The 143,001-nt window shown below is 35.5% G+C and overlaps 1 protein-coding gene across 2 annotated transcripts; it reads left to right on the forward strand.

The window, feature by feature from the left end:
* Positions 1-20,829: 20,829 nt before the first annotated feature.
* On the forward strand, positions 20,830-110,823 carry LOC149802165 (insulin-like growth factor-binding protein 7). Of its 2 annotated transcripts, none has more exons than XM_089956577.1 (4): positions 20,830-21,495; positions 62,471-62,573; positions 66,092-66,287; positions 108,794-110,823. In XM_089956577.1, the coding sequence occupies exons 1-4, from the start codon at positions 21,162-21,164 to the stop codon at positions 108,845-108,847; spliced, it is 687 nt and encodes a 228-aa protein (XP_089812703.1). In that variant the 5' UTR covers positions 20,830-21,161; the 3' UTR covers positions 108,848-110,823. The 2 variants fall into 2 exon arrangements, with proteins under 2 accessions (XP_089812703.1, XP_089812704.1); XM_089956578.1 differs by lacking the exon at positions 20,830-21,495 and adding an exon at positions 43,674-43,762.
* Positions 110,824-143,001: the final 32,178 nt, after the last annotated feature.

Consider the following 143,001-nt stretch of genomic DNA (forward strand, 5'->3'; position numbering starts at 1 on the left):
TAATGTACAGTTATCATTGTCAACTCTCGATCAGTGTTTTAATGTTTCAGTTCTTTGTGCTTAAGACATCAATTCTCAGTAGTTTTCTTCAGTTATAACATTATTAATTTTTCTCTTTTATATATATATATATATATATATATATATATATATATATATATATATATATATATATATATATATATATATAAGAAAAGAACATTAAAACGTGACTAAAAATTAAAAAGTTTGCAAAATAATGCTGTCCTTCGCGTCTTCAGAAATCCTTTAACTTAAATCCCTCTATATGCACACTATTGCCAAATCCCATATAGCAAACTGTTACCAAATTCCGCAATGCAAATTGTTGCTAAATTTCATATTGAAACTGTTGACAAATCCTACAAATCAAAATGTTGCCAAATCCCACAATATGCTACCAGTTGCCAAATTCCATAATGCAAACTCTTTACAAATGTACCAATCTGCCAACTGTTGTGTTTCGCTCTGTGTAATCCACAGTTTGCAAATGCTGAGTTTTGCTCTGAGAATCCTACAATTTTCAATCTATTGCCTGACTCCATTTTGCTAACACTTGGGTCAATAAAATATTTTAAAACCAGAACTATTGCTTTTCGCTCTTTGAAACATTCACTTCTTGTATTTATTACCTTTATAAAAGTCAGCTCTTACATCGCTGTAATAAAGTATTTTTTGCCTATACAACTGTATTTCAGTTTTCTTTCTAATAAAACAAAAGGTGAATCTTCCAAATTCATGTTCGTTAATTTACCTCTTTCTGTATACATTATACAGGCCGCTAGATATATCAAATCCTTGATTTTATAGTTCCGATTCCACCTATGCCAAAGTGACCCAGGAGAGGAAAATTATATGAGACGATTTGTGGTTTATACTTTCTTTAACATTTCGTACAAAGGTACTGTACACATTTTCGTGAAACAATATATCCCTGCTAATGTGGATAAGTTCTAATTATTATATTCAAGAAGACCGTCTAGTGTTATACTGCATTCGTTTCATCATTATCATTGCTTCGTTGTTACGTTGTTCCAGTGTCTTGTATTATTGTTACATAGTGCTGCGTTACAGTTTTGAAACGTTAACGATACGTTGTCATTATTACAAAAAAAAACCTTGATCTCAGACCTACTACTACATCAAGTAATGGGATGCTACAATTTCGTTAAATAAATAAATAAATAAATAAATAAATAAATAAATAAATTGTCAAGTACATGAATACACATAGGTTTGAAACGCTCAAATGCACGATGTCCAATCATGTCAACTTCCGAAAAGATAAAACACTGGACTATAATAATGTCTTCCGCATCCGCCTTAGCTTACTCTTTCTGAAAGTTGCCATTATTCCGTATTTGTTTGCGTACCTTTTTCTGCATTTTGTACAGTTCCTGTCCTTTTCAGAGTGATTAGAATCCAACGTACCGATTCGTGTACGTACGATTTCGTTCTCAGTGGTTTACATATCGCACCTTTGCGTATTAGTACAAAGCTTATTTGTGGGCCCTATAAATGATTATCAAGTAGGTCGCCATGAATTACAAATTGTGACAGCGGTGGGCTCCCTGGCCGTTGTGGAGCCACCGGAAATTTGTCCTATTTGTCCTACCCTGTCGGCAGTCCTGCAGTTACCTATCGCTAGCTTCTGGTTTCGTGTAGTGATTCGAACCGATTCGTGGAGCGATTCATATCGTTCCTAAATGGTTTCATTTCCATGCTATTTGTATCGATTCACACGTTGAAGATACTAAGGAAGGTTTTTCTCCAATCAGTAGCGGCCGTAGCGAGGTGTGAAAGGTGTGATCGTATATGGACCACTAGCTAGTGGAGGGGTGCAATTGTTTTACAATTATTCTTACTAAGTCTGTCTTTAAAATAATTTTTTTTTTATCTGTTTTATGTTCAAACTTGAGATGATTATTTCGCAAATAAAGCAAAGCTGCATTGTTCCATGTATAGTTCACAGAATTTCTACAGTAATAGAGAAATTAGATTTTGTGGAACACTGTCCCCGTTCGCAGCCTTAAAACCGCCGCTGTTCTAATCCACACTACACCTAGGTAATTTTAATTTGCAAATGATTGCAAGTTTTAATGTCTGATTTACATCTATATAGATCTTCTCATTTTGCTTATATATGTGTTTATGTTTTATCTACACATATATATGTGTTTATGTTTAATCTACACAGCACATCGTTACATACACATATCTAACAATGCAGTCAATACGGGAACCCAAATGTGATCACCACCAGAAATATGTCCGTTTGTACGTCTGTTACCCATAATAAATCTGGAGTACTTGATCCCTCGGCAGCGGATGGCTTATGCCAATCAACGGTATCATAACCAAGATTCCTTTTGTCCGCTGATCTTCCCGCTGGCCTGTTTGTTTGTGGGTTTTTTTTTTTTTTTTTTTTTAAATCTATAAGTAATTGTATTTTAAACTGTACTGTTTATGTGCTTGGACAAATGCATGTAGGACACGAGTTTGTCCAATGGAAAATGTCAACTATGTAGTTTCTACTACTTACCATTCCTAACTTAATACATTTATAACAGTCATTTTCATCCACTTTTCACATACGTTTCACCATATACTTTATAAGTCCGTTATAAATCACTTTTGTTGAAATATATTAAATTGATATTAATCTTAATGTTCACATTCTTAAGACCCTTCTTTTATTTGTTGTCGCGTCTCCCAATCTGTCATCTATACACCCTTCTTTTATTTGTTGTCACGTATCCCAATCTGTCATCTATACACCCTTCTTTTATTTGCTGTCACGTATCCCAATCTGTCATCTATACACCCTTCTTTTATTTGTTGTCACGTATCCCAATCTGTCATCTATACACCCTTCTTTTATTTGTTGTCACGTCTCCCAATCTGTCATCTCTACACCCTACTTTTATTTGTTGTCACGTCTCCCAATCTGTCATCTATGCACCCTTCTTTTATTTGTTGTCACGTCTCCCAATCTGTCATCTCTACACCCTACTTTTATTTGTTGTCACGTATCCCAATCTGTCATCTATACACCCTTCTTTTATTTGTTGTCACGTCTCCCAATCTGTCATCTCTACACCCTACTTTTATTTGTTGTCACGTCTCCCAATCTGTCATCTATACACCCTTCTTTTATTTGTTGTCACGTCTCCCAATCTGTCATCTCTACACCCTACTTTTATTTGTTGTCACGTCTCCCAAAATGTCATCTACATCCTACTTTCATTTGTTGTTACGTTTCCCAGTCTCTTAATTCTATACTGATCGGGAAGTTTAGGCCAGTGAAGAGTCAACAATATTAAATGCTATGAGGAGTGTGCGAATTCAATAATCCGAAATAATAATAATAATAATAATAATAATAATAATAATAATAATAATAATAATAATAATATTATTATTATTATTATTATTATTATTATTATTATTATTATTATCAATAATAGTGAAACAAATAATTAAAAATAGGATTTTAGGTATATGATACAGCTTTATTAAAAGCTAAGCATGCTACAATAGATAAAAAAAACAATGTTACTTTTTAAAGTATTGCATACTATATTTCCTATATGTTTTGTTACGTGATTTAAGCATTTCAATAATAAATTTTCTTCGTAAATATGTTTGCATTTTTTTTCTAATTCTAAATTTCTTATACTTAGTAGTCTTATCTCAAAGATCTAAGGTATGATTTAGAAACGTTACACGGGGTCAGCTAATGGTTACATTTATGACGTAATTGTAAACCGATATCAACCATTACACTTTATGACATGTAAAACATACAGATGACAAAACAGAGATAAACACTAAAAACTAATTTATTTTACTGCTGTGGGCACGAAGGGTTTGACATTTGCCGTTCTGCAGTTTTCTCAGGAGTTTGTAAAGTAAAAATTAGCCACTATCACGAAAGTTATTCTAAGAAGTTGTTCACACATGTTTTGTTGTCATAAACAATTATATGTTTGCAAAAGAATAGGAAACCAGTCAAAGGTACGTTACAATTATCCATGACTGATTTACTATCCCGTCAATTAAGCCATGCAACGATCACTAAACGAAGTTTATTCGGTTCAGTTTGATTTTATTACAGTGCCAGAGATTTTTACCCAACGAATCTCTGGTCTTGTCAATGGCTTTAGGAAAACAGATTAATAATACAACGGTAAAAATCCAATTTATCACTGTGAAAATGGACCTACCACACAACATAAACGCAGGGAAATGGTCATGCTGAACTCTATCTTCAATGGTAGCAGCGAATGAATAAGTGATATCATGTTTCTTTGGGAACCCCATTGTCTCTTTCAGACAAGATTCGCTGCATTCGACTCCGTGAAATAGACTTTTTCTAGCATTCGATTAAGCACGTCCATTTCGCATTTCCACCCTGTATTTATCCTATATTTTTGCTTTTACTTTTTCGATGCGTTTGATTATCTTGTTTGAAAAAAATCCTTATTCATTTTTCTATTAGGTATTTCAATGGCAATCAATCGACGCGTAGTCGTGGGAAAAGTTACAATAATAGCATCAATACTTCTGCCTGCTTTTTGTTTGTATATTCCCGACATAATTTTAACAGACCAGTATTGTATTAGCCATGATTTATTCTCCGTCCTTTCATCCGTCTGTCAGACATATCTTATCTAAAAGTCTACTCGTGCAGTTGTTGTTGAATTGAACGAACACCGCTTTGACGACCTAGTAGTTAGAGCGTCCGCCTCGGTTGCAGGAGGTCGCGGGTACGAACCCCGGCCGAATCATACCAAAGACTTATAAAAATGGTACGAACAGCTGCTTCACTAGGTGCTCAGCATTAAGAGGTCAGTGTTAAGAATGGTCAGCCTGGTGTCAGGATCATGTAACTGGATGGGACATCATGTTATACGTCTGCGGCATAATCCCCAGTGCTAGACATCACTATAAACATCGTAGCGATATGACTGAAAATTGTTAAAGCTACATTAAAAATCCAAATCACACACACACACACACACACATGCGCGGGCGCACACACTTGAATTGAACATATACAAGGCAGATACAATATATCATAATCTTCAAATGTGCGTACATCGTTTACTTATTGTTATGTCGGTCTAGGAGAGCACTTTTTGCGGAGATCCGTGTTTGTGGCACATGTTCTATTTACCTTCAAAAATGATTCAGCTTTAATCATTAATATGATACATTAAAATGAAGAAAAACAATATACAAAGAAATAACTTTCATAAAGAAATCTTCCCTTTAATAACACAGCTTTTTTCCAATTTGCTTATTCCTTATTTTAAAATCCAACCGCTTCGAAACTCTTGCAAAAGAACTCGCACAAAACAGTATTTCAAAAACCTGTGCAACAAACTAGGACAGAACAGTATTCCAAAACCTGGTGCAAAAGAATTAACATTAAATAGCGTTTTGAAATCCTTGATCTGAGGCCGAAAATTTTATGTGATACGACCATAGACAGATGTGATATGATCATAGACAGATGTGATATAACCATAGGCAGATGTGATATGACCATAAAAAGATGTGATATGACCATATAGAGATGTGATATGACCATAGACAGATGTGATATGACCATAAACAGATGTGATATGACTATAGACAGCAACGTCCATCATATACTTTATTTTCCTGCAAAATTCGAATAAATTCGTCCTTGTGGAGCATGCAGTCCGTGTAGAATCATGATCGAGGGAAAAGCTTTATCTCGCGCGGGAAAGTTGTGGATGTTATTTGTTTATTTTCTCTTCTGTGGACGAACGTTTAAAAAAACGGCACAGTTATGGAGATTTAACGTTCGAAACAGAATACTCAAAGAAAAGAAATAGATGCAGTTTCTTAACTTCTCCATTCCATGAAAATGCCCTAAACAACCGAGTTAGCCTCTCTCTCTCTCTCTCTCTCTCTCTCTCTCTCAACCACCACTCCTGTTCTTGCTACTAATAACACTTCGTAGAAGGACAGTAACTGTAGTATCTGCAATTTTGTGGAGTTGAAGATATTTGTGGTAGTAGTTGTAGTAGATTGCGTAATAGTAATAGTGGATTGCGTAATAGTAATAGTAGTTGCGTTAGTGAGGATGTTGGTGGAGTTACCGTGTTGATAGTAGTAGTAGTAGTGGTAGTGATGGTTGTAGTAGCAGTAGCACGTTGTATCAGGAGTAAGCGTAGTTGGGTGGTTGTTGATGGGGGTGATGGATTTTGTACTATGGTAGTAGTAGCATATTGTAGTAATAGAAACCTTAGTATGGGTGGTTGTCAGTGGATGTGACGTTTTTGGTGGTAGTAGGAATATCAGTATAACCTTGTCGTTGTAGTAAATGTATACAGGGTGGTGGTGGCAGTGGAGGTAAGATGTACTAGTACTCGTAGCAGCAGCAACGTTATCAGTATTAATACATCTAGTAGCAGTATATATAGTGACGGGGGGGGGGGTAACGGTGGAGTTCACGATGTTTCTGTTAGCAGTAGTAATAGTAGTAGTTGTAGTAGCACGTGTAATAGTTGTGAGGGTGGTGGTGGCTGTGAGTGACGGTGTTGATGGTAGTAGAGGTAGTAACAGTAGTAAATGTGGTAAAGGTGGTGGTGTTGCTAGTGTTGACTGTTGATGGTGGTAGTAGTCCTAGCAATATTAGTAGTAGTAGTTGTAGCAGTAATAGTAGTCGTAGTAGTAATAGTATTAACATTAGTATTTTAGTAGTAGTAGTAGTAGTCGTATCAATATTAGTATTAGTATTAGTGGTAGTAGCAGTATTTGTATTAGTAGTAAGGGTAGTGGTGTTGATAAAGGTAGCTGTGTTAGTGCTGCAGATAATAATGGCGATACTCGAGGGTGGTAAAACACTGATGAAGAGGATACGATGAAATATTGAATGATAAATTTTCCCACTCCGATAATAAACATAGTTCTTGATTAAAATATTTGTTTAAGCAAGTGGTGGCAATTGAGTAATTCATCCGAATCACAGAATTAAAACTGGCCCATAGTTTGAGCATCATCCAGTATTTCTGATTGCACAATCGATATTATTAGTATCATGTACGAACTTTCACAGCGACAAAATAAATTAGAACTTACATAAGCGTTAACAGTGAATACTAAAAGGTCAGTTATTTCACTTATAGAAAGTTCAATGCTATACAAGAAAATAACTCAAATGAAACTGCAGTTAATGAATCTTGGTTTTCATCACTGAGTCAACAATTAAACAAGAATAGCTTCATTGAAGTTTTAAAAATGGAAAAAACAAACAAAAGAGTATCCTGTTGATTGAATTTATAAATGGTTATATCAATGAATTTTATTGAGCTTTTATATAATTATTCACGCATTTTCGGTCAGTTTTCGGCATTATCAAGCTAATTGTGGCTAATTTTTATTCTGCAACGAAACTTTTACATTTATCAGTAAAATCATGGAGCGGGAAAAGTTGTGCGAAGAAACGGGTGTTGTAGATAATGCGGAATATACCTGAGGTCATCGGGTGCCGTATTCTAAGGCATATGAAGTCAGCACGTCTTTGACTCGAATAACGAATTTAACATTTGGTTGCAAAGGTGCGGAAAAATCTATCTGGGTTGTGAGAGATTTGCTGACTTAACACTGCTATATTGTCCAAAATGTGAAGAAAAAAAAAAATATCCTAAATCAAAGCTAAATATTCGAAAGTTTTTTGTAAGAGCTTATCAGTGGATAAGTCTAAGAGTGCGGGTGGGTTTTCTACAACAATCGCATTAATTTTCACTTTCTGTATCTAACCTTTTCGATTTTCAGCCTACACAATAGCTACTTTAAATCGGAATGAAGAATTAATCGAGCATTGCTTGGAAAGGCTACAATAAAACGGTCAGGTTGCAGTGTTTGATTGATGGATTATGGACCACGATTCGCATACCATGAGCCCAGAGTCGTTATCCCAGTCTACCGATTTACAGCTCATGAATTGTACTACGCACGAAAGATTTCTGTTGTCGTAAATGTTCACTTGTTAGTACAGGGGAAGTTTTTCTATGTCTCGTTTTCTTATCATTTTTGTCTGCTAACGCGTTGATATTAAAATAATCACTGCAATGATTTTAAAATTCATAAAATTACCCAGGCTGAAATTCTTATCACGTCCGATTTTAACTGAACGCATATTGAAATAGTTGGAGTTGGGACTGAGCTGTTAATTATTTTTAAAACAATTCACCATCTTGAACCACTGGATCCGGGTCTCACTTTAATATATGACATCTTTTCGGCAACCGTGGTCTAAACTTCATATCTACTGTCCGACTAGAACTATACATATCTGGTTAACAGCATTATGGGAGATACGGTACATTGTTATCGTAGAGCCTTCGATTTATCAAATGTTTGTACACAGTAAGTGTTATTTATATCAAAATGATTGTTAGGTTGGATTCTCGGTAGACCAGCTGACTAGAGTTTAAAACTTGTATTAGTTAACAGACGAGAACGAGTGCTGTGTTTGGTTGTAACGTGTTGAATGTATGAATTACCAATAAATGCCCCTACAATGTCGATAGTTATGTCAAACGCTATTGATCTATGAACTTAAATGAAAAATAGTAGCTCTTTTCGTTCGAAATATAGCCACACATTTGCATCTTTTTCTATTTTTGTCTCATCCTACTATTTTGATATTATAATATCCCCCTTTAAATCCAGATTTATATAACAGATAAAAAAGAATAATGGCAGTATGTGTGACTGAAATTATTGGCCTTAGGAATGTGGGGATTTTTTGTGGATAAAACCAAGATAACACAAAACACATTATAATTACAACGCACGATTTCATAATCTCATCATCCGCGTTCGGCATTTAACGACATCCTTGATTAAATCGTGGTCCAGTTTTTTATTATCTTTTTGCACCCTATGGCAGAATTCTTAAATAGGTACAAGGTAATCCCCAGGCTTAATATATTTGACAATATAGCATTATCGATGTTTTACTAATGTTTTAATAATAATAAATTCAATGATCCCTTCTACTGAAATGGGTTTGTTGCTTGGTTGGTTTGTTGATAAAAAGAGGTCATCTGTACTCGAGTTTATTAAATATAGCGAAAACTGTCTAAAGGAGCTACCTTGGAAAAAAAAGGTGGCTTCTTTATGCAAGCAATACGTAAACAGAGGTGCCCTTATGAGGCAGGTTTGACCTTACATAACATAACTTAACTGTTATAGTGTCGAAAACATTCCCTTTATAAAAGTAAAGATAAACCTTCTGAGAAAAAAATTTGCACATGTTTAAGCACCAAAATAAAATATATCCAGACAAGCCTGTCAAATTTAAGACAACCTTTAGATATGACGATTCGTTAATTGTTTTGGACAGAAGATGCTAGCGAAAAGACAAAGAAATTAAAAGTCAAACAAAGGATTAAAAAAAAACATGTTTATGATACCGATCAGGAACACTGACACCGTAAAATGAAAAGGTAAGTACTATTAACAGAGGGACAAAACCAAAAACGTTAGTGGTGGTATTATTGAACCATTAAGACAGTTACAGTATTTAAGAAAAGTGCAATATCATAAAAGTGTGACAATTATGAACAAATTGTCTGAAATAGGTTAAGTAATGCTTTCAGACGAGATTCTGTTTTCTTTTTCTTTCTTTTTTTACTCTTTGTATTTCATGGATGAGAAAGATTTGCTTTTGTTTTACGGAAATTGATAAAAATTTTCATACTTATGTTTTTTACTGACAAGTCTTCATGACAGTTGAATGTCAACATTAAATACCTTATCGTCAATTGCTATTTTGACAGTATCATGAACAATGTGCAAATTAACAAATTCATACAAAGTTTCCTGTATATCCTATATTGAAATGTGACCCCCATGTTTTCTCCAGTATCTGTTTATAAGGTTACAATATTACAAGTCTAGATTATAATCTAAATTAACTGAAGGTTTTGGTCCCTCCAGGATGCGATTGTGTATTAAAGCATGACATGGCACTACAAACCTTGACCCTGTAAGAAAGGGGCAATAATGACTCACTAAATTTATCAATTACTCAATTAGCATAATACGACACTCGATTAAAATACTTTATAAGCAGCTGCCGTGGCATGTAAAAAGTGAATTCCTTTTCCTTTGTTCCTTATTAAAAATCATTACCCAGAAAAATAACTTCTAATGTGTCTTTGAAAGAAACCAAAGGGACATCTTTTTAAGGAGAGCAGATTTAAAATTTTGTATTGTGAAGGTTAAATTGTGATATGGAATTTCATGAATAGAACTATCCTATGCAAGTGATGTTATCATTTTAAACTTGCCTCTGGCCATTTTACGTGGGTCCGAAGTAAAAAAAGTGTACTCGATATTCATTTAGTTGCTAGTCAATTATAAATCGACAACGCTTCTTGTGGTCCCGACGTGTTTCTTTACAGGATGAACAAATTGTATAACAAATTGTCTCGTAGTGTCTGGGTTAAAACGGCATAGAAAACAAACAGTAAGTAACAAAAGACAGCTAGTGCGATTTTCAATGAGACATTATGACCTATACAACTACCAATGAATTAAATTAAAACTTATGTTGTTAATTCAATAAGGATAAATAAACTTAACATAGCCTGACAATCGGAACATTAGTGAATCATTTTCATGCAATTATTGTTGTTTTTCTACCGTGAAACGTCATTATGTTCACTTGGAAAACAAAATTAAAACGTCTTCGGAGTTGCGATTATGAAATGATTGCCTTTTCTGATGATGAACAAAATGGCTAATTGGAAATTATCTGATGCAACGACATTTACACTGTTTGGAATGATGTGTAGATATTATTTGTTTACCCCTGTTTGAGCCACATTTTCTTCTTTCATAACTGACATCCCTTTCTGGTTTGCTGATGTAATGTAAAATTATTTAACAACATATTAAGCTGGTGTATGATTCTGTTTGTGTTTTTCCACTTACAAACTGCAGAAAGACATCGTAAACTGACGAAATCATTTGAAGGGCTTACGTTAAGCGTGGGGCTGGAGGACAACTTCAATGCCAAATGTTTCGCTTATGCAATTCATTAAAAATAACACAATCAAAAAACAAACAAAACTTTTTCATTAAACAACAGATATAATCTCACTACACATGGATGAAACAGATAAATGACCAGCCTCTAAATCTCTTGTTTAAATGACACCAGAAACAGAAACTAACAGTTGTAGACTTCTTTTTACAGATATACACTTGTTCGTACCGATAACAGTAGCGTGCTAAGTTAATAAATAGTTTTGTGGATCCTACAAATGTTTTAACTGCTTATATTAATATCGAATGAACGCCAAAATGGCAGGTTTAAACAAAAATCTTGGGATATTCAAAATGAGAAAACAATTACAGGCTCTTCTCTAGGAAACTGAAAATGAAACAAATAATCTATCATGCTTAAAACTTGAATATGTACACATATGCAATGAACACTGAGGAAAACGTTTACTGACATCTAAACATTCTCTATATCTGTCTGTCTGACACACACACAAACATTATTTATTTGGACATTTCACACTTACCCTCTCATTCACGACATTGCGTGCACACACACACACACACACACACATACATATAGATACATACATACAGACATATGTTGCACACTTTTTAGAAATATTGTGCATTTATTAAGTTTATTTTTTTAAGTTTATTTTTCCTACTTTCTGCTTCTTTTTCTTCATTTTTTCTAGTTATGTTATAAATCTCATTATTTAAAATATGTATTTTGAAATTTGTTTTATGTCTCTGTTTTGTCCTTGTTATTGTGTTTCTTTTTCACCCCTGTGGGCAACGTGATTTGCGGGTCGAACTTGCGACCGAAGGGTTGTGGGCAAGAATCATGCCATTTTATCAGCCCCATGTGGACAAATGTCGTGTGTGCATGGACAATGCATTTTATTCTAAATGCCTCGGTAGTAAAATAAATAAATGTTAAAAAAATAATTTTGCCTCTATGCCGTAAACACGAAACCAACCTTTTTTCCCCACTCCGAAAACGTTGCTAAACCATGACAGTTCTTCCATCACTTCCTTACCAATGCACGTGCATGTGATTGTGTGTGTGCGCGCGCGCGCGCGCGTCTCTCTCTCCCTATATACAGATAAATTCACACACACATGTTCACAATCACAATGTACTGTAAAAGAATCTCAGTATATGAAACAAGAAAATTTTAGCTGCTTTATACTCTATGTTTTTATGAATTTAATTGTAAAAAATGAAGAAAAACGTCTAATTTACTCGTCAGATCGCGTTAATTAATTACAGCGTGTCTTGTAATATGTAGCCGGCAGATGAATCAAAATGCCTCACTTTCTTTGACGGTAATCCCCAAGGAGTCATTAGTGTATTGACCATTTGATGCTTAATCCATTACACATAGCGGCTACTTTGATCTAATTCTTTGAAGTTGCCGCTAATTTGAACTTAACTGCAGGTTTCTGATCGTCATTTTATCTATTAGGACTTCGGTGTTGGATTATGGTAGATTTTTTCCACATCTTCAAGTTCGTTCGTGATACACCTGGAAACGCCAACGGTTAAGCTGCGTATAATATTGATTTGTCTTAATGTTAACAAAATGAAAAAAAGAAAAGTTGTTTGATCTTCTTTTGATTCCAGACCAAGAAGAGAGAGAGAGAGAGAGAGAGAGAGAGAGAGAGAGAGAGGGAGGGAGGGAGAGTGGTAAAATACATGAACTATTTTCCCTCACAGACCACCCCAACATTTGATTGTCAATAAAAGTAAATGACGTCAAGAAAAGTAAATGACGGAAATTGTGTTCCATCGACTGATCGGTGGCAGAATGAAAGAAATTTAGACTGATTAACAGAAAGTCCATTGGTGTCTTTCTTTGATTTCGTTTGGTATTATCAATTTATGATGAGGTTAACTTGCAATATGCGTAAACTAAAACTATGTCTCTCTCTCTCTCTCTCTCTCTCTCTCTCTCTTTGTTTTCTTGATGCTACTTGTAAATATCATCCCAGATTTCAACCGGAAGAAATTGTTCAGCCGCTATATATGTTTTCATAGTGCAAAAAAGTAATATATATATATATATATATATATATATATATATATATATATATATATATATATATATATATATCTTCGGCAATCACATATATATCGTGAATTCGTTTTTATTATTTCATGTTATATATAGAACAATGAATTATAACCTCAAATATTGTTGCAGGTGAACATTTCCAAAGTTCAGAAAATGTAGCATTAAGTTCCAAGACAATTGGAGTAAAGCGTCGTGTCCAGAGACATGTTTGGCTGGTCGGCGGGATTCGAACCCTTAACCTACTTACTGAAAATCCGACCTGTTAATCACTGTCACCCTAAAAGAAATTTATAATATGCTTATGTTTGTGTATAAACAGTTCAATCTTGGATTCTATTGCCTGTACTAGAGTCTTAATAATAATAATAATAATAATAATAATAATAACTTTCAGAGTAAAGTCGGCAGTTCCAAAATACTGAATATATACTGAACACTATAACTGTATCAGTTTTTGAATGCGTGAAAATATTAAATATCCTAACTATCTGTGTGTTCATCCTCCACGCACTGCAGCTCTCCTTACAACATTAATGTGTTCCATTCTTTAACGCTGATAACGTTCATATGTAAACACTTTTACCTGTTCAGTGCATTGTGAAACTTCTTGTGCACCACAAAAAAGTTACGGAAAACATTTCATAATGACATGAACACTTCAGGACCCAACGATGTTTTCACAAAGAACACATTAATAATGCTGATGTTTACCAAAATTACATGGGGTGAGCAAATAAAGAGAAATTTCAATCTACCATCTACACAAAGAATGTGAGCTTCACTGCTTATGGAACGTAGATTTAAAGTGGAAAAGATCCTGTTGTAATGCAAGTGAGATGACTGGTAAAGAGATGACCATTGGGAATGTAAAAATGCATGACGAAAGTGACTGGGACCGTAAAACATGGATGACGAAAGTGACGGGGACAGAAAGTAAGTATGACAAAAGTGATTAGGACGGTAGAACATTTCTTGATGAAAGTAAGTTGGACTGTAGCATTATGAAACCCTATATTTCTTATATAAAAACAAAATAAACTCTTATTGAAACTTGTTAATGATTTTATGACACATTTTGACCTCTAGTATGCATTTGCAATATAACTTTAAATATGTTTGTAACATAACTTTACATATGATTGCAACATAACTTTATATATGCGTGTATCATAACTTTATATATGCTTGTAACATAACTTTATATATGCTTGTAACATAACTGTATATATGCTTGTATTATAACATTGAATATTCTTGCAATATAACTTTATATATTACTGCAACATAACTTTAATTATGCTTGTATCATAATTTTATATATGCTTGCAATATAACTTTATATATGCTTGTAATACAACTTTTTATATGATTGCAACATAACTTTTAATATTCTTGTAACATAGACTTTATATATGATTGCAATATAACTTTATATATGATTGCAACATAACTTTATATATGCTTGCAATATAACGTGTTATATGATTACAACATAACTTTATATATGCTTGCAATATAAAGTTTTATATGATTACAACATAACTTTAAATATGCTTGCAAGATAACTTTATAGATGCTTGCAATAGAACTTTATATATGCTTGTAACATAACTTTATATATGATTGCAACATTCCTATACATCATAACTTTTAGAACATATGTACAACAAAAGCACTGTCACTATGTGCAACAAGTACTACAAAAGGAATATCGCTATGTACAGCAAAATGAATACCACTATGTACAACAAAAAGGAATATCAATATGTACAACAAACGGAATATCAATATGTACAACAAAATAAATATTACTATGTACAACAAAAGGAATATCAATATGTACAACAAAAGGAATGTCAATGTGTACAACACAAGAAATATCAATATGTACAACAAAAGGAACAAAGAAATATCAATATCTACAACAAAAGGAATGTCAATGTGTACAACAAAAGGAATATCAATGTGTACAACAAAAGGAATGTCAATGTGTACAACAAAAAGGAATATTAATATGTACAACGAAAGGAATATCAATGTGTACAACATGTACAACTAAAGGAATATCACTATGTACAACAAGTATAACAAAAGGAATATCAATATGTACAACAAAAGGAATATCACTATGTACAACAAAAGAAATATCACTATGTACAACAAAAGGAATATCACTATGTACAACAAGTACAACAAAAGGAATGTAAATATGTACAACAAAAGGAATATCACTATGAACAAAAAAGGAATATCACTACGTACAAAAAAAAAGGAATATCACTACGTACAAAAACGGAATATCACTATGTACAACAAGTACAAGAAAAGGAACGTAAATATGTACAACAAAAGGAATATAAATATGTACAAAAAAAGGAATATCACTATGCAAATTAAAAAAAACTATCGACTAGAATAGCACACATAAATTTAATAGAAGATCAATTGTGATAAATATTTTAAGATAAAATTAAAAGAACTTGAATATAATACTGAAATAAGGGAAACGTTGGCAATTATGCTGTGAAAATGACCTAATAAAGCAAGGGACTCCGGATGGCCGAGTGGTCTTAGACATTCACCACACACATCGCAACTCTGTCCGCTTGAATTCCAGTATCGGCTTGACCAACGTGGACATGTGAGAAAGCTTGCCGTTGCTTCACTTGGGGCGGCGGTTTCTTCCCGGGTTTCATACTCCACCACAAATACTGGCTGCCCTATTATGTGCTGAAAAATGGCGTTAAATCCCACAAAGTAAAATTCTGAATAAATCAGGGAAACAGCAACTAAGAAAAAAGGTACGATTTGCTGTATGATTGTGTAATAAACAATTCTAATCCTATAATTTATGCTATCCTGAATATTATCGTCAATTTAAATCTCTCTCTCTCTTTCCATATATATATATATATATATATATATATATATATATATATATATATATATATATATATATATATAATCATGCATTATGAGAGTGAAATTCACAAAAATGGAGGCTTTCTGAAGCACAATAAGAATCGCCAAGAGGACTGGTCTCTTTCGCATGTTTGCATGAACATTACTGGTCAACACTACTAGTCGAAACCTGGTCTGAAGCTCTTAAGGTAAAACTTAAAATTGTTGATGTCACATTCTTAAAACCATCGCCAAATACGTTACTTTGTGTAAATAATACATGTAACTACAAGGGGTTACTCTTTCCATGGCATTTTATGGAAATGCCTCTAAAAATGGATACCGAATATGGTTCAGTAAATTCATATAGTTCTTAGCGGTCAGAGAATTTATCATAAAGATATTGTTAAAAATGTTTATTAAATTAAACAACTTTAAGCTAGATTGATTTTAGCGAAACACAGTCTAATACAAATATATACCAGGTAATATAACATGTATCTTTTTCTCTGTGTGTGTGTGTGTGTGTGTGTGAGAGAGAGAGAGAGAGAGAGAGAGAGAGAGAGAAAGAGAGAGAGAGAAAGGCAGAGAGACAGACAGAGCGAAAGACAGAGATAAAATATACAGGTCTAATTTACGCAAGCAAATGTTTGTATTTTCATCCTGATTACTCAAAATGTCAGTGGTGTGTCACACCAGTGATGTTAACATTCTTTGTTTCATATTTACTTTTTACTTTACAACTGTTTTCAGCATTATGGAAAAATGCAACGCAATTTCAATTTATAAAATAGAAGAGCTAGTGATCGTTGAAACCAAAAGTCTTTGTCAATATTGAAATGTCTTCGAAAAGTTATGGAAAATTGTTGTTTTTTTAAAAATTTATTTATTATTTTTTTTAAATCTCTACTACCTTCATCATTCAAATACTTGCAATTTTATTTTCGTATAGCAGTCCATTTTCTTCCAGAAATTGTAAAGAATTTCAGCCCAAAATACATTACTGTGCTTCATTATAAGAATGACCCGCGCGTCATCGTTTGTACAGACTTTAAGGCATTTGATCATATTTGGAGTAAAGGTTTAATACATAAATTTAGGCATTTGATCACGTGTGGCAAAAAGGTTTAATACATAAATTTAGGCATTTGATCACGTGTGGCAAAAAGGTTTAATACATAAATTTAGGCATTTGATCACGTGTGGCAAAAAGGTCTAATACATGAAGCATTTGGTCATGTTTGGTCTAAATGTCTAATACATACATTAAAGCATTTTATCATGTTTGCATACATGTCTAATGTATGACTTAAAGCATTTGATCATGTTTGGTCTAAACGTCTAATACACACATTAATGCATTTGATCATGTTTGCATACATGTCTAATGTATGACTTAAAGCATTTGATCATGTTTGGTCTAAACGTCTAATACACACATTAATGCATTTTATCATGTTTGGTATAAACGTCTAATACACATATTAATGCATTTGATCATGTTTGGTATAAATGTCTAATACATAAATGAAAGCATTACATCGTGTTTGGCATAAACGTCTAATACACATATTAAAGCATTTTATCATGTTTGTATACATGTCTAAACCCTAAGTTATAACATTTGATTATGTTTGCCATTAAAGTCTAATGCATAAAGCATTTGATCACGTTTGTTATAAATGTCTAATACGTAAATGAAAGCATTACATTATGTTTGGCATAAACGTCTAATAGGCCTACATAAATTATAGAACAATGGCACTCTCTTATTGTTTTGTTTTTTAATGGAAATCTAATAGACTACAAATAATTTTTACAAATAGAAGCCAGACGTTTTTGCGGCTGGTGTACCACTTGACTATGTGTTAGGTCCGTTATTACTTATTATGTCTTGTAATTATATGGGCAACAGCCTCTTGCATATGTCAAACGAAATCATTTGTCACTATGTAAGCACAAGTCATAGAGAGCGCATACGTTACAATGTAAGTATATGCCACAGACAGCGAATATGTCGCAATGTAAGCATATGTCGCAATCTAAGCAAACGTCACAATGTCAGCACATGCCACACTATCAGCATATGTCGCGATGTAAGCATACGTCACAATGTAAGCACACGCCAGACTATCAGCATATGTCGCGATGTAAACATACGTCACAATGTAAGCATATGTCAAAGCGAGCGCATATCTCACAATATAAGCACGCGTCACAATGTAAGCACACATCATAATGTAAGCATATGTCGCATGTAAGCATACGAATCAACAAGTTACGTAGACAACATCCCTTGCTAGTAAGCTGATCCAAATGTGACTTTTCATTAGAACATTACTTCTCCCATTACTGATTACTCTGTTACGGTTGAACATATTGTAAAAAATCACCTTCCAGAATAATTTTTAAAATTAGTTTTAAACATATGTAATTGATTAAAGGTTTTTCCTCTCGTTTCCGTATATAAATAACCCTGAAGACATAATACATTGGAAAAAGAATGCACATCCATCCATTAATCCATCCACCCATGCATCCATCGCACCCTGGGGAAGTAATGAAACGGGAACAACATGTCTTGAATTTGTCGTATTGATAGATGCCTCCAAATAAAAGCCATAACCTTTGTTATTATTACACGATGAAGAGCAGTGTATATACTACCATCTTTTTATTATCGAGACAAAATAGTAGCGTCCATGCCATCGATTATCGAGGCAAAATAGTAACATAAGAACTAAATTATTTGTATTGAAAACCGAGTACTCTTGCAGGGGTGACTTTTTGCTTCTGTTCAGTTCAAAGGTGCACTAAACAGCAGAGAGTATCATCTCATCCAGTGATCGCTTCGCAGAAATACCCTAGTCGCATATGTAGGGTCTTCTGTTATTATATAACAAATATGTCACTTACTGCGATAACAAATATACGATTATAGAATCCTCTTCCTGAATCGTGCTACGCTCAACAGATGCGCGGCAAGGTTTTCTAAGATTCATCAATGTAAAATCTAACAAAAGTTGCTAAATTCGTTATGATAGGATACTAATACAAGGCATGCTTAGATAGCTGCGCAGCGTTCATGTCGCGTCCTTCACCTAAATATACACAATAACCAACATACGCCGCGTTCATGTCGCGTCCTTCACCTAAATATACACAATAACCAATATACGCCGCGTTCATGTCGCGTCCTTCACCTAAATAGACACAATAACCCGATATTTGCATTTCCCGGTTGCAGTCGAAAAATCATATTTGACTGGGTTAAAGATAGATATTCCTACGTTTTGTCAGGATCAATCAGATATGAAGCTTTGGTGATAACCTTTTTCTTAATGCTGATTAGTTGATTCTATGAATTTATTCGAAGATGAATAATCATAATGCACACTTACACCTAAGCCAAAAAGGATAAAACTTTGAGAGGATAAGAAACTAGCAGTACTTCTAGTACTTTGATTAATGAATCACGTTATAATCCACGAAAACCGTGAGCAATGAAACTCATTAATAATAATAATAATAATACTAATGTCACTTCATCAGAAATCCCGATTCGCATTTTGTCAAGCATTAATTCCATCTGTTTTGTACGTTTGACTTCGAAAGAATGGAGACGATGAAAGTTGATGTGTGTGAATCATGAATTCAAAGTATGTTCCAGAGACATGTGTTAAACTCATTGGAAAGTATTAGTGTAATATTTACCCTGACTGACGAATATCTGCCTGATAAATTAATAATTGTTGTTGTTGTTGCGGGATTAACGCCATTTGTCAGCACACAATAGGGGTATAAAAAGCGACCAGTATAATTAGTGGAGTAAAAATCAGTGAAACCCCGGGAAGAACAAACGACCCACGAAAAGCTACTGATATACTTTCTCACATACCCGAAATTTGAACCTACGCTTTCAGCAGTGATCAGCAAAAGGCTAGCGCTTTAGACCAATCGGACACCAGAGGTTCCTAAATTAAAAATTAAGTAAATTAAGCGAGCAATAAAAAATCACCCTTATAGATTCATACTGCTTTTAAAACGACTGGTCAATCGCAGTTAATAAAAATATACAAATGATAGACAGATAACACATATACGCAAGTAATATGAAATAACGTCAAACATAAATCTTCACCTATTTCGTTCCTTTGTCACAAGTGTTTTGTAGCTCACAAAAGAAAACCCACGTTTTTTGTTTTTTGTTTTTTTGAAATATGAAGAGACTACAAGTGAAAAGATTGACTTTCATTTATTAACAGTTAAAGATTTAAATGCGGGTAAAAGCTTTATTTTTTCCAGTGGTATATCATTTTAAGTAGAAGCACCTTATGTATGTATGTATGTATGTATGTATGTATGTATGTATGTATGTATGTATGTATGTATGTTATTCAATGTCATTGGCTATTATTCCACAGTGAATAGCCAGCAAGATTCAATAATGAATCAACTCAGTTATTTATCCAAATATCTGTAATACTTCACACCGGAGTTCTGTTCCTAGGTATCGAATAAAACTACCTCTTTAGATACTCCACAAACTATATCAGCTAATAAGGACTAATTATCTTACCGTGTTTACCATACACTTACTAAAACATGAATTCGGCATTTGGAGTCCACGTTGCTGGTGGTCCACGACGTCATCTTTAACTCTTTTCCTGATTGGCCGGTTGATACACTCTATTTCCCACATCGGCTAAGTGAATGAAATTGACATACGTGCGTAGTTCAGTTACTACAAAGGAACGCCGAAACCAATAGAAGGTGTGTGCTTGTACAATACACAAGTCGGTGTTTATTGGCTTCCATTCGAGACGGCTTTAAAAGTGGAGTGCTAAACTACCAAATTAAGAATGATAGATGTGGGCCCATAGCAAATCAGTGTGTTCAATGGTAAACCACAATTAGAGAAATAATGAATGATGCATCTAATTTGTGTTACCACACTTTCCAATCATTGCATAATACGATGGCTCAGGCTGTAAGGTATAAAAGAGAGGTGACACTGATCTTAAACCCGGAATAGTGAATGGTGTAAATTCGTTCGAGTAATATACTTTGTTAAAGTTTGATCCATCGTTGTGTCAGAACCGGAGGATGGACAAATCATATTGGGGATCATTACGGGGGATATGTAATTTGATTTATATTATACTCAGTATGACTGTGATGGTACAGAGCCTTGAGTGCCCCTCATGCGAGAAGGTTCACTGCTCTCCACGCAAATCTTCAAAGTTAAAATGCAAGGGAGGAGTAACAACAGGCGTCTGTGATTGTTGCCCCACGTGTGCCAAAGTGGAGGGGGAGAAGTGTGGCGGTGATTTCAATTATCTTGGAAAATGTGACAAAGGACTATACTGTCGTACCATGTTACAAACTGAAAAAAACTACCTCTACGGTAGAAAGGAACCGGAGGGGATATGCATGAAAAGTAAGTACTTGCTTTTGTTTCTTTCAAAAATAATAAATAATGGATTTTTTAAATAACCTTTTAGCTGACATCAAGTTGCAGCTATAGTAGATCTGTCACAGAAATGACACCTTTATGCTAAGCGTCTGATTTACATTGACGTTTCTGCGACTTCTTACCGGAAATCAATAGGATCTAATGCTTCCAGTATAATTTTCTTTTCGAACGCCAAACAAAATCGAACAGAGTGACGGTTAAAAAGACAAATCACGCTTAAACCAAAAAATAAAAACAAAACGAACACGAATAACTCCAGACTTCTGAATGCCGTTACTGTTGACTGGTGTTGTCAGATTTTCTGATTACTGCCAAATAAATAAAATTAGAGGCCCATTGTATGTTCATTTAAACAAAAACGTTAATTATATTTCACAAGAAAATGATAATATCGAAACAGATTTAAGGAAAATAAAATTTAAACGAGTAGATATTTATTTTAAAGTGGTATTTTAACCATCTCATGAATACATGTATATGACAGATACCCATCTAAAACGTAATTAATTTAACTGACATTTGCACCACAACACCGTTTAGGTAATTGTAGGGCCATACTCTTGCGATTTGTTTTAAGAATAAAAATATTAATGTTGACGAGGTTTATTTTTAACAATATACGTTTGCGATTAAAAACGAAAATACAGCAAACCCTAACACTTTGAAACTTCCGTTATCAGTCTCACTAAATTTGACTCATCTAAGTACTACACAGACATAACATGGTTCTATGATTGATTTAACATGTATTAGTAAATTCATGAAGTCCTCACAGTATTCGCTAATGTAGATTCACAGAGATTTGGGTCATATAAAGATGGGAGTACCTGTGTGTAAGAAAGTCGCACGTGCAGAGCCCCCTCCAATCTCCGACGTTTCTACTCCACTTCCAGGTCATCTTATATCATTTGTGTTATGACCAAAACAAAAACCCTGTAATATTTGTCATATATATTCGCCGTGAATTCCGTTTTCTAGTTAGCATAACTGTCATAAATGGAAATTGCCTACTATCCTGTTCGAGCAAAATGCGTTTTCATATATGGAAGTTGCCTACTGGCCTATTCGAGGAAAATACGTATTTGGAAGTTACGTACTGGCCTATTCGAGGACAATACGCATTTGGAAGTTGCCTACTAGCCTATTCGAGGAAAATACGTATTTGGAAGTTGCCTACTGGCCTATTCGAGGAAAATACGTATTTGGAAGTTGCCTACTGGCCTATTCGAGGACAACACGTATTAGTAAATTTATATGCTACATTTAAACCTGATGGACATTCAGACTCTAATTTTTGTAATCTGCGTCATAAATTTATCATCGTATCGTTGTTGTTGTTACTGTGGCTGTCATTGACTTCATTTTATCCAGATAGTTTTTCTATCTTTGTTACGATGTAATATATATGCATAAAAGAGTTGGAAAAACTCGGCCAAAATTGATAAGTAGTCAATAATTCGAGAAAATAATGCAACACAAAAAATGGATAAACAGAAATTTCCTTTATAGTTTTTCGTTTTTCGTTTCCTTTGCATTGAATACTGTTAACATTACATGCTTCTTTCCGAGCTTCACTACCGCATATTTCTTTACTGCCAGTCAGGGATATTGTACTGTCGCAGCCCATTATCCTTGAACATAACAGGCTTTTAAAGCCCAGTATCGTTGAACTAAACATGATTTTGAAGCCAATGTCTATGAAATAAACAGGCTTTTAAAGCCAAGTATCTCTGAACTAAACATGATTTTGAAGCCAGTATGTATGAAATAAACAGGCTTTTAAAAAAGCCCAGTTATCTTCGAACTGAACATTATTTTGGAGCCAGTATCTATGAACTAAACAGGATTTTAAAACCCAGTATTAAACTAAACAGCCTATGAATTGCAGTGAATTTGTGCATCAGTTACGTAACTAACTAAATGTGCAAGAATGCAGTCATAAATCTTCAGCTTAACACCAGATGTTATTACAATCGTTCTCTTTAATATAAGACCGATTAAACGTCCTTGAAACACATGAGCATATGATAGTAAAATGTCACAGATATCCCACTCGCCGTTCTGCTTCATGAATTTCATTGGTCTCAAATTTATGAAAAATTTAGAATGAAATTTATATTTGAAAATTGAATTCTGCAGACGTCTTTCGGCAAATATATCAAAGCTTTAAACGGAGGTTTTATGCAGAGGCACTGGCCATTAATCACTGGTAGGAGAGGATTTTTGTAAAACTGCTCCACCTGATTGTCAGTCGTGCACCATATTACTTAAAGAAGATTAATTAGGAACTGTTGTGATTTTCCGAGCCAGGATATTTCTATTTATTTTACCTCAAGATAAATTTTATTTTTAAATAATATAATGAATATAATTGGTTCATTTTTTATATAGCTGAGGAAGATTGTTTTGTGTTTTTTTCAAACTACGTGAGGGGCGGAAGTTTATTTATCTTGTTCTTAATAAAATTTCATTCTACCTTCAGGATATTAAATGGTCGATATCTTATCGGAAACGATAAAACAGTACATCCACGAAAATACACGTCTGTAAGATTTTTAAAAACCCAGATCATAAAGACTTCATTTTTATGTGTGATATAATACAGTATGTTGGGAATTAATATTGCATATAGTAACAGTAGCGGTAGTCATTGTTGTTTTATGGCTGTACATAGTACCTGGAGTAATCGACACAGAATACGAGATTTATCATTTTGAATGCTCATACCTGTATAAACTGGGAACATTTAGTAATATTGCGCTTCGTTTTGGAATCGTTCTGCAAGTCCAGGATTTCGATGGATTCGGAATATTGTCACAAATTACATAAGAAGCAACGTTTTAGTCAAATCTTAAATATAAATAGCTGAAGGAGTTGAACATTTGAAGGAGACAGGACATTACTTCATCATGTGGGCGAAGATGCGTCGTATTGTTATCGACCGTGCACGGATTATTGTGGCGAAAGAGACATGAAGGAGATTTAGAAATATGGATGGTTATGCACAAAGAACTCGTGCACACATTACTATTCCACACACGTAAACGTCATAAATTCCGGATTTTTTCAAAACCAAACCAAACTCTTCCATTTAGGCGTTAAGGGTTTTGTGGTCTACACACAGGAACTTCTAACATGTGAAATGGATGAGCTTAACAATGTGCAGGAAATACTCTCCTCCAAAACTGAAGAGTTTGACAACGGAAGAGTTCCAGTGCGCAAGGGCAGTTTTACGAGTTACTCCTCCGGACATTGAAATTGTATCACTATATATATATATATATATATATATATATATATATATATATATATATATATATATAGTCACGTGTTTAGGCTCGAATAAACAGTTACAAAAGAAAGAGTGAAAACTACAAGCTTTGAATAAATGCACTAATTTATTTCCCTGGTAAAATTCTGTAAAGGTAAAGAAAATATGAACTTACGGTTTTATAGAATCAGATCCAAAATAATCCAAGAATAAAATTTTAGTAGTCCTAAGAAACAGAATGTTCTACTGATTACAAGCTCGAATCCCGACGAACAATTCAAGATGGAAGAAGATGACGTACGCTGTAATCTGAAGTGTTGAGGTCTACGGGTCCTTGTAGAAACAAGAATTATCACTCCGGTTTCTGATAGCTGAGTAAATGTTTATAAAAACTATCCACATTCAAAAATTTTAAATGAGCATACGTATTTTCTAGACAAAATAACAGAATTAATCCTTTTGAATCCAAGTAATTTGAAATAATTCCAATCCAAGTAATTTTAAATAACCCAAACAGCACAACATACAACTTCCAGTTTAACCGCCCAGCTTCTACTACTATTAATTTTCCAAAATAGAGATTATATCGTCTTCTAAAGGTAAACAGGTAGTCACGGGATCATGTTCTGGAAGCTTATAGAAACTAAGTACTTGTTAAAGGTCACGTACACCCAATGTGACCCTGACGAAAACCAATCATTTTACTCTAAGAAATAAAAAAATAATTGTTTAAATCTTAAACACGAAGTCCCATCATGACCTTGACAACAACCAATCATTTTAAAATAAGGATAGAACTTGTTTACGTGGTTGCCACAAATTTTGAAACAAGGTCAGGATTTTGATCAACACCTGGTGTTTATAAAACAAACAGTCATGGTCAAACTATTTTCTGAAAAAGTTTCATCTCTAGAGAATAAATTTACATTACAATAGCATGTAATAAAAATAAAAATAAAAAATTGACAAATAATTAAATTGAAATAAATATATATTAAATCGGATATAATTAAACCAATATGTGTGTGTGTGTGTGTGTGTGTGTGTGTGTGTGTGTGTGTGCGTGTGTGTGTGCGTGAAAGACGGTGCAATATAAATATATAAATATTTGTTAATTTTTGAAAATGCTAGTGAAAATCTAGTTTTACAAATCATGCATTGTCTAAAAGAATGAATGCAAGTCATCCGTATGTTGTGGTAGCATTCTTGTAAGGACGGTAGTTCTAATGTAATCCACAACAAAGTCACTGTGAATTCGATATCGGTAAAAATCAGTGATGCCATGTGCAACGTCAAGGTCGCGTGCCGTACGCTGCGGGATAGTCCCTACGTATTTAACTTCTAAATGTTTTATAAAAATGGTAAAGCCTTTCTTTATTCAGAAATTTAAAAAATGTATTACTGACAATAAAATAAAAATGATTTTAATTGTTTTGATGTATTGTCGTGAACTTTTTCATACATTAATAACAAAAGGACACTATTTCACAGCATTGGACACGCTACCTTTACGTAGACTAAAACTAATGCTAATAATTTTACGGAAACACTTTTTACTCAAATTACAATCAAGACATATATTAAGTGACTATAGCAATTAATAACAACAAACAAAGAGGTAAGTTATGAGTAATTTTTTTCTTAAACTCTTAACGTATATGCGTCCGCCAAGCTTGTCAGCGTAGGAATATCTAATAGTAGGGCGAGACACATAACTTTCTTCAAAACCATATTTTCTTTTATTTCACATCAAGATAACGAATGTTTTCAACTAAATACTAATTTCTATTTTGCATCTGATCAGAACAAGACTAATTTTCAGGCTATTTGTAGGACGGAATATTTGTAAAAAATAAATCCCACATCCATTTATCCCACGCACCCACCACCAATCCCCAAAATTTAAAATGGTGTAGAGTGTACTCACTCACAGACACCACAAATGCCACAAGTTAAAAGGTGTAGAGTGTGTACTCGCTCACAAACACCACGAATGCCACAAATTAAAATGGTGTAGTGTACTCACCGATAAACACCACGAATACCACAAATTAAAATGGTGTAGAGTGTACTCACTGACAAACACCACTAATGCCACAAATTAAAATGTGAGGTTTTAATGCAGACACGCGCGCTCTTTCTTTTACATCTTTTTCAATGGATTTGAAAAAGGTAACGGAAAATACCAAAATGGTAGACATTGCAACTCTAACACTGTTCTTGCTAAATTGTTCATGTTTCTATTCGCCAAAATGTAATGAAAAAATTACAGCAATGACAACTCACAACGAGGCTGAACGCAAGGTAAAAAAAGGTCTTTGCAGGCATTGACGTTGCTTTCCTACGTCACTGTGGAGTAGTTTATCTTGGAAATTGTGTATTGATCTTTTGGTTCACTGTTTCGTAAATGTTTGCCCACGAGAGGTAGAAAAACTTTATGAAATAATTCAAAATTAGACTGACGCCGTTTAAAATCATTGTTTTCTTTTTCTGGTACAGCAAAGCTGTGTAGATTAATTCGTGTAGAAGCAAGAAGATTCGGTTAACTTTCGTTTCGTTTGGTTTGGTGCTTTGCGGCAGAGCAACACAAATATGTTATTTAGTGCCGAGGCATTTGGAGCCTTGCTGAAGGACATATCAAGGTAGGTGACCGGGATGGTTCGACGATAGGATTCGAACCCCCCACACATTCGTTCATGAGTCCAGCATGCTTACCACTGAGCCACTGCAGCTCCTTAAAGTACCTTTCACAAGGACACAGCACGGTAGCCCATCTCGGTTGATGATATTGTGGAAATAGAAAACGCGCCCATGTGGTCAGGAGTCTAAAGCCTTAACGACGTTGACAGGAGCGGAGGGTTAATTCTATTTGCGTGCTCGTAAATTTAGTGTTTAGCTGTGTGTTAAATTCATCCGCCCACAAGATAGTGCAACAGCATGCAAAATATTTTGTATGTAAGATCGCAGTTGCTGAACACTGTCGTTTTCATCGATCCCATTTCCAGAGATTCCTTTCAAAACCATTTGACTACACAATTAGTAACAACTTGATACATGTGAGGCTGATCATGCAGAAAGCTTCAACTTTCTAATATATTATATTCCTTCCACTTCCTTGGTGATGATATGATGTAGTAGTGTACGAAATAAAGAAAACTGCCCCCGTCCCCAAAAGTCATACATGTATCATTATAAATGTTCAGTATGCTGCTTGTGTTACTAATGACAATGTTCAAATTTTTGTCCGATATTGCAGTGGTCGAGAGGATAAAAATTAATCCGTGTATTTTAAACTTGTGATGTAGCGGTCTATTCATCCATGAAAAAAGCAGTGTTTTTTTGTTGTTGTAACGGGTTCAACGCCATTTTTCAGCTCATGATAGGTTACACACGGCGGCCAGTATACCTTGTGATGGAATTACTCTGGAAAACCTCGGTAGCCCACGGGAAGCTACAGGCAAGTTATTTGTTCGGTTTTTTCTTCTTTTTGTGTGTGTGGGGTGGTGGTGGTGGTGTGTGTTTGTCGTTTTCCACATATCCTCATTGGCCGAACCAGAGACTCGAGTCAACGCAGACAGAAATGAGATGGTCGTGATCGGTAAAGGCTACCGCTTTGGACCACTCGGCCACCCGGGACTCCAAAGCAGGGTTTGAGCTATTCCTAAAATTAGATGAAGTTTAGACGGTTTTAGATAGTCCTAAAAGTTGCAGTTTACATTTTCTTCTCAGAATGAAACAAGGATGTGCTTATTTGTGATGTTACGTAACTCCTACTACGGTGCCTACATCGTTTGAGAACGAGACTTAAAGTTTGGGATTTTATGTGGAACGGGGGGGGGGGAGACTGATGGAAAGCTGGGTGGGTATTTAACTGTGCTGTTGATACTTATTTATTCAGTTCTTTCCGCTTTCTTTAAAGGCATGTATTTTTTGTGCCTGCTTTTGCTGACCAATATTTGAGCCAAAGGCACAAAAACGAGTGCGTAAATTATTCTGCACAATTAGCGTATTATCTTCATTAGGTTGTTGGAGAAGAAGGCGTAGCTGGCTAAGCCTTTGAGACAAACACAGTGGCCCTTTGTCTAATTATTCCAGGTGTTTTAAAACAGTGATACAAAATTTAAATAACTTATTTACTTCTCGTCCAAATAATAAAAGTAATTTGCAATGAAAGAAAGTGTTCCAGCCATGAACTAAAATCATTCTTGTTACTGTGTTTGCTAACCAAATGAGATTTATTTTATACCCGCCTCTTCTTACAATGTTCTCAGTCAGACATAGCTTAGCTCACACCTTAAATGCTATTGAATAATTATATATACTAATTTTGATGTGTTATATGAAACATCAGAGAAAGTAGGTTCCTGACAAAGGGGACAAATGACACATTTAACATTTGTAACAATTGTCTTTAGTTTTTATTTGTTTTCTTAAGATTTCGCAGAATGAGACCGAATTTAAAAACTTTGAAATTGTGGAATCTTCGAGTACCGGTTGGAATTCAACATAAAGAATTGCTTTATAGAGTGCCGGAGCGGTAGAAAGTAATCCTTTCCTTTGATATCAGAGAGACATCTTTACCTAAGTAAGGATTTATGAATTCACCTAAAATATACTATTAACAAACATCAATCTATGAAAAATAGCTATTAATCAATACGTCTTTGCAGCCTGTTATTTCAATAATTTGCAAATGTTCGATCTAAGCACTAGTTTAGTGCTAGTGTTACACGTACTATCGATGCACGCTTAGGTTGCCAAAAACAGGGTTATAGTTTGGAAGTGGGTGAGTGAATTGACGGACATTGAAAGAGAACCTCAGATGGATTTTATTTCTCATAATATATAAAATAAAATAAAATTGTTGACGTTGGGTTCAAGATACTCGTTCGAATAGCGAAAGACATTGTTTCTAATATACATGTCTACGCAACTATATAACCGTCATGCTTCTTTGTTTCCGGTTTGTTGTTTATGTCCAGTTACTGATTATGGTTCAGTGATTTGATTATTCCTGGTTTATTCGTAAGACATTATCGACTGTTAATTTATAAAGTGAGCTCGCTTTGAAGGCGTTGGATCACTTTGAGGCAATCATGTATTTACAGTAATTGAACGATTGAAATTAAACTTTTCACATTTGTTATCTTTGTAGCAGTATTTGCAAACAAAGGGTAATACCGCCGAGACAACAATGATACCTTTATTTACCAGTGGAATGGGTATTAAAGTAGTGATACATCAGTTAAATAACTTATTTACTTATGTGGCTAAATGTTGCGTGTTAGTTCCACTAAAAGAAAATGTTCACGCGAGTAATGAAAGATACGTCTTTGCTGTTAGGCTTTCTCTTTTAAATGTAATATTATTGGCCCATTTGTTGTTGTACTTGCTTCGATCAAAGTATTATATAAACTAAGGACTCTTGTATGGAACAATTTTACGTACTTCATTAAATGTAACGAATAAAACAACGTAAAATAGGCATTTCACACGCATACAACAACAGTATCGGTATTTATATCGTTTGGAACAATGTTTTACCCTGTCACAGAAAAGAAAGGGGCTTATCTTAATACCCTTGTCCGTCTGCCCGTACATCCGTTACACCTAGCATAAAGTGCATTTTGGTCATTTACTCTGGTAATATGTACCGCACAAATGTAATAATGCATCAGAGAAAGTACAGCACAGACTAGCGAGCATTAAGTCACTGTGACCTTATTTTAATGACCTCAGTGACCTCTGCTAAGTTTTCCATTTCGATCACTTTTTCTGGCCGTTTGCAGTGAATATAGGGATTTTAAACTGTATATTCCTAAATATCTTTAAGTAGACTCTTCCTATGAAACATTGGTATCACGGCTGCAGTGAATATAGGGATTTAAACTGTATATTCCTAAATATCTTTAAGTAGACTCTTCCTATGAAACATTGGTATCACGGCTGCAGTGAATATAGGGATTTAAACTGTATATTCCTAAATATCTTTAAGTAGACTCTTCCTATGAAACATTGGTATCACGGCTGGAGTGTAAAAGCAAGAGGACATTGAAATTCATGTTCATTTGTAGTCAGATCTGATGAAATATAGTGTTAAAACTAGATTTTGAGTTCTGTATATATTTTCTGTAAGTATATGATACATTAATTGTGCTATTTGGGCCAGTGGCCTACATTACTCATTAAAAAAAACTACTGTTGGATACGGTCATGCAATTATTGATGTCGTGATGCGTTTTGATAATTACAACACTATCGTGTTCAAGGAACTCTTACTTAGTATTATTCAGTTACGCTGTAACTTCACCTGATTACTGCCTAATGAGTTTACCTATAATACAGTAGGCATCCTGCCGCACAAGATTAAACTATAGTGTACATGACGTGTTTTTGTTTGTTTGTTGTCTTAAAATACGAGTAAAGTTCTTTGGGGGTTTTTCAGACAACTCGTTCTCAGAGCGGATGAGCAACTCGTGTAAACGGAAGAGGTCGTTAACGTAGATCTGCTGTTAGACGTGTATTACGATATCATTTTTGACACCCTTGAGTGAAATGTGGAACAACATCTACACTGGAAATAAGCCGCATTTCTTATACCGATAGATACTGTCAAGATCAATTTAGTAAATCTTTTAACGTAAGATAAATGCCAGACTTTGAAAAGATTCAACGATTTGTTTTTTTCCGTCAATACTTAGTCCGCTAAGTTAATGGCTGTACCCAAAAAATTGCATAAATACTACACATAGTATGATGTGTAGACACTTGAAATTGGCACCAGTTGTAATGACGTCATCATATACATAGACGAATTCGGAATTCACTGCTGGTTTTGTTAGCTGTGCTGGTCGAAAACTAAAGGAGCTTGTGCTATAGGCATACATCCGTTGTCCATGGCGCGTCCGCCTGTCGTCGGTATGTCTGTCCTTGTTAGCAGTTGTTAGCAACCCACCAAAACAACTAGGGTAAAGTCATTAAACTTGGCGTACAGTTTCATCCTGAGAACGGATTGATCCTAAATGAAAATACTAAACTTCAGCACTCGTAATTGCCGCAGTGGAAGCCATCTTTGAAAACCTTGTCATCGGTACTCCCTCTGAACGGATGGTTATATGATCGTAGGGTTCATTAAAAGACTTCATATGACACGTTGATTATTATTTTGTAAGAAAATGGTACCGATCTGACATTCAGCAATTTAAACTTTTTACTGCTACTCCACTCTAATGGATGACTATATTGATGTGCTCATTCGTATCGACATGGGTGTTCATTCGTATCGACATGGGGTGATCATTTGTATTGACATGGGGTGCTCATTAGTATTGACATGGGGTGCTCATTCGTATCGACATGGGGTGCTCATTCATGTCGACATGGGGTGCTCATTCGTATCGACAATTGGGTGCTCATTCGTATCGACATGGGGTGCTCATTCGTATCGACATGGGATGCTCATTCATGTCGACATGGGGTGCTCATTCATGTCGACATGGGGTGCTCATTCAATAACTATTTCCATGTCCTTAATGAAACGGTGCAAATCTAATATACAGTATGCCTTCTTCAAAATGCCGGTCTGCCTACTTCGTCTGCAAGGATTGTCAGGTCGATAGGCGTACTTCTCCATGGGATATGTGATTTACATTAAAATGGGATTTACAATAAAATGGGATTTAGATTAAAATGGGATTTTTAGTAAAAAGGGATTGACATTAAAATTGGATTTGTATTAAAATGGGATTTTCATTAAAATGGGATTTATAGTAAAAAGGAATTGGCATTTAAATGGAATTTATATTAAAATGGGATTTACATTAAAATTGGATTTATATTAAAATGGGATTAACATTAAAATATTATTTATATTAAAACTGCTACAATATGCAGCAGATGCTGAATGCCAATGGCGCTGATCTGACCTTTAACATTTATCTGAAAAGTGTTGCTGCGACACTCCTGTTGAAAGAATGGCGTGTGTCATTGATGCTGGGTGTTCGTTAAAACATCTCTTGCACTATCCATTTATTCCTGAATAAATTAGTGCTTATTTAACCATCAATATGTTCGTCCTATTGTGAACATTTTGAAGACCGGATATACATGATCTTGGGTTTAAACCGTATATCGCTGCTTGTAATTTTGTAATAAGGGTGCAGAGGGTGGCCGAGTGGTCTAAGGAGTTCGAATTTACAGAACACTCGCGCAGTTCACCTCACTCCTCGTGAGTTCGACTCTCAACTCCACCATTAGTTTCCCGTTGGTCGTTGGTTCTTCCGGTGCATTCCCTGGTTCTGCATTCACCAAATATGCTGGGCACCGTTCATGTGCTGATATAACCGTGAATCCAGACAAAAACAACATTAACCTTTTGAACACAGTGGTTTGTACACATAGAAATGAAGTTTGACCATACATTGTATTTTTTAAAACCCAGTCTGATAGCTAACACATTTGTAATTTATTTCCCGGTAAAAGGTAAAATATTTTGATTCCTGGCTTTTTTAATGTGGGTTTTGAGCATGATAACACAAAGGATTATGAACGGATCTTTATCAAGGCCGGTTTGTGGATGAAGAACAATTAAGTAATGTCTGTTTCTGGATAGATATGATGAATACATTGAGTAATGTCATTTCAGTAACTATGTGGGTATTTTTAAAAGTAAATATAAACTACTTACGGATTATTTCAAAGTTACCATATCGGTATATAGTGCCAGTATCTCAACAGAGCTCGACGATGTTATATTATTGGTATCAGGCTCCAGTTCAAATGCCACGCGAAGGACTTGTACACTCTGCTTACCTTGCTACAAAATTTGGTTGAAGTTGAATGAGAGGATTAAATTCTTAGCATTGCAAAAGATTATAGGATAGAATTTTGAAAGACTCCTTTCGGCCAAAAGAGCATCAGTGTATTCGATCTACTCTTGTGTTGCTTTGCTTTTCATTAGACTTTTTATCGGTGATGTTAATTGTTAATTATTGATAATTATTGATAATAACTGTACCCGATGTAGATTGCATATACTAACTATCATGTAGACTGCAGATACTAACTATCATGTAGACTGCAGATGCTAAATATATCATATGTAGACTGCAGATACTAACTGTATCATATGTAGACTGCAGATGCTAAATATATCATATGTAGACTGCAGATACTAACTGTATCATATGTAGACTCAGTATACTAATTGTATCATGTAGACTGCAGATAGTAACTATATCACGTAGACTGAATGTGCTAACTGTATCATATGTAGCTTGCAGATGCTAAATATATCATATGTAGACTGCAGATACTAACTGTATCATATGTAGACTCAATATACTAACTGTATCATGTAGACTGCAGATAATAACTATATCACGTAGGCTGAATATGCTAACTGTATCATATGTAGACTGCAGATGCTATATATATCGTATGTAGACTGCAGATACTAACTGTATCATATGTAGACTCAATATACTAACTGTATCTTGTAGACTGCAGATAATAACTATATCACGTAGACTGCAGATACTAAATGTATCATGTAGACTGCATATACAAACTGCATCATATGTAGACTGCAAATGCTAAATATATCATATGTAGACTGCAGATATTAACTGTATCATGTAGACTGCATATGCTAACTGTATCATGTAGACTGCAGATACAAACTGTATCATGTAGAGTGTATATACAAACTGCATCATATGTAGACTGCAGATACTAACTGTATCATGTAGACTGCAGATACTGTCATGTAGGCTGAAGATACTAAATGTATCATATGTAGACTGCAGATACAAACTGTATCATATGTAGACTGCATATACTAACTGTATCATATGTAGACTGCATGTACTAACAGTATCATATAGACTGTATATACTAACAGTATCATATGTAGACTGCATATACTAACTGTATCATATGCAGACTGTATATATTAACTGTATTATGTAGACTGCATATACTAACTGTATATATAGTCTACAGATACTAAATGTATCATATGTAGACTGCAGTACTAAATGTATCATATGTAGACTGCATATACTAACTGTATCATATGTAGACTGCAGATGCTAACTGTATCAAATTAGACTGCAGATACTAACTGCATCATATGTAGACTGCATATACTAACTGTATCATGTAAACTGCATATAATAACTGCATCATATGTAGACTGCATATACGAACTGTATCATATGTAGACTGCAGATACAAACTGTATCAAATTAGACCGCAGATACTAACTGTATCATGTAGACTGCATATACTAACTGCATCTTATGTAGACTGCAGATACTAACTTTATCATCTGTAGACTGCATATAATAACTGTATAAGGTAGACTACATATACTAACTGTATCGTCTGTAAACTGCAGATACTGTCATGTAGGCTGAAGATACTAAATGTATCATATGTAGACTGCAGATACAAACTGTATCATATGTAGACTGCATATGCTAACTGTATCATATGTAAACTGCATATACTAACTGTATCATGTAGGCGGTATATACTAACTGTATCATGTGGACTGCAGATACTAACTGTATCATCTGTAGACTGCAGATACTAACTGTATCATGTAGACTGTAGATGCTAACTGTATAATGTAGACTGCAGATACTAACTGTATCATATGTAAACTGCATATACTAACTGTATCATGTAGGCTGTATATACTAACTGTATCATGTGGACTGTAGATATTAACTGTATCATCTGTAGACTGCAGATTCTAACTGTATCATGTAGACTGTAGATGCTAACTGTATAATGTAGACTGCAGATACTAACTGTATCATATGTAGAATGCATATACTAACTGTATCATATGTAGACTGCAGATACTAACTGTATCATATGTATACTGCAGATACTAACTGTGTCATGTAGACTGCAGATACTAACTGTATCATGTAGACTGCTTATACTAACTGTATCATATGTAGACTGCAGATACTAACTGTATCATATGTAGACTGCATATACTTACTGTATCATGTGGACAGCAGATACTAACTATATCATATGTAGACTACAGATACTAACTGTATCATATGTAGACTGCATATACTAGCATGTAGTCTGCAGATACTAACTGTATGATGTACATGGCAGTTACTAACTGTATCATGTATACTGCATATACTAACTGTATCATATGTAGACTGCATATACTAAATGTATCATGTAGACTGCATATATTAATTGTATCAAGTAGACTGCAGATACCTACTGTATAATGTACACGGCAGATACTAACTGTACCATTTATACTGCATATGCTAACTCTATCATATGTAGACTGCAGATACTAATTGTATCATGTAGACTGCATATACTAACTGTATCATGTAGACTGCAGATACTAAGTATATCATATGTAGACTACAGATATTAACTGTATCACATGTAGACTGCATGTACTATCTGTATCGTGTAGACTGCATATACTAACTGTATCATGTAGACTGCATATACTAAATCTATATGTAGACTGCAGATACCAACTGTATCATATGTTGACTGCAGATACTAACTGTATCATGTAGTCTGCAGATCCTAGCTTTAACATATGTAGACTGCAGATGCTAACTGTATCATATAGACAGCATATGCTAACTGTATCATATGTAGACTGCAAATACTAACTGTATCATGTAGACTGCATATACTATCTGTATCATATGTATACTGCAGATAATAACTGTGTCATGTAGACTGCATATACTAATTGTATCATGTAGACCGTGTATGCTAACTGTATCATATGTAGACTGCAGATACTGACTGTATCATGTGGACTGCATATACTAACTGTATCATGTAGACTGCATATACTAACTGTATCATATGTAGACTGCAAATATTAACTATGATGTAGACTGCATATGCTGTCTGTATCAAGTAGACTGCATATGCTAACTGTATCATATGTAGACTGCAAATACTTACTGTATCATGTAGACTGCATATATTAACTGTATCATATGTATGCTGCAGATAATAACTGTATCATGTAGACTGCATATACTAACTGTATCATATGTAGGCTGCTTTTGCTAACTGTATCATCTAGAATGCACATACTAACTGTATCATATGTAGACTGCAAATATTAACTATGATGTAGACTGCATATACTAACTGTATCATGTAGACTGCATATACTAACTGTATCATATGTAGACTGCAAATATTAACTATGATGTAGACTGCATATACTATCTGTATCATGTAGACTGCATATGCTAACTGTATCATGAATACTGCAGATACTAACTGTATCATGTATACTGCAGATACTAACTGTATCATATGTAGACTGCATATACTAACTGTATCATATGGAGGCTGCTTTTGCTAACTGTATCATCTAGAATGCACATACTAACTGTATCATATGTAGACTGCATTTACTAACGTTATCATATGTAATCTGCAGATGCAAACCGTATAATGTAGACTGCATATACTAACTATCATATGTAGACTGCAGATACTAACTGTATCATGTATACTGCATATACAAACTGTATCATATATAGGCTGCTTTTGCTAACTGTATCATCTAGAATGTACATACTAACCGTATCATATGTAGGCTGCTTTTACTAACGTTATCATATGTAATCTGCAGATGCAAACTGTATCATAAGTCGACTGCATATACTCACTGTATCGTATGATGGCTATAGATACTAAGTGTATCATAAGTCGACTGCATATACTCACTGTATCGTATGATGGCTATAGATACTAAGTGTATCATAAGTCGACTGCATATACTCACTGTATCGTATGATGGCTATAGATACTAAGTGTATCATAAGTAGACTGCATATACTAACATTACCATATGCAGACTGCAGATACTAAAGATATCAAATTGATTCCCTTAGGTAGATGCTTGTAACTAAAGAGAATCCTTGGTACATTGTAGCAAGTGTGGAATAGTCTAGTGACGATACAAAAGGGATCGAAAATAGAAAATGTCAAATCTATGCTTTCCACTTTGTAATATTTCCAACCTTAATGTAGATTTTATTTCTTGAAGTTTTCATGCAAGACTTTAAAAAAAGCATGCGTACATATGCTTGTAATGTTGAATAACTCTACAAATATTTTTAACATTCTTTAGTATTATTTTTTTAATATTTTTTAAAAAATATAAATGGACTTTGGATATGAACCTAACCTAACCGTTTTAAAAATAAGAAACATTTTGTCATGACAGGGATCGCGGGTAGTGTTGATGATGCATTCTTAAGATCTCGCTGGAACATTAAAATGGGGGTGAGGGAGACTACGTGCAGAAAGGCGTAGCACTCCTCCATTCCTAGTCCACCCCCAAGGTAACACGAGCCGTGACTTTGTATAGCAGTAGCAAATTCTTTACCTGATGCACTTCAAGACCCCCCCCAACCAACCAACCAACCAACCCTAATCATCTTTGTTTTCTCAAAGACTTGAGAAAATAATATTTTTGTACATTTATGTTGGCCCTTAAACCGGATCAAGGCATTGACGTGCCTGTTGCTATTCATCAACAGTTGACTGCGTTCTATAGAAAAGTAAACACAGAAAATCTTACGATATTTATATCCATTTTATGAAGAAAACGATGGGGAATCGTGTTACAAACTGCACTCGGTTGCAAGCCTTCTTCTCTCGAGCGCCTAGAGTTTTTATTAATTTGACAACTAATTTTTCATTCAGATTGGTTCTAATGAATGCAGGAATGTCTTATCAGATATATGTATCAGATTTTATAGTGTATTAGTATTTGATATCCATTGTAGAGCGAGAGATGTGAGCCGTAAAGTTTTCCCTGGTCATGTGGTTTCGATCTACAGTCACCTTGAAAATCGAGGCTTTTGTTACTGTGGTTTTATTTGTGTGTGTGTGTGTGTGTGTGTGTGTGTCATTCCTGCTAGTATACTATTAGTATAACTGACCCATTTCCGCTCCTCTTTACCCCCGTCCCCCTCATGTTTCATGACACATATAATCTGTACATCCATAAGTTTACTGATACGCCTTCAGCTAATAAGAAACCGCTTTAAATTACCTTGCTTGTTCAAAGTGTTTATATACTCGGTCTTTATCCCTCAAGTTAATATTGCTCTCATGACAGATGTAGTTATTTTAAAATTACATTTTTTTTCTGTTTATATTTGTCGCCAAATTTGTATTACAGTTTATATCAAACTTTTCTATCAAGAATTTTTTAAAAATAATTCTAAAATTCTACGATTGTTGCTTTTCATTAAGAAGAATAAAATATAAGACCCGAGTATTCGGAATGTTTTCACATACTGGAAGCATTGCCTTATTGTCGATAACACTCCCTTCTGCCTTCTCTAGTTTTGTTAGATGCTTTACAGTACACTTATTGTCAGATAGATTCGACCTTTTGCAATCAAAAGTTTACGAAGATTTAACGATGATTTTTTTCTTGTTTAAAAACAAATTTAAAAACATTTTAACGCAATTATTGTCGTGGCATTTGAGTAGATACACACGCTAATTGAGCAATACGGGTTTCCAATTAATATAACCCCTTTTGTGTGTTCTAATTAGATTTATTTGGCCTTATTACAAATTGGAGTACAGAATGCGACAACATATAAGAACAACAAAATCTATATCTCTACTTTAAGTATTAGTTTTCCGTGTTTGAATTAGGACTCTTCAAGCAAATTATAAACATTGAACAACGTTATATCCATTACATTGATTGAAGAACACACACACACACACACACACATATAATTAGAAAATATGTTATATCCTTTGAATTGTTTGAAAAGAAAAATATTATATCCATTATATTAGTGGAAGACAAAATAAATTGTATCCATTATATTGATAGAAGATAAAATATGTTGAGGTTAGAGATTGAAAATTTCCCTTTTCGCGAGAAAATCCAGATCCCATCCTGAAATTAAATGGCCCGTATCTAAACATTGCTACCCAGTTGTGCGGTGTTTCTTTTTACCAAGATTACGAGGATGATTCTCAGCATTTGTTTGCGTATCAAGACGCAGATGACATTGTTACTACAATAACGCAATCGTGGGTCGACGTTGAAAGTTACACTTGTTATCGAACTTCTAAAATTATTTTCTTTGCAATTTTAGTACATGAATCTGCGTTTGTCTGTACACTCGTAATTGCCGATCGGGGCAAAACAGAGATTATACAAGTGATTTAGTAGATGAGTCTGCGTTTGTCTGTACACTCGTACTTGCCGATCGGGGCAAAACGGGGATTACACCAGGTGATTTTAGGGCCCCCATTGTAGATCCCACATCTCATTCTATCTCTCTCTCTCTCTCTCTCTCTCTCTCTCTCTCTCTCTCATATACAGAAAAAGGGTCAGATATAGTTTGAATTACATAGACCACCCACTGATGACGAGCGTAGTGTGCGAACGACAACGCATACCTATTTACCCTAAGTAAGCAAAAAGTCACTGCTGAGGTTTGGGTTGAGTAAGCACAAAATCACTGATAAAATGGGGTGGTATGGAGTGGTCCTGATGCAAACGAACTACGATTACAAAAGTAATACTAACAAGGTATGGTTAAGGGATACCAGCCTATATATGCAGCACAAGAACCCAACTTTGGGGCTTGGGTGATAAAAACCACTTTCTCTACAAATTCATGAAGAACGGTTCCCTGGATTAAACAGACTTCGTTTCTTCTATCGTATGCAATCTCTATATATAGTTTGGTCAAGGGTTATGCATAGTCAAAATTATAATGACAAACACAGTATTACTTTCTTCTGAGAATGAATAACCTAGGCTAAGATTTTATTTTATTTTTTGCAAACATATCGATAGTATAATCTGTGGATCGGAAAGAAATATGATATTTAGAATGGTCGTGGTCGCAGAAAATTATGTAACTAGTTACATTTCTACAGAGGTCAAAATGAAATGTCAGCTGGTGACCTTGAGAATTATAATGGTTCATAAGATGACTAAAAGATAGGATGTACCATTTATAACACGTCAACATTTTATCTGTTATTAAAATGTGTGTTTTTCAGAGAGCGAACACGAGTTATTTTACTGAATTTTCCATAAGTTTCCCCGTGCATCTGAAAGTGCAACGTCACTTGGAAAATTTGTTCCGGGTAAATCGTTTTAAGACAAGACGGTATTTGTTGCATTCAGTGATTGCCCCATGAATAGACCTTTCTACATAATACAAACAAAACGATTTCGTCGGAAGTAGGAAGGAGAAACAAATATTTGAACGAATAGCCTTGCTGTAGAAATGTATTTCTCCATCGAGTATGTTAAATTGTGGATTATAAGATGTGATGACGTCATTGGAAGTTTTTATTACTATACCCATTCTTATGACAAATACGTTGAACATCAAAAGTAACCCAGCGTCGATTTTGAAACATACACATTCTCACGATGTTTTCTCTGTCAAGTTTACTGTTTGAATATGAAATTCTGAAAAGCGTCAATACGACATGTGCTGTAAACCTCTCACCCACCCACCCAACAAACCGAAACAAAGTGATCTCATAATAATTTATTATCATTATTAGTTAATTTTATTTATGTCATTGCTAATACACAATCTCTGGTAAATATTAAAAGCTATTTTTTATACTAAAATCCCATTTGCCACTCACAAGCAGTGTTGGGATGCACCTTGATTACAGGATCTTGATACAAGTGGTTCATTTATTAAGAACGCATTTTATTTTCAACCTTTACATCTTTGGTAAATGCAAAATTATACACAGCATTTTTTTTCGGGCCATGCTTCGCTGAGCTTTAGAAAAATGTACTAGTCAATACTTATAATTACATTTTACTATAATTACATTTTACAACCAATAAAGGATAGAATGAGTGGATCAGTGGGCAGCTACCTGGCAAGTTAGCACAAACTGATTCCTAGTCGGCAAGTCATCATACCTGCAGCCTCTGTCATTTCCTATTTTTTATGTAATTTGTGTGTCCATATTTACCAATGTCGAATAAGGAAGTAATGCCAACTACTGTAAGTATGTAACTTTATCTCCTTAAAGTCGAGGTGATAACTGATATAAGATCCATGTATAAGACAGAGGGGTGGGGGATTCTTGCTATTACTGTCAGTTAAGAATGTGTTGTACGTTTTCATTTCGATACCGATTTCTAGCAGATCTTGTACACGTTTCCATTAAAGTAATGGCGGATCATATAACTTGAAAGGAATAAACGGTTGATTTAAAAAAAAAGAAGAAGAAAAAAGAAACAGAAATAAGTCAAGACGAGTAACTTATTGGAATGGGATATAGGATTTCTGCATACAATTTAGATACATGTATTTCTGATCAACAACATTTATAAACTGAGAGAGAGAGAGAGAGAGAGATACTGAGATAGAGAGAAAGACGGAGAGAGAGAGAGAGAGAAAAAAAGAGACAGACAGTGACCGAGACAGAAAAACAGAAGACCGAGACAGACAGAGAGGCTAAAAGTTTCGAACAATATCCATAGCTTGACTTGCTTTTGAAAGAATGAGTCAGATCAGACTTCCACGTTTCGATTTAAGGACTGACCTTTTAATGAGCTGCCGAGGACTTTCTTTTTAGTTGTATTTTATTTTTTTAATTTTACCTCAAGACATTTATTTTCTCAATTAATATAATGGACATAATTTTCTCTTTCAATTAATATTATGGACATAATAAGTTCCATTTTGCCATAAATCAGAGTAAAGATATTTCTTTTTCAACGGTTTGAGGGTCGGCATTTTTTTCGTGTATTAGTCCACGAAGATTTAATAGTGAGTCCCTGATACAGTCCCGTTTTTTGGGGTCCGAGCACTCAATTTTCGGTTGGGGCAATAATAGGTCCTTTATTATCCGTTTTATTGGGATTTATTGATCTGGACCTCCTTCCCAAAATGAGCACTAGTGTATGAATCACAACCAAGCCTTCCGATGATTCTTTTGTTTTTACTAACCTAGTTGACCAAAAAATGCAACGTCCATATTTGAAGTGTGGTAGACAGGTGAAATGCATACATTTTATGTTAAGCTTTTATTATGATACAATTTGGTGCAAAACGTGAAAATGCGGCATGTGTAAAAGCGAGTCGAAGTACTCAATATTCAGTACCGGTTTAAGTTCCACTCTCCAGCTATTAAGTACTTCTGATAGTGGGACAGGAATAAGGTGAAGTCCTCTATTTTTGTAACAACAAAGAGAATGTTGGCATACCTCTATGCTAATGTCATGTACTGTGAATGAAATTTCTTTAGACGTGGCATCAGTAAAACTATGCGCTACCTAAAGCAGATAGCTAATCCAAATGACTGCTTGCTACTCAAGAAATGAACCTGGACTAGTTTGAAATATATTAACGTTACATCTTATTAAAATAAGCAAGATGAATTTTACCAAGACAAGACTAACTTTTGAAAGAGCTGCAGACGAATTGTAATGTGGTAAAAACTACAGAAAAATAAACAGTCCAATTTCTATATGAAGTCCGGGACGTGGAAATGACCAAACGGAGCCAGCAGTCTTTTGAGGGCTGCAGATATGAAACAAGGCCAAACAGTATACTATATTACCCAAACTTACACCCATACATAAGACGTCAAAATAAGCAAATTAAAAGTTATTTTAAAACTACCTAATATGTACAGCTTTTTAAGTATACAGTACAAATCAGCGAGCAAAATCTTGCATTTCTTAAACTTGAAAACTCGGACTCTCTTATGCAAATTACGAAATTGAAGAGCGGAACATTGCTAACAGGCTTACCGTGGCCTTGGCAGAGGTGTTTCCAAATGTTAACATGTACGTCTGCTCAGAGTTACTTGAAGAAGGTGGTGGTTTATGGTTATACTTGGAGATCAGAATGTATGTTGGAGGAACAGCCCGGGAAGAACCACCAACCCACGGTAAGTTACTTGACAGCTCTCACATATCCACATGGCCGAGCAACTCGTCTCAACCCGCGCGGACAGAGGTGAGATGACGAGTTATCGGCAAAGGCGATCACCTTACACGATTCAGCCATCCGGACCCCTTCCTTGGAGGAGAATATTGTGGAATGTTCTATTTTTCTGACAGTTGGCAGAGAATCCTAGTAAAAATATAAATCTGCCAGCTAATGTTTGTTTACATCGTCTAAGAGGCTATTTGTCAGAAATTGCAGCTCTTACGTCCTGGGTAAAAAACAATGCTGCGAATGGCGCTACCTAATTCAAAAATATAAAGAAAAACAGTACTATCTGTCGAAACTTTAAACAATATGGCAAGGTCACGGCGAATCCATTACTCAAGATCAGTTGGTATGAGTGTTTCGTCTCGAGTTTATACAAGTTGTATTTTTATATTTGGTATTGTCTTAAGCGATAAGGAAAGCTTTATAACATTGCATACTTTGTTTAGTTCCCATTAAAATTTTAGTTATTTCTTTTTTTATCGAATTCAGGTTTCAGCATTTCAGCTACCCCTACCTCCCACCCCCGGTAAATAATGGATTCAATCCTTGTGGGTCAAAGGTTGGATATTACAATGAACTGAAGCTTGGTTGTGACTTAAGGTGAATTGCTGCACGTGTTATTGGAAATAACAAATGTAAATAAACCCCGATAAATCGTACGAGTAGAAAAGTAACTGGTAAAATCGAAATTTGGAAGTCTGGCCTAATTATTTCTTTCAGAAAGGTATGTTTAGTTAGTCTAATCATGGTTATGTATCGACATTGACAAGTCCGGACATCGACATGTGCAGCCGGGCACACACACACAAACATACACAACACTCCCCCCCCCCCCCGGACGAGACTTCATGTTAGGCATAGACTTGTATATGATCATGAATCATATATACTGAAAACATACGGAATTTTTCTCGGTTTGTTTTCTTTATATCGTTTCATGCACTGAAGCTATTCACTGACTGTGGCTGACGCTACTCCATCGTATTTGTGTCAGTAAATTAGGGCACAAGAAATTAAACAAATAGGAAACGATCACGCACTTTTAATCATTTGAGTATTTGTCAACCAATCATTTGATTTTGTTTAAATTGATTTAATTATCCGATAGACGTACGACTGTTTTACCGACTTAGGGAAAAATTATACCTGGGTGCCAAGAAACTGCTAGCCGGTTTCTGTTTGACCTTGAGCAAATTAGAGATATTGATTGCTATTTTCAATGTATACACGCGCGAGTAAAACGGCTGTTAGAATGAATGTATTTAACGGATATTTTTCACGGAATTTAAGTTATTCTGTCGCTTATTGGTGCGAAGTCGAATTATTAGGATTTACCAGTTTTTTTAAATTCCTTGGAAAAAATATGTATGTGGTAGCCTGAGTACTTCTTGGTGATGTACGTGTGATGTGTCTATTTAGTGATGTTGACTTGTATTTCTGACGAGTTTTTTCAAATGATTGTTGGAAAGGCCGGAGCGCGTACAGATTCTATCCCTACCTGTATTAAACTCGAATGACTCGTCATATAACAGCGTGAAGCACTTGGTGCTTGTGTGTTTATAGTGTGTGTGATTTGGATTTGTAACGTAGCTCTAACAGTTTTTTCAGTCATATCGCTACGATTTCTGCAGTATGGCAGTTTATAGTGATGTCTAGCACTCTGGCATCATGCTGCAGACATGTAGCATGATGTCCCACCCAGTCACAGTATCCTGACACCAGGCCGACCAGTCATAACACTAACCTCTTAATGCTGAGCGCCATGCGAGGCATCTGTTAGTTCCATTTTTATAAGTCTTTGGTATGACTCAAACGGGGATCGAACCCGCGACCTCTCGCATCCAAGGCGGACGCTCTAACAACTCGGATGCGGGAGGTCGCGGGCTAGAACCACGGCATGATGTCCCAGTGCTAGACATCGCTACAAACTGCCACACTGCAGACATCGTAGCGATAATTTGTTAAAAATGTCCATCTTTGAGATAAGACATTGTACTGTAGTGTACGATATATTACTATCAGAGGGCATTCGCAATTTCGGGATAAATCCTGCTTTTCATTCCGAGAAAGTATGCCGATAGCTGCATTCGTACTACCGCGGCCATTTACCTAACAAGAGTTGCCCGAGATGATGCGAATACAGCAAACGTCTTGTTTACGTCTTACAGTGAATATAATCGTAGTAATTGCCGAGGTAGTTCGAACAGATTTCGGTTTATATTTATGGCACACAAATTTTCCGGCGCAATAATACATTATTTTTCTGTTAATTACTCGGCCGACATACATACAATGCATATTCTTCTCTCACAGATGTAGCAGAGAAAATTCCGGTTGCATCAGAGGTATGATTTAATAAAGTCGTGAGTGTTTAGACATTTATATGCTAGATAAACTTATTTGTGTGTGTGTGTGTGTGTGTGTAATTCTAGTCATGTGGTATGCCTTTCATATAATTACCCGTGCGCCATTTTGTATGAAGAACTTTTCTAGAAAGAAAATTCAGTGTGATATATGTCACTTCTGAAGTGCAAGCTTGAGTGTGTGGAGTTACAAGTACAGTCATATTCTTTCCCATGATGTTTACATTGCCAAACACATTTAAACGATTGCCAATGAATTATGAAATAAATTAAAAAACGTTGATATGTATAATAGACTTAGTAAAATGTTGACACAACTTATCCGATACATTAGAGAAGCCCTTGAAGATGCGAATATTACATATACCTTGCCTGTTTAATCAAATATAGACTGCTCTTGAAGAAGGTGTAAATTGAACTGTCTAGCCACGTGTCAGTTAACCATGCAGTTGTATGCTTCTTCATTGTTGAAGCCTAATGACTTGAACATGACCATCAAGTGACCATCAAGGATCCAGATCGATGGACTTTAGTACCTATTTTTAAAAAAAGTCCAAATCAAAGTTTATTCTCAAGAAATGTGCTATAAGCAGGCAAAGTTGAGATATACGAAAGTCATCATCAAGCCCAAACGGTGGCTGTATAATGTTGGTAAAAGCCTAGTGTTTATTCGAGACGGGTATCCACACACTTCAATCACATTTTGAACCGTACACGTCCGCATACGAGTCCATATGTCAATTTTAGCCACGGCCACATAGGTTTATGATAACCATTAATTGTTTTCGTAGTTGCTGTCGTTTTCTTTTTCTTCTTACAAATCACAAATCCGAATTCGATTTTGAAGAAGAAAAAAAAAGAACCAAGGAGTAAAATCATATCTCCGCCTTTTGCATTGTAACCTGGATCGCATGCTTTAGATTCAGTTGTCTCTTCCATTTCACAGATCCGTTCCAACCGCTGTGATTACTATATCTAACAGAAACAATGCGTGTGCTTCTTTACGTGGCCGCGGGTATAGCACAGGGCATACACATTTTATACATTGTTATGTGGCATACTAATGTATACTTTGTTGACCCTAAACAGGTTTTTCACATGTTTGCCGAAACACCAAGAAAGTTGTAAGAAACGAAGGTAAAAGTCCTTCCCAGCGTGTTCTTGTAAATGTTTGAACTTTTGAACATTAACAGTTCGTGATCACTCACATAATCGATCATTCTAAACTTTTCGTTTTGTTATTGTTTATGCGATAAAAATTCTTTTCAAGTAAAATAGATGGGAAATCGATGAGATTCATATCGCAGTACTGACAAGTTTGTGGCCTAGTGGTTAGAGCGCCCGCCTCATATGCGGGAGGTCGCTGGTTCATACCAAAGACTTACAAACTGTACTAACAGCTCCTTCGCTTAGCACTCGCATATAGAGGTTGGTGTTATAGAGGCTGGTGTTAGTACCGGTCGGCCTGGTGTCAGAATAATGTGACTGGGTGGGACACGATGCTGTATGTCTGCGGCATGATGCCCCAGTGTTAGACAACAGTCTTAACTGCCACACTGCAGACATTGTAGCGAAAAATTGTTAAAGTTACGTTAAAAATCCAAATTACACACACATACACTGATAAATTGATCCGTTTATGGACTAACTTGGTCTGGATGCAGCGTTTGTCAGTTTATAGGTTATTTTTCTTTCATATGGCTACGTACTTCCTCTCCAATAGAAGATAAGGTATGTTGTATATCATGTTTAAATTTATGCGAATATGTATATCAATTGTATAGATATTTTACTTACAATGCCTCCCATAACTCATTATAGTGGAATTCATCTTCCTCACTCGAGATAATTGTTAATGTTGGAAATATAATTACTAGGTCCAAAATAGGTTTAAAAATACGAACGCATGAATCATTCTATTGTCCGAACAGTCAGTTGTTTAGGATAAAATATTATGTAGATTTTTCGATTATTTCGATAGCATGTACCTGGGGAAAACGTGCTTCGAAACCATGTGCCCAGAACATAATTACTTAGATACAATTTACCTGGGACATCATTGAGTACAATGTACCTGGGATATAATTACTTAGATACAATGCGCTTTGGGTATAATTACTTCGATACAATGTGAATGGGGTATAATTACTTCGATACAATGTGAATGGGGTATAATTACTTCGATACAATGTGAGTGGGGTATAATTACTTGGATACAATGTGAATGGGGTATGATATTTCGATACAATGTGTATGGGGTATAATTGCTTTGATTCAGTGTGCCTGGGTTATGTAGGAATTTTTTCCAGTTTGATCAACTATTTCATAAATATACTGACTTTCACAACTGTTTAAAGGAAGACCCAGACCTGTATTCTCACAGTCTCACATTGTTAATCAAAAGTAAATGAAAACATCGCTTTTGAAAATGAAAAGGTTATGTCCTTTAGCAGCTATGGTAAGTCCAGCATGTTGAACGTATTTAACATAAAATATCTTTTGTACCACTAAGCCAAAGCTCTAATAAAGTAAAATGTTATATTTATCAGTTAATACGTCAAGAAAATAGAACATATTTTTTTAATTTTATTTTATTTTTCAAAATTACATTTTTGCTTGCTACTATTTTTTTTTATTTTTCAAAAATATACTTTTTGTTGCTCAGAATTGTTGTTGTTGTTGTTGTTGTTCTAGGGTTTAACGCCATTTTCAGCACAAGATAGGCTATACGTGGCGGCCAGTATAACTGGTGGAGGAAGAACCCTGGAAAACCCAGGGAAGAACCACCGACCCACGAGAAGTGTTGCTCAGAATGGTTTGCCCACAAACGTGAAAGAGAAGCTCCACCATACAATATAAATATGATGTAAATATTGAATTAAAAATACAGTTTAAAAGCATTGTTTTTTTTTTTTTTACTGAGGCCGAACTTCTCTTTTTGAATTTAATGTTTACAAAATAAACAAAACAGAAAAATATTTGTAGAAATAATATGAGAGGAAGGTTGAATAATTTTTTTCTTCAGGAAAGTGTAATTTTTTTGTTGTGATATTTTGAGCTGGTAAAACTCGGTCATTAGCATATTTCGTGTTTGGAAATAACAATTTACAAAACATCATGTAAGTTCATTTTTTAAGCTAGCAATTTCAGAGCTATAACAAGCTAAATGCTAGTATTATTTACACTATGATGTACTAAAAAGACAACATCCTTCACAAAAATCGTATTGTTGTTGCTTTTGTTGTTGTTGTTGTTTTACATTTTCATCGAAAGTTATGGCTGTGACTACAGCAACGATAAAAATGAAATGCTGACATTCTAGACTAAATCATCATCATCGTCATCATCATCATCATCAAACCCGTAACCCAAGAGGTCGTTGGTGCAACACAGTTGACTATAACCAATTCTTTCCATCTTTCCCAGTTCTCTACTGCCCTTTGGGAATCTCCAAATCCCATGCCTGTCCACTCCTTAATGTTGTCCTCCCACCTCTTTTTATGTCTGCCTCTTCTTCTGTACCCTCTAACTCTGTCTTGCAAGATTGTTTTTGCCAGTCCAGATGATCCTTAGACATGACCGTACCACTTCAGTTTACGCTATTTTATAGTGGTCAAGAGGTTTTCATAGGATCCGATGGCTCGTTGGATCATGTTGTGGACTTCTTTTTTGGTTACATGGTCAATGTATGAGATGGCCAAGGTCTTGAGGTAGCATCTAATTTTGAAGGTTTGAATCCTTCTTTGTAGATCTGATGTGAGCATCCATGTTTCACAAGCATACCGAAAGAGGGATAAGACAATCGAACGCATCAGCTTGATTTTGGAACCATAAGCAATGTTGGTATCTTTCCATACTGGTCTCAACATTGTTATTGCTGCTGTTGCTTGGGAAATCCTGCAAAGTAGTTCTGGTTTGGAGCCACCATATGTGATAACTGATCCCAAGTACTTGAAGCTTGTTACTCTTTCCAGCTGCTGTCTAATGACCTTTATTTCTGCACGGATGCCGTTTGTGTTGTTTGTCATCAATTTGCTTTTTTTCGGCTAATCTCCATACCGTATGCTGTGGACGTTGCGTCGAGACGCTCAACCAAGTCAGCCAGTTCTTTTGCATCTCCTGCTAAACCATCAGTATCATCTGTGAAGCAAAGGTTGGTGATTGTTCTTCATCCGATGCTGACAGTGCCCGTGTGGTCATGCAAGGCATCCTCCATGATCCTTTCCAGGAAAATTTTGAAGACTGTAGGTGACAGTATACATCCCTGTCTGACACCAACTGTTGTTCGAAACCAATCTCCTCTGCTGACATTGATGAGGACCACTGGTGGCTTTGTCATAGAGGTACTCAACAACCTGTACCAGGTTTGAGCTGATATTGTACTTCTTCATAGTTGCTCATAGACTAAATACCTGCTGTATCAGTAAGATTGTTCGTCGTTTTTTAGGACCAATTCTCCAATGTATTATACAAATATGCATTCGTGGGTCTGTGTTTCTTTCCGGGGTTTTCGCGGGTTCTTTCTCCACCACTTACAATGGCCACCATGTATAGCCTATCTTGTGCTGAAAAGTGGCATTAAATCCAGCAGCAGCAACAACAACTAATATGCTTCAGTCTTAGACATCGGTCGTGTACGAGGGCTATTCGGAGAAATCAAGCAAGGTCGTGTACGAGGGCAACGTTTTTTACTAGTAAACAACATATCAGCGTTTCTCCACTAAATACTCTCCAGTACACACTTTCTCAGTCTAATTTTCAATTATCAAATACCATTTTGTATTCAGTTTTTGGTATGTTGTTCATACACTGGAGAACTGCACTTTCACCATGGTAAGTTTCAAATCGTCCACGTGTAGGCCAGTCTTTCATTTGGAGACAAATCAGGGGTGTATAGAGGATGTGGCAAAGCTAAATCAGGGTTGTATGAAGGATGTGGCAAAACAAAACCAGGGCTCTGTGGAGGATGTGGTAAAGCTAAATAAGGGCATATGGAGGATGTGGTAAAGCTAAATCAGGGCTCTGTGGATGATATGTGGTAAAGCTAAATCAGGTTTGCACGGAGGATGTGGCAAATCTAAATCAGAGATGTATGGAGGATATGGTAAGGCTCAATCAGGACTGCGTGGACGATGTGGTAAAGCTACATTAGAGCTGTATGGAGGATCTGGTAGAATCTGGATGCTGTTTTCCTTTAACGGCGGATTTATGCACCGGTGATGGCATTGCATGACATAATATGTGAACGCAACTTGCCTTAGAGAGTTTGACTGTAGCTGAACGCGCGACCGTTCCGGTGGCTTCAGTGGTTAGAGTGTCCGCCTCGGATGCGGTAGGTCACGGGTTTGAACTTCGGCCGAGTGGAACCAAAGACTTATTAGAATGGTACTCGCATCTGTCTCACTTGACGCTCGGCATTAAGAAATTAGTGCTAGGACTGGTTGGTCTGGTGTCAAGATAATGTGACTGGGCGGGACATGATGTTACATGACTGCAGCATGATGTCCCACTGCTCGACATCACTATAAACCGCCACACTGCAGACATCGTAGCGATATGACTAAAATGGTTAAAGCTACGTTAAAAATCAAATAGCAAGCGAGCAAGTACACACACACACACACACACACACTACTGCTGAACGCATTATATGACATAATCACGTAACTGAAACTGGTCTAATATATGCTGATATATGCTTGTTAAGTCACCATCTGAAGGTGCGCAAATTAATGTGCCCACGCGATTGTTTGTGTGTTTCTTTGTTATTGCCCAGTTACCTCGAAGCCTGGTATAGGATATACCATAATCTTATGAACGATTCTAATCTCACAGTATTTAGTGGATCGCAAGGAAATTTGATACGTTTTTTATTGCCATAATTTGAAGATGCTTATATCGACAAATTACTCTCCTGTAACAGTTTTTGTTATAGTTAAAATAGTGTGTAGCATGATCACGTGAGCACAGCATGATCATGTCATCAATGCTATCCACACTGGGTTTGATCGATCGTTGTGATAAACGGAACCCATGATGACCATCATCGGTAGATACTCATCCCAACAAATCAGTTTCTGCAATTTTGTTAGAGTTATTGCCCCTTTCAACTTGGGGCCTGATCTAGACTCTAGAAGAGTCACGGTACTTGTTGTTGTTATAGGGTTTAACGCCATTCTTCAGCACAAGATAGGCTATACATGGCGGCCAGTATTAATGGCGGAGGAAGAACCCGGGAAAACACGGGAAAGAACCACCGACCCACGAGAAGCTACCAGCAAGCTTTCTCACATATCCACATTGGCCGAGCCCGAGACTCGAACTCACGCAGACAGAGGTGAGATGGAGTGATCCGTGACGGAGAGCGCTTTAGACCACTCGGCCACTCGGGGCCCCGAGTCACGGTACTAATTAAGCTCCCATATTAAACATATGGAAACATCATCATATTCAATATTCAGTAACTTAAATATTATGGGTGCTGATGGTCAGACTTGTATTTCTCCATGCACATCTATCCTTGGTGCAAGCTTCTGTGTGGAGAACACCATATGACCCGCGGCATTTTTTTAAAATCTACATGTGCATAAAACACGCTATTGATTCTGCACCAAATGAATCAGGTGCTACTTTCATTATTGAGTACTCATAAGTCAAGCCTGTAAAAATACTAAAATTGCATCAATAGAATTTTGTCTATATATTTTTTTAAAAAAAATTACAGATAGAATAAGTTCTCAAAAGATATTTTTACTAAAATTTTAATTTTCATTATTAACCAATTACGGACTACCAAACCCGTATATATTCTATTATTTGTTCACCCATTTCTAGACTGGTTCACAGTTCTTCCGTATAATTAGTACCGTGTGTCCTAGAGTATGACTATCTTGTGAACGCAACTGGTAAAAGGATGATCTTGAAGTTCGATAAAAGGATGATGTTGGAGTGCGATGAAAGGATGATGTTGGAGTACGATAATAAAATGATGTTGGAGTACGATAAAAGAATGATGTTGAAGTACGATACTAGAATGATGTTGAAGTACGCTAAAAGGATGATGTGCGATAAAAGGATGATGTAGAGTGCGATAAAATGATGATGTTGGAGTGCGATAAAAGGATGATGTTGGAGTACGATAACAGAATGATGTTGAAGTACGATAAAAGGATGATGTTAAAGTAGGATAAAAGAATGATGTTGAAGTACGATAAAAGGATGATGTTTGAGTACGATAAAAGGATGATGAAGATAAAAGGATGCCGACAGAAGAATGTTGAAGTACGATAAAAGGATGATGTTGAAGTCGGATAAAAGGATGATGAAGAAGTAAGATAAAAGGTGTGTGTGATTAGAACTTTTAATAATGTTTCAGTCATATCGTTACGATGTCTGCAGTGTGACAGTTTATATGGATATCTAGCACTGGCGCATCATGCTGCAGACATGTAGCATGATGTCCCACCCAGTCACATTATCCTGACACCTGGTCAACCAGTCCTAACACGAACCTCTTAATGCTGAGCGCCAAGCGAGGCAGTTGTTTGTACCATTCTAGTAATTATTTGGTATGATTCGGCCAGGGTTCGAACCCACGACCTCCCTTTTCCGTGGCGGACGCTCTAACCACTAGGCCACCGGAGTGGTTGATAAAAGGATGATATTGGAGTACGATAAAAGGAATACGGATCACGATAAAAGGATGTCTTGGAGTACGTTCAAAGGATGATATTGGAGTACGATAAAAAGATGACGGAACACGATAAAAGGATGTTTTGGAGTACGATAAAAGGATGATATTGAAGTAGGATAAAATGATGATATTGAAGGGCGATCAAAGGATGTTAATTACGATAAAAGGATGATTTTGGAGTAGGAAACAATCTAGTATGTTGAGTACGACAAAAATGATGATGTTGTAGATACGGTTCACAAGATTATCCATAGCTTATGCACAGGGCAAGATTAAGGACGTGGATCACCGTCTTTCTTTCTACATGACTTTTGCGAGTATGATTAGGATATTATTTGTATCTGATTAATCCTTGAATTTAACATACACGTTTTGTCAAAACACACCATGGTTTGTTTTAATGTACTTTCCCTAGAGAGTCCGTTGATTAAGGAACTTACTACACTATCTGCTCATGACGATTTTAGAATTCCTTTCCTTTAATAAGAGCCAATTTACACGCAACATCCAACTTCTGAATTTCCTAGTATTTCTACCTGTGTGTAGTCTACCTATGTATAGTCTACGAACTTGATTAACTAGACTGAGCGTATACTTGTCCAAACCATATGGCCTCTATAATGGTAATATATTATTATCTAAACAGCCAAACAAAAAGGGCAACTTCACGTCAATAACACTACCTGCTGTGCAGGCAACTGCTCTAAAACATAGGTAGTTATGACTGTACCTTCGAAGCTACAAACTCTCAGTGACTAGGTACGTTCACATGATTACTTGTGCACAGTTGACCATACCCGCACCAGAAAAATCAGTCGTCTGTTACATGGTTTCATTGTAATCCAAGTCTCATTACCCTAAGCACGTTTTTGTTTTAAATCAAATAAACTGTATTCATGCAATGCATGAATTTCAGTTTCTTTGATGATCTAATAATTAATATCATATGTAATTCATAAATCGTGTATTAATTAATATCTAATTAAATTCAGAATTTAATAGTGAATATCATTTAATTCAAAAGTTACGTATTATTTAATATATTTAGTTCATAAATGATATTTTAAATAGTATATTGATTCATAAATCATGTATTAATTAATATCGTATTAATTAGTATCGTATTTAATTCGTAAATCATGTCTTAGTTAATATCGTATTTAATTTATAAATCAAGTTTATTAATGTCATTTTATTAAAAAATCATATTAATTTATATCATGCTTAATTAAAAATCACTGATTTTGCTACAGTTCTAAGATGTTCATAAATATCAGTCATTGTTTGATAGAACGATGTGATCAGTGGCGTAGCACACGCATTTTCCCCTTCTTCGCCAGCAGAACTTAATTCTGGGCCGCCACGAACTAGATTCAACGTTACGTTTAACCTGTTACCATGAATGCCCCTGAAATGGGTTTTAACAAATCCATGTATCATCACCAGTAACGCGCTCATTCAGACGTTTCTGTTCATTCTTTTGCTATTTGGCTGGGTATCCGTTTGGCGATTTTAACCACCGTCTTTGTTTATCAGTCAACAAATGCGTGACCCATCTTCAACAAACCTTTCTGGGCTTCAAATCATTCCTGAGCATATTAGAAACAGCTGACCAATGAACGCTTGTGATAATAGAAAAATGTTCCACTGTGTATAGATCTTCTATATTGTCCCATTGACAGTAGCCACTACCCGCTCAGCAATCGCAGACAACGGTCTCTCAGAACGGGGGTCATTGTCCATGGATTCGCGGCCATCTTTACAACCATGACACCACCTCAAAATTGCAAGATATGACAAAGAACGACATCCGTAAACTTTATCCATGTCGTCCTTGATATCAGTCAGAAAATACACTAAGAGCCCCCGGATTGTAGTATGCTCTTTGCTCAGCAGCAGAATTATTATCCTCCTCCGGACACTGGCATTTATCTATGTTATGTCACACGCGTGTGACTGTTGTTATCTAGTTTGTTGCACCTGCAGAGGAGTTATTGAACGTTATTGTGTCTTTCGATTGGTATTAAATATTTTGACATGTTAGAAAAACAAAAGCAAAGTTATAACATAGTATTAAGAACTTTTCAGATATGCCTCGTTCGAGTTAGATTACTACTTCCGGTAAGTGAAAACATTCGATTTTATTCTGATCATGTCCAAAGTCATAGTTTGGAAACAATCGAGTCACATTAAATAAATTTAGTCGGATTGTAAAAACAAGTGCAATTATGCATTTTAAGACACAGATTTCTGCAAAGAAGACAAGAATTATGTGTTTCAGGACTCCATGTATTACAAAAGCTGAAAGGACAAGAACCGAGAAAATTACCTGTTACACTGCACTTGGTATACCTCGTGGATTTTCCACAAAGACCATAGTCCATAGCGTATTCCAGTAACTAATCATTTACGAATATCGCTTTCTGAATGGTTTATGCCTTATGACAGATATGAAATCAGTGATAATCAGCACACGTTTGAAGTTCAAAAGGGAGAAATATGTGTGGATAAATATTATGACTTTAATTACCTTCCAAACATGAGGCATTTTGGGAAATTTTGTAAGGGTATGAGGATCGGAATAAATCTGAAGTTGAAACCAAATTTTGCTTGCCAAAGTATTTACTTCTTTCTGGGTTGCAGACTGTGATATACCGGTAAATCGTGCACACCTGCGTACTCTTCTAAACAGAAATCAGCGGTATCAAGATGTCTGGCATGTTACTTTGGACTCCTGCCGCTTTCTTGTTAAGTCTTTTGCACTCATCTAAGTATAAAACCACGGATATTGTGTTCCAATGAACCTCAAATGATACAGCAATAAAACTAAGACGATATAGAAAGTTCAGCTACGCAGTTCATCTAAAGAAAACCAATTAAGATATATTAGTACAAATTAATTATGACATATATCAGTTATATGACTCACATAATACAGTTTAGTATGTATACCTGTAATAAATGTATTAATTAACTTATTTTGCTTCCGATTTTGCGTACAGTTTGTGTAACAAGCTACCTGCGTACAGTTTCGTTTTCCTATCGTACCCTTCGGTTTCGTACCTGACACTTATCGTTTTGTGTAGTTTTTTAGTATTTAAGTGAGCCGCGACAGCTCAGTTGTTAGATTGTCAGACTCGTGACCCCAGGCTCGCGGGTTAGATACCTACCCAGGCCAACCCGTGTTGGCTGCCTCGTCATGTCTTTGAGAAAAACGCTTAGCTCCCATTTCCTTGGCATGATATAACCAAGAATGTGTTAAAAGTGCCCTGAGAACCAATCAACCGACCCACCCCAGACTGTCATTTTCTCTGAGTATCGTACCTTTCTGTCTTCATGTCGCTTCCGACTGTTTGCATGCCCTGTCGTACGGTGCGTACCATCTGATTTACAGTTTCCACTGCTGCATGTAACATGTACGTATTCTTCTTTTTATTTTTCTTCTTCTTCTTCATCGTCATGATCATGATCATGATCTTCTTCTTCTTCTTCTTCTTCTTCTTATTATTATTATTATTATTATTATTATTATTATCAGTACTATTATTATTATTATTATTATTGTTATTATTATTGTGTAGCTATGTGAAGGTCATATGTGCGTTGACGTCTACATGTATATATCAAGTATACTGTACATGCAATTAGTTATATACATACGTAATCGTTATCACATACAGTGTACACGTATATCTAATGCGTGAGTTCGTTTAAATTGTCACTTGCATGATTATCATCAGTAATACCATATACACGTAGACATTACTCACACGTATGTAAAGGTTATGACGTGCTTAAAAGGCCATTTTCGAACGAGACGTGTATCTCAAGCATGCATGTATATATATATATATATATATATATATATATATATATATATATATATATATATATATACACTCTTTTAATTTGCATACACCATTCTGGGGTAAGAATTATATTATCATTTTAATCCAGTTTGTTGAAGTTTAGTTGTTTTGTTATAGATTAGTTGTCTGCTTACTGTTTATAGAATGTTTTGTTTCTGGCATGTATGTCTGCAAAAGGGCATGGAAATGTGTGTGCGTGCGTATGTGGCGGGGGGGGGGGGGGGAGGGCGAGGGAGAATAACATACTTGTATTTACATGAACAACGTGGGAAATACAGCAATTTTGTTTCAAGTCGAGGACCTTCGAGTGTTCTCTCAGAAAAATATGAAATGGGTAAAAAAATTTAAGAGGTCTTTTAGATTTTGAGAAATAAATATTTGTCTCTTTTTATCAGTATGTGTACTTTTTATTTGTACTTGCTGAAAAATAAAACACAAAATATTGTCCATATGAATCAAAGATTCGTACGAAAGAAAATAAATGAATTTCAGCTTTATAAAAGTTTATTTAATGATATTTCATTAGAATTATTTTAAGTGGTAATTGGGTTACCCAAAGCTATTTTTTGTTGGATCTTACCTTTGATAAGCTTAGTTACGTACGCGCAAGCAGACAATGGAAAGCAATAAGGAAAAGGTTAGAAAGGGAAGAAAACATATGTATACACTTTGAAAACTATGAGTACATCGTTGGAGTATAACAGCTCCTTACCAGGAGAGGTCCAACCAGTATGAGTGTATTCTCTGTGTTAAATATAGATTAACATTATCAGATTCTACACATGTCATGATAGAGGTAGAGATACCACAAACAGCAATCGAAGACGTTATGAATCTGTTGATAAGTATAGAAATGGGAAAGATTTTTTTAATGTATAAAAAAATATATAATTTTTTTTTATACCAGAGATACAAGACTCGTAACATCGATGTTAGTTTTTGTTGAGACAGATATATACTTGCACCTGCCAGACAAGGAGGAGATAACTCGTACACGCTGTAGACCTCGCGATTTAATTTTTATGTACCCGATTATTATGAAAAAAAACCACACACAGAAATATATTTTCTCAGGCTTGAAAATTGACAGATACAAAACGTTCATCTATAGCTCAGCTTTGTTTTCTTAGAAGATAATATGGCTCTTTGAAAAAAGATGTACTTTTTTGCATTTTAAAAGATAACGGGTTTTAAGAAGCAGTTGAGGTTTTCTTTAATATACGGTAGAAAAGGCATACTGATCCAAAATCAGACCACTTACTAACAGCAACAAGATGGCGTCATTCTGATCTCCCTCGTACCGCATCAGGCGTATCCTTTTGAAATCAAATCAATTTGAATTAGGATCAATCTTCACATTTCCTTCATTTGTTTTAAAATATAAAGTATTGACAGATATAAAGCGTTCATATATATATATATATATATATATATATATATATATATATATATATATATATATATATATATATATGCGTTTACATTCACTATGTTGAGTTAAGGACGTACAAATGTATCACGGTGTCAGTCGGAGGTAACGAAGAATTTTATTCACATTGCATATATATGAGCCCAAACTTGCCTATTGATTTACACATATCTCGTTACCTACCTACCTACCTACCTACATACATACATACAATGTTCATTCGCACATATACTTATATGTATATGTACGCAAGTAAGCACGTGCGTGCATAAGTGCGTAAGTAAGAACAATTTGCATATGTTTATTCAATTTTCATACATGTATTGATAAAAACCAAGAATACTAAATATTAACTAATATTTAGTCCAGTTGATGGTCATTGGCGCTGATCTTGATGAATTTTAAGATAAACAGGACGTGGACATTTGCGTATTAGGACACTGCTGTCAGCTTCCTGCGTTCATGTATATATCTTGCAAAGATTTGTTATCACTGAAAATAAAATTACTCACGAATCAGTAAACTTTTTAACCATTGATGGTATTGTTTTTGTGAAACATTTCATGAATATCGGAAATACTCTGTGCAATGCATATTGATTCTTGGTAATTAGGTTTTTTATGTATGGTCCTGTATATTTAATAGTGAGATTAGGAAGCTAGCTATGTTGGGAAATAAAAAAATTCGCCGATATTGACAAAGCGAGACTTTATTACACTCAGGTTGTAAGTTTATACGATGTAATGTATATAAAAAAACCTAACATGAATACGTGTGATACTATTACAAAATACTAAACAGTGATTACAAAATTCAGAAGACACACTCTTAGACCGTGTAAACATTAATCATGATTCGTAAGTCGCATTTATTTGTTAGTTGAATATATTTAAAAAACGCAGTCCTGAAAATATGAAGATCTTGTTTATTCATCCTGAAAATAATAATACGACGGAAGATAGTGATAGTCATCATCTATTTCTTACGACTGGCGGGTATACAATATCTTTTATTATAGGAAACAGCAGCACCTCTACCACTTTCAACAAGAAACCTGTGGTTTGCAGTTCAAAAGTTACTTAAGTTTTTATATATATTTTTAGGTCATGAGGGAGCATTTCTAAATCTAAAACATTTTTAAATAACTTATAACTTGGAGCTGTAGATGACGCATTGATGTTAGTTGCCCAGTTTTTTTTTCTCCTGTCGTTGTGAACCATTTAACTGACAAAGCTATGATTTCTCCATTAGGTTTTCACTTAATCTTAATAATTAAGGGGACCCGACCAAATTCACTGTATACCTGATGGGTACATTTCTGTCGTATTCTTCGAAGGAAAGAAAAATGAGTTTATTTTACTAAATTAGATCTTACCTATTCCCCAGATTTCACCAGCATATGTTAAAATCTTCACTATGGTCTCTGATCGAACAATTTCATATGACAATAAATAAGCACATTTAAATTGTGTATACCCTTTTAAGGAAGCCATGCTTACACAGGATTGTGTGACTATATCCCTGTGTAATAGAGTAACAATAAGTCCCCAGTTCTTGTGACTATATCCCTGTGACAGTAATAGAGTAACGACAAGTCCCCAGTTCTTGTGGCTATATCCCTGTGACAGTAAGAGTAACAACAAGTCCCCAGTTCTTATGACTATATCCCTGTGACAGTAATAGAGTAACGAGAAGTCCCCAGTTCTTGTGACTATATCCCTGTGACAGTAATAGAGTAACGACAAGTCCCCAGTTCTTGCGACTATATCCCTGTGACAGTAATAGAGTAACGACAAGTCCCCAGTTCTTATGACTATATCCCTGTGACAGTAATAGAGTAACGACAAGTCCCCAGTTCTTGTGACTATATCCCTGTGACAGTAATATAGTAACGACAAGTCCCCAGTTCTTATGACTATAGTGAAAGTCTCCACTAACAGCGATCTTTGGCTAAAAGGTTCAGAGACTGAGACAATATTATTTTTATGTATGTGCGCTTGCGTACTGTGGCCGCTTGAACAATACAATCGAATTGAGAGAGAGAGAGAGAGAGAGATAGATGGAGAATCATGCATGTATGTGCGTGTGTGTGCGTGCGATATTGATGAGTCAGTTCGAGTATGCCTATGAAATACAATACTAGGCTTAATAACGACCCACAAAGTGATGCCCACCATCAGCGACAACTTACCATATGTCCATGTTTGAATTCTAAAATGAGCATCGTCTTTGTTAGACTAAAGATTCCTGCGGTTTTTGGACAATACGCGTTCCTCAGTCACCTGGTTTATGTAGCACATACATTCTGAGGTTGGTTTCCTTTCAGAAGACTATAGATAATTTAGTACAGTCGAATGTTATCACTTTTCATCATAGCTTTTCAGATATGTTTGCCTTGTCTAATGTTCTCAATGAGTATATCTAATTAAGGAACCGCCCCCCGCCCCGAATGTTACATTAAACATTTGTCCCTAGGGGTCCATGCATCAAATCCCAACATGTTCCACTCCATTCCAGTTCTTCAATACACGAGCTGTCGGGGGGATCAGGTGGCATAAGTAAGCTACAAATACCTGTCTTGCTTAGGCCGCTCCTGTTTATTGTTATATTACAATACAATAATATTGCAGTGAGAGAAATCGTTTATCATTTTAAAGGCCAATTTGTTGGAATAATTTCCACCACGTGTCTATAGGGATACAAATTTTATGTGATAGATTATGACCAAATTGAAAACGAAATTCATTCATTCTTTTGATCTTCTTTTCCTTTCTCAATAAATTGGTTAAAGAAATAGTTTATCAAAGAAAAAATGTATCATTAGATTTTGGGTGTAATCTTTTGTGTATGATTTTTTTTTTCGTTTTGAATTTGTTGCAAACACCGCTCGTAGGTATGACTTTGTTATTTTATTATCATCACAAGATTGCATTCAGCTTAATCTTTGCATATTTTAAACTTTTATATTTTTTCCCCACTTTGTGGCGTTATAATTTTATACGTCTTTAAATTATTCTGCCCCTAAATCCATTCTCTCTCTCTCTCTCTCTCTCTCTCTCTCTCTCTCTCTCTCTCTCTATATATATATATATATATATATATATATATATATATATATATATATATATATATATATATATATATATGTCTGTTTGTCTGCTCGTGTCTTTGTTGTTATTAATTGTTTTATTAATTGTTTATGAGAAAGATTGTTTCTTGTAACTTTTCATGAAATGAACTAACACGTAATATAATTCCGCTCAGAAAAGTACTTTTTTCTTCATATGTGGACTTTCTTTCTTGACAGTGCCGACCCCGAACGATCAGCCTGCTCGAGGCTCATCAGGTTGTCGTCCGAAGTGTACGCCCGAATTTTGTGGTAAACATCCAAGGGCGATTTGCTCCGCCATGTGAGTAATAAAGCATATGCACGATATTTAGACTTATTTTATGAAAAGTCGGGGGGAGGGGGGGAATAGTTTATTAGTACATTCCTTTAGTAAGTTTACCCAAAAATGTAACGGAAAAAGTCAGTCCCTACTCAATTTTTTCAGGATACCTTTCTACAAGAACGTATAAAAACTAATCCTGCTTAATAAAATTCGTTGTTGAGGGTCTCTTCTCCCTCCCTCCCCCTTCTCTCTCTCTCTCTCTCTCTCTCTCTCTTTGTTTTAATGTTTCGTTAGCCTATTCATTCCCAACTTATTTAGGTTTTGCTGTTGTCCTTTTCCGTTCTGCCTAGCTTATGTATTTGTTTGGTTTTTCAAATGGCTACTTTTACTCGTTCCTCTAGCACTAGCCATTTTCCCATTAGTCTTCCAGCTGTGTCTTTTATCCGAAATGCCTCCAGCTTTTATGGCTCAGAATATTGAAATTTTAGTGTTCCAGATGTTGAAATATTAGGTCCAGGAAATTGAAATTTTAGGGCTCGGAATGTTGAAATAGTAGGGTTCCGGATGTTAAAATATTAATATTCCGGATGTTGAGATTTGGTGACCTTATAGTAGTTATCCTTTATGTCAATCTGTCGACCCTCAGTCAGTCAAGCTGTCCGTTCGTGCACATCTTTGTAAAGGCATATATCTTCATTTATGCTTTTATCTTGTCATCTTACTGTTATAATCCTTTGAAATCACTCAGTCACCTTACTGTTACGATCCTTCTAACACACACAATCACCCTTCGTTAGCTGCTGCATCCTTAACGAAAGTCATCATATTTTACGACCAGGTTATTAAAACAGCACCAGGCTGTTGCATGACATGGCCTGAATATCGACTGACATTTACATAGTTATGGTCATTCGTTTTTATCCATGTATCTGAACGTTTGCTTTTCATTTTGTTGGAATATAATATGTAAGTTATTGCCTAAAATAAGAACGGGACAGAAGAGGTTGATCTGTTACATTTCTTACCGTGTGTAATGCAGCTTAATTAATTATCAAAACTCATTTCTTGTTGTATTGCAAGAAATACAAGTAGTGCTGTCTTTGCAATCAAGCCTTGTAATCGAAGCATCTCGCGTAGAAATAATGAATACCCCTTTGCCTCTTTGTATTAATTGAATTTAGGTGTACAATCTATGCGCTGATCTCCATACAGGGCCATTAGGGGTGACATATCTGAAATCTGAGTTCGATCAGTCACAAAGCATATGATACAATTTGTTCTATAGGTATAACAGAACGGCTGACTGAGTTCGCATAAAGATTGTAGCTCTATTTCTAAGTGTAAGTGAATCATTCAAGTGTCATGTTGGATTTCATTTTGTTTATGTAATTGATTAAATTGTTATATTTTATATATGGGGCCTGTGTTGTTCTATTCTATATTTCTGCTCATATATTTGTTATTCCATCCATTAGGTTTTATTTTATTGTTTAATTGTTCCCGGTAATAACACCGTGATCAGTCATCTGCTAGAAAACGATAACCGAAATCCATAAGGAGTGGGAGAGATCACAGTTCGAGTACCTCCTAACAGGGTGGTCCAAGAGACCTAGTACACATATTAGACAAATGGGCCACGCTAGTAGTCTATGAGACCTAGTTTACATATTAGACTAATGGTTCAGACTAGTTGTCTATGAGACTTGATACACATTTTAGACTAGTGGGCCAGACTAGTGGTCTATGAGACTTGGTACACATATTTTAATAATGGTACAGACTAGTAGTCTGTGAGACTTGGTACACATATTAGAATAATGGGCCAGACTAGTGGTCTATGAGACTTGGTACACATATTAGAATAATGGGACTAGTAGTCTAAGAGACGTGATACATGTATTAGACTAATGGGCCAGACTAGTGGTCTATGAGACTTGGTACACATGTTAGACTAATGGGCCAGACTAGTGGTCTGTGAGACTTGGTAAACATGTTAGAATAATGGTACAGACTAGTGGTCTAAGAGACTTGGTAATGGGCCAGACTAGTGGTCTATGAGACTTGGTACACATATTAGAATAATGGGACTAGTAGTCTAAGAGACGTGATACATGTATTAGACAAATGGACCAGACTAGTGGTCTATGAGACTTGGTACACATGTTAGACTAATGGGCCAGACTAGTGGTCTGTGAGACTTGGTAAACATGTTAGAATAATGGTACAGACTAGTGGTCTAAGAGACTTGGTACACATATTAGACTAATGGGCCACGCTAGTAGTCTATGATACCTAGTACACATATTGGAATAATGGGCCAGACTAGTGGTCTATGAGACTTGGTACACATATTAGAATAATGGGACTAGTAGTCTAAGAGACGTGGTACATGTATTAGACTAATGGGCCAGACTAGTGGTCTATGAGACTTGGTACACATGTTAGACTAATGGGCCAGACTAGTGGTCTATGAGACTTGGTACACATGTTGGACTAATGGGCCAGACTAGTGGTCTGTGAGACTTGGTAAACATGTTAGAATAATGGTACAGATTTGTGGTCTAAGAGACTTGGTACACATATTAGACTAATGGGCCAGACTAGTGGTCTATGATACCTAGTACACATATTGGAATAATTGGCCAGACTAGCGGTCTATGAGACTTGATACACATATTAGACTAATTGGCCAGACTAGTGGTCTATGAGACTTGATACACATATTAGACTAATGGTACAGACTAGTGGTCTATGAGATTTGATACACATATTAGACTAATGGGCCAGACTAGTGGTCTGTGAGACTGGATACACATATTAGACTAATGGGCCAGACTAGTGGTCTATGAGACTTGATACACATATTAGACTAATTGGCCAGACTAGTGGTCTGTGAGACTTGATACACATTTTAGACTAATGGGCCAGACTAGTGGTCTGTGAGACTTGATACACATTTTAGACTAATGGGTCAGGCTAGTGGTCTATGAGACATGGTACACATATTGGAATAATTGGCCAGACTAGTGGTCTGTGAGGCTAGGTACATATATTGGACTAGTGGGTCAGATCGACCCGTGTGCACATCCATTCATCCATCTGTGATCTACACTTTCTTTGCGGTCAAGTTTCCAAAATTATTTAAATTATATCTATGAAATTTTTGGCATATATTAGACTAGTCGTGTACATTTGGTACCCGCACTAGAAGTGTCCTTAAATTGGGTACAGTACATTGTTACGACTCGTTGGTCTTACAGTAACAGAAAGAAGCAAATCTAATTGTATATTCTAAAATTCAGCAAATAAGTTGTTTCCCTAGAATACAAAGTAAAAGTTATTCATTATTGTGAGCTGAATCCCAAATAGTATTACAAGTTTCATCAAAAGTCCAAACGTATAGAGTATTCAGAATGAATTTCAGTCTTGAAAATGCTGATGTTCCAATAGCCTGTTTACTCGAGCTTATTGTTGCATGTCTAGTTTCTTTTTCTAATTTTACTTCATTTTTTCATTTTTTTCTTCTTCATGTGCAGCGATGTAGCCGAAATACCAATGTCTTGTCAAGGAAAATGCCAGCACACCTCATGTAAGGCCTGTAAATTTGTCACAACGCCATCTTGCCGAAAGTGTGCCAAAGACGATTTCCGGTGTATGAAAAAATACGGAAAATGCATAAAAAGAGATACGTGCATTCGAACGACATTTCCATGTTCTGCCAAACCTCCGAAGGTAATTATTAGTAGTAGTGGTAATAGTAGTAGTTTTAGTAGTAGTAGTAGTAATTGTTATGCATATTGTTGTTTTTTAAGTACTATGTTCATACCTGAGTAAAGACCGTGTACTGAAACACAAGTAAATGATCCAAATTTTATAGTATATTAAATCAGGCGAGCCAGTTTCCATTCGAAATAAATATATATATTTGTTTCATGTTAAGTCCGTATGCCTTGCATCTTGTTTTGGAAGCATCAGCAGTTTGCCTTACAATCGCTAATTGTACGAATGGTCTACAGCGCTCTCTGTTACGGATCACTGCCTTCTCATCTCTGTCTGCGTGGGTTCGAGTCTGGGATTCGGCCGATGTGGGTATGTGAGAAAGCTTGTCAGTAGCTTCTCGTGGGTCGGTGGTTCTTTCCGAGGTTTTCCCGGTTTCTTCCTCCACCATTAATACTGGCCGCCATGTATAGCCTATCTTGTGCTGAAAAATGGCGTTAAACCCCATTACAACAACAACAACTACAATCGCTAATTCTATTTCTTCTGTTTGTCTATCCAAGGTCAGGAGTCACTATAGTTTAGTAGTTACCATGACGAACTCGTGCCCGAAAGGGTAACATATCATCGGGTCAGCTTAGGTCCGTTTCGATGTTGCTCCTGGTCACGGCTCTTTGATGTCAGTTGCCTTGTTAATAAACACCCTATTTCCGTTTATATGCCGTAAAACAGCAACAACCGCTTGTCTAAGACATTTCTTATCCACAAGTCATACCAGAGATTTATAAAAATGGTACTAACAGCTGCCTCGCTTGGCGCTCAGTATTAAGAGGTTAGTGTTATGACTGGTCGGTCTGGTGTCAGGATAATGTGACTGGGTAGGACATCATGCTACATGTCTGCGGCATGATGCCCGAGTGCTAGAAGTCACTATAAACTGCCACATTCCAGACATCCTAGCGATATGACTGAAAAATTGTTACAGCTACGTTAAAAATCCAAATCACACACACACAGACGCACGCGCGCACGCACACACACACACACACACACTCCAACATAACCTTTTTCAAACTGCTCAATATATGGTTTAGGAATTTGCACAATTGACATAAAATAAGGTTTATTGATGAAGTTTGGCACCAGGAATTCAATCGAATTGAATAAATGGTTCAAATTTGTGCCACACTACGGAATGCCGGCTTTCCTTTTTTTCCCCTTTAAACGTATTAAATATATTATTCATAATCGATTGATTACATTGTGTTACATACCGTTACAATGCAACCGGTATTGTTTTGTGACCGTACAGAAAGAGACATCATAATGAAAGTGGCTGTTTACTACGGGTGCAACCATCTTAACATTAAATTGTTAAGCGACGAAGACGGTGCACTTGAGGCTGTTGACGATAATAAAATTGACCCTTATATGGACCAATCTTGGATTTGGTGGTAATAAAGTGAAGATCTGAGGCCACAGTATGTGTCACTTTGCTACTTCAGAATAGCAGCTGTTTTGTTAGGCCATGGGTGTCGTTGGAGGGTGGTTCGATAATGGCATCTGACAGCTTTAGCACGACAGGCAAATGTAGCAGCTACAGGTCTACCCACACCAGCCGGACCAATGCAACGAGCTCTAAGGCTGCCGTCTGGAATTTGTTCAAAGGCTGATACCTAAACCGGTTCTAATGCCACTACCCATATTGACCCAAAGCTATTCGAAGCGGATAAACGACGGGCCATGCGGAAGACCTCCATGGAAGCAAGAAAATAAACCAGTAGTCCCTTCTACACGATTCCCTTTGTCCTCTCTCACCCAAAACAAATGGTCGTTCTGGAAAGGATAAAATCGTCGTAGACAATCATTCCGTAATACTAAGAGGCCACCTTGTAGAAGCCGACCTCACTTAACTACTCTGGCCTGTTTTGGGTACATATTTTGACGCATGAGGATGGAAAGAATCGAATCAAGTTTAACCTTATCGCTAAATCACAGCCAGAAAAGGTGACATTAGAATTGGAAGCTAAGTCTTGTTTCATGACTTCGATGAGCTGATCCGTAACGCCATAGCCAAGGCTGACTAGCGACTGGAAACGTTTATCAAGGTTTTCTTGTCAGATGCCAGTAGGTAAAGCTGTACACTTAGCAGTACCAGCCATTTTGAGACAAAGTTGTTATACCCACGCCAAAGTTGATCACACAAATAGCCGTCATTTACGTAGAAAACCAAGACGTCCGATATTTTGAATATGCATTTCCTTCCGCAAAGTACCGCGCTGATCACCATACCAACCGTCCCAGTAATTACAGTCAATATCAGGGAACGCTTCGATTTGACAAGCTTTAGTTTCTGGTAAAGGTCTCTGACATTACCAAGTTTGATGCCATTGATCATTTCATCGCCGTCATCATCTATGGTTGGGACCCCGCACTTTAAGCATCTCCGATAAAGTTCTTGATAAAACCATCAACATGCTGCTGCTGTGGGACAAATTTACGATTTTACACGATTGGTATATTGCAGTAACAAACATAAAGATAAACGTACGTCTGCTGCCGATGTCTCCAAGCCTTTCCAGACTTTACCTTCTGGAAGCCACGTCAAAACACTGCTGGGGTATGGCTCTGCGCCTCATAGCCAGGAAAAATAGGCTTTGCTTTAAGCACCTCTTAAATCGGACACAAAAAAGGGATTGGACTGGATTGGATCACGCCTCGAGCCTATGACTGCGTCCAACGACGGGTCGACAGAGTATTCGAAGAGTTTATGAAGTATCTAATCGAGACCTAAACACTTGTGGATGAGGTGCTAGAATAACGAGTCATGACAAAGTCAGCTAGCAGATGAATGTACTTCTTGATCTTCCTGCGGATGCGAGGCCGCACTATCTAAAGCAAGCACGGTTGGGTTCAAGCCACATCGACCGCCGTATCCCGTAGTGACCGAATCACCTCGATCTGCTTGCTCGACAAGTACTCGGGTGTCATGGCCTTTAGCGTGAGAACTTCATTTTGACTCGACGACCTTTTCTCTAAGCGATAATACCAGTGAGATGTAGTTCAGTATCATCCGGTACGACCTTTAGCTCTTCTCGCACCGATCACATCGGGCTACTTAACAAGGTGATATATGACTGACTGACCATAGGTTTCTCATCGGTCGAGTATGCAGCGTCCAGGCCTGGTAGGTGGCACAGTTGGTTCCACCATCCATTTCTCCAGGCGCGTGTAAGTCTTCACCATTGCCAGCGCATTGATAGGCTATCCGGGCGGCTTTCTTTGGCGCGCAGTTTCGACCTGGCCTGGACCGCGCATGGATATGTAATTACATGGTAACTGTGGACGATAATCCTGGCAATCGTATTCATAACCTGCAATACTACTCATTCGAAGCACACTGTACCAACCCAAATCGTTGGATGGACCTACTGTATCAGGACACTTCTGCTGCTTTCCTCCCGCTGCGGATCTCAAAGACCGTAAACGACAGCGATTACGACGAGATGGGATAGGTAACGATCATCAGCAATGGTAGGACGTGCGCAAGGTCATCTTCGCTGTCAGGTACACCAGCTAAAACACCGACAAAGAAGCCATATTCCGCAAGGTCGCGCTCTCGAATCTCGCCATGTTGAAGCCAGTACTGACGCCAGAACTGTGGTCGACTCGGGATGGAAACGAACACGATTAACGTCTTGCAGTGTGGACAGAATACCGTATCTTTCCAGACCATAAACATGGGTACCCAGCAAAAAGCACGGTCTTTGACCATTTCTCTTGGCAGATCTGTGCCCAGCATGTTTTCGTAGCCCTTGCGGACACATGACCGGCCTACACAAGTACTAGTCAGTAATATCATACTGCATCGGGATATCGGTTTGCACATTGGCCAGCAGACAGGTGTATATGGAAGCTGCATTGAGCTAAATTAAAATTGTAATGCCCTCTGGACAAATTTAGAAATGCCCCCTCCCTTTTCCCTCGCCTAATGTACATAAACGTTTGGTTTTGCCTCATCCCACCACCCTGACATTAGAAAAAGATGCAGAATCGGAATATAAATCAGTCACATGTCTCCAAGAATTATTTGTATACGTTTTACTCTCAGCTGTTTTATATATAGAAGATCTCAAATGGATAATAATGTAATACTGAATTTTTGAAACATTTTGAATAATGTCCAGCTTTTGCGAGCCCTGATGAAAAGCTGGACATTTTTCAATGATTTTCAAAAATGTAATATTAAATCATTACCCATTTGAGATTCTTTTTATCACAGTTTATATTTCAGTGGAAATTATTTAGATAGAAATAAGAACGAATAATTTCTTTCATTCATACAGACGTTGCACCTTTCATTTGTTTTGCGTAAAATGTAGTCCCAAACAAAGTTGAACTAGTATTGACGTTTAAAAGTAGATTATACGTTTCTTGCAATCTATAAGTCAAAGAACAAGCGTCCTTCCGAATAAACAGAACATTTCACACAAACAAAATCATTTTTCAACAAAATTTCAGATGTTCGTGATGTCACATTCTTTGATACAGTACCTGTTAGCATGCAAGTAGACGGTACATGTTTACCTAACCTAACATGTCACTTTTACAACTAAACATTACATTGTTGCAATATTCATTTGAAAGAACGTTTCCTGGATGCAGAAATTTCCACATTTACTGTAATGTATTTGTGACCGGACATTTGATGTACTTGACTTGGAACAGCAGACTACAGAATATGTTAACAATTTTCATTTTGAGTCGGAATGACATCACATATTTACCGCGAAAATATGCATTGGTTGGATAAACTTCTGTCATTTTGGAGACCGGTTGATGGCCACGGTCTTCTTTGAACATATGTGTGTTTATTTATTTCTGTAAGTGACATTTAAACCACTCTTGTATATAGGGTGAAGTCCATGCTTCAGGTTTACCACCCCCTCAAACCCCAACCTGCACATTCACTATGAACTGAGCAATACCCTTAGTTTTACTTCTTGTTTTAGTTCCTGTCTTGGGATTTTAGCCATTTTTCATGTTATGATATGTTATACATGATACATGTTATACATGATATAACAAAACCTTCCCTACAGTGGTAAATTTGCCATAATCAGATGGATGAGACCATTTTTTCACCCATTTCCTTTTGTGAATCTAATCTTTTTAAAATGGCGGCCAAAATGTTCATTGACAACAACAACATTCCAAAAGGCGGAGTTAAAAAGTTTTCCCACGATCGCAGCCAATCAGTCAAGAGAACACACCACACAATAATTTCATGGACTTATTTTTACCAATCAGAATCACATAAAGCAATATGTTCACAAGTTATAATATCAAAAATATGAAACTGTACACAGCATAGGCAAAGTGTACTATGTGATAAATGACAGTCTCTGTATTTATGGCAGAAAGCAAATAAATATTTTTCAATTATGAAAGGAAAAAGCACTGAACATTAATATGTGCTAATCGAAAAAATCGAATTTAAAGAAAAATAAAGAACGAAAGCAGTGACTACAAATCGATTTACCAGCAAATTACCGTATTTTATCATAATGCACCAGTTAGCTTGAATATTTTCAATTTCCAGATATATTTCGAAACATACGCACTATTAGATGAAGACATTCCAGAGACGTTTTTAGCTTGATAACGGAATTTTCATCATCAGTAAAAATGAGCACTTTTGATATGTCTGTCCGCATATCCGAAACTAATACGAAATATTTATAAAATGCGGAAAAATAATTAGGGTGGATTACGTAACTTTTACTTGGGCGAGAATAAAACTACAGGTTGACTCAATATGAGATGTAAGTGAACTGAGAGTGAATAAGTGTCGTAAGAAACATATGAATGACACCGAAATAGGAACGAAGACAAGTAGCAGTTAATAAATATAACCATGAAACAAAGAGTGAAAACAATACAGTTATATCCATAGATCGAACCATATTTCTTTCCTTGATTTATGATATTATTGGAATCCATACAAATAATTTTCTTATGAGATCACATCCACTATTTTCATCCAGCCATTGTTATTAGAACCTATAAACATACTGCTAGTCTTCAATAGTTTTTCTTTGAAAATGGCTATGCAGCATACATCAGTTTGATACACGTTGACAAATTGTCCTGATATCAGCATCTCGATGACACCAATACGTGTACACTCATGTCTTCCAGACAGCGGAAACTATGAGCACATGGCATAGATACATGTACACACGTGCTTTCCAGGCAACCAAGTATGTGAACAGAAGGCATATATACATGTACATGCGTGTCTTCCAGACATCCAAATCTGTGAAAAGGTGACATATACGTGTACAGTACATGCGTGCCTTCCAGATAACCAGGTCTGTGAACTAATGATATAAATAAATTTACACGTGTGTCTTCCAGAAAAACAAGTGTGTGAACAGATGACATCGATGCTTGTACATTCGTGTTTTCCAGACACCCAAATGTTTGAACAGATGGCATAGAAACTTGTACACGCTTGTCTTCCAGATAACCAAGTCTAGGAACATGTGACATATTTACTTGTGCACGTGTGTCTTCCAGACGTCCACGTTTGTTTACATGTCGCATACATGCGTGTTTTCCAGGCATCTAAGTCCGTTTAAAGATGGTGTAAATATCTGTGTATCAAAATCGCTCTGCTGATGGCATAGAGACGTGTCTCAAGTCTGTTTACTGATAGTACGGATTCTCGTGCACGCGTGTCTTTATGACGGCTATGACTACGAACATATGACGTAGACACTTATACATTTGTGTCGTATAGATATTTAAGACTATGAACAGATGACAGTGATACGTGTATGTGTGTGTTGTATAGACATCTAAGTCTGTGAACATATGGTATATACACTTGTGCATGTATGTCTTATAGACATCTAAGTATATGAACCTATCGCATAGACACTTGTACATGTGTGTCGAATAGACATCTATGTTTATGAACAGATGACATTGATACTTGAACACGTCCTCCAGACATCTAAGTCGGAATACTGATGTTGGATTCGGGTCTTCAAGATACTGACATTCGTCCTCTAGCAAAACGTGTCTCTTCAAAACACCTAATATCCATCCTCTAGTTCTTAAATCTTGACATTTTGGTCATAGTATTGGACACCATATGGTCAGTGTTGTGCTGATGTCAGAGGCGGCGTTAGGAGTACGCGGGGCCAGAGTATCGATATCTCGATTGGTATGCTACTGCAAACACTGATTATGTCTAGACTAGATCAACTTTAGCGATTTGGCGCACGAATTTAGTATTTTTCATTATTCATTTTAAAAAATCCTGTTTGTGGACAACGGTTTTTTTTTAATCGAAATAATAACATGACGATAATACCTTTGGCCTAATAAACTGATTATTATGGTCATTTTTCAAATAATATGAAGACACGAATTAAGAACAATAATTTGCGTGTATTACGTGCGGCCTGTATCAGCGTTTCCAATTTACCGGAGAATATAGCTTGACAAACTCATTAAGGACGACCTTATGCCTGAAGCGCGGGGCCCCCTCAAGAGTGGGGCCTGGGTCAGTCGCCCCACTTGCCACCCCCAAACGCCGTTCATGGCTGATATTCCGCGTTTCTGTATTTCTCTTAAATAGGTACGAAATGATCGAATCCAATTATTTTTGTATGAATTGAACCAATATGAGAAATTAAATGTGTTGTATGTAATCCCAGACAACACTTAATATTTAGGACCTTTCCTGGCTCTATTTTAGAAGTTTAAAATTAGTTCTATAAAGTTCCTTACTCCACGTATGTTTGAATATGTGACTTATGAGACCTCGTCTTTCCCAAACACCAAGACTCCATTGCTGGTTTATATTAGAGTTGGTACTTCGGTACAAATATATTTGCATTAGTTCATTATTAAATCCATATTAAAGAACAATTTATTGTCTTTGGAAATCGCCTGATATCAGCTAAGTCGAAACAATTAAGTGAGATTTGCATCAGCAGTGGTAGCATGGCGCCATACAAACGTGTTCTTACTGGAGATGTGAAACATTTGAGTACAAAACCTTGTAATTTCGACATGAAATAAGAATTAGAGGCAGAAAATCAAGATAGCGAGGTTACGCTTAGAGATGAAAGAGTTTGACCCGATTGTTTCTGGAACGGCTTTAAAGAACAACCGATACAATCGATACAATCATAGTATGTTGGAACACAGGGCATCAGTGTGGAAGCCTTATCAGTTTACTTGTATCGCTGCCTTAATGTATAAAGGACAAATCTGCAAACCAAAACAATATTGCAGTTTTCAAAAATCACTGCTCTGTAATTTTTTCATTCGAACTGCTGCTGTGAGATTAAGTTATTCGTTCCGGTATGAACGTGTTTAGGTTAGATTCCCTTGTAGCTCTCTGCGAGGTTTCCCGCGACGAAAGTTTCAAAAGGCGGGACATGGCTGAAGTAACCACCCCATGTTGTACGTGTCTGTTAGAAGTGAACAAATAATGATGTTCTATCCGAGAAAATCATGGTGTTTTTGTGGGATTTGGTTATATAACATATTTTAACCATATATTTTAAACATTTTACGCGGTTAACGTTTATTGTTACAGATTGATAGCATTTTTACTTGTTATAATTTATCTTATCGCATTAATCTTTTCAATATTTTAGTTCTCTAAACATTTTATGCAAATCTTCATTTTTATATTTTAAAACTTTGAATTGAATTGGCACCATGTATCCATTATTCTGTTGCTGTGCCGTTAAACATACATACATACATACATACATACATCAAGAGTTAGTACATTCCATGAACGTAGTCAATGAGGTCTAAATTACAGGTAACAAGGAGGGATTATGTATATTTCAGGTGGATGGTCGATATTCAGTTTGTATGTGTGTGTGTGTGTGTAACTCTGTGTGTGTGTGTGAGAGAGAGAGAGAGAGAGAGAGAGAGAGAGAGAGAGAGAGAGAGATTGTAATTGTTTGTTAAATGTAACCGGATTGTTTTTATTGAAGACTGAACGGATCTTTCTAAATTATACAGCCGTTGGTTTTATCATCTGCCCTCTAAGACCCAATATCACTTTGTATGGAAGAAACAGAACATTTTAACTACTGCGTCTATTACTTTTAGATAATTGCATTTTACACATCACGAGCTCCATTAAAATCCCAATGACAGTGCATTTGCAACTTTAAAATGTAATTGGTCTTTGATGTAAGGTAAGATGGAACTTGTACTGTTAAATAATGGTAAGATAAAATACCATGAAAAGTAAGAGTTTTGTACCGGAAGCACCTCGAACATAACAAGGAGAAAACCAAGAATTTTGTACCGGAATTACCTCGAATATAACTAGGAATAGAATGTATAACACTTAAATAAGCGTTAAAAATTTAAAAGACTTTTTCACCAAAACATTTGTTAATGATTGAAATTGTTATGTACCTGGCTGTTAAAGATTCTTTACTTGATTTACAGTGTAGTGTAGTGAAATATAGATAGACTAGGAAAGTGCAGTGTAGTGCAATATAGATAGATTAGGAAAGTGCAATATAGTGCAGAATATATAGATTAGGAAATTGCACTATATTGCAGTATAGGTAGATTATGCAATTGCAGTGTAGTGCAATATAGATAGAATAGGAAAGTGCAGTGTAGTGCGGTAGAAATATATTATGAAAGTGCAGTTTAGTGCAATTTAGATAGATTAGGAGAGTGCAGTGTAGTACAGTATAGATAAAGTAGGAAATTGCAGTGTTGTGCAATATAGATAGATTCAGAAAGTTCAGTGTAAAGCAGAATATATAAATCAGGAAAGTGAAGTGTAGTGTAATATAGATTAGGAAAATGCAGTGTGGTGCAGTATAGATAGATTAGGAAAGTGCAGTGTAGTGCAGTATCGATAAATTAGGAAAATGCAGTGTAGTGTAGTATAGATAGATTGGGAAAGTGCAGTGTAGTACACAGTAAAGATAAATTAGGAAAGTACAGTGTAGTGCAGTATAGATAAATTAGGAAAGTGCAGTGTATTGCAGTATGGATTAGGAAAGTGCAGTGTAGTGCAATATAGATAGATTAGGAAAGTGCAATGTAGTGCAGTATAGATAGATTAGGAAAGAAAAGGCCTTATCGTATGAAACCTTCAAACAATTATTGTTGATGAACCGACAACAAATTTGTATCATTACAGTGGAAATCATGCATGATAACGTCGTGCCACAATTCCATCCATGAGAGACATTTCTTAAGGTTTTAACTTTATTAAACTTATTGTCATACTCGCTTATAATTCCAGTTCAACTGCAGTCTGCATAGAACCAGATCTGGATCTATGCAGATTGTTAGAAGAAATCAGTAGCACAAATAACATTGACTCTGATCCGTCGGTGCATAATGCGAGTACAGATCATGGTCCATGTAAATTGCAGATGAACTCGACTTAAACACAAGTACAGACGGATTGTCTTATTCTTCTGATTAAATTTTACGCGCAGTTAATTTCGATACTCCGCAGAGGTTAGAAATTAAACAATTCGCTTCATCTTGATGGTGCAGTCCTAAAACTATAGGCATCGCGAACATGTTTCCTTTTACGAAACCTTTATTTTATATACACGTAGAATCTGTCTGTTAATTAATTCATCCATACCGTGCAGATCCTACTATTCCTATAGCCCTCCCCCCTCACACACACACACACGTATCGGATTTGTGTCATCTGTCACAATTTAGAAACATAAATCACTAATAACAATAGAGTAAGGTGCACCCCTACAAAATAGCTGGTGAAACTTGCTTAATGTGGTGTCTTATTTTTATTACATGGAGCATTCATAAATCATTTTAGCTCTTCGTCAGTCCGCCTTTTGTGTTCTAGTAAAAAGAAAATAATATATGTAACTGAATTAATCAGATATCCTTCAGCTTTTCTTCACATCTTGAGAATATCTTAAAATATATAAATCCTCAATCAAAAACTTCTTCGGCTGTTTTGATTCACGATAAATAGTGTAAGTACATATTTTTTTAACTTTATTAACTGATCTAGATATGTAGATTAAAGATGGTAAACAAAGGTTTGGTATACGTTTACTTCCTACAGTAACTCTATCTCTCTCTCTCTCTCTCTCTCTCTCTCTCTCTCTCTCACACACACACACACACACACACAACATTTGTCAGATACTTTTATAAAGCTATGAACTCTATGTTTTACAAATTTTACATGCAAAGATAAAATCCATTTGTTATCAAATAACAAGTCAAAATCCATTTGTTATCAAATAATGTTCCCTGGTGCACTTGATTTCATTTTGAAGTAGAACACCGTGGGCTAGTGAGTGTGGAATTTGGTGCCCTTTGTACCCTCCTGCAAAGCAGGCGACTAATGTGGGCAGGAGAAGCGGTGACTCGTGGATATCGTGCAGAACTTGAGTCCAAAAGATGCCAGTACGAATCCTACCCTGGGACCACCCTGATCGGCTGTCGTAGTGTGTTCTTGGGTACATTGCTGTATTATCTTGGTAGTAAACATTCATCTTGTATTGCTAAAACACTAAACGTTAGCTTTACTTTAAAGCCACTTTCTCCAGCATCGGAAAGAAGAACATATGCATCGTTATATTTTGTTTGTTTTGTTGTTCTGTTATTGGAGGAAGGTGCGTTTTTTTTAAGTATAATTGATTACGCTTAGGAATTAGTGTTTTACTTTAGAGATACATGATAGTCCATTTTATCATAAAAACATATAACATGTATGGAATTGGAAACCGTATCTCCATTATAGAAAGTAAAAAGAGCAAATTGTATTTTACGGAGCAGCCCATATTTATAATGCTGCATAGTTTGAAGTACTTGTGTTCATAATTCAAAAGCACGGTTTTGAAACCTTGAAAAGTGGGAAATCAAACATATTATTAGACATAATTATTCTGTTGAATGATTTATACAATTCATTTAGTTATTGTCGTCTTGAAACAGAATAAGATTGACACATATATACACTTGTATTGTTAATTTTAGAATATGACATCTCCACAAAAAAGAAACCATTCTCTCACTGTACACTGTTGGCATTGTGTCACTAACTTGTATGCATAAATTATTTGCAGCTTTTTAAAAAAAAGTAAATTGAACAAATAAGTTTGTGAAATATTTCAGTTCGTCTGCGAATTCAAATGACAGTTGATAGTTTCGACAACGTATTGGACCCATTATTCATATTTGCAAACAAATACTTCAGGATGTTGGGGATATAACACCAAATACTTGACACTATGAGCTACGTCAACTATGAGCTACGTCAACTAGAGTATGCATTATACGTCAGCTACAGAATATGCATTCTTTGTCAACTATAGAGTATGCATTCAACGTCAACTGCAGAGTATGCATACAATATCAACTACAGAGTATACATACAACGTCAACTGCAGAGTATGCATACAACGTCAGCTACATAGTATTCATACTACAACTAAATGGTATGCTTACAACGTCAACTACAGAGCATGCATACAACGTCAACTACAGAGCATGCATACAACGTCAACTATAGAGTATGCATACTGCAACTACATATTATGCTAATAAGATGTTGGATTGCTTTAAATATAAAAGGGAGATTTATGACCAAAAAAACATGACTGTGAATTTTAAGTATTTGACCGTTTATTTTTATTTTGGTTTTGCGTTTCTTGGGCAGGGTACCTGAACTTACTCTACACAGTTTACCCTGAACTGTCTGTTCTGATACATGGACATCACAGCCAAGGTCGGACTGTCCGTCATTCGTCTTCTAATGCCTGTTGTTGTTGTTGAAATCGTTGTTATGTTTGTTTATAGATGATAATATATCTAGTAAACTTAAAATTGTATAAAATAATTCATCACTAGCAAGATACTACACAAGGTGAAATGTAGTAGAAACTTATCAAGTAACATGATCGTTAATTTGTATATAATTACATAGAAATGGCATGGAGACTGACGTGCACTCGATCGCTCACTCATGAATAATACCATAAAGGGAATGACCAGAACCTACTATAGTGCCCAGGAAGTTTAGACTACCCCTCAGCGACACAAAGTCCCAAACACGAAATAATGACAAACCAAGCAGAAATCTCAGAAAATTGGAATAAGTCCTTTGCATTCCTTGCTCATTTTTCTTCACTAACACAAGCATATATGTAATACTGTTGTTTCACATATAATGCAAATAGGGCTTTTTCTTGCTGAAGCTGGACTAGGCCGATAAATCAGCCCCTCACTCGTGATGATATTGAGTAAGCGATTTAAGGCATATCACCTATTCATTAAAACATGCCAAAATGTGCAACGAATTTTGGCTGTACACATTCGTGTACATTATATACACTTGTCGGAAATTCTCGCGTATGTTCTTTCAGAAGCTTCATATTTAACAACAAAACTTTGGATAATTTTTTTTTTCTGTGTTTCGTTATCAACGATGCAACAGTTTACATCCATTTTATTAGATATGGCTAACAGATGCGCCCGTACAAGCCTAACTTGACAGATGCATCCGTACAAGTCTAGCTTACAGATGCATTCGTAGAAGTCTAGCTTACAGGTGCATTTGTAGAAGTCTAGCTTACAGATGCATTCGTAGAAGTCTAGCAACTTTTTGCCATTCCGATACAGTTTAGTGTGACAGCGTCTCACGAGAAATTCTAGAAAATGAGATCGATTTGGGAAGAAAGCTATCTGAACAAACAAACTTAGAGACGGGGCTAAATATAAAAAGCTTTGAAGTTAGTTATTATCGATTTAAATTGCACAGAAATTTTTTTTTAAAAAGTTATGAAACTTCTGTCACCTTCAGAACCAGTTCAGAACATGGAGGCTCACCTGACACGTATCCTGTAATGTACCGCTTTAATATACCATGGTAATATACCACCGTAATGTACCACCGTAATATACCACTGTAATGTACGGTAATATACCACTGTAATATACCACCTTAATGTACCACCGTAATATGCCACTGTAATGTACGGTAATATACCACTGTAATATACCCCGTAATGTACCACCGTAATATGCCACTGTAATGTACGGTAATATACCATTGTAATATACCAACGTAATATACCACCGCAACTGTTTACGCAAAACGATGGCACGTTATGTACTGTGTTCTCTGATTTAGAGAAGAACGAATGCTTAATTTACATTTTACATTTGTTTCTAAATTCAGCGATACCAATGAATCTCTCCTGGAATTTTATTACTTGACACAATTACCAAATTGAAAAATTTTATTAAGTCCTCAGGACATTCTAAACGTTTTATGATCCAATCTTCAAATAAAACTTTTGCCTCTGACAAAAATGCAGAAGTCGTCTAAAAGGCGCAGCATCAACAATTGTAAGACCTTTGCGTATTTTACTGTTTAGATCCGAGACAATTTTTCCCATTCTATGGGGAAAATCGGTAGCTTTTTCATTACAAAGAAGGAGAGCAAAAATGATCCCACTAATTCAAAACTAATTTCTTTAGTTAGCTATATAGGTGTACATGTGTGTGTGTGGGGGGGGGGGGAGTATTTACTTGATAATGTTAATAAAGGAGAAGACGTGTGTAATAGTTTGGGATGTATTTAAACAATTTAATTGTGTTTGGCGTAATGGTCATGTTCATAAACTTAAACACTTTGGTATCGGATTGGTTAGAACTGACCAAACATAAGCTGTTGAATTGAGAAGTGCAGAATCAATGACTCAGTCTGTTTCAGCTGGTGTGCAGCAGGGTTCATTTCTGGGCTCAATATTGTCTCTGTATGTTATTGATATTGCTGATGATCTTCGTACTTTCGCCAGACATTTTTGCTGTGATGACGTATATGCTAGCAATGTCTTGTTAAAGCAGTGGCTTGTAAGCGTTAGTCCAGGAAAAAACTGAAGTCATGTTTTGTTTTCCACCAAAATGATTAAGTCACTCGTTTCCTAAATTGACGTTTCTACGGAAAAGAAAAATGTGTTTCCGCTCTGCCGACCGTCCATATTTCTTGTTGCCGACCCTAGCACTTTTTTCCCCAAGGATAAGAGAAAAGAATTCTTAAAATTCATTTGTGCATCGAATTGAGCTGGTTTAGCCCAGTACTTGAAAAGAGTAGCCGTTATATATATATATATATGATTTATTAACAAATAGAGATAAACAGTTTTAGTAATATTAGTATTATGTATAATACACGCTTATTAGAAGAAAAGAAAATAAATTACAAAAAAAAAAAAAAAAAAAAAAAATTACAAAGATAAATGTAATCAACATATATACTAGTATAATCATTATAGCTGTTAAAGTGGTTATCAGAACTCAATTTATTTAATAAAAATATGATAAAAATATGGTGTGCATTACGGTTACTATCAAGTATTTTATAAATAATTAATCAAGTATTTTATAAATAATTAATCATATTATATTGATAATTAATTAAAAATTCAATTTCATTTTTTAAAGAATTAGTAAACTTATTTTTATGTTATTAGATTATACTTTTACCAATTAAGATTTTCTGCAAAGTAAAATAATATGAAATATTCATATCTAATTGTAAACAGGGGACATAATTCAGAAAAAATAAAAAAATAAAAATAAAAAAATAAAAAAATAAAAATTAATAAAAAATTACTAAATGTCATATAGTGTTTTAGAATTTAGACCTTTTGGATATACCGTGTTAAGACGGTGAATCCAATAGGTTTCCTTTAGTAGACGTTCCATTTCAGAATCAGCTTTAACAATAGGTTGGAAGGAGAAATCTTGCAATGTATGGGAATTTTTGTTAAAATGTGCGGCAACATGAGATGATATATATATATATATATATATATATATATATATATATATATATATATATATATAATGTTTCATTTTTTACAAAAATTTAAAAAAAAAAACTTTTGAAAACTCCTGAAATTGATTTGTGCATTTAAATGAGATTGAAGCACTTAGTATATATATATATATATATATATATATATATATATATATATATATATATATATATATATATATATATATATATATATATAGTGGGTGTTTTTACAAGTACCTACAGAGGAAACACACCTATTTTATTTTTTGCCTAAACGAACCCTTTACTTTTGTTGACAATTATGACTATTTGGGCTGTACACTTAATAAAGCATGCACTTGGAGTCGACATATTGACAATATATTTTAAAAGGTGTCTAAATTTCTAAATACCTTTAGCTCCCTCAAATGCATGGTGAACAGGAAATCCGTATATTCAAGTTTATTATCATGTGTTAGGCCTCTCTTAGAACATGCAGATGTCATTTGGAATGAATGTTCGATTGTAGACTCAGATAGACTGCAGCTAGAGTTTGTTAGGATTGTTGACTGCGATTGGTTTCCTCTCTTTTGACAGTTACACAAACTGTGTACTTGGCATAAAATTGATCATGATGATTCACCGAATCATTTAAACGAACTGTTTCCGCTTTTGATCGAAGAAACAACAAGATACAATTTATGTAATCGACAAAAGTTCTCCAGACGAAATGTCAGATTTGAAATAATGCACCAGAAATATCCTTAATTCATGTATTCTCACACGGAATACCCTACTTAGATATGTCAAGACAGAAACTGATTTCCTGAAATCTAAGGAGTACATTATCGCACAAAATGATAGCGTTTCCTCTGAGTATATTTCTGGTGATCGTAAATAGTCTATTATTCATAGTAGGATCAGAAACCAATGTAGCCACCTTTCATAAGACCCGTACAAGATCCTTAGATTCTAATTATAAAAGGAATCGTTGCTGTTGTTTTTTTCAGACAGTACAATGACTAATTGATAATTGAAATCCTCAGACAATACAATGACAAAATGAAAATTGAAGTCCTCAGACAATTCACTGACCAACTTATAATTGAAGTCTTCGTCGGTATAATGACTAATTGATAATTGATGTAGGTGACATATATATATATATATATATATATATATATATATATATATATATATATATATATATATATATATATAGAGAGAGAGAGAGAGAGAGAGAGAGAGAGAGAGAGAGACGGGGGGTGGGGACACATCATGTCTATTCAAACCACGTTGTGATATCACAGAACGCGTGTTTTCTTGGTTAATATTACATGTTAGTCCCAAAATTTCGTTACTCTTAAAGGCTTTCCTTTTAATGCAGACTAATATAAGTTCTACTCATTTGTATTGACCTTACTCATTTTTATTTGGTTGTCATGGTGATATGTTAGTTAACGAATTGTGCCATCACACCTTATTAATTACCCTCTTTCGAAAGTGTGTTGTCCGTTGAAGTTTCGAATACCAGTATTAGTCGATATAATCTCTTTTTCGCCATATTGTTTTTCTTTCTTACTGAGGTATAATTGCAAAGCAGAAATTTTAGACGGCACGCAGTCACAGGTTCCTTGCTGTTTGATTGTGTTTGTTTATACAAATGTCGGATAAACTTAACAATTTTTTTTTATACGACAGGTTTCGTCTGATGATTGTACACTGTACGCTCAAGACAATGTACAATTGCTCTGTTTTATGTCATCAGAATATAACTTTTTTTGTGGAACTTGTACTTTGGTGCATTGTATTGATGGAGTGAAGAGAGTAGATGTTTCGAATAAATTTGACGACGTGGGATGTTAACGAGATTTAAATTGGCGGAGATTAAGATTAGATTATTCTTCAAAAAGAAGGAAAGAAAGGGTCGCTGAGCACTGTCATCAGGAAGCATGCTTGCAAACTCAGTTCAAAGAAGGCATCTGTTTACATATTTATAAATACTTACCTAAACCTTTGCGGTACATGTGTAGGAGGTTTCTATATCAGATCAAAGCTGTGTGAATTAGAATTTTAAATGTCATGTCTGGCTCAAAAGTTGCGTTTTTTTATTCCTTAAATGTGCAGTTAAACAACGTTTAATTTTAAGTTAAGACAGAAAAATAGGAGTTTAAAAACTGAACCCTATAAATGCAATAGTGGACTGATGGAATTAGAGCTGAGAATAAATGCTGTTAATAATAATTGAATGATTATTCGGATATAATAGCTTCCAAGAAGCACAAATTCACCAGTTTTGCGAAAGATGCATACATTGTTTTGTAATAAAATCTTATCTCAGCCCATACTTGTTACGTGACTGACTGCAATTTATTGATGTTGATCCTTCAGATCTTAATTCGCGCTTTTCATTCCAACCTGTTTTGATGAAGTCATTCTAACTGTTCTTCGAGCTTACATAGCTACAAGTTCCTTACATAGCTACAAGTTCGTATCTCCAAAATTACGAAATCTTTTGTAGTTTGACATAACTGCAAGTTCCTATCTCCAAAATTACGAAATCTTTCCAGTTTGACATGGGACTTCACTGCACGCAAGCTCACACAGTATGACAGTGGAATAAAGCGCCTGCTTTTCTTTTATTCATTGTATGTTTTTTTATTTATTCGGTGCAACAAACGGTGTAAAACGTAAAACTATTCATTATGATATTCAGTAAGCATTTACAAGCCAGATGCATTTTGGTATTCAGTATGCATTATGGTATTCAGTAAGCAGTTACAAACGATGTGCGTTATGGTATTCAGTAAGCAGTTACAAACGATGTGCATTATGGTATTTAGTAAGCAGTTACAAACGACATGCATTATGTTATTCAGTAAGCACATACAAACCAAATTCATTATGGTATTAAGTAAGCAGTTCAAATGAGATGCATTATGGTATTCAGTTAGCACTTACAAACTAAATGCATTATGATATTCAGTAAGCACTTACAAACCAAATGCATTATGATATTCAGTAAGCAGTTATAAACCAAATGCATTTTGATATTCAGGAAGCACTTACAAACCAAATGCATTGTGATATTCAGTAAGCAGTTATAAACCAGATGCATTATGGTATTCGATATGCATTATGATATTCAGTAAGCAGTTATAAACCAGATACATTATGTTATTCAGTAAGCAGTTATAAACCAGATGCATTATGGTATTCAGTAAGCAGTTATCAACCAGATTCATTATTGTATTCAGTAAGCAATTATGAATCATGCATTATGGTATTCGGTATGCATTATATTTAGTAAGCAGTTATAAACCAGTTACACTATGTTATTAAGTAAGCAGTTATAAACCAAATGCATCATTGTATTTAGTAGGCGGTTATAAACCAGATGCATTATGGTATTAAGTAAGCAGTATGGATTATGATATTCAGCAAGCAGCTTTAAGCCAGATGCATTATGTTATTCAGTAAGCAGATACCAACCATATACATTATAGTATTCAGTATGCATTATGGTATTCAGATAGCAGTTGTTAGCCAGATGCGTTATAGTATTCAGTAGGCAGTTATAAACCAGATGCATTATGGTAGTCAGTAGGCAGTTATAAACCAGATGCATTATGGTATTCAGTAAGCAGTTATAGGTCAGATGTATTATGGTATTCAGTAAGCAGTTATATGTCAGATGCATTATAGTATTCGGTATGCATTATGATATTCAGTAAGCAGTTATAAGCCAGATGCATTATGGTAGTCAGTAAGCAGTTATCAACCAGAAGCTTTATTGTATCCAGTAAGCAGTTATAAACCAGGTGCATTATGGTAGTCAGTAGGCAGTTATAAACCAGATGCATTATGGTATTCAGTAAGCAGTTATCAACCAGAATCTTTATTGTATCCAGTAAGCAGTTATAAACCAGATGCATTATGGTATTCAGTAGGCAGTTATAAACCAGGTGCATTATGGTATTCAGTCAGCATTATGGTATTCTGTAAGAAGTTATAAACCAGTCTCTCCACGTTTCGAGTTAATCAAGCACACATGCAAACACGAAACACAAAAACTGTAAGAAAGCGTTAGCCGCTTACATGTTTAAATAACTTGAAATCTGCTGAAAAGACAAACTACCAAAAACGAACAAAGGTGATGATCGTGTAAATATGTGCTTCCAGATTGGAAAACCATGGTAATATGGCCTTATTCCAGGCTAATGACAATGAGCAAGATACACTACGTTGCTAGAAACAATGCGATCTTATAGCCTGTGGATGGTACTAACGGAAATCTGTCATGTGGCTGTTGCAAAGAGGACAATAATAATAATAATAATAATAATAATTTCTTCTAAGGTGATAAGAACTATTTACATCGATACATTATAGGTCAATAATTGACCTGCTGTCTTGAAATGTAGCAAAGACAAACTCAGATAGTAACAAAAATTGATGGAAAAAACCCACATAAAATCTGCCTTTGTATGACACGACTAAAATTAATAAGTGAAAAATGGTTACTGTGGGTTTTTTATTGTTTAAATTATAGAACAGGCAAAGCAGATTTCTGGGAGAATTATATATGATTTGTGTTTTATTTGTTTTTATTGCTACTCTACAAAATTTCTGAAATCAATATTGTTGGATGTGTGATCATCTCGAATAATACGTGTTTAAAGATCTTTAATAACTTCCGATTGCAAAAGTGAAGACAATATGAGGAGCCATCTTTTGACGGAAAGAACACGACCTACGGATATTTGAAGTATTCACTCTGTAGACTGTTACAAACCAGCTATTTGACTCCCGATAGAGAACGTCTCGTAGTTGATCATAGCTTGCAAGGAAGATACAGCATTGTTTTAATCTGGAAAGTTCTCAGATATTTCTTAATACTTCTGATATCGCTAACTGTTTACTCCTCCACATCTATGTGTTTTTAGTCTTTATACGTTTTTCATAGCCAAGAATTCGTAAAAGCGCGTTAGCTGTACATTCCTCAGTCATCATTTTCCATTTTAAACAGCTATTTAACTAGAAACGTATACTGTAGCATTTATTAAGTTTCAAGTCATTATTGTATCTAAAACATTGGAAAATTGTTATGTGTTAGACATCAAAGTAATAAGATGATGAACAGCCCGCCAAGACCTCATAAAATTAATTAGCTCAGTTAGAGTCCATTTAAAGACCGTTGTATTAACATTCATCGACGTTACAGCGATGCTTTAAATAATTCGAGCCTGCTAAATAGCTGTATATTCCTGTTCATGGCTTCAGCAAATGCAGGGTGTTCAGTTTTTGACTTCTTAGTGTCCCATTAAAACTTGACGCTGTAGGAAAATTTGTCAAACTTTCTGTCCGAGAATGTTAACGCCATTTCTAAATTGTCTGCAACAATTGTTCTCGTAACTCATATATTTTAATGTTTGCTTTTTTACTTAGTGCTAGTTAGTTTCTTCCGACATTTTCTGCTTTCTGTAATAGCAATTATTGTATATATGCTTTGTGTATGAAAACGCTAAGTACATGCCGAGTGCTTATGTTTCTTGTGCACTGCTTGCTGTACGTACCGCAAGTGTATAGTTTAGGCGCGTGCCGTTCTCAGGGGGTGGTCTGGTTTTCGGTTTCTCTTTTAATGTTGTGGGAGGAAAAGGAAAACCATTCTACAAAGAGAAGACCCTTTTCACAGGGATTACCGTATAGCGCCATCTCCACACAGAAAACGCAACTCGGTCAGTATGAACGAAATACATTAGTGTGGATTTGCACTGTAGCACTGCCATTCTTAATTTGCAATATTCGTTTTTAAATTTTAGACATATATGATGATGATGTACTAAAAATTTCATGAAAGCTAAAATAATTGTTAATGGTTAACATAGATACAATACATTCTCAGAATTCATCGAAGCTTGATAAAGAAGAACGTTTTAAACGTTATATACATACAGTAATGATCAATAACCGCAAAACTTAGTGCAAAGTTTTGTAGCTGGTACTTCATCGACTTTGAACTGGACAACTTCATAGAGGTTAATTAGTACATCCTTTCGTGCCAATATCCGTGACAGTTTCCAGAAACAAAGTTGTTGTTAATTTACCTTTCCTGTACATTCGTGAAAGAAGAATGCAGCTTTCAATGCAGCCGTTACAGACTCGTGCAATGAAGTAAACGCAGGTCTTAGACTTTAGAAGTACATTTACCACCAGTAGATCAGGTTCAAAGAGGAAAACGTGCACATGGTCCAGTTCTAAAGAAGAATTTATGTCATTAACACTAACCTACCTTTAAAACACTTGAAAACAAATATCCAACAGCCTGTACGGTTTTTGGGGAAGACACCGGCGTTGCGACTGATCATGTTGCTAAGTATGACGTGTAGAAAGTGGCAAGGCCATAAAGTTTGTTTAAAACACTCAGGCACGAACACCGTAGTATTGATTTTGTTGTAAAATTCCTATCTTTTTTCAATAATCTAGTCCAACATGATGAGCTTGTAAATGTGGGGACGGGGATGGTTTCATATTGTACTATATGAAAGTCTGTCTCTTTCTTGGGTCGAACAAAAAAGATGATAGTTGGTAGTTCTGATAAACACCACGCACTAATACGATGAATATTTCATAGTTGTGGTGCAGAGAATATACGTCTTCTGCGCATATTTATTATTATTATTATTATTATTATTATTATTCGGACAAAAATATTGTATCTTTCGAGTTTCTTAATTTACTGACCCTGGGGCTGAATTGGAAAGAAATATGTAAAACTAAAAAAAAAAATTCCATTAGATCACTTGAGCAGTTATTTTTCTGTTTTATGCCTCAGAGAGAGAGAGAGAGAGAAAGAGAGAGAGATATTTGTGCATTATTATCTTGATATGCTCAGCACGTGCATAGTGCATATGGGTTGTAGATTTTACTTCCGCATTGTCCAGTATTATTTTGGTCCTATAAAAAGTTGTAACATGCTACCTGCACAGAATTAATATTCGAATTCAAACCCTGATCTCCTGAACTATCAGGAAATTGATATTCGAATTAAAACCCGGGTTTCCTGAACTATAAGGAAATTCACATTCGAATCGAATTCAAACCCTGGTTTCCTGAACTATAAGGAAATTAATATTCGAATTCAAACCCTGGTTTTTTGAACTATAAGGAAGATAATAATCGAAATCAAACGTTGTTTCCTAAACTACAAGGAAACTAATATTCGAATTCAAACCATGGTTTCCTGAACTATAAGGAAATTAACATTCGAATTCAAACCCTGGTTTCCTGAACTATAAGGAAATTAATATTTGAATTCAAACCCTGGTTCCCTGAACTATAGGGAAATTAACATTCTAATTCAAATCCTGGTTTCCTGAACTATAAGGAAACTAATATTCGAATCTAAACCATGGTTTCCTGAACTATAAGAAATTAATATTCGATTCCAGACCATGATTTCGTAAATTATAAGGCATTGATTTTCTTTTCTGAACCATAATTTCTTGAACTATAATGAAATTAATATTCGAAACAAAACACGGATTCATCAGGCCATCTACACAAACATACAAGAATGTTTATATGTAATTAATTTCATTAGTCTATCTCACGTGATTTGTATCTAATATTGCCAAAAAAGGCTTTCTTCAAAATCTACATTGTTTTTGTGAATCGCGCATGTCTCCTCTGCAGACATTGCAGGCCCTTAAAGTTTAACTCCAGCAATATTAACAAAATTAGAAAAATTGGAAACATCTTAACGATTGCAAGAAAATATAATTGGGACATATACATATGCGTATAAACATGAATACCAAATATAATCAGGACATATCCATATGCATATAAACATGAATGCCAAATATAATCAGGACTTATACATATGCATATAAACATGAATGCCAAATATAATCAGGACATATCCATATGCATATAAACATGAATGCCAAATATAATCAGGACATATCCATATGCATATAAACATGAATGCCAAATATAATCAGGGCATATCAAGAAGCATATAAATCATGAATGCCAAGTATAACTAGGATATATGCATATGCATAAAAACATGAATGCCAAATATAATCGGGGCATGTGCATATGCATATAAAGATGAAACTTGGCTTAATTCTGCCTAGCTTTCATGAAAACTAGATTTGCATTTGTGAAACGCGTATGACCCCGCTGCTGACATGCAAACAAAAAAACTGAATCCAAACAAAAGTCAGTTATAACAAATCGGAAATACTGCTAATATTGCATGAAAATACAACCAGGTCATTAACATATTCATACAAAGATTAATAGAAAATTTAATTTGTTTGGATGAGGTGATTTTGGTTTATTCGTGCTAGCAAGGGTTTCGTTGAAAAGTCGAAGCCCAACAAGTAAAAGAAAATCATTGTATTAAATATATGTCAGTCAAAAAAAATTTGTAATGGCCTGAAATTCTTTTCAGGTAATCTACAAATCAACAGAATTATTCCTACTAAATTTTATTTCTGTACCTCAGTCAGATTTTACTTTACCGTGATACCATGCTATTGTCCAAAAGTCTTATATGTTTTGAAATAGATGTGTTAAACTTAAAACAGAAGGAACAATATGTTGAAATGCCTGAAAATCTCCGATTATGAACTATGAAATTTAATTCGTTAAACCATTTTTGTTTTGTTTTGCTTAACAATGTTTTTTTTTTAAAAGTTCAATTTCAGAAAGTAAAACAGCTTGACAACATTGTCAGGTAATCTTCGTATGAATAACAATATTCTAGCTTTGATTTACAGAGACGTAGTTACACAATTCTATGCCTTCATACGAACTTTATGTTTGCAAGGTTGTTTTCTTTGTTTGACGAGGTTTCAAATAGGATTTCACGCAGTGCAAGGGAAACCCTAGCTGACTCGAGTCCTAATTAACGTATGATTGATTCTAGTAGAGTGCTAATACAGTCATCGACAAATCACTCAACAAAAAAAAACATTTTGTTTCTCTTCTTTATCCTAAGCATCAAAGAAGTCGAAGAATGTCGCTGAATGTACAAGCAACAGGTGAATCTAGAAAATTAATAGTACAGTAGTGTTAGTTAACAAGCTGGAACCTTATGACAGATAAGAACTAACAATGCGAGAAAAGCATTTGTTCCGCAGAATACGTTAAACCTTTATTACAGTTCTTTCGCAGAAACTCTTCCAGCTGCTAGAGCATATTTGATAAGTGGGTTTGACTAGACGACGTGAATAATATTAGTATGCAACCTTTCTCCAACCCTGTACACTAAATCGAAAGCAATTTAGTTGTTTTTGGAATGTAGCAGATGAACAGGTTTGTTTCATTACTACATAAATGAAAGTGTGTCTTGACCCAAAAATACTTTTTTTTTTATTCCGACGGAGAATCTTAAGTTTGATCTGGATACGTTGTTTGTATATGTTTACATTCATCTATCCGAAGAACTTTCTTTCAAAACAAAATACAAACGCACACATATATATAGTGGGATGAAATCAAACTTAGGCATACCTGTATTTTGTACATTTAGAAAAACTGAATAAACATCATCAAGAAAGATAATATTACGCAAACGCCTTGCCTGTTTTATTATGATAATAACTTCATCAGAGGTATGGGATTTCTATCACTTCAGCACTGTCGTTAAGATAAATGATTTCCTGAAATATAATTAGGTCATACAGGTTTGCTTACGTGACCTGATTTGTCTGCCTCGGGTAGATTTTTTTTCTTAATCGTGTCAGCAAGGATTTTTGCATTGTTTGAATTAAAAAGATCAAAATGAAGAAAAATGGGTGAAAATATTTTAATGGCATGAAAATCGAACGAAGTCACCTTCATGCTGGTACCAAAATGCTAGCAAAATTTCCTTCGTCTGCGTTAAGAGGTTTTGGCACAGTCTTGCGAACAAGCTTCACGGGGCAGACGTACGTATCTACAGACGTACGGATAGAGGGAAGGATGGGATCAACTCAAGATGTCCCTCCCCGGCATGCAGACAGTAGGGTCATAAAAACAATATTGCTTATCAACATATACTCAATATTGAAGATTAGACAGCTGTAAAAACCTAGGTAAATATTCCACCTGAGATCATCTTCTCTCACCTAAATGCAAGATCTCGATCCCTCTCTCTCTCTCTCTCTCTCTCTCTCAGAGTTTATGTGAACACCCGGTGTTTTTTTTTTTTTTTTTTTTTTTGCCATTACATTTATTCATTAATTTGTGCAACAGTGCATTGTATTTGAATTGCGTTTTGTATTGACTGCTTTTCTGCATACGTCAAAATCAATAAAATTCTGTTCTGTCTCCTTTAAATTGTGATTTTTTTTTCTTCAGATTGCTGGATCGCTTTTACGTGAAGATATTTATATTGCGACTGGCAATTTAATTCGACAATTATATTTACGTAGATTTTTGCATTAAGTAGAAAATGAAAGCCAAATACTTATGTTGCTACAATCACTCGATATTGTGTATTTACTATATGCTCCATAATCGACGTGCGATATCTTTAATTTTTGTTCTACTATAGCTTGATCGCACTAATTGAGTCATGAAACTAATTGATCATACAATTCTTTGCATGCTTATATAAATATTTCGGATCGTGCCACAGAAACGGTTCAGATACTTTTCTCACCTTGATAATTATTTTCACGTTTCTCTCCCCACCTCCCTTTTAAACAGATCTACACGATTAGGAATATTTGCCTGAACGCTTGCTTCTGTATATATCTTCCGCGTGATTATCAGTACTAAATGTTCTTTCTGTGATAGATATGTTTCAATTAATTTGCACTTTATTGACTTTTCTAACCATGCTATATAACCTTTGTCCTAAGTGCAAATAGAAAGGAAGCTTGGGGTAGATAAAGGCGGTATGTTCCCTACAGTTAACGTCGTTACTGTCCATTGAAAAGTTACCTGATCAGACTCCTTTGCAATCCCTACCTTTCTGCGAAGAAAACGTGGTGATAATTTGATACCGTTTGTGCGTGCGCCGTTAAGAATAACGTTTGTAAACCTTCAAATGTGATCGGGGCCTGCAGCTTGCATACTAATTATTTCAAATACTGCGTGTTCACAAGGATTGAGAATATGTATGCACGGTCGCAAATAATAATAATAATAATAATAATAATAATGACATTGTATAGCGCCTAATCTTTAGAAGCTCTAAGCGCTTTACAACATTAAACAACACCTATAACTTTAAAAAAGCCCATATATAATGATATTATTACAAAAACCAAACACCATAAAATTAAAAAACATAAAAAAACATGCTGAAAATAGTTAAGGTAGGGAACATTATTAGGTCTTTAAGTTTGTTCTTGCAGTCGAAATAAGTGAGTTTTAACAGCACTCTTGAATGGCTTGAGTTGATTTTGGATGTACTGATCTCGACTTTATTTCGAATGTACTATTTATTTGACAGCAAGACATGAGAACGCAAAACATGAACGGTAATGTTACTTATCAGATGGATAGCTCCGGTGGTCTAAGTACTGAGAACGTCCGCCTCAGATGCGGTTGCGGGTTCGAACCCCTGCCGAGTTGTACCAAAGACTTATAAAAATGGTATTAGCAGCTACCGCACTGTGTGCTCAGCATTAAGAGGTTGGTGGTAGGACTGCTCGGCTTAGTGTCAGGATAATGTGACTGGGTGGAACATGATGCTACATGTCTGCGGCATCATGTCCGAGTGCTAGATGTCACCATAAACTGCCACACTGGAGACATCGTAGCGATATGTCTGAAACATTGTTAAAGCTATGTTAAAATACATATAACACACACATGCGCGCTCACACACACACTTATCAAAGATCATTACATAACATTGAAATACTTTGAACGTTTTAACGAGTCATGGCAAGTACAATAACATTGAAATACTTGTTTTAACGAGCCTGGGCAAGTACAGTAACATTGAAATACTTCGAACGTTTCAACGAGCCATGGCAAATACAATAACATTGAATTACTTGAACGTTTCAACGAGCCATGGCAAGAACAATAACACTGAAATACTTTGAACGTTTCAACGAGTCAGGGCAAGTACAATAACATTGAAATACTTTGAACGATTTAACGAGCCAGGGCAAATACAATAACATTGAAATACTTTGAACGTTTCAACGAGCCATGGCAAATACAATAACATTGAAATACTTTGAACGTTTTAACGTGTCAGGGCAAGTATAATAACATTGAAATAATTTGAACATTTTAACGAGCCAGAGCAAGTACAATAACACTGAAATACTTTGAACGTTTTAAGGAGCCAGGGCAAGTACACTAACATTGAATTACTTTGAATGTTTTAACGAGCCAGGGCAAGTACAATAACATTGAAATACTTTGAACGTTTTAACGAACCAGTGCAAGTACAATACCATTGAATTACTTTGAATGTTTTGACGAGCCAGGGCAAGTACAATAACAATGAAATACTTTGACCGTTTTAACGAGCCAGAGCAAGAACAATAACATTGAAATACTTTGAACGTTTTAACGAGCCAGGGCAAGTACAATAACATTGAAATAATTTGAACGTTTTAAAGAGCCAGGACAAGTACAATAGCATTGAAATAATTTGAGCGTTTTAACGAGCCAGGGCAAGTACAATAACACTGAAATGCTTTGAACGTTTTAACGAGCCAGGGCAAGTACAATAACGCGCCTTGCACAAGGACGCACTACAGTAGCCGGTTTTGACTTATCCGATAGTGGGAATCGAACCAGTACCTTTCTAGTCAAAAGTCAACGCTTTAACCACTCTAGTTTGTATAGAGACTACATACATACCTTAAATATACCTTAAACAGTGTATTCCTGTTGGTGTAATTTGTCACGTATACCTACGTATCACGCTCAAATCTATGCCAAATCAGCTATAAAGCAGCCTTAACTTTGCGTTGTTTTAGGAGAACTATTCAGGGTTGTGCCACAAACCGTCCAGATACACCCGAAACTTGGCAGTTCTTTTCTTTGATTCATACAATATTAAATATGACCTAGCAGATATCTGGCTCGGTGTGTACAATTCTGCCCTTGTAACACCAAGCAACTTCAGCGTGATCCTTAGTTTGATTTGAAGCCTCTCCTATGATAGTTTTGTCCCGTTTGATTTATTATTGCATGTTTTATGCACTCAGTAGATCCGTCTAATCAGAACTGACGTAACGTTTTGATATTATTCCGATTTAAACAAATATAAAGGTATATCAATGCCAAAACAAGAAGCAGATATTGCAGGCTTATCCGTGCAGGGTATTTAACTTTATCATACTTCAGCCATATCGCTGTTACAGATCATCTGCAGGTAGTACGTTTGTCTTGTTTCAGTACTTTTATTAGATGCATGGATTGTTTGATATTTCATTTTTTTTCTATAAAAAACAACAAATTTAATCTTTATATTAAACAAAGACATTGTGTTTTTTTTTTAAAATCTTCGAATAGTTTAACAAGAGTTATCATTGCATGATTAACAGTTGTTATAAACATTTGCTACCGGAAGGAATAAATTACCCTCAACACAGTCTTTTAAATGGTAATGCAGTGTATGTTGGTAAGATTGTGCTCAGATTTATCTTTTTTGTATAAAAAGGAGTTTACAAAAATGATAAATTGTTCTCAGATTGAAATAAATTCTGTTGTTTCCTACCCTTGTCCTATATCCCAATCTGATTACGATCTCTCATATAATGGAGATTTTACGGACACCGGTACGAGACGAGTTATGGCTTTCATATTTATATTAGACACCGGTATGAGTCAAGTTTCAGTTTTCACAGTTATGACAATCAGATTGCTGTACCGACAAATGTATATCTTCCTGGCATTGACAGACCAAACATTTTTTCAAATTTACATACCTTTCTGACTAGATTACATGCTTTCCAATTTTTACCACCTTCCTACCTACTTTGACAACCGACGTACCGATCTCCACCCTCATTCCATCCAGCAAATACATACCTTGCATCCAACGTAACAAATTTTGCCATGGTCAGTAACCACTTGCGGAAACATATATTTATCGTCTCACCTGCTCTCAACCTGGATTTACAAACTACTTTCCAGTGAGACCGTTTGCCTATATGTATGTATGTATGTATGTATGTATGTATGCAATAAACTGACAACAAACAGTGTGAAACTAGTATCTAACTAGCCTGGGCGCTTTCGATTCTTTAATGAGTCTTTTTCAAAGGCAAATATAAAACATGGACAAGACAAACAAATAAAACAGAAAAAAGGGTTATGTTTGCGAAACTTTACATGGCTGTTTCTACCGGAATTAAACCTTTTAATTTTATTATGTTTGAACTAGTTTATTTCAGCTTGTTTCTTCTTGGTTTAAACAGGTTTTGCACCTTTTACCGCCACAGGGGCCACATTGACTAGGGTGGTCTTGGTTAGTGATTGGCGTTAGCTTCGCCCTGACTAGGATGTCCTTAAGGTTTTTGGTGTCCGGTAGGCTACTATAGATTTTTTAGGAAGGATTAACTTTAATGCGTCCGACGATTCCACGATATGATATGTCAACATATGATAGAGATCAGGACATTTTCTAGCACAGTGACTAGAGAAAAACTAAACATACATGGTCCAAACAAAACGTGCAAGACAGAGAATGTAATTTATCTCATCACATGTAAAATCTATAGCCTTCAGTAGGTCGGAGAAACTGAAAAGCTACACAAAATGATCAACCTTCAAAGACCTGAATGGATGACAAAGAAGCTGTACAGAAGCCCCGTCACAGAACACTTTTCCTCACCTGGCCACACCGTCAGTGATATAACACTAATTGCAATTGCTCACAACCCCGGTTGGAGTTCCCAAAACTGGATACGCCGCCTTAGAACATTGAAACCAAGCGGTTTAAACCAAGAAGACTAAAAAAGACAACCAAGCACAAATAAAATTATATTTTGCAGCCGACACATTTTCTTTTAAATAACTCTCTAAATTTGCTTAATAGCCTATGACTGCTGTAACAATGAAATATCCGGGATATAATTTGCGCTTACATATAGTTACATAAAATAACAGATGTCATGATGGCTCATCAATTTCTAGGTCCATACAAATATTTTCCAGTATCAGCAACAATCTGAAATAAACTAGTTGAAACATAATAAAGTTAAAATGTTTAATTCCTGTAGAAACAGCCATGTATATATATTTCTTGTAACCAGTTCCCAACCTTAGGTTGCCACCCTATATTCGGTACCTACCTACATCTTTGCCCAGTCGTCCATATCATGTTTGTTTTTATGCTTTCTTCCTTTACCTGCCTGTCCAGCCTCTTTCTATACATGTGTCTGGTGACTACGTAAGTCGCACCAAATCATAACCAAAGGACATTTTGTATGACCGATGCAGTCATTCTTCCTACTCTTTAGAACCTGTACTTCGATTTGTCTTATCATCTCGCATAGCAGTATCGTGTATGTATTAGACCCATTTCGTTTCAAACAAAGATTTGGTTTTGTGTCACTATCATATCTTTATAGAAATCAATTTAGCTGATTTGCAACAATATAAGGAATACGGTATTCAGTGCTTGATCATCATATGAGAATTTCCTTGGTTGTTATTTTCGGAGACGTTTGATCTAAATTTAGCATTATGTAATTTGGCTTCAGTGTAATCATATTATAAACATTCAAATTATGCACACGTTTTCCTGCGTGTGTTGTCTGATACAAACACTAGCTGTAATACGACTGCAAGTAGTGATTTCTATACAACATATTTTGCTTTTGACTGGATACCTCGTAGAACATTCTGTAATGCATTTCAATCGACTGCTTATTTGTAATGCTTTCGTGTCCCCAACGCTATAGCTTGGATCTTGGGTAAGATTTCCTTGCATTATTTTAGGACGATCTTGGAAGGTTGTGTGATGACATTACAACTCTACATATATTTGCGGTGTAACTTTAATTTGCTGCTTATCCTTTCAAATGTTTTAAGAAATTTGTGCAGGATATATCCCTAATAACCTACAATGCTTATACTCACAGATCATTTCTCTAAAATAATTTAGGAGTAAAATAATAGGATCCGTAAAGTTAAGTAATTGGTTTACTAAAAGTACCAAATAATCCTTACACTGCGAATCTTTGATCAAGACTTACCTCACAAACTCCAAGCCATGATTGTATCTTGCGCCCCAAAAACAAGAGAGCATTCTTTGGATTTAAAACGATCACCATGTAAAAGAAATTATTATCAGGCTTAGAATTGATCAAAAGTCTAAAATACAATACTTGGTCTTTTACTCCAAATTCAGTTTCAACACATTACAGGTCCATGAAAATCAGAGCGTTCAAATTTTATAAAAACATTAAGGATGGCACAAAAAATGTAAAAAGGTCAAACAAAATATGAACTTATCGCTATTAATTTTCAGATGTATTTTGATTCCCAGGTTTGAGTGAATTATCAGCGCTATTCTTGAATGTTGGATTAACTAAATGCCTGGTTTTCATGTCTTGCGTGAGGAAGGGATCACTTTTCTGACAATTTTGTTGGTGTGGTCTTCGACGGTGGTGATAGCACTAAACTTACGTTTTTGCAGTTAGCTCAATTTGACGGTTACTGTCAAATGTGCAGTCATGAAACTTGATGGGTGTACTCATTGTGGAGGATACTACTTACAACAAACAAACGTTGGTCATAGTGACCCACGTTTCACGCTACAGTTATTACGTTTTTGCACGTAGATGACAATATCTGTGTGCAGAGTCATGAAACTTTATATATCTATTTATTCTGAAGGGTATTGCTCATTATTGGCAAAAGTTAATCACAACGACCTACTTTTCACTGCATTAATTTAGGTTTTTGAATCAGGTTAGGTTCTTTCTGATACTGTTGTATCCACATTCATGAAACTTTACGGGTTTATTCTTCTTGAGATGCTACTTACCAAGAATAAAAGTAAATCACATTGACTTACTTTCTTAGTGGGCGCTCTGCAGATATTATAAATTTTTCAGAGTGACAGCTGTAAGGTGAAGGTGACAACGTTTGCATTTGCAACATGCACAGTAGAGAGAATATTTGTATACCTGTCATTTTCATGTACTGTGGCTGAAATTTCTTTGGATATTGTACTTGTGGAAGTTGTAATGATCTAAGCAAACAACCAACCAAAATGATTGATGCCATATGCTCGAAATATCAGCCGAAGGTAGTCAAAAATTACGCCAGACTCGACAATACCAGCTTCTCATAGTCTAATGAATGAATTAACAAATATATAAAATGCATTAAAAATGGTTATGGGCTCAGTTTTTACAAATTACCTCCGAAGTCCGTGAAGTTAAAATGACCAAACGGAGCTAACAATTTTTTTAATAAGTGCACATCTAAAGTCAAGCTTTGAAATCTATAAACAATCAAACATAACACCAAATATAAAGGGGATTAAAGGTCTTTTAACAATACCTATAATATACAATGCCTTTTTTTAAATCGCCAGTATAATCACTGGGGAAAACCGTGGAAATTATTTTGTTTTAAAAATCTAGCACAATGCAAAATACGAAACTGTGGAGCGCCACCGTACTCTGACGATTTCACAAAGTATTTAGATTGTTCCTCGTCCGTTTTACTCGTCCTGAGCTTTGATGGTTAATGTGAAACAACGCAAACGCCGACGCTGACGCAAATCACGACAACTACGATCACAATATTACTTAATATTGATTGATATTGAAAATGTAAGTAACGCCGATAAACTTCAAGTACACTTATCCGTCCTTCTTACCAATGAGTGGCAGCCATATTGATGTTGTGTTGTCTGTCCATTTCCGGTACTTTCTGATAATTGAAGGATGTCAGCTTATGAGGAAAATATTTCCAAAACGGTCTGGCTGAATTAGACTACATTTGAGATGAGTATGCGTTGAATAGGGTATTTGTGCATGATCTCTGCAGAATTTGGTGATCTTTAACAAACCTTTATGAACAAAAGGTGACATTCTCTTTGGTGGGAATTAGTGCTCACAGAACGAAGTTAGTTGTTATGGTGGTAAACCGGGACTTGTATCGTATTTTTGTATTGGCTTACAAACTTTTTCACATATATTCTGATAAAGTAAATAGGGTTCGATATTTTTGACTGTGCTTTTACGGTTTTGATATACGCACAACATTGGAGTTGTTGAATTAAAGACCTGACTTAATTTATTTGTTTGTCCTGCATTTTAACATGACACTCACCTAAGCCATCATCACCACCTGAACACCACCGTCACTTTATTTTTAATCATCTCGAATATTTAAAAACTAGGTATGTCAAGTTTATCCGTTTACATTTTAGTTTACCTTGGACTCTAGAGTCTTTGTTTTGCTGATGTACCGATTATCACGTTGAATCGTAACTGCGATCAAGTATTTTATTGAGTTATTGGGTTTGATCTAAATCTCATCTACCTTTCCGTTTAGTTTGCCTTTAATTTGGGCGTATAACTGATGTGTTGTAGTCTTTTATTTACAAACCTGACTTACTGCGATTAATACGTGCTGCTCAGTCAAAATCGACAATTTGCACTTATTTATATACATAAGCAATCTGTGATCAACCAGTTACGCCCGTATGTACTTAACGATTATTACAACCTAGATGATACCATACAAGTAATCTTAGAAAAGTCTTCCTTAAATACACATTTTAAAAAATCAATATTTATTAAAGAAAAACCATCCCTCTTCGAAACGTCGAATACCTTATTTCTCGTATCCATAGCTCAAATTATATCGCCTTTTCCTATGCCGTACATACCTGATTGTGCGGCGGTCCTCAGTATAGTGTACTTCTCGTTGTTTTCGAGAACGAAAACGATACATTTAAATATATCGTCCTGCAAACATCGCTCGTAAATAAAACTGTTGAAACTTCCAAAAACAGTGTAACGAAGAACTGAAGATAGTTTGACTGTTGTTGGAGTTGTCCGTGCGAAAGCTGAGAGAAAGACACTTTGACGTGCTGAAAAACAAGTGTATGTGGTCATTTATCCTCTCTCTCTCTCTCTCTCTCTCTCTCTCTCTCTCCGAAGTTCGTGATTTCGCAAGCATTTCTTAATTTTCGATCTGTCTCAGATTTTGCTACTGCTTTAGATTGAATATCCATAAGGCTCACTTCCTAAATGGCCTACTCATGAGGATGGACTGTCCATAAAGCCCATTTCCTAAATGGTCTATTCATGAGGATGGACTGTCCATAAAGCCCATTTCCTAAATGGCCTACTCATGAGGATGGACTGTCCATAAAGCCCATTTCCTAAATGGCCTACTCATGAGGATGGACTGTCCATAAAGCCCATTTCCTAAATGGCCTACTCATGAGGATGGACTGTCCATAAAGCCCATTTCCTAAATGGTCTATTCATGAGGATGGACTGTCCATAAAGTCCACTTCCTAAATGGTCTATTCATGAGGATGGACTGTCCATAAAGCCTATTTCCTAAATGGTCTATTCATGAGGATGGACTGTCCATAAAGCCCACTTCCTAAATGGCCTACTCATGAGGATGGACGGCCCATAAAGCCCACTTCCTAAATGGCCTACTCATGAGGATGGACTGTCCATAAAGCCCATTTCCTAAATGGCCTACTCATGAGGATGGACTGTTCATAAAGCCCATTTCCTAAATGGCCTACTCATGAGGATGGACTGTCCATAAAGCCCATTTCCTAAATGGTCTATTCATGAGGATGGACTGTCCATAAAGCCTATTTCCTAAATGGCCTACTCATGAGGATGTACTGTCCATAAAGTCCATTTCCTAAATGGCCTACTCATGAGGATGGACTGTCCATAAAGCCCATTTCCTAAATGGTCTATTCATGAGGATGGACTATCCATAAAGCCTATTTCCTAAATGGTCTATTCATGAGGATGGACTGTCCATAAAGTCCACTTCCTAAATGGTCTATTCATGAGGATGGACTGTCCATAAAGCCCACTTCCTAAATGGCCTACTCATGAGGATGGACTGCCCATAAAGCCCACTTCCTAAATGGCCTACTCATGAGGATGGACTGTCCATAAAGCCCACTTCTTAAAAGGTCCATTCATGAGGATGGACTGTCCATAAAGCCCACTTCCTAAATGGCCTACTCAGGAGGATGGATTGTCCGTAAAGCCCAATTCCTAAATCGCCTACTCATGTAGATGGACTGTCCGTAAACCCCACTTCCCAAATAGCCTACTCATGTGGATGGACTGTCCGTAAAACCCATTTTCTAAATGGCCTTCTCATGAAAATGGACTGTCCATAAAGCCCACATCCAAAATGGCATACTGATGAGGATGGACTATCCGTAAAGCCCACTTCCTAATTGGCCTGCTCATGAGGATGGACTGTCCTTAAAGCCCACTTCCTAAAAGGACTGATCATGAGAATGGACTGTCCATAAAGCCCAGTTCCTAAATAGCCTACTCGTGAGGATGGACTGTCCGTAAAGCCCACCTCCTAATTGGCCTGCTCATGAGGATGGACTGTCCATAAAGTCCACTTCCTAAATGGCATATTCATGTGGATGGACTATCCGTAAAGCCCACTTCCTAAATAGCCTACTCATGAAGATCGATTGTCCATAAAGCCCCCTTCCTAAATAGCCTACACGTGAGGATGGACTGTGCGTTTAGCCCACTTCCTAATTGGCCTGCTCATGAGGATGGACTGTCCTTAAAGCCCACTTCCTAAATGGCCTGCTCATGAGAATGGACTGTCCATAAAGTCCACTTTCTAAATTGCATACTCATGAGGATGGACTATCCGTAAAGCCCACTTCCTAAATGGCCTACTCATGAAGATAGATTGTCCGTGAAGCCCACTTCCTAAATGGCCTATTCATGAGGATGGACTGTCCATAAAGCCCACTTCCTAAATGGCCTACTCATGAGGATGGACTGTCCGTAAAGCCCACTTCCTAAATGGCCTATTCATGAGGATGGACTGTCCATAAAGCCCACTTCCTAAATCGCCTACTCATGTGGATGGACTGTCCATAAAACCCACTTTCTAAATGGCCTATTCATGAGGATGGACTGTCCATAAAGCCCACTTGCTAAACGGCCTGTTCATGAGGATGGACTGTCCATAAAACCCACTTCCTAAATGGCCTACTCATGTGGATGGACTGTCCATAAAGCCAACTTCCTAAATAGCCTATTCATGACGATGGACTGTCCATGAAGCCCACTTCCTAAATAACCGATTCATGAGGATGGACTGTCCATAAAGCCCACTTCCTAAATGGCATATTCATGAGGATGGACTGTCCATAAAGCCTACTTCCTAAATGGCCTACTCATGAGGAAGGGCCGTCCATAAAGCTCGCTTCCTAAATCGCCTTCTCATGAGGATGGGCCGTCCATAAAGCCCACTTCCTAAATGGCCTTCTCATGAGGATGGGCCGTCCATAAAGCCCGTTTTCTAAATGGCCTATTCATTAGGATGGACTGTCCATAAAGCCCACTTCCTAAATGGCCTACTCATGAGGATGGGCCGTCCATAAAGCTCACTTCCTAAATCGCCTTCTCGTGAGGATGGGCCGTCCATAAACCCCACTTTCTAAATGGCCTTCTCATGAGGATGGGCCGTCCATAAAGCCCACTTCCTAAATGGCCTTTTTATTAGGATGGACTGTCCATAAAGCCCACTTCCTAAATGGCCTACTCGTGAGGATGGGCCGTCCATAAAGCTCACTTCCTAAATGGCCTACTTATGAGAACATGTATACTCAACTGACAATACATTTTCTTCCTTTTTCTCGCAGTGTTTTTTTCAGTTATCGTTCAGAACTAATTATCGTTAGGGGCTTGAAAAGATCTCTTGCACGTTGTGTGATACTGAAGTGATTTCTCGTGAATTCTCGTCGCCACAGTTTCAACGGTTTTACTTTCAGTCATGCAGATGTACGAAAACCAGTGACAACTCTTGCTTCTTCTGGATGAAAAACAATCACATGACAACGTGTCGGTTCGATTCCATGATTTTTTTTTCAGATGTGATCTGCTCGGACCACTTGACGCATCTGTGTCACACTTTAAAAATTTAGCACGTTAAACGTGACCGAGGGGAATACATATGATGGGGGGTGGGGGCTGGGGTGGATGGCACAATCACCCCGTTCCCCTAACCACAAACTAAAAACAATTAGTGCGAAAAAATTATATATTTCCTAAAGTAACTTTCAGTAAATAAGATGGTTAAAATGATTCAATTGAAACTCTTAGGAGCAGGATCTTTCGGGGACTTCGCCTATGGTCACCCACATGGGGTTCGCTTCTACTGACCCCTCTCCTAGTTGTTTACGAACCCACTCCACATTACACTGATATATCCTAGAAAAAGTATGCAGCGTATTTAAATATAGTTTTGTGTATGATGGTAAAATTTTACATATTTAAGTTTGAACTTGTTGCTTCTATGTCAAGTTCTTTATGACTGATGTAAATATAGAATATATTTAATAAATATTTCTAATAAAAGTGTGTCCAACATTTCAGAGAATCACTTATACATTTGACAATGTACGATAGCTTTATTCGTGGTTATCGTATGCTGTGACATCATACGGTAATGAACAAGATACACGGTTTGTTGAAAGTTTGAATACCTCTGCCAGTAAAAACCCATCAGGTGCTTATGGTAGAACTTGTACAGAGGTTACATCGGTCTGTTGTCTGCTCCGCCTTTTCAATTAGAAAGAAACGCTGTGAATGCTTGGAATTCAATACTCGTCGACCCCAGGAAACAAATTAGCAAATAAACTGACTCGGAACAAGCAAACAGACTTGGATAAAGTGGAAATGATCGACGATCAACGAACTATGTTAAAAGCGTCTTATTGTCACGCGAAGTGATGAGTCATTGGGGATTAAACTCGGCGATTTTTTTTTTCTTCTTAGAACTGTTTGATTTTTGTTGAAACTTAGTGGTTGATTTTTACACAATCAAAAGTTAGGTGCATTATTCTATCTAATAATTAACTCTCTCTCTCTCTCTCTCTCAGACACACACACACAGACAGACAGACACGCACACATAAACATACAGGCGTATGGTTTATATGTGTTTAGACATGCTTAATCACACTATTTTGATGTTCACCTGTAATTACAGTTAATGTGTGAAACGTCTTGGAAGAATTGTTTAATCGTGATTGTTTTATAAGGGTAAACGGTTTCAGGACCTACCATTAAATTTTGGTTGGGGGATTCTGGCCCCCATGTAGCATAGTAACGAACTTATTCTATTACAGTATGATATATAATTTAAAAAAAAAATTAGGTGTTTAAAGAAGAACAGATGTTTTGGTTCGAAAGAAAAGTAAACCATCTAGCCCTTCGCCCCCCCCCCCCCCCCCCCCGTGAAAGCGTAATGAGTCGGTCCCTTACCTCTACGGTTTGATTATTTGCATGACCAGACATCAATAGAATGAAATCAATGTTTAGTGTAAATTCGCGAGCGCGCGCACACACACACACACACACACACACACACAGAGACATCATTAACAGAGGATAGGTGAAACTTGGCCTATATACGTGCTTTATTTCCTTGATTATTTGTCACGATTTCCTGTGGATCTGTATTCCGCATTGATGATGCCTTATATAATTATATACAAACAAAATCAAAGTGTTTACTAACATTTTTTTCTTTCTTATTCGCTGTGTTTCTAGAACTATATTTTTTGAGAGATGCACGATGTGATTGTGTGAGTCTTCCATTTGCATACGAAGATGAGTTCATCTTCCTTATGATTTAAAAAAGAGCATCGGTCGTGCAGTTTATACCGCTGATACCTTATAGAAAAGACATACAATGTACGTTTAGAGTATTTGTTCACACCACACAGTAGATGATCAAAGATCTAGCATTATACTGACTGTGGTCGACATTTAAAAATGGTTAAAATTATTTTTTTAAACGATATATTCAATCAAAAAGAACGACTTGAATGAATTTAGAATTATGTTGTGGCAATTCATGTATTTAACAAGAGAAACAGACAGACAGAGGCAGAGAGACAAAATAATATTAGCTTTCGTTAATTTACAGTTTGCGATTTACGAAATAATAAGCGATTTCTGCTAAATGCCTAGCAAATTACCCAGACCAGCAATCATTAATATATTGATTATTTTGTGATTACAGACTCCCCCACACTCCAGATCTTATATTAATGGCTGACAGTTACATCATTTACGATAATTGAAATGTAACACGTTCTTTCTTACTATTATCAATGAATTTGATTCTCGGCGTTTCGATATGCTCCCAAGAAAGTATCAATATTGAGCGATATTAACGTCAGTATGTTGTATGTTTAACATCTACTTCGATTTATGTACTTGCAAAGTATATTGTGCATTCTAGTTTTGTTCATCGAGGACCTTGATCTGCCGTCACACCATGCATTGGCAGTTCATTTCTATCCTGTTCTGTCCCAGATTTCAAGCGAATAATATACACACTGATCTGGTTTACCCCTACTTTGGCAGTTCATTTCTACCCCGTTCTACCCGTGATTTCAAGCAAATGGTATACACTGTGATCTGGTACACGGTTAGAAGTGAGCAGATATGGTTTTGCGCTGTTCTCATATATGTTAAAGTTCGGAATGCGGAACAATAGATGAGGTGGGGATCGATGAAACATCAAAATTTTGACGGCAAAAATGAATTTGAATTCAGGGCCAACAATTGTTACCATAAATATTAATTAGGCATGTCACAGAGAAACAAATTAAACCATATTACAAAAGAGGTTGCTTTCGATTAAATTTATTTTAAAGTTTTTTTGAATTCCTGATGCATTGAATATCGATAATGGTACAATCGCTAGTTTGAAATGTAAATATTTGTTGCGTCTTATGAGAATAGTTGTATCTAAAGGAAAGTTTCATTCAACAGTATGAGGGATTTGTTGTTTAAAAACATAGCTGATTGTACATAAAACTTGTTACTCCCGCAACACACACACACACACACACACACACACACACACACACACACACACACACACACATTACAAGTGCATTGGAAGCATCTCGAGTTGTAGGTATGTCCTCCTATCTGTTATTATCTAAGCTTGCTCTTGAGCCGCGATAGCTCGGTTGGTTGAGGATCGGACTCGTAATCGAAGGGTTGCGGGTTCAGTACTCACATAGTCCGGCCGGGTATGTTGCATCAGTATGTCCGTGGGGAAGGCATATAACTCCCATATCCTCAGCATGACATAGTCAGTAATGTGTTTACAGTGCCCCTACAACTAACAACAAAACTTAGCCATCTCGTTGACACGAATACATAAAACTGCTTCGCTACTGCTGCATTCGACTCTTTTTGTTATAAACGACTCCAAGATTACATATGGAGCTAGCCGTTGGTAGATGCAACCGTCTATTTCCTTCACCTCTGAACTAACACACACACACACACATGTATGTATGTATGTGTATGTATATATATATATATATATATATATATATATATATATATATATATATATATATATATATATATATATATATATTAGCTGCAACAATTTAAAATATAATTACAATAGTATTCATTTTTTAACCTAACTATAACGGTGATTCCCTATTAAATGTTACAGTTCTGTTTATAGATTGAGCAACGGTTCACGACTAAATTTTACAGATCTATTTATAGGTTTTGCTTGCTATCGTAAATGCGATATTTTAGCTGTTTTTGGAAAGATGCAGTCTGCATTACAGCTTCGAGATTTCCTATACTGTTCATTACAGTCGACGATAATTTAAACAGCGCATTGCCTAATGTAAGAAACACTTAAATAGGCATTCAAAGACGGTTCGCGTCATGGAGATTTAATGCTTGAGTGATGTATGTGTGTCTGTCTTTGTAGTTGTTGTGACAGACAGGTGCAGGCTCGAATCCTACCGTAGGATGATCTCAGGTCGACTACCACGGTGTTCCTTTGGGCAATTGCCGTGACAGTTAATTGCTATCTTGTGTTGCTGTGATGTTAAACACCAAAACCAAATATACCTTTCCTATAGACACACTGATGTAGCCGACACCGGTAGGCCTGAACAAGTTTCGAACTCTCGACTCTTGCCATTAAGGTATTCCTTGTATGACACGCTACCAGCTGAACAATCGCGGCCCTGTCATCAGTGGTGGGCTAGAGGAAAAAAAAAGATCAGGCTGTGTACACGCCAAAGCGGACTCGACGATACAAACCAAAGTTCGGTAGCGTTTCTTATTTCATTGCAAGTCAGTGACTATTCATTTTACTTGTACTTAAAGTTGACGATTGTTCTTTGGTAGGGAAAAGAAAAATATCAACTGCACGTACAACGAACAATCATTGACTTCTATTTAGATGTAGATCCTCAGGTCCCCCTTCTCTTTTCTGATTTCAAAGAAATTATCTTTTTCTGATTGCATCTATTTTCTCTTAGAATGAACCTATTCATGTGTTCCTTTAATTTATTAATCATTTTGTCTGTCTATCTGATCGTTTTGTTAAAGTTTTTTTTATTATTTGTGTTAAAAGTTCATTTGACGTATATTTCTCTCATTGTTTATTATTAATAAGGTTTCCTTTGTTTCTTCAGAGAAAAGGGGATGGAAAGTTCCAGTGCCAAGTGCCAGAGTGCATCGACAACTGAATTTGTGTGCGTACAATATTCAACAGTAAACATTTTTTTTTAAAGACGAAAACTCCGAAAACAGATGAAAGCGGTCAGATGAACAGTTAACCATTTTTATGTAGATTTATTCTTCAGTGAAACGAAGAAACCGTCCATGTCACAATTTGCCTGATTGACTACATGGCGGTCTTTCATGTCTGTCGCTGGAAAATAGTGCGAGCTTACCAGTCAGCGTCGTCGGTGTTGTGGTTAACAAAAAATAGATCGTGTTTTTTTTTTTTTTATTTGAAATCATACGATTCCCATGTTCCTATGACACAATTTGCGATTGATTTCAGCTGTATACTCAGAATCCAAAGGTGGTAATATATGTAAATTATTTATTTATTTGGATGTAAATATTTTATTTTTCAACTGCATTTTGCGAATTCTAGTATTGTGTTTGCTCTCTCTCTCTTATATATATATATATATATATATATATATATATATATATATATATATATATATATATATATATATATATATATATATATATCAGAACTTATAATGAAAATGTATATTTCGAAAAAGAGCCAGAGGGTTATCATGTTAAATTGGCCAACGCACACCATGTCAAAGCTTGCTACATTGAAAACCTTTGATATAAGCTCTAATTAATCAACGGTTTATTATAAAATTAACATTTTTTGTAAACGTAATGTAATAACCCGTCATAATCCTATATTACAACAGTTGTTGCAGCTGTTGTAATTAAAATGGGTTTTCCTTTGCAATTTTACGGCAAAATTCAAACTGACCCTTATGGTGATTTTTTTTTCTTTGGATGATTCGCACACTAATTTCACTGTTTTGTGTCAAATATTTAATTAGGTCAAATTTCGTGTCTTCACCAGTTTTTGTTTTTAAGACACTGAATATACTTTTATATCAAACATGTGAATGTGGCTGAAAATTAAAATATTCTAATTTGGAAGCCAATTAAAGGCCAGTTAAGATCCCCCCTCTTGCATGCAGGCAAAACCTGACCTTTTGTCTCACATCAGTGATTTATATACTGTTGTAGGCATCAGGAGGACGAGAGTTCGATTTTATATTCATATGAATATCACTGTTGGCAATGCTACCATACATTTGATACAGTTTTAGTTCGGATATTGCGAAATCTTACACTAGAGTGACATATCGGTCATTACTATTGTGAATAATTCATTTGGTCATAGAAATTATTGATAATGTTAAATCTACACTTTCCACTTTACCTCCTTTACGAGGTTGTATTTGTCATTTGGAGGAATAGTTTATCTTTTTTTGCGTTATTAGATGAAACGTTACTCATTTTATTTCTTTCTCTGTTCTTTCTTTCACTCCATCTGTGAAGTATTTCTGTTTTATGATGCCTACCTACTCTACTTGTAGAAATGAAGGAATGCGACACAACTGAAATAAACTTTGGTTTCTTATTTTGTGATCGAAAACCTGGCGAGGCAAAAGCTAGTTAAACATATAATAGTGGTACTCGTACACGTTTTATGCACTTGTACGATATTTTTATAGTACAGTGTCACGAAGGAGTGATCACACTTGTACATTATTTTTTTAATTAAAATGTGACGAAAGATTGATCACACTTGTACAACATTTCTATATTACAATGTCACTCAGAGTGATAACACGTGTACAACGTTTAAACATTGTCAAGTCACGTCACAGAGATCACACTTGTGCAGCATTTTTGTATCAAAATGTTATGTTAGAGTGACCACAGCAATTGCTTTTCTTGTGTACATGATGAGAGAAGGTATCCAAGTATTATTAGTCATTTTTATCTTCATTGTATTTATTTGAATTTCCAATATTTTGTAGTTCTTGTTTGAAACTAATTTGTTTTTCATTCATTTTCACATATTGTGCTTGAAACATGTTCGTTTCTTTTGAATGTTTCTTTTTACACTGTTAAAAAATATTTTCAATATGTACACCTTGGAGTAACAGTTCTTGTCTTGCCCTTTTATGTGTAAAATTCAAACTCGGTTTAGGAACTTGACTCAGTTTAATCTACTTTTGCTATCTACGATGAAGAGATAAAGGATCCCAATCAAAATAAAGTTTAGATTAATACCTAAAATATAAAATGTTTAATTTACGTCTGGTCGTTGATCAAAATCGTAAGCCATTTTGTGTTTGAAAATAAAAACTGCTACACATATTAAGAAAAAAGACTAGATTATGAAGTTGGCTTCTGTGCCCAGTATTAGCAGATATACTGTTATAAGTCGAGTTGAAATTGCCAAAAAAAGACCATGATCTGACGTCACATAATGCATCGGCAGATCACGGTCTATATTATTTTTTCCATTGATTTCTTCTAACAAATTGAATAGACCCAGATCAGCGGACGCATCATGGGTCGTGACTTATTAGTGAGTCTGTACGGTAACTCACGACAGCTCAAACATTCTTTATTGCAAACTAGACCAAAAGTAAGCTTTTTTTAGTCTGTGTTTTGGTATATACACTTAATTATGAAACTGTATATTTTTAAAACTTATACTTGTTTTGTATGCAAGACTGAAGATGAGTGACGATGTTTGAGTCAAATCTTACAGTTACCCCCAATGTAAATAGTGTATCCTGAACCGATGTAAGCAATTTATTTCTAGCTTCATTTTGTACATTAATGAGTTGTCACTGATTACCAAGCCTAAGCATCGAAAGAGGATCATCATGTGATAGAAAACACTAAAGCTATATTAATTCATAATACCAGAAAAGAACCACTATTGTATTCATGCAGTTTGACATTATTTTGTAACAATGGTTACAATTTAAATCCAATATCTATTTCTCTAGGTTCATTATTTTTTCAGATATTTTCAGTTGTAAGAATTGAACTTGATAATGTGCAGGGTTCTTAAGAGCGCTTATGCAGTGTGCATTCTGTAAAATGATATACCGTATTTACCAGTGTAAACAACTCCATGAACACATCAGACTCTGAACATGGTACAGGGTGATCTACCGTACCGAATCTGAGCCTTTCGAAGCTATGTGTACCCAATACACGAGCAGATACCGTATATGAATGACACTTATCACATATATATAATTTTGTTACATACACACGCACACGTGATTGTATAAATTGGTTTAATATATCTAGTATGCTAGCTGTTACAACCATCCATATTTTGCAGGCCAAACCGTATGTTGCAGAATTTACAAAAATTGAAATTCACGGTTAGAACATGTTTGATATTTTATAAAATACTAGGTATATATTAATAACCCTGCTGTTGTAATGTGTGCACTCGAGCGAGCGAAATTTTCTTTTAAGAAAAGTACCATGCACTCAAAGCACCAGACAATCAAATCATAAATTTGAGGAGCTTATATAATGTCATAATTCTCGAATAATTTCTCTTTTGCGATTCTTGGATAGCAGTCGAATAATTTGCGAGCTTGAAATTTAACGACTCATTTCATACATTTGAATGGGAATGAACACAAATTTAAGATTATATTGATCAAATGATGAACAGTACTCTTTTTATTTGGCTTTACTGCTGGATAGTGCAGGAACTTTTACTGCTCAGATTGGGGTTACCTTCATCTCCAGATCTGATAAGGATTGAAGTTGAAATCGACTAGAAACTTGCAGAATGTCTTCTTCGTAAGTTAATGGTTTGTGAAAGACTTTGACAAAAGTGTCGCATAAAGAGGGGACTTTAATTCTTAAGCTCGCTATAATACATTTACCGATCTCTTCTTTAAATTGTCATCGCTAAAATAACGCAGATGACCCTTCAAAACGAGGCCGAACCTTGTGAAACTGTGACGTTGTTTATGGCGTTAACTGGGGAGCAGTTTGGAAATCAAACTGCTCTCCAGTGACGAGGGTAACTATATCACCGCCGCCAGCGCACACCCTGTGAATATATGGTCACCCTAGTTTTCAGTAGTCGTTGTGTGATTTTTGCATTGATTTGCGAAAATAAATGATAAATATTTAACAAGAATGCAAGAGTCATTGGTTCAGGGCTTGCAGTTTATCAGGGCGAGCATATGTTGGACGAGCCCATAATTTCCATAAGTACAAAAACTATGATGTATTTATTTATAGCCCCGTTTATTAACTAATACATTATTTTTAAATCGCCTTTCCCAAAATGAAAGTGAATATAAACATTTTTGAAGATAAATATTATGTTCTAAAAAATTTTAATGACTGAATCTCACAATTCTAGCAGGACTTGATGTGGTTTGACACTTTTGCATTATGATGCACATGTTTTGACTTTATATTACTTAGCAACAAACGTATTGGGTCCTACGTGAACATAACAGCATCCATAAAGCGATCGACATAGTTCAGTAAGTGCTTGACTGCGTACAGTAAGTGTAAAATATATTGGATAATACCAACTAATACGTTTTCATAGGATGTCGCGAGATGGGTATATAATAATTCTATTACGTTTTGGACACATCTTGAAAATGAGTAAGAACAAGTTAAGAGAGAAGCGAAAGCGCCGCAAGCGGAGATGTTTGCATGTAAATGGATTTCAAATACATTCCGAACCCACGGTCATTATGCCGTTGTTTTGCATGACGTTGTGACGTCATTTGTTATGTCGTGAAGTGCTGTATTAGGTGTTACATATAGAAAAAAGTATGGTAGAGAGGATATTTGCTTGCATTGAGTGCTTTGAATCTAATACCCCTGCGTAACAGAGTGCTTTGAATATACAACCCCTGCGTAAGAGTGCCTTGAATATAATACCCCTGCGTAACAGAGTGATTGGAATCTGATACCCCTGCGTAAAAGAGTGATTGGAATCTGGTACTCCTGCCTAATAGAGCGATTTAATTTCTGTATCCCTGCGCAACAGAGTGCTTTGAATCTGGTACTCAGTCTCCATTCAGATGCATTGAACAAGTTCCACTTTCTTGCTGTCAATCCCCCGCGCCCTTTTTTTAAACATTTTATTATAAACTGCTTTTCTCTCTACCTAACGAGTATCATGCAGTATCATAAATTCAGTTTTCTTTGAATTTTATGTCCAACATACACGACTTCGAATAGCATTGTTGCTGTTACGGCTAACAAGGTACGAATATATATATATATATATATATATATATATATATATATATATATATATATATATATATATATATATATATATATATATATATAACGCGTACGTTCATACTCGTCCATCAACATAGGTTCATACATGGATGATTTCGTATGCATGCGTGAATGAAACGGTCAATAAAAAGCATTTCCTTTTTGTTGCTTAACAGTACAGAAGCTGAAAATAGATCGGTTGAAACCAATCACAATGTGACTATCTAAATGGTGTTGTAAATTGTACGATACATGTTCCTATCTTACCGAGAGCTAAATTCTAAAGACAAGATCGTTTAAAACGTCAGTAACATTTGTACATTCTTCGCGTAAAATGTAAGACAAAGTTTTTGGGGCTAGCCGCCTTCCATATCAGATCTTAGTCCGAGAGTTATAAAATAGTTTTAACGTAAAACTGCAAACAACATTATCTTTTAAGTCGTGAGAGCCAGTGTGGGATTATAAGGAATGTTGTAAGATGGCTGGAGAACCACGATCTTTAGATATCATTGAATGATTTAATTGTACTTGAGGCAAGAAGAAGTAATCGAAGATAAAACTTCAAAAGGCTAGTTAACTTTGGTCCCATTGTAGATAATCTCTCTCTCTTTCTCTCTCTCTCTCTCTCTCACACACACACACGCACGCACGCACATATACACAAACAACACATACATACTCTGCCTATGTATCAAGTCGCAATTTAGTGTTCGCGATATATCAGTAGAAATTGCTCTATTTGGTTTAGCACGTACTGTCATTAAACATTTATGCAAGTTATATTGCAGAAAGTAAGCTCGACTATTTACAGCGAACGGCGACTTACTGCGAATATGGTTATCAATATACTTGCCAACGACAAACAGTCCTTCAGCTTAAAAAGGCTGTTATCGTTCTGGAACTGTGCCGCCGTTATGTAAAACGACACTTTAAAATTGTTTATTTAAGATTAAAACGAGTGGACATGGTGAGATTTGCTTTTAATGTATTCAGCATCAAAATCAGACATTAGAGAGTCCCTCTAATCACCAGTAATCGGTAACAGTTGAAGTATGAAGCGGACATAATCAGACCAACACTGAGCAAAAGAAGGATCTCTGTGAACGGCCAGCGTCTTCGTTACTCATTCACATATTACTTTTTCGCAGTCAGTCGCTGTTCGCAGAACATTATTGGAACTACAGCACGAGTTCCGTCTTAAAAGAAGGCGCTTAGATAATTGACGCTAAAATAAACCGTATAAGCTAAAAGAGAGGTTTCATTAAACTGCGTCACTCAATGGAATCTTAAGCAATTTGTAAATACATCTCATATCAATTGAATATTGCTTGATAATAGTATTTTTTAAAAACTTAGATCACTAATTAAGTATAGAAAAAAATATTTTCAAACCTATGGCAATTCCACATTTGTTTAGTCCAGACATCTAAATTTCACTTTTATACGACATAAGTTAAGCCGAAAATTATGCATCTAGATTACAATCACCCGAGTTGTCTAGAAAACAATAAATTAGAGTTTCACGTAAATGTGTAAAAAGAAACCATTTAAAATGGGTATTAACTAAGATTTGGCTTTTGTCAGTAGAACCAAGTAATGGCGAAATACTGTACATAGAAACACAAAGTGCATATTTGGATAAAATATATCGTAAAATTCATGCTGTTTGGTCTTTGGTACGCCACTTATGTTCCAAAAGTTCATAAACATTTTCCATCCTTGCATCACATAAATTGCTGCTCATATATATATATATATATATATATATATATATATATATATATATATATATATATATATATATATATATATATACACACACACACACACACACACGTGTTGTTTATATATCCAGTGTTAGCCAAAGTGTTAATAAAAATGAAATGATGTTAACTTCAATTTTAAGGTAACTAATTCCTTGTGAATGATTCACAGTTAAGAAATTACACATAACTGTGTATGAAAGGCAATAACCACTTACGGCCAAAATAGGCAGTATTAATAACACAGCTTAATGCATTTTTTATCGTGTTCAATCTGATACAAAGTAAATCTTCCCACTACGCGTCTGCAATTTATCACGCCTAAGCAAACTCTGATAACATTCAATTGTGGGTCATGTTTCCAAGAACCATTCAGTCAACCAATCCAAATGGATCTTGCAGATGCTGAAAATAAATCGTATAATTTGATACGCAGCGACACCCGACGAAAATATCCGAGATTATTGAATTAGCACAACAGGTAGTGAAGGTGTGAAAGGTCGTAGTATATAATCTCAGTATGATGTGTCAGACGTTGCTGTAGAATGACTTATGAGAACTAAAATCAGATTGATATCTGATAATCTATGTGTCCCATAATAGTCAATAAAAAAGACATTTTCTTTACATTCATTATGCATATTTCAACAGCACGTCAGCAAACACTATTATATATAGCACCGATTAAATTAAGATATTCAAACAAGGCACACAAAATAGACACACACACACACACACACACACACACACACACACACATATACATATATATATATATATATATATATATATATATATATATATATATATATATATATATATATATATAAACCTGTTTTATATCCACGAGCCAGCAGTTTTTTTTAAATATGTCTTGTGCATGACAAATGTAAATTTGGTAAATCTGTTCTTCATAAAAAAATCTACTATATAGAAACTGATTGTTGTAAATAAAAACACTTGTTGCATTATGTTTTTATATAAATAAACCGTTTAAATTTGCCTTTCGTAAAATGTAAGCGATACGTCCATCTTTCTTCGATTAAAGCACTTGCACAAAAATGGAATGTCTCGACTCGTTGTCAATATCTGCAGTCTAAAATGTGCTCTGTCTCTCTCAGTCTTTATCACTCTTTTCTCTCTGTCTCTCACACACACACACACACACACACACACACACACACACACACACATATATATATATATATATATATATATATATATATATATATATATATATATATATATATATATATATATATATATATATATATCTTTGTCTCTTTCTCTCATGTCGCCTCCGCAAAAAGGGGTGTTTGTTAAGAAGTTACTCGCATTCTCTTCTAAGATAATAAAGAATATGGGAAATTTTATTAAATAAATCTGATCAGGAAAATGCTTAAGATAGAAGAAAAGAGGAAGATGACAACATCACGACGATGGCGATTTCAATGACGATTATGGTGATGACTATATTCTAAAACGACTGTGATGAGTTCAATAATCGCGATTAGTTATCTTTATTTCCTAAAACTATACAAAGGCTATCCGAATGTCAATATTAGTAAGAGAAAACCTGTGATCAAAAAGAGAAGAAAATAAACGACAACGATGTTGAAGAGGGTTGCAGAAACAGGCATTACGAGTTGTGCTGATACTGATTTCATTCAGAATTATGACACGAGTAGCGGCACGGATTTCATCAGAATTATCACACATGAAATGGACGACGGTAGCGATTTCATCAGACTGCAGACGAGAATGAAGAAGACGACAAGGATTTCGTCAAAATTATTACATGGGCAAAGAGAACGGCAGGGATGTCAAAGACTAAATAAGACTAAACGACAATAATGAGTTTTATGATGAAGATGAATTTTGCCATTTGGCGTTAGTGGTAATGCGAATTGTGATTACGATGACGACAGGCGGGAATGGTGAGAGCGGTACATGAAAGGTAAGGAGAAAGAGAGAAAAATAAACAATGTAACTCAATGTATTATGCTCATTATTATGAACGCATCACTCAGATTAGTAGCTAAAATTTCTTTTGGGTGTTGAACGCCTTACGTATACTGTTATTCAAATTGGTGTTGTATGTGGTACATGTTCCGTTATTCGAACGAGTATTGTATGTATCACGCATAATGCTATTCTAATGGGTGTTGAACGCTATACGTATGCTGGTATTCTAATCTGTGTTGAATGCCAAATGTATACTGCTATTCTAATGGATGTCCTACGTCATACATATACTGCTAATATAATTGTTGTTGTATGTCATACGTATACTGCAATTCTAATGGGTGTTGTACGTCTTAGGTATACTGTTGTGTTGTACGTCTTGCGTGCACTGTTATTCCAGTAAGTGTTGTACGTCATACGTATACTGCTATTCTAATGAGTGTTGTATGTCATACGTATGCTTCTATTCTAGGGGTTGTTTTCGTCTTACATGTACTGTTATTCGAATGAGTGTTGAACGTCGTACGTATTGTGCAATTCTAATGGGTGTTGTACGTCATTTATAAACTGCAATTCTAATGGGTGTTGTACGTCATACATAAACTTCAATTCTAATTGGTGTGTTGTACGTCATACGTATGCTGCTATTCTAATGGGCGTTGTACGTGTAAAGGTAATGTTTTCTAATGAGTGTTGTAGTACGTGTTACAGGTAATGTTATTCTAATGAGTGGTGTATATCATTCTTTTACTGCCATTCTAATGGGTGTTGTGTGTCATACGTGTACTATTATTCCAATAAGTGTTGTAAGTCATAGGTATACCTCTATTCTAATGGGCGTTGTGTGTCTGACGCGTCGTCCTAATGAGTGTTGGACATCGAACATATACTGTGTTCTAATGGGTGTTGTACGTTTACAGATACTGTTATTCCAATGGGTGTTGCGCGTCCTATAGAAACTGTTATTCAAATGGGTGTCTGACGCGTTATTTGAATTGGTGTTGTAAGATAGATATTGTCATTCTAATGGGTTTGTACGTTTCACACATACTGTTATTCTAATGGGTTTTGTATGTTTCACACATACTTCTATTTTTGTAAGTCTATCAGAAACTCTTATTCTAATGTGTGTTGTCCGTCTTATACAAATTGATATTCTAATATGTGTTGTACTTTCACAAAAACTGATTTTCTAATGGGTGTTGTACGTCTTACATATACTGTTATTCTAATGATTGGTGTACGTCTAACAAATACTGTTATTCTAATAATTATTGTACGTCTTACAGAAACTGTTATTATAATGGGTGTTGTATGTTTAGCAGCTACGGTTATTCCAACTCGTGTTGTACGTCTTAAAGGAACTGTTATTCAAATGGGTGTTGTACGTTTGACTCGTCATTCTAATGGCTGTTGTACATTTAACAGATATTGTTATTTTAATGGGTGTTGTACTTTTTACAGATGCTGTTATTCCAATGAGTGTTACAAGTCTTACATATACTGTTATTCTAATGAATGTTGTACGTCTTACAGAAACTGTTATTCTAATGGGTGTTGTATGTTTAGCAGCTACGGTTATTCCAACTCGTGTTGTACGTCTTAAAGGAACTGTTATTCAAATGGGTGTTGTACGTCTGACTCGTCATTCTAATGTCTGTTGTAAATTTAACAGATATTGTTATTTTAATTGATGTAGTATCTCTACATATGCGGTTATTTTCATGGGCATTATAAGTCTTACATGTACTGTTATTCTAATGGGTGTTGTATGTCTGATGCGTCATTCTAATGGCTGTTTTTCGTTTTACAGATACTGTTATTCTAATGGGTGTTGTACTTTTTACAGATGCTTTTATTCCAGTGAGTCTTACAAGTTTTACATATACTGTTATACTAATGGATGTTGAACGTCGGACGCGTCATTCTAACGGGTGTGGTACATCGTACAGATACTGTTATTCTAATGGATTTTGTACGTTTAACAGATAATGATATCTAAATAGGTGTTGTACGTCTTACATGCAGTGTTGTTCAAATTGGTGTTGTACGTTTTACATGTACTGTTATCCTAATTGGTGTTTTACGTCATACAGACACTGTTAGTCTAATAGATGTTTTACGTTTTACATATATTGATAATCTAAAGTGTGTTGTACGTCTTATAGATATTGATATTATAATGGGTAATGTACGTCTTACAGATACTGATGTTATATTGGGTGTTGTACGTCTTACAGATATTGATATTATAATGGGGGTTTTACGTCTTACACATAGTGATATTCTAATTGGTGTTGTACGTCTTACAAATACTGATATTCTAATGGTTGTTGTACGTCTTACACATAGCGATAATCTAATTGGTGTTGTACTTCTTACAAATATAGATATTATAATGGGAGTTGTACGTCTTACAGATACTGATATTGTAATGATTGTTGTACGTCTTACCCATGGTGACATTCTAATAAGTATTGCAAGCCTTAGAGATAGTGATATCATAATGGGTGTTGTACGTCTTACACAAACCGATATTCTAATGGGTGTTGTACGTTTTACGCATACTGATATTCTAATGGTGTTGTACGTCTTACAGTTACTGATATTCTAATGGTATTTTACGTCTTACACATAATGATATTATAATTGTTGTTGTACGTCTAACAGATACTGATATCATAATGGGTATTGTGCGTCTTACACAAACTGAGATTCTAATGGATTTTGTACGTCTTACAGATACTGATATCCTAATGGATGTTGTACGTCTTGCACATGGTGATATTCTCATGGCTATTGCATGTCTTACACATACTGATATCATAATGGGTGTTGTACGTCTTACAGATACTGATATCATAATGGGAGTTTTATGTCTTATACATAGTGATATTCTAATTGGTGTTGTACGTCTTGCACATGGTGATATTCTCAAGGCTACTGGACGTCTTAAACATACTGATATTCTAATGGGTGGTGCACGTCTTACACGTACTGATATTATAACGGGTGTTGTACGTCTTACAGATACCAGTATTGTAATGAGTGATGTACTTCTTACAGATACCGATATCCTAATGGGTGTTTCTAGTCTTACCGTTACTGATATCATAATTGGTGTTGTTCGTCTTACACATACTGATATCCTAATGGGTATTTTACGTCTTGCAGATACTGATATTAAAATGAGTGTTGTGCATCTTACAGATACTGATATTCTATTGGGTGTTTCCAGTCTTACCGATACTGATATTATAATGGGTGTTGTTCGTCTTACACATACTGATATCCTAATGGGTGTTGTACGTCTTGCAGATACTGATGTCCTAAAGCGTTGTGTTGTACGTCTTTCACATAATGATATTCTAATGGGTGTTGTGCGTCTTACAGATACTGATGTTCTATTGGGTGTATTACGTCTCACAGATACTGATAATATAATGGGTGTTTTACGTTTTACACATACTGATATTCTAATAGTTGTTGTGTGTCTTACACATACTGATATCCTAACGGGTGTTGTAAGTCTTACACATACTGATACTCTAATGGGTGTTGCACGTCTTACACATACTGATATTCTAACGGGTGTTGTACGTCTTACAGATACCTGTATTCTAATGGGCGATGTACTTCTTACAGATTCCGATATCCTAATGGGTGTTTCTAGTCTTACCGATACTGATATCATAATGAGTGTTGGTCGTCTTACACATACTGGTATCCTAATTGGTGTTGTACGTATTACACATACTGATATTCTAACGGGTGTTGTACATCTTACACGTACTGATATTCTAACGGGTGTTGCACGTCTTACACATAATGACACTCTAATGGGTGTTGTACGTCTTACACATACTGATATTCTAACGGGCGTTGTACGTCTTACACATAATGATACTCTAATGGGTGTTGTACGTCTTACACATACTGATATTCTAACGGGTGTTGTACGTCTTACACATACTGATACTCTAATGGGTGTTGTACTTCTTACACATACTGATATTCTAACGGGTGTTGTACGTCTTACAGATACCTGTATTCTAATGGGTGTTTCTAGTCTTACCGATACAGATATCGTATTGAGTGTTGGTCGTCTTACACATACTGATATCCTAATGGGTGTTGTACGTGTTACACATACTTATATTCTAACGGATGTTGTACGTCTTACTCATACTGGTATTCTAATGGGTGTTGTACGTCTTGTACATACTGATGTCCTAGTGGGTTTTGTACGTCTTACAGATACCGGTATTCTAATGGGTGATGTACTTCTTACAGATATAGATATCCTAATGGATGTTGTTCGTCTTACACATACTGATATTCTAATGGGTGTTGTACGTCTTACACATAGTGATATTCTAATGGGTGTTGTACGTCTTACAAATACTGATATTCTAATGGGTGTTTTAGGTCTCACAGATACTGATATTCTGATGGGTATTTACTGTTACAGATACTGATATCCTAATGGGTGTTGTATGTTATAAACATACTGATATTCTAATGGGTGTTGTACGTCTTAAAGATACTGATATCCTACTGGGTGTTGTGCGTCCTACAGATACTGATATTCCAGAGGGTGTTGTACGTCTTACATATACTGATATCCTTGTCCTTGTTTTAGGTCTTATATATGCTAATATCCTTATGGTTGTTGTACGTGTTACACGCTCTGATATTGTAATGGGTATTTTACGTCTTACACATACTGATATTCTAATGGGTGTTGTACGCTTTACACATACTGATATCCTAATTGGCTTTTTACGTCTTACAGATACTGATATTCTAATGGGTGCTGTACGACGTGCACATACTGATATTATAATGGGCGTTTTACGTCTTACACATACTGATATCGTAATGTGTATTGTACATCTTACATTCTCTGATATTGTAATGGTTCTTTTACGTCTTACATATACTGATATTCTAATGGGTGCTGTACGTCGTACACAAACTGATATTATAATGGGTATTTTTCGATTACAAATACTGATACTCTAATGTGTGCTGTACGTCTTACACATGCTGATATCCTAATGAGTGTTGTACGTCTTACACATACTGATATTTTAATGGGTCTTATACGACTTATATATATATATATATATATATATATATATATATATATATATATATATATATATATATATATATATATATATATATATATATATATATATATATATATATATACACATATATACATATATATATATATATATATATATATATATATATATATATATATATATATATATATATATATATATATATATATATGACGTCTTAGATATACTGAGATTCCAGTTGGTATTTTGCTGATATTCTAATGGGTATTTTACGTCTTAAAGATACTGATATTCTAATGGGCGTTGTACGTCTTACAGATACTGATATTCTAATGGGTATTGTACGTCTTACAGATACTGATATTCTAATGGGTGTTGTACGTCTTACAGATACTGATATTCTAATGGGTGTTGTACGTCTTACAGATACTGATATTCTAATGGGTGTTGTACTTTCTAAACATACTGATGTACTCATGGGTATATTACGTCTTATACATACTGATATTCTAATCTGTGTTGTACGTCTTACAGACACCGTTATTTTTAGTTTAAGGTTTGTAAGATCTGCCACGCCATGAGATCACGCAAGGTATGATTTGTATCCTGTAGTCCATCTGCCTTCGCCTCTCATTAAACGAACGGATTTAGACATAATGATAACCTTTACAGTTTCAAGTGTATGTATTTGTGCTTTTCACGATCTATTTAGAAAGATCTGGTATGTTCTGAGCGCTCCAGTGGAACTCGCTCAATTGCGAGAGAGAGAGAGAGAGAGAGAGAGAGAGAGAGAGAGAGAGATCATTAAATCTGTATAAATGGAAATGAAAACCATATCTTAATCATCTAACAAAGTTCGCTACGGAAAGAGATAAAAACGTGTTGCATTTGTTTGCTATAGATATAAATATAAATATAAATGTGAAATATTAGACTTTTTTTGTACATCGAATTTATTTTTATTGATGTGACCCCTGCCTTTATACGCTTGATTTCAAATGGAAGATGCGATGATTTTAAACCCCAGTTAGGACATGTTTAGTTGTATTTCAGTATAACAGTTGACTTTTCTCTCTTGCTCATATGTCTTGATGTTTAGATCTACGTCGAAGATTACGCATTACAACGAATATCGTCTCGTTCAGAATGTAAATGAAATATATAAATGGTGTTAAATGGTGTCAAATAAATGCGAGCGCGCTCACACACACACACTAACACGCACACACACACATACATACACACACATACACACAGACACAGACTCACCCAGACACACAGACACACAGACATATACATATATATATATATATATATATATATATATATATATATATATATATATATATATATATATATATATATATATATATATATATATATATGTTCGCTGTATCAGTGATATAACACGAGATGTATACATTTTCATTGAAAGGAAACGAGGCTTGCAGAGTTTCCTTTTAATGAAAACTTGATACAACGAGTGGTATATCATTGATATAGCGTATATACTATACATATATTTTATTTATGTCGCATACAAATACACATATTTGCACTTAGAATGGAGGTACGATATGCTCCTTTAACTGTGTATTGACCGAGTGAATGAACTCTTCACATCCCTGCGAGTGTGCCCGCTACAAGATGAAGTTCTACGATTTTTCTTGTTATTCACAATCACATATGCAAATTGATAAGTTGATTATTTTCTTTTTGAGTTTATATTTTTATTCAAATTTATTAAATCAATATAAGTCACACTCATGATTTAAACATGAAATATGGTTTTTATGAAGAAAGTAATGCACTGCATACACGGTTAACTTCTTGTACACTGAACCTGAACAGTTAGGCATTCACATACTGGCGTATAGAAATTAGCGTAGAATAGAAACTAAGCGAAATGACGAACCAGCTAGACGTAATTAAAATATTTAAATATATCGACAGTTCATCTAAGTCATTATTCTGCTTTAATGAACATTTCTAAAGACTATAAACTTCTCTCTCTATCTCTCTCTCTCTCTCTCTCTCCAAAGCTCGTATTTTCATGACTTTTTCACCCGTATCTAGATACTATAATCCACAGAGAGAGAGAGAGAGAGAGAGAGAGGGAGAGAGAGGTTGTTGGGGCGACCATTTGGACATTTTTATATTTAATAATTAATAATAGGATTTTAGAACATTATAATAGGTTTAAGAAGCAAAGACAATAGCCTGGTGTCGACTGGCGATTGCAACTATGTATCATTGATATTATGAACATTGTGCAGAGATTACAAGGAAAAGCGTAAACATACCGTTACGACGAACCAGATTAATGTAGGTTACTTGGTACAAGTTCAGTTTTATTGTTTTCGTCCAGCGCACTAGAGACAAGTGAGGAATGGAAAAGAAAGGATTCCGATGAAATTGTCAACCAGTTTAATTTCATTTATAAAACAAGGACTAATAACACTTTTTATCATTGATTAATGAATGAGTAGAAAATCATCATTGATCTATAGGCCTGTAGTTGAAAGAATGTTTGTATATTCGTATTATTGCGCCATGGGCGGATCACAATTTGATATACCAATAGCATTGATATATCAATTTACTCATACCAACACTTCAAATGCCATGTTACTTTTAATGTATTATATATATATATATATATATATATATATATATATATATATATATATATATATATATATATATATATATATATATATATATATAAAGTTTTCCTTTTTTTATTAAAAAACTATCCTTCTGCTTATATTTGAATTGTTCCGTTATTTTTTAAGATGTGCGATATCTAGCGATAGAGGCATAACAAAGAATTGTGAGTTTATTTCTTCATAAACAAATAAAATAAAGATGGAAGCAATCGCAAATGTCCGCACTTTTTATGTTTTATCCCTCTTCCATCACGGGATACAAATAAAATGTGCAACCTTTATTTCTGTCTACTGATTCGCATAAAACAGCATAGTAAATATGATGCATTGACCTCACTCGGTGTAGACTGAATTCAGGTTACAAGTAGAAATCCGCATTACGTAAGAAAATGCGACCTGCCCTCACCCCTCCCCGCGCTAGGTCTATCCAGAATCTGAAACCTTCCTTGTCATCAGCTCATCCATATAATGTATCATACGAAAAATTACCACCCTCCATTAATTAGTATGGTTAATGTTCAGGCTGCATATATAACAGAGATATAATGGAGAAATTGGTAGACGGACGAACGCACAAACGAACTGATGGTAGGGCAGAGATGAACCATCAATACATATTAGGAAAATTACGTATACAAGAAATATAAATGATCACTTTACACTTCCACCGATCATCTAGAGTGTACTTGATGCAAATTAATAGAACGTTTGTGATAAACATCTGTTTTAAATAGCAAAATTTACTTATGTAAGTACGTATTAAAGGTTTTAAAGGTAAGTGACCTTTTCGATAACATTGTTTAGACTCTATTTCATGTTCACATAGAGAATCATAGACCTTAATAAAGCTTAAGAATGTTTGATCAAAGGTTATCTACACAATTTAAGAAACTGAACTGTTTCCCCTTCTTGAAATCTAAGGGTTGATCAAAACAAAGAGACTATTATTGTAAGATATCTGCCAAACCACTTCACTATGTATTTACACATAACACTTCTATATAAACCAATTCTCTTTGAAGGGCCAATTTGGCACATGTTTGATACACCGACTAACAATACGTCGTTAAATTTGTAAGCATACGACGAGCAGGGGTGTAACTTAGTGAAATCGGTGTTTCAAAACCTCTTACACTTAAGACATTCGTACTTAAAATAGGATGAAGAACAAGACATAGCATAATCAAATGCACAAATTCTGCGCCCACGTTAAAAGAACATTATTTTCTTCTTGCTAGGTGTAAGTGTCGATCGCTCGAGAGGTTGTGGAGTTGGTCTTAAAGAAACCTTTTTCACTGCATCATACATAGGTTCGTGTTGTAGAAGTTAGATGAATTGAGCTCAAAATCGATAACAACAACACCCCTTAATTCCCGCAAATCTCCTTATCTGCCATTTGATTCCCTCGCCACGCAAACCGGCACCCAACAACATTGTTATTCCCATAGAATTATGAAGACACGTCTCATTTTTTGCGTAAGGTTATCCTAAAGCATTACATTATGTCGTGCCTGTCAGCCACACGCGACCGAATTCATCACTTTTCCATATTTTTTTCTTTAAATACAATTTTTGCTAGTCTTTCATAAACAAATAAATCCATTAATAAACAGAAGCATAACTAATGGACAAACAAGTAAAAACATGTAATGATTTTCAATTATCTTTTGCTGAAATCAATCATTTGGTTATCTTTTGATTTCAAAAGCCAATCATTAATTTATCATGTTAAATTTCTAAAAACATTTTCTGATTACTTGGTTTTGACATTCGGCGAAGCTGACGCTGTAACCACTTAGGCCACCGAGGCGGTCCATGACAATAGAATACTTGTAGCAAAACTACAATTATGTCTCAAAAAGGTATTTTATCGACCCGCTTATAGCGAAAGTGGAAACGGTGCGACACAGCAAGTGTCTTGTGGAACCAGGAATCAGATGGAGAAACGATTTCTTCATACAATGTTTGGACGGTATCATTCGTTTCAAATAGTAACCGTGACCGGTCTTTGACGAGATAATAACTTTTGCCTGGGGCAATTTGATATTGCATATTACGTGCAATAGATCACAGCGCCGAGATAGCTTTAAGTGATTGCCTTGTAATTATCTTTTGTACGAAGACTAAGCAAGATGCAACAAGCGTTACATTCTTTTATAGGCCTTGGGTACAACGTAAATGGCAAACACAACGATGCCATATAAGGGAGCTACCTCTAGTCAACCCGGTCCCTTGACTGAGACTGATATTATATGCATACCGGAAAACTTGTGTTGTGGTCGTTAATGAGAACAGCGAAGAGAATTCCGAAACGTTCATGAAACGCATCCTATAACGTGTCTTATCTGTGTGTTTACAGTTTACTTCATTTCCTTTCTTGTTTCACCGCATATAGTTCTCTAAATATTAATCCGCCAGTTTATATCTTCGGGTAACGTAAGTCCTTCGTTCTTGATAATATAAAGATAATGAAAAATACTTTCCATTAGCTACTTATCCTAAATAGACCTTATATGTGTGTATTCATAGCATATATTTTGAATTTGACTGTAAGTATGAGAATTGGTCTAGTTGTTGTACTTTTTATGCTTATGTGTCAGAAGGTACTTTCCGCAAAATAAGAGTGTGATTCAAACTAAGACAAAGGCAAATTATAAAAAAATTACATCCGGATCATTTAAGCAGTTCCATACTTTAGAAGAAGGCACATCGTTGAGCTATTCCGGATGATACGATTGTCACTAATCTTAAATGGTAAACTAAGTAGTCTAACGAAGTTTGCTTAGTTACGGTGAACAAGACATATGTACATGTATATTGTTACGACTCTATGGTCGTAAATTAAGCAACATGAAAAGCAAAGTCAACAAGTATAGCAAAATTCAGCAAATAATTTAATTCTCTAAGCTACAGGATAAAAATCTGGGATGAATTTACAGTATTGTGAAATAAATCCAAAATGATCTTAAACGTCCCATCACCAGTCTAGACGTATAGCGTGTTCCGAATGAATTCTAGACTTTAATGTACCGACATACTTTTAGTCTTGAATATGATAATATACGATAGTCTTGATATATCACATAATATATTTGAATGAATTCACAATAATCCGAAAATAATGTTTTAGTTCAAAATGTCAATGAGCACTTTTTAATTCTTATGAATAATATAAACTAAATTATTCCGCTCAGATTATGTCTGAACACAACTAAAATTGTTTCCACAAAGATATATATTAAAATAGGAATGAATAATTGTTAACTTGTTCTTCCTTATATAAAGACTGTTACTTGACTAATTGCCGTGGACGTATTCATTTCAAATGGAAATTTCCACCAATTTCGTAAGCAAGGTCAGGTTTACTTACTTACTTACATCTCAGCAAACAACCTGAGGAAAAAAAAACAACAACAGATAGACCAAAGTCCTGAACTCAAATCTAGGTATTAGAATGTGTTGTATAAATATGATTATTATCTTAAAGTATAATCAAGAATCATCGACAAAGTTAGCTATGTGATATGCTGTTTACAAATTACCTTTACAAGCTACAGCAATGGACAAAAGTTCAACACCATATAGTTATACATAGCAACATGGGCATATCCATGTGGATTTCTTCAGTGATTCCTTTTGTGCAATTATTTATATACATATTAGTTGTGATTTAGTGTCATTTGTCGGTATTTCTGATAAATAGTTATTTATGTTGTGTTTTTTATGATATTTGAACACTGGATAATTAGTAGTTGTCATGGTTGTACAGTGTAATAATTTGCAAAACATAGTACGCTTTAGAAACTAGGATAAAAGCAAGCAGCTTAAAGTGGCTGGTGGTCTACTTAAAGAGGAAATATTACATTTTGTACATTTTGCCTTGAACTCATTGCCCTATGCTGAATTGTTCATTACCTTAATTTCTAACTGTTATGCAATAACAAGTCCATTGCGCTCTACCACAGTGCCCTTGTCTGTATGTATTATCAGACGGTAGCTTAAAATACTGAAACAAATAACGTAAATTTACTTCTATTTCCACTTATAGTGTGATGGCACTGTAACTACAATTTCAGCTGTATATGAGAGTGACTTTCTGTTAGGTTGTAAGGTAATTTTGCCTGGGGAACATCGTCTTCAGTTAACTCGACCTATTAAAACCTAGCCGTCATGTTGCAAAGTTTGTCCGAGGTTTCAATAAACTGCCAATAGGGACTATTTTTTAGGCACGAAGTCATCGCAAGTTGCATAACGAGGGGGGGGGGAGGGAGTATACACGAAGTCATCGCGAGTTGCATAAAGAGAGAGAGGGGATCGAGTATACACGAAGTCATCGCGAGTTGCATAAAGAGAGAGAGGGTCGATTATACACGAAGTCATCGCGAGTTGCATAATGGGGGGGGGGTATACACGAAGTCATGGCGAGTTGCATAACAAGAGGGAGGTGGAGATGCACCAAGTAAATTTTCGTGATAAGTTTTTCAATGATGTGTTACTAATGTAACTTATATTTGGCCCCGAGGGAAAAAAATAGGAATAAACTAAAGAGAGACAAAAGATGCTGATTCACAAGACAATTATAGTCAGAGTTTGAACGTCCACTTAAATAGTTTCACAACTTTACTAGCTTGGTTATAAGCCAGAATGACGTATTTAATTGTTATGCAATTTTTCCTATCAATGAGCAGTACTTTACGGGAGCCGCCGTTTATCAGAAATTATCTTTCCGTTGCCATGGGCTGTTTGAATTAGCTATGTCTTGATAATTTTAGATGACTCATTGCATCCAAGTTAACCATGTCAGCGACCTTGATTAAAATAGATAGTCTAGCTGTCTGCACATGAAATTACAAATTACTATGATGAAGTAGTAATTAATTCATTAATCAATATTCCTTTTAGCAGATATCTATTCTTCGGTTTTCGAAAACAGCTCGAGTCGACACTCCTTACCAGAAGACTAGAACTGAAGTGAACGAATATTACTCCAGGTCAGATTTACCAATTTAAACGGATAAAATTTGAAGAGTGTTGATTTAATATATTTAAACAGTCTAAGCACTTTTTTTGTTGAATTATCCACTTTTCTTCCTGTGAATGACCCGTAGAATGAGCATTAAGAAATTGAATTGGCAACATTAAAACATTATTTCTTTATATCTAATATTGAAACCGGCCATGAGAGATATTGTACGGGGTAAAGAATGTGAAACAGTAACACATGTCTATGCTTCCAGCTTTAAATTAGCTAACACGCATGTATGTTGCTAGGCGTAAAATGGCTTTGGTGGATTTTTACATCAGCTTGCTATTCAAAAGATGTCTTTACTGGATTTTATACTGGTTTGCTGTTTGAAAATATGACTTTTGTGGATTTTTAGATCGGTTCTTAGTTATAAAGATACCTTTCGTTTTATTCTAGACTGGTTTGCTGTTTGAAAAGGTTGTTTTCAATCAAGAGTGCGGTAATGTGTTTGAAACTGGGAAACCAAACAGATTTTATTTACTCATACGCCATCTGTTGGAGTCGTATGTGACTAAGTTCTGTAAGTATCACAATCAGGCGAGTGCTATATATCTACAAGGATAAATGCTGTCCATCGATAGTAAATAAAGAAAATCTATACAGTACCGGTTTACTTTCGTGAATGGATTCGTCGGGTCCGTTTATTTGCCAGCTTTTACATGGTTGGACCAATACCAGCTTTCCTCATTTCAGTTTAAATCACGGACAGCCTTACTTTATACATATCAAAGTAAGTCATCGACAGCCATTCTTTATAGATATCAATATAAATAACCAACAGCCGTTCTGTGTACATACTAAAACACGGACAGCCTTACTTTAAACATATCAATTTAAATAACCAACAACTATACTGTGTACATACCAAAACACCAATATCCTTACTTTATACATATCAATGTAAATAACCAACAGCCGTACTGTGTATATATCAAAACACCGATAGCCTTATTTTATACATATCAGTTTAAATAACCAACAACTGTACTGTGTACATGCCAAAACACCGATAGCCTTATTTTAGACATATCAATGTAAATCATCAACAGCCGTACTGTGTACATACCAAAACACCAACATCCCTACTTTATATATACCAACGTAAAATCACTAACAGCCGCACTGTATACATACCAGTGTAAATCACCGACAGGCCTGCTTTATACATACCAATGTAAATCACCAATATCCCTACTTTATATATATATATATATATATATATATATATATATATATATATATATATATATATATATATATATATATATATACCAGCCTAAAATCACCAACAGTCGCACTTAATACATATCAATGTAATTCACTGACAGCCATACTTCTTACATATCAGTATAAATCACCGAGAGCCATACTTCATATATATCAATGTAATTCATTGACAACCATACTTCATACATCTCAATGTAAATCATCGACAGCCATACTTCAAACATATCAGTGTATATCATCGACAGCCATACTTCATGCATATCAGCGTAAATCACCGAGAGCCATACTTCATGCATACCAACGTAAATCACCGAGAGCCATACTTTATGCATGTCAATGTAAATCACCAAGAGCCATACTTCATACATATCAATGTAATTCATTGACAGCCATACTTCATACATATCAATGTAATTCATTGACAGCCATACTTCATGCATATCAATGTCAGTTATTGACAGCCATACTTCATGCATATCAATGTAAATCACAGAGAGCCACACTTCCTACATGTCAATGTAAATCACAGAAAGCCATACTTCATACATATCAGTGTAAATCATCGACAGCCCTACTTCAAATATATCAGTGTAAATCGTCGACAGCCATACTTCAAACATATCAGTGTAAATCATCGACACAGCCATACTTCATACATATCAAGGTAAATCACCGAGAGCCATACTTCATACATATCAACGTAAATCACTGAGAGCCATACTTCATACATATCAATGTAAATCACAGAGAGCCATACTTCATACATATAAGTGTAATTCATTGACAGCCATACTTCATGCATATCAATGCAAATCACGGAGAGCCATACTTCATACATATCAATGTAATTCATCGACAGCCATAGTTCATACATATCAGTGTAAATCAGCGAAAGCCATACTTTATACATCTCAAAGTAAATCAATGTAAATCACCCAGAACCATACTTCATACATTTCAGAGTAAATCACCGAGAGCCATACTTCCTACATGTCAATGTAAATCACAGAGAGCCATACTTCCTACATATCAATGTAATTCATTGACAGCCACACTTCATACATATCAATGTAAATCAGCGAAAGCCATGCTTTATACATCTCAAAGTAAATCAATGTAAATCACCGAGAGCCATACTTCATACATCTCAGAGTAAATCACCGAGAGCCATACTTCCTACATGTCAGTGTAAATCACAGAGAGCCATACTTCATACATCTCAATGTAAATCATCGACAGCCATACTTCATACATATCAATGTAAATCACAGAGAACCATACTTCTTACATATCAATGTAATTCATTGACAACCATACTTCATACATATCAATGTAAATCACCGAGAGCCATACTTCATACATCTCAGAATAAATCACCGAGAGCCATACTTCCTACATGTCAATGTAAATCACAGAGAGCCATACTTCATACATCTCAATGTAAATCATCGACAGCCATACTTCATACATATCAATGTAAATCACCGAGAGCCATACTTCATACGTCTCAATGTAAATCATCGACAGCCATACTTCATACATATCAATGTAATTCATTGATAGCCATACTTCATACATATCAATGTAAATCACAGAGAGCCATACTTCCTACATATCAATGTAATTCATTGACAGCCATACTTCATACATCTCAGAGTAAATCACCGAGAGCCATACTTCCTACATGTCAATGTAAATCACAGAGAGCCATACTTCATACATCTCAATGTAAATCATCGACAGCCATACTTCATACATATCAATGTAAATCACCGAGAGACATGTTGTTGTTGAGTTTAATTATAGTTGCGTGCGCACAATTGTGCATGTGCCACTTTTTTCTGACTGCACCGTTTCCTGCTAGTTGTTCCTGGGGAAGGGGATGGTGCCACCTCCCCCAGGCTTTTATGGATTCAAGGAACCCTGATAGTTTGGCCTCAGTCTGTGGGTCCATAAAGGTCCCTACAGTTGAATGGTTGGCTGTCATTAGTGGGAAGGAGAGCTCGGGAACAGTCCTGCTTGCTTTACATCGCTGGTTTCTTGTTGCATTTGCCTGGTGTTTCTTGCGTTTTTTTTTTTTTTTTTTTTTCTCGATTTTTTTCTTCTTTTTTTTTCTTCTTCAAAATGTTCTAAAAGGAGGGGGGATGTTCTATGCTGTTTATAGAGGTTCTTAGTAGATATCATGCATGAAGAGAGATTTTCAAGGTTATTATGGTATTACTAATGAAGGTGTTTAAGGTGTGTTTCCTATGTTATGTTATTTATAAATTTTTAGATATTACCTCTTTAAGTTATTTATTAATTGATGTTTTTAGAGATTGAATGTTATTTATACTTTATTTAGCAAGAGACCGGAGTCCTAGCTGATTACACGGGTCGTTAAGGACATCTAGGACCGGAATCCTAGCTGATTACTCGGTTCGTTAAGGACATCTAGGACATCCGATTTTGCTGTTTCCTTAGTTTTTTTATAGGTGCTTCGTAAGTGAATTATTTATTAATACTTTTATAAAATTGGATGATATGTTATGGGTTTTTATGTGGTGGCTTCTAAATTTATTTAGCTAGTTGCTGGGTCTTTTGGTTTTGTGGGGATAGTAATTATATTTTGCTCCTAAGTCCTGCTGAGTCTATGAATTGATTTATATTTTTATATGCTGATTGTTTATTTTTATTAGAGTCCATAAGTAACTCTGGGTATGTGTGTGGTGATCCAATCTCTTTTTGGTTTTTGATAAATATTTTCCGAGCGGGTTGATATTTTGGGCATATATTAAATACGTGGTGTAGATCTTCGGTGGTGTGGCAGTTAAAGCAGTTAATGGTTGCTGGTTTTGGTCCTATAAACCTATAAACCTTCCAAAACTGCTTGCTAGTTTAGTTTTTCCAGTTATTATCCTGTTTATGGTTTTCTGTTCTGAATAGGTACCCTTAGGTAGCTCTATGTTCCTCTTTACGTATTTATGGGTTTCATGGTGCTTTTTACCTTTTGTGGAGGAGTTCCAAAAATCTTGCCATGTTTGGTCTATATATGTTTGTGCGAAGCTTAGTGCTTCTGTAGAGCTATAGTTAAGCTTGATAGGGTTTTGATCTCCTAGTTTATTTTTTGCAACTTTGTCTGCTGTTTCGTTGCCAGAGATTCCAATGTGCGACGGTATCCACATGAGCTCGACTAATTGATGTGCTGTGGTGATCAAAATCAATTAATCAAATACGTAACAGTAGTAAAATTCCTAGGAATGTTCTTTGACAACCACCTCACATGGAAACAGCACATTGAACAACTCACCCAGAATTGTAACAAAGATCTCAATTTACTCAGGAACATCACAGGGACTGACTGGGGATCCAACCAGGAAACCCTCCTCACGATATATAAAAGCCTAATTAGATCAAAACTGGATTACGGTTGCCAAGCATATAACTCGGCTAAGCAGCCTGTACTACAAAAACTTGACACTATCCAGAGAAAAGCCTTACTATTATGCACAGGAACACTCCCCTCAACATCATTAGAAGAACTACAAACACTAACAGGAGAACTACCCTTAAAATTACGTAGGCAAGAACTGCTCCTGCGATACTCCATTCGATTAGATACCCACCCAGACAACCATAACACCAAAATAGCTATAAATAAGTGTAAAGTTGTCTTCAAACCCAAAATCATACCTATCACAACAAGTGGCAAAGTAATCCTTGAACTAAGAGAAAAGATACCTCTACTAAAAAAAAAACAGGTAACAAACAATACAGACTAGAACAAATCACCATGGTTACAAAAACCACCAAGGATTAACATTGAAGCTACCAAATTAGGCAATAAAGAAGGACAAGAAAACTTACTAAAACCTGTACTGGTAAACGAAATCAACCAAAAATATGTTAAAATATATACCGATGGATCAAAAACAAACAACCCACCAAGAACAGCAGCAGCAATAGTCATCCCTGAATTTAATATACAGACGGGATCCAGATTACCTGACTATTGCTCCATTTACACCACTGAATTCTGGGCTATACTTGAATCACTACAATGGATCAAAGACAACCAAATACCTAAAGCAGTCATTATAAACGATTCCCTAAGCGTTATCAAATCGATCCAAAATCGCAGTACACACTCTAGGGAACAATTCCTCGACAGAGCATGCCAATTAATCGACGATATCACCGAGAGCCATACTTCATACATATCAATGTAATTCACTGACAGCCATACTTCATACATCTCAATGTAAATCACCGAGAGCCATACTTCATACATCTCAATGTAAATCACAGAGAGCCATACTTCATGCATATCAACGTAATTCATTGACAGCCATACTTCATACATCTCAATGTAAATCACCGAGAGCCATACTTCACACATCTCAATGTAAATCACAGAGAGCCATACTTCATACATCTCAATGTAAATCATCGACAGCCATACTTCATACATATCAATGTAAATCACCGAGAGCCATACTTCATACATATCAATGTAATTCATTGACAGCCATACTTCATACATCTCAATGTAAATCACAGAGAGCCATACTTCATGCATATCAATGTAAGTTATTGACAGACATACTTCATGCATATCAATGTAAATCACCGAGAGCCATACTTCCTACTTGTCAGTGTAAATCACAGAGAGCCATACTTCATACATATCAGTGTAAATCATCGACAGCCCTACTTCAAACATATCAATGTAAATCGTCGACAGCCATACTTCATACATACCAGTGTAAATCATTGACACAGCCATACTTCATACACATCAACGTAAATCACCGAGAGCCATACTTCATACATATCAATGTAAATCACCGAGAGCCATACTTCATGCATATCAATGTAATTCATCGACAGCCATACTTCATACATATCAATGTAAATCATCGAGAGCCATACTTCATACATCTCAATGTAAATCATCGAGAGCCATACTTTATACATACAATTGTAAATCACCAACGGCTAGATTGCACGGTATTACACTAATCAGGTTTATGGCGGTAGTTCCGGTGGTACGTACCCACGGTACCTTTTCCACTTTACCGGAATTTTGGCAGTTTATTTCATTACGTAAAAAAATTCCTTTGTAATCTTATTCAGACTTTAATTATAATAACAGCACGTAGTCATTTTTACATGACAAAATAATCAAAAAACGACTATATAACATTTTTACAAAACAGTTGTATTTGTTACAAATTAATTTTTAATATTTAAAATAAAAATTATTTATAATTCTTTAATCACATGTGTGACACGTATCACGTGATGTACATATACTCGGGCAAATAAAATTTCAGAAGAGAAAAACATTCGTATTCAGTACAAAGTTACAGTTCTTGATGATTTACTAGCGTAAAGTCTTAAGCATACATATTCCTTTGGAAGACAACAAATCATTGCAAGATTTTCGCGAAAATTGTTGGTTTCTGTTTGAAATTTACATATTTTCTTTAGTCCACTAAATATTTTCTCGTTTACTGAGTAAGTTTGCATTATATTTACTGACTCTGCCTGATAAACATCTTTTCCGGCTGTTGTCATCCCAGTCAAAGTTCCCAAAATACTTTATAAATAGAATGGCTAGTAAATTGTTGGCTACGGTGTCAACACTTCCCATTTTTATAAATCAAGCTCCTGCATTTCAGCACAATGTCTTTACAAGGTGTCAGCTATAGAGCAAGCTGAATCATATCATTTTAATTACAGTTTTTAGAATACAACTTATACAACAATCAACACACAGATTCATTTATTATAAGGCACTGACGTTTAAATTTTTTGGGTGTGGGGTGGATACGATATTCTTTTGAGCGGAGATATTTTCTTTTCTTTTATCTTAAGATAAGTAATGTTACTCAGATAGCATAATGGATATAATATTATTTTTATTTTGCTATACATTAGAGCAATATATTTTCCAGCTAGGGACAGAGGGATATTTTCAAATAGAGTCCCAGTCCACTGCCACATAACATTGGTAGTACGTAATAGAGTTGTGGTACACACTGGTAGTATCACGGTATTTGTAGACATAACGCATTATACCGCGGTACAAAAGTTTTCGTGGTATCAAGCTCAACCAATATCCCTATTTGATACATGCCAATCTAACATAACCAGCCCTACTTTCTATTGTTATGCATATTTGTATTATCTGTATTTTTTCATGATTATCGATCGAATGTTGAAAGGGTCATTTGGTAAAAAAACATATTAAATACCAGATTATTAAGTGCCAATTTACTTTGTAGTTGTGCTTTAAGACGAGGTCATAAATTTAGTAAATACACTATAGTTAAGGAAAGAAAGAAACATGTTCATAAATTACAACCAGGTCATGAGTTTTCGGGAAAACGAGGCTGATCTAATTCTTAATTGGCGAGCTGCTAAAGTACATGACCTTGCTGACAATCGTTTTGAACTAATTATTCGAGCCACATTCTGCCTTCTGTAGTACGTCTTAGTTTCTTTATTTAAGGGATACATAACTGAAAATTAGTTACTTCTACCATTACTATCAGCCTTAGTGGAGCCAAAGAGTTATGTCGATCTAATTTATTTATTTCAATCGTTTCATGGAATTACACTGTGCTCAAACTTTAAGACTTATTAGCTGTTCTGGAAATACTTGAATACATTTAAATCCATTCTGGATTATATATTTGTGATACATCAAGATTATTGGCACATCAGCACAATATATTGAACTTCAATCGGATTACCACTGGAACTCATTTGGAATGCTCAATACTTTGTACTTGTGATAAAACCGTTAGGACTATATAGGGTTTCATTTGCGATACTGTAAGTTATATTTCTTTTTTCACTTTCATTTTGTAAGGAAATAAATTATTTGTTCAAGTTGACAAAACTTGTTGGTTTTCACTGTTTTTTGTGCTTAGTTTAAGACCATAGAGTCATAGCAATGTATATCAATGTAAACCACCAACAGCCCTACTTTATACATACCAATGTAAATCACCCAAAGCCCCCATGAACCTCTTAATTAGTATTTTAGTGGTGCAAATTGAGACCCGTGGTCAACGAGATGGAGGAAATCTGAAAAACAACGCGTAAATCGCTTGCAATTTATAGGCGATCGCACCTTCACCTATCTGTTATCAAGCACATGACCGAAGATATACATGCTGCGTACTTGTCCTATTTGTATCCAGATGTAAATTAAATATCGTAGAACTGCTGCTACTACTACGACTACTAGATGAAACAGAGGCGAAGATATTTTCATGATACACCCGGTCTATCCTACACCTGTATGCATGTATGTATGTATGTATGTTATTATGTAAGTATGTATGTATGTATGTATGTATGTATGTATGTATGTATGTATGTATGTATGTATGTATGTATGTATGTATGTATGTGTGTGTTTATGTATGTATGCATGTGTGTGTGTATGTATGTATGTATGTATGTATGTATGTATGTATGTATGTATGTATGTATGTATGTGTGTGTTTATGTATGTATGCATGTGTGTATGTATGTATGTATGTATGTATGTGTGTGTGTATGTATGTATGTATGTATGTATGTATGTATGTATGTATGTGTGTATGTATGTGTGTATGTATGTATGTGTGTATGTATATGTAGTGGTTATATGGTTTCCAGCTGAATATACGATATCTGATGCATAAGAACTACATGAATAGAGGGTGATCACCGTCGGCATTGTTGCCCGGATCGAGTAAATATTAAAATAAAGTATGAAATTACAGATGGAATAAAAAAGGATTTGAGCAGATATATATAACAGAATGACACGACCCCCTTACATGGAAAAAAAATAAATTACATAAACAACTGTTATACTGCATTGCATTAGGAAGATACACTTCTTTTTGGAATAAATCTTTTACCGAATTTAAAACACAAATATATTTATATACATAGCCGATCTGTTATAAATTATAGAATTAGTTCATCATATAATCGAGTGAACAATCGAAGTCATGGCCTTGTGCAACTTCATAACCTGTTTATTCCGGTCCTCTCCAACTTCACTGTGGTGGTTCCTCCATGTCCTTTCGCTTTGTCCCTTTCCGACCTCGATACTGTCTCGTCTCTTTCGGCCCTCAAACTTTGTGTGGGTAGGTGAATACGTAAGTACGTAGATACTTGGATAAGTAGGTACGTATATACGTTAGTGGATACTTCAGTGGATACGTACGTGGAGCTATTTCCCTTTCAAAATATACAGAGAAACAACCTAAATCTTCTGTCAGTTGTCCCACTGGGAACCGATCAATACTCCCCTTTTGTCATATCAGATATCATTCTATCGGAATTCATAAAGAACAAAGGCTGTCTGGTCAAGATAAACATGGCAGACCATAAAGAAACCTAGTTTCACAAGATTAATGTACTTCCTAATCGTTATTTCATTACTGATTCCCATTAATATTACACGAGACATAACGGTTCCGTTCTCGTCACAATTACACAAATGAATGAATGAAATTAGTAGCTGTCTTAACTACGTTATTTGCAGCGAATACACACATTCAAGTCTTTATCATACGTGAAATCTTCTAAGATCTGTGACTTTAAACGGATTCTTGTAACTCATATCAACTAAAGTGATGCATGAAGTTCTTAGATTCCTATAACAATCAAGACGACAAATTCAAACAATTCGTCAAACTTATATAAAGAAAATCATTGTATGGATTCAGAGAGATTAACTCAAACACAGTTATACTCATTTCAAGAGAATTGATCAAGATTTAAACAAATAAATTCATGCAAATATAAGCAATTAAATTCAAGCAACTCATTATATTGGTATCAAAGAACTACGAGCTATTGACGCAAATACCTTTTGCTTTCAAGCTTTGTTCGCTTCGACCATCAAAACTGTATCCGTTGACTTTCCAGACATCAGGTCCCTTTGACCAAAGTTTTACGAGAGAATTTCTTCCAAATTTACTCTCGGAGTCACTTATATTTTCACTCTTGCAGAAAAAATGCAGACTGACTAGATTTCATTCGTTGAGGGCAATTTAACCCAAAGAAATTTTCGTGTGAGAACCACGCCCCTTATTTAGCGTAACCAATCAGGATTAAATATATTTACCGCCTTTTATAACCAGGTGCAAAAATTGTGGGCAGCATGACTTATAGAATTCCAAACAATAGATCTGGAAAATTTCAAATCTGACAGTTCCGATATAAAATCGAAGGTAACCTTCCCTTCTTTAGTCGTCTAATGGTTAAGTAAACGACGGCTTAATTAAGAATCACTTCCTTTCCCGACACATACATTAGAGCTCATTGCAGTATAGAGATCTAACAAGCACCTGTCCCCATAAATCTAATTAATTGTTCTCTGGCCCAAATTAATGTGCTCGTTATAAATCGACATAAATTTGCATCCTTACACTGGTACCATAAGTTGGTGATGGTGGTGGTGGTAGTAATAGCAGCATCAGTAACCGTCTAACGCTAACTCTCCACATAAAATCTATCCCTTTGAAAGCTATGTTCTGGAAACTGCGTTATTTAAAAGTTATGCATATGCATCTATTTACACAACTCAACGTCTTATAACATTATAGACGTGAATTATGATGCTAATCGTAAACACCACAAGAACAACGTCTCTCTAACGGAGGTTATACAGTAACTTTTCCATGAGTTCTTTTCTTGATAGTCAGCAATTTGCATATTGTCCATTGTATTTTATTGTCTTAAAATTTTATTTTCAGTGAGCAAAGCTCCTAGATTATATTGTTCGTTCTAGAATTTATGACATCGACCATGTACACCAGGTGTGGGCAAAATACGGCCCTGGGGCCGGATCATGCCTTTATCCTTTAATTTACATCATGAGGTGTGTATTTAAAAGTCACTTATCTGGCCCGCGCCCTGGAGGATGTTTCCATGCTTGATCTCAACGATCATAACGAAATTTACTTCTTGAATTGCCTGTCGGGTTTGTTTTTGAAATTATTGCGTGATAAACTGATTCTAATCACTAATAGTGAATACGAAGAATAATTACTTGACTTCTGACCAATGAAACCATCCTATCAGTGTAACCAATGCATTCCAAACGTAAGTATTTTATATCAATATTTCTGTACGGTTGAGCTGATAGCCTCTGATCGCAGAAGAATAACACAGACACGGTAGATTCTTGGCTGTGCTCACCCTTAGAATTCCAAATATTCGTACTCTTCCTCTAAGTAAAATAGAATTTACAAACAATAACGGATCGACTTTCGGAAATGTACATTGTGTCAAAGAGTATATATCCGTTCAAAATTATTTCTTTAAACTTGCACGATTAAAAGTTAGTAGCTACCTAATCATGTTGATTTTTGGTTTGAAATTACAAATCAAGAGAAAGAAATTGACTTAAAAATTGGGGGATTTTCGAGCATCTGAAATTTCCTGGTAAGAACAGAATTAAATTGAAAGCACGATAAAATAAAAATATATGGTTAACCTAACCTTCTCTATTTTTCGAACATTCCCTTAATCCGAGTTCATTAAAAACGTAGCCTTCAACAACTCGCGTGAAACCAGCCTTTACAAAGTTCGCGAAAATGTATGTAATCAGTGGACAAACTGTATAACGATTGTGCGCAGATATTAGACTTGCAATGCACGCTAAGGCACTCAGCTGGCCCGAGTTTTCGGTATAAATCTTCTACGTAAACTCGGAACACTGAACAAAGCTGGTCTGGTTTTGGTTCGATTTTAAGTGGTTTTGTCTACTTCTCTTTGATATGTTCGCCTCTGCTGCAACAAAAAAAGATTTATAATGGCAGGTGAGCCAATACTAAAGTCTGTTAGAATAGCCTTGCACCGGTAGCTTGATAGTTTATTGTTCTTTCATTTACTAACATTAAGGGAAAAAAAAAAAAAAAAAAAAAAAAAAAAAAAACACCGTTTGCCACTTTGGTTACTTATACCTGAAATGCATTAGTTATGTCTTAAACAAATTTATTATATCAACTCTTTCTGATGAGAGAACTTCACTTAAAAACACGTTTAATTAAGTAGATCCCTTATCAAAATCCAGTTTAATGAAGCAGTGCTTTCAGTTACAACTAAACTTTCTATGAAAGGAATGTCGACGTGTGTCCGCAAAGAAAAATACAATCCAAAATGGAAGAAATATTTGGCTTGACGGATCTCAGAAACTCATCTACATCATAAAAAGTCTGAAGATATATTGCGCCATATGCTTTGGACGTCCCTTTTGGGATAATCTAGGTCCCTTTTGGGATGAAGTAGGTCTCT

Source organism: Sinohyriopsis cumingii, chromosome 4, assembly GCF_028554795.1.
Source record: "Sinohyriopsis cumingii isolate HCF-2022 chromosome 4, ASM2855479v2, whole genome shotgun sequence".
NCBI lineage: Eukaryota > Metazoa > Mollusca > Bivalvia > Unionida > Unionidae > Sinohyriopsis > Sinohyriopsis cumingii.

Coding starts and splice junctions, on each gene's coding strand:
- LOC149802165 (XM_089956577.1), top strand. CDS start 21,162: ATGGACAAATCATATTGGGGATCATTACGGGGGATATGTAATTTGATT. Junction 21,496..62,470: donor GGAGGGGATATGCATGAAAA/GTAAGTACTTGC, acceptor CTTTCTTGACAG/TGCCGACCCCGAACGATCAG. Junction 66,288..108,793: donor GTTCTGCCAAACCTCCGAAG/GTAATTATTAGT, acceptor TTGTTTCTTCAG/AGAAAAGGGGATGGAAAGTT.